Source organism: Pteronotus mesoamericanus, unplaced genomic scaffold (assembly GCF_021234165.1).
Source record: "Pteronotus mesoamericanus isolate MK-2021 breed Mesoamerican mustached bat unplaced genomic scaffold, CSHL_Meso_final scaffold_85, whole genome shotgun sequence".
Classification (NCBI taxonomy): domain Eukaryota; kingdom Metazoa; phylum Chordata; class Mammalia; order Chiroptera; family Mormoopidae; genus Pteronotus; species Pteronotus mesoamericanus.
The window spans coordinates 20,248,422-20,370,317 of record NW_026555329.1 but is presented as its reverse complement, the minus strand read 5'-3'; the positions used below and the strand labels follow the sequence as shown (position 1 = coordinate 20,370,317).

At 37.9% G+C, this 121,896-nt stretch overlaps 1 protein-coding gene and 1 pseudogene across 1 annotated transcript; one reads left to right on the top strand and one right to left on the bottom strand.

Moving 5' to 3' along the window:
* Positions 1-4,415: 4,415 nt before the first annotated feature.
* LOC129063138 (DNA excision repair protein ERCC-1-like) lies at positions 4,416-5,091 on the top strand (annotated as a pseudogene).
* Positions 5,092-9,495: 4,404 nt separating this feature from the next.
* On the bottom strand, positions 9,496-105,016 carry CALCR (calcitonin receptor). The gene is made up of 13 exons (XM_054564627.1): positions 104,915-105,016; positions 55,473-55,552; positions 48,758-48,911; positions 46,459-46,569; positions 39,485-39,597; positions 37,815-37,906; positions 31,341-31,467; positions 23,901-24,054; positions 20,263-20,323; positions 20,109-20,175; positions 17,538-17,756; positions 15,591-15,632; positions 9,496-9,805 (listed from the first exon to the last, which is right to left on the bottom strand). Exons 1-13 carry the CDS (start codon positions 104,919-104,921, stop codon positions 9,503-9,505), a joined length of 1,530 nt encoding a protein of 509 aa, XP_054420602.1. The 5' UTR covers positions 104,922-105,016; the 3' UTR covers positions 9,496-9,502.
* Between the last annotated feature and the right edge of the window lie 16,880 nt (positions 105,017-121,896).

Genomic DNA, 121,896 nt, shown 5'->3' with positions numbered 1-121,896 from the left:
CCCGCGCTTCTTAGGGGGATCCAACTGGCCGTTTCAATATCCTTCTGGTGCTGCTGCCTGTGGGCCCCCTGCCCGCCTTCTCGAGTCTCTACTGCTCTCGTTACTAGTCTGGTTGTGCTAAAGCTGATTCTTCTGTCTGTCTGAGGTAATAAGGCTCCTCTTTCGCTATTGTTCTGTTGTTTGTTCCAGGTGATTTCAACACAATTTAGTTGTAATTCCAGGTTGGTCCTGGGAGGAGGTCAGCATGACTTCCACTCATTCCTCTACCATCCTGATTCCCCTCTTTTTATTTCTTTATTTCATTGATTTCTGCTCTGAAACTCATGGTTCCCTGCCATACGTGTTTGATGAGTTACTTAAAACATACAATTCTCTTATAAAGACAAGGGATATAAATGAAAAGTATGAACAATAAGTAGGTTAGTAACCTGTGAGATATACTGGACATAGAATAAATTGAATAGAGCATATTCAATTTATGATACCTTAAAAATACCAAGGCATAGGATCCCCTAATATTCTTGATATTCCATATCTACATGGGGCTTCTAAGACACTCAGTAGTGATAAGGCCTGAGTGGAAACTCAGGTTACCACCCATGGAAACATCTACCCTAGCTCCTGTGTCCTCAACCCAAGAAATTCAGAAAACCTCATAGTTCTTAAATATGACAATTGGCAAAACTACCGCTGTGGCCGCAAATACGTAGCCTTGCGTCTCTCTGTTAAGAGTGGGTGCCATATGTTGGCTATAGGCATCTCCCATCTTCTGTGTCCATTGCTCAAATCTCCACATTGGTCCTTACAACCATACCTTTAGCAGGGAATACGCCTGTGACACTGAGAGGACATGTAACACTGTACCCAGAGACAGGTAGTGTGGTTAGTCTACCCTGCTGGTAGTCTATCTTAGTTGTACTAACCCACCCCAATCTTCTCACTGAGTATTTTTAGTTGATTAAATAAACTGCATGATTTGAGCACCCTTATGTAGTCTATGAGCCATTCTGGACCATGATGTCTGAGATAACTTGCCTGATAGTGTGTACCTGGAGGATACCATTGCATCAAGGTAATTTCTCATGTAACACTTTTCTTCATGTGGTTCTTTTTTGCTTTTACTTTGTTGCTCACCTTCTTGTGTCTTCTTAGATAAATAGAGCTATAGTGTCCTTCAAGGAACTGCTATAGGTGTGGTACTTTCTTTATCTAATAAATTAATAGTTAAAGACTGATATGATACTAATATAAAACACCACCATAGTATAATTTTTAATCTTTTAAAAGATAAGGGTAATATTGAAATATTTATTGTTTCCAACAACAGGTTGTCTAAGCTCCAATTTTGTTATTAATTTCTAATTTTATTGTATTTTGGTCAGAGATCTTCTGAATGATATTAATCCTTTGGAATTAATGAAAGTTTTCTTTACAGTCTTAAGTAAGGCTCTCTTTGTAAATATTCTGTGTATGCTCAAAAAGAAGGCACATTTCTTCTTAGTTGAACATAGAGTTTGATATGTTTTTAATAGCTTGAGTTTGATTTTCCAGATATTTATAACATCTCTAATATTTTACTTCTGTGATCTACCAGATTCTGAAACAGTATGTTAAAATCCTCAACTAAAATTGATAAATCACCTCTTTCTTCATAAAGTTTTCTCAGTGTTGCTTGATATATTTTAATTTTTCAACTACAATTGACATACAATATTATATTAGTTTTGGGTATACAACACAGTGATTAGACATTTATCTTGAAGCTCGATACATTTTGAAGCTGTATTTTAAGGCGCATGTGAGTTTATGGTGGTTCTAATATTGTTCAATCATTCCCTTTACTAGAACACATTTTATTCTCTGTCCTTTATGACTTTTTTGTCTTAAATTTTATTTGGTCAGATATTAAGAAATAACTCACCTCTTTTGGGTTCATGTTTTCTTAGCATAACTCTTCCCATTTATTTTCAATCTTTTCTCTATTTTGCTTTCCTTTTTTTTTTTTTTTGACTCAGGTTTGTCTCTTGTTGCCTATATGTTATGGAACTTTGATATTTTAATCCAACATGAAATTATGTTTTTAATTGGTGACCATGACCAATGTATTATAATTAATCTTATATTAAGACATTGCATATGTCTTAAGATCAGGATTCATGTTTATTGCTTTCTTAATTATCCACATTTCTATTCCCTAAAAGAAAAAAGTTTTAGTCTGCTCTTTTGTTATGTTTTCTTGCCCCAATCTTGTCAATGTTAACAAAAATTTTAGTTTAGGGTATTTATTTGACCATATTTGAGTTTTTCTTATTTGAGGTCTTTTTTAAAAAGATTTTTTAAAATTTATTTTTAGAGAGGGGAAGTGAGGAAGAGAGGAAGAGAAACATTAATGTATGGTTGCCTCTCACATGCCCCCTACTGGCAACCTGGCCTGCAACCCAGGTTTGTGCCCTGACTGGGAATCAAACTGGCGACACTTTGGTCCGCAGGCCAGCACACAATCCACTGAGCCACTCTAGCCAGGGCTTAGTTAAGGCCTTTTATCTTTCTTTAATCCTGGATGATTTTAAATATATCTTCAAATATTTTTCCTTCTCAATTTTTATTTTTTGGCCTCTCTCTGGCACTCCTGTTGTCCAGGCAAGTGGCATTTCTGCCTTTGTATCTCTGTTGTTGTTGTTGTTGTTGTTTTTCCTTTTTCTCTCTATTTCTTCCCTGCTTCCTCTGGGCAGATCAGATTTCCAACCTTTTCCAACCTGTTCTTCTAACTCACTAATTGATTTTTAAGCTGCATCTATCTTACTAATTAGCTGTTATTTATTTCAAGTATTGCATATAGAGTTATTCATTTCAGCTATTGCATTTTTTCATAACCAATAGTCCCTTTGAGTTTTTTTGCATTCTTTCTTGTTGTTTTTTATATTGCTAAGAATTAGATTTATGTCCTTCAAAGTACATATTCAATGTCATTTGGAATTCTTCATCAACATTTCCCAATCACTCTGGCAGAGTGTAGATTTTGCTTAGTTTGTTAGCTCTCCTTTGGAATAGTTATATTCCTGAGATGCCTAATTACTTTGGCCTATGAGTTCCTATTTCGGTAGTAATTGGTCTCTACAGTCTATTGGGGACTGGCCAAAGATGAGGCCACGGTTTTGTGGATCCTGGTGAATTTGAGGAGAATGGAGGGAGTGAGTCCCAGGGTAAAGATCTAGTCTCAGGGAAGGCCTCCACCCTCTCTCTCTGCTGCCACTCTACCAGGAAAGCTTAAACCTGGCCCCTTATAAATTCTGCAGAGTAAAACTGGGAGAAGACAAACTCCCCAGGTTGTGATCCATCAGTCGTGTGGGACTGGAGAAGGACAGGGAGGGATGACTGTCTAAGGTCACTGCTAAGGGCATACATGTTTATTTTCATGAATTTCTTACTCCTTTAGAGCCTGAGAGTACCCTACAGACAGTGGGTCCAGCAATAAGGCTGTTGTGCTGCCGGTGAGGTCCCAAAGCAATGGAGAAGGTAAAGCGCAGAACACAATAAAACTGTTTCCTCCATTCTATTCTTTTGTTGCCTGTGGCCACGAGCTGTTCTATAGACTCCCATCGCCTTCTCAAAATACACACTGGTTCAGGGAGCTTAGACTTTTTCATTTCTGTTTATTTCTTTTTTTTTTTTTTTTCCTTTCCTGGTTTCATTAATTACTGAGTCCTGAAATGCGTGTGCTCCCTCGGCCTTTATAGCTTCTCCAGGGTTGGTAATCTGGAGAGGGAGCCAACAGCCCGAGCTAGTTTGCCCTCGTGGCTGGGCCTGCAGTTTTCAGCGCTTCCTTCTCCATCCTCCCCCGTCTCTTCACCGCTCGGTGCCTAGTTGAATGGTAAAGAAATGATTATGGTCCTCGCCATCCTAACTCTTCAGGACTCAATTCTAGAAGACCAGTGAGTGAAAGTCTCACTAGAACCTGGTGAGAGCAGCCCTGCTTCCCCTTCCTCCGCTCCGCAGCAAGCCTCCAGTGAGGCCGGGCGTGTCCCAGGAGAGACCCTGAAATGTGTCCAAAAACATGTTTTGTCTTTCGGGCATCTACGCAAGGACCGCCTTCACAATAGAGAAACTGCACACCAACATGGTGTGTGAAAAACTCTCTGGCTATAGAAAGAAATCCTTTCAAACTATAGAAAGATAGATTTCATCTGAAGATCCCTCGTATTTGAAGGAACTAAGGGCCATGAATTAACTTAATTTTGGACGAAAAAGATACATATCACAAACAATCCCTGTCTTCTCATCCATGAGGAGACAACTACCTTTTAGAGTTGAGGGGAACAGTTTCGCTTTGAGAGGCACGATGGCGCAGTAGGGCCAATCAAGATGGCAATTTCAAAAGCAGAGGCATTAGGGCCAGGCGGGCAGGGGACGCCTGGATGCCTTTCCGGTTTTTTCCCCGAGGCTCTGGGGTGAGGAGGCCCCAGGATAACCACGGGATGGACGAAGAGGGAGTGTGGCAGTCCGCTGGGCCAAGCTCTTATTCAGAGCCTCACAGAGCCCATCCTGGCGTGGAGACCTCGGCCCAAGCAGCCGCTCAGGCCTCCGCTGAGTTGCCATCTCGGGACCTGCAGGGGGAGCTGGAGCCCCACGCCCCACTGGGCCAGAACCCCAGGCTGGAGAGACCTCCCTGCGCCAGGCCCCCAAACCGGAAGTAAAATCCAACAGTATCGTCGTGAGCCCCCGGCAGAGGCTCAAGTTCGTGTGCAATGTCCCCAGGGAGTTTGGCAATGCGGTTCCTGACAACATGCTGGGCCAGAGCACTGGTGCCCCTTTCCTTAGCCACCGACATGGCCACCACAGATTACTTCCACCCAGACTACATCCCCGAGCATCTGCAGGGCCCGGGAAGAGCTCCACCCTGCGTGTCCTGCTCACCCACGTGGACGTGAAAGATGCTCAGCAGGCCCTCTAGGAGCTGGCCAAGGGTGTATCCTGGCCGACTGCACTCTGGTCCCTGCCTGGAGCCCCCAGGAGGCTGGGTGGTACCTGGATAGTTGCCAGGCCTACAAGCAGAAGCCGGCAGACCCCCTGACGGGTTGTTATAAAGAGTAAGTAAGCTGATGTCTCTAGATCTATATTGACTGCAGTGTTTTTCTTTTTGTTGTTGTTTTTGTTTTGTTCTCGAATGATCTCTGTTTAAAGGATGTCCTCTATAATGTTATGCCCCATGATCTCCCTCTTTGTTGACAGAGTACAGAAGCTACTGTGCATAGGTGCACGGGAGAGTTGCCGTTTTTTGGAGAAAGGGTTGCAGCCCCTTGGCAACCACCTCCCCTGCTGTGCAGAGATTTGGAGAGAGCAGCTGGGTGTGTGCTTAGGGGTAGGGCCTCTGAGTGAGAGACAGGTGTGCTAGATTTGATCAGCCAGTCTGGCAGGTTGAGAGGGAGACCGAGTTCCTGATCTATTCTGAACGGGATTGCTTTTATTTTTTTTAATTCATTAAAGACTCTCAACTGGTTTTATTGAATTTCTCTTCAGTATTTCACTAGTAACACTCTGAGATTTTATTTGGGGACAGTTTCTCCAAATTGAAATAATAAGTCTCTTACGTAAAGGAGACAGCAGTGAGATGCAGTGGCATTGCTAGTAAGTCAGGGAAAGAGCGAGGGCACAGTTTGATTCCCAGTGGGAGGGTTTCTGGGAAAGTTAGATAGAAGACATTGACTTTCTGTAAATGGAAAATGAGCACTAATCAGTGACCTCAGGGACTGGCTGGTCAATGCTTAAGATGATGGAAAAATCTTTGAAATCTGTCAGAGATGCTTGCTAATCCAAGTGGAGGAAGATAGGGTATTAGAAAATATTCTTGACCTAAGTTAGTTTTCAGTTTCAATGGCTGTGTTTCCGCTTCTTCAGTGTTTTACATTATTCAGATATTAAACACAGGTTAATTCTACCAATATGTCCAGAGGAATAAAAACTATCAGAAATATAGTTCTTAATTTTCACATGTGGCTTTTCTACCTTCTTTTGTCCTCACATATACATATTATCCTTTTTCTTTATGCTCTCACTTATTGTTTCCCCAACCTATGGATTGGTTAAGAAAAATCAGTTTTACTGAGCTTAAGGTAGGAGTGAGACAGCTTGTCTCCTAAATCAAAATAACAAATGAAGTTTGCTCCTGAGTTTACGTGATCTCTACGACATCCAACCACACATGCAGCTTTCTTCTTCCACCCCCAAAACATCAGTGGTTGTGGTTTTAGGGTAATGGTTCATTGAGCAGGTTTCGATTTTTGTCGTTGACACAGAAAAGAAGCAATTGCCACTGCAAAGAAGCGTTGCCATGATAACTACTCTTAATAAGCATTTGTTGTATAGCTGGATGAAAGTTACAGGAAACATCAATGATAATGAATGAAGGAATGCATGAGATAGGTTGGAACGCCATGATGATAGCATTTTTTTCATGTCTTTTTTTAAATACCTTTCCTTCCTCAGGACCCCCTAATATCTATGTGAACCCAAAGATCTATTTTGGATCACTTTGTAGTATGGATCAATGCAAGTAGGCAGCTGACTATTAGAGTTCACTTTCCCCTCTTGAAGAATCAGATTTTATGGTGCAATGAGAAATCATTTTTGTTCTTCAAGATCACAAGTCTGTATTGCTTACTGGAACATAGAGGAAGGGATGTTTCCCTTATGCATCCTTTTTGAAAAAGTTCTCTAGATCTCATGAGACCAACAATTTTGGACGCTATTGCATAGTTTGAAGAATCTACAAATTGCTTTTGTTCCTCTTTATTAGTCCATCACAGTTCTCATTTAACCCTCATTTTTTCTTTTCCTACTTTCTAGATCTGAACATCTTTCCAATAGTGGCCTTTATGCATTCTAATGATTTAATTAGCTGCCTTTTATTCTGCCTTAGTCTCTCTCTCAAACTATATTAAAAATCAATTATTATAACAATTCTAATGATCTAATGTGATGTTGGACAGTTCAGGTCTGGTCCCAGAATAAAAAAACATCAAACAAGGGGTATAAGAAGGGGGAAGGATGAAGTCAGGACCATGTATAAAGGACCCATGGACAAAGCCAAAGTGGGGAAGGACTGAGGGTGGGAGGTGGGGGTGGGTGGGGCAGGGGAAAGTGGTGGTGGGAAAATGGAGACAACTGTATTTGAAAAATAAAAAATAAATTAAAAAGAAAAAAGGATAAATTCAAAATAGATCAAAGATATAAATATTAGACCCCAAAACATAAAAATCCTAGATTAAAACATAGGCAGTAAAATCTCAGAAAAAAAAATTCCAAGAACAATAAAAGGACATGATACTTTCTTGCTCTGGATTTCTTTGCTTTGCCGTGCTTCCCAAACTTATACAACATAAATCGACAGTTTTATCTTATTTGTATTTGTATTATCAAAGATATGAAAAATATGCCATGGAGTTTATAGTCAGATTGAAGACAAGATGGAAGATGGGTTAAACTGACAAAGATAATCATTTTACTGTTTTGTGCATGGTTTCCTACCCTATACTTTGGTTATCTCCCTCTCTCCGGCAGTGCTAGCCAGAGGAGATGTTAGCAATGCATGACCGAAATGGAAAAGACATGGAATGAGCATGAGACGAGATGAATGAATGAAAAGATGAAGAATATATTTCTTTAGAAAAATACACAAATATACACCTTTTTGCTTATCACATACACTGTATTAATTTATACACATACATAGCATAAGCATTTCACATAAATTTGGCACCATGTACAATTCTATAATAAGCAATTTTCTTCAGCCCCTACGATATTAGCTCATAACATCTAGAATATTTTAGCAACATATTATCACATTTGTACTAGAGCTGCCTGAAATACACTGTTTTCCATGTTTGTAAACAAAAATAGAAACACCATTACATAAACACTGTGATTGGAAAAATACCCTCTCTTTAACTCCTCCCTTACATTCAGTAAAGGAGACTTAAACTACTTTAGTATCCAAAATATTTTCTGAAAGAATATAATTTTGGGGGGGTAAACTATCTATGTAACCAGAACAAATTTTTTGTCTTTCCACAACTAAATCACTTCTACAGGCGGTGGCATAAGATGTCATAGATGAGACTTGAGATTTAAAGGGTTTCAATGTATCTCCTCATTTAGCATAGTAATTAAATAATGATAACTCTGAATACTATTGCAAATTCACAAATTAATTTCAGGTGCCAGTAATAACACTGTTCAGGGACTTTTGAAGATTTTATACTGGGGAAATAAAGAGAGACATGGGAATATAACTTTGGGTTTCAATGAGAAACTGTTAATTTTAAATGAATTGATATGGTTCAACTTGTGGTGGTTACATTTTCCCCCCTCTTGTGCGCAGCAAACAAGAGGTCAGCTACAACCTGACTTAGAGTTAGCCCTGCTGAATCTTCCTGAAAAAGACTGAGATCTTATTAAGCTTTGAAGCTGGGTGGAAAGCAGTGAATGAACTTATATGGAGTCCTTTAATTACCGGTCTTAAATGTATCTTTTACTGCTAGGTAGCACCCGAGGGCAAGAGGTAATCAGCTTTATAAACTTTGGAGTAATTTGCTTTCTAAATCCTGGAGCTTAGGAAAGTAGAAAACTTTCTTTAAAGAGAATATTCTCTTCCACTAGGAATTATTTTTTTTTTGGCAGTTTTGTGAAAAATTTAGCAAAGGATTTTCTGTGACCTCCCAATTTATAAATGTCAGCGACCAAAGCACATTTCAACCTGAAGGCCCATTCCTTACAAAAGTTAGGGCTGCCTAGTGGACAGGATTATCTAAAACCAGACTGAGCATACATTATTAATAAACCAATTAACAAATTGGCCCATCTAATGTTTCAAGCAAAGTGACTCAGTTTCTTTTTCATTCAAAGCATTACGTTTTCCTGCCAAGCGTGAGTCTTTTACCCACATTCTTAGTCATCTCTATATGAGAAAGTCACTTTGTCTTGTAGAGGTCACGTTGTAATTTGTGTAGTTTGCATTGTGTGGATGGTAAAACATCTGAGTCGTATCAGAATTGATTGAAATAAAAAAATTAAAAATCAGATCCATAGCCAAATACAGAAATATTCTAATTCAAATTTTAGAGTTAAAAATAAAAGACTTTGACAGTGATTTTAATTTTTCAAGGTATAAATGGCTCAAGATTAACAAGGAGCACCCTGTATCTGAACTAGATCAATTTAACTGTGTTTTTCTTGGATACTTTGCTTGCATTACACCTGCATTTCAGCACTGGATGAAAGATGGAATTCACAAGTGTTGCAGTGGGAGACTCCATTCCTGACTGTCTCCCATAGCAATAGTACCAAGGATATTCTTCAGATTCACTATGGACAAAGTTACTTAATAATTCTTCACAGATGACATGTTTGGCTCCTGGGAGGATGGGGATCACTCTAAACGCATGGTTGTTTTTTCTCCCAGGACATGAGGCTCAGAGATCACGATGCTCTACTGGCTTCACATTTAAGCGCTTGACTCCTGCTCCAGCACTTCCAGCACTTCCACCACTTCCATAGGGATGATCTCAGAAATCTCGCCGGGGTTGACGGCAACTTCGTTGTTCCTCGGCTCCTGATGGCAGATGTATATCGGGAGACCGCTACCAGCCTCAGCCTCGACGGCGGCGGCAGCGGCGGCGGCGGCAGCAGCGGCAGCGGCGGCATTGATATTGGGGCGCCTGCCGTTGGGGCGCCTGTCGCGGCGCCCATAGCGCTGGCTGCATTGGATCTTAAATTGCATCCACTGGCGCTTCAGGGTGGCTTGGACCTGGAAGAGAAAAGGGAGTTCTTGTTTTCATATAATTGTCAGAAATGACACAAGCCAAGTGTCTGAGCACAATTTTTGGAACTTATCAGAAGTTAAAGGTGGTTGGTTGAACTGTAATTCTGATTTAAAAGGCTGTGTGGGATGTGTTCTGGCTGTGCAGGGAAGAATTTGCAAGTTGGAGCAAGAGTTACCTGCTTAAGCTATTGTGGGCCAGGTTACTTGCTACTGCGCAAAGGTTTCTCCTTTAGCTCTTAAGTCCAATGAATGAAATTCGATTTGCTTTCACACTGAATATGTGGCATACACATCCAATGAGGGAGAAAGAACTGGAAAACATTTTATCTGCTACAACCTCTGATAAGGCAGAAGCTTTTTCTCTCTGTCTCCACATTATTGGTCATGAGCATCTCTATGTAAACCATAGCACACAGTTCTGGATTTTATGATAATGGTCTCATTCTGTTTATCTTTCTCTATCTAACATGGCTGGAGGTGGGGGTGTGCCATATAAAACTCCGGTTAAAGGAGTGACAACCTTTTCAGAAGAAAACTTTAATCTCTTTCTATTGAAAGACTTCTAATACATAAACAAGCTTACCACACGTGCTTTATAAACATGATAAGCTGTGCATAACCACAAGAAGAGGAGAAGATGCTGAAGTCAGGAAGCTCTCAATATGAAAACTACAATAATCATAATGGAAAACACCACCACAGGCACTACATTTGCTTGTCCAGCTTGATTTTTACAGAACCGGATTCAATGTAGCGGTTAATTTCATCTTTCTTGTCTCCTGAATTTCTTGCTTTTCTCTATAGTGGAATAAAACTAAAAAATAAGAGATTGTTGCTACAATGTCTACTCCATCTTTTAGAGAGATTCTATTGGTCAGTATATGAGACAAAATATTTGCATCAATTAATTAACACATCCTTTGCTTTGCTGCCAAATTTGAATATAACAATTAAACCTTACGGAGCACATGAGGGGGAAGTGGAAATAATGACATGGGATGAAGCGTGCGGTGAGTTGACTGTGGGGAGCCCTGTTACCTACTTTACCTTTGTATGAATCTGAAAGGGTGTATGAACAAGAGCCCAATCTACTAATGTTATAAAATGATATGCATGATTAAGAAGGCTAAACATTTCTGTGTCATGTACATTTTTTCTATCTATAGGAGAGTAACAATCCCTCCATATAATTATTAGTGTTTCTCATATAATTTTAAATATTTTACACAGGAAAAAGAACAGTAGTCTAATGGTTCATGGAGAAGTAAGTCAAAAGGGTATGACACTTGCAGCTGGAGAGACCAACCTCATGCAGCAGAGCACGTGTCAGGTTCAAGACGACACATGGTGACCAGAATAGATTGGTAAGTGGATCGTTTGGAATCCTAGTCTTTCCAAATTACTGAAGCAAAGCAAACTCTGCATTTTGTCTTGTTTTATTTTGGAGGTGATGAGTGCTCTGTTGCAAAGCACTCTCTATGTAATTTTATTTAAAAGAGACAAAGACATAAATTTTAAGGGCTAGGTGCCTTAACTCTGCATTGGCAAAAGACGTATGGGGAACCAAGGATGGCATAAAAGGCTTTGGCTGGTATATATTGAGGGCTTACCGTGTGCTGTAATCCAAGCATTTGATTAGTATTAACTTATTTTAATGCTAACAACCTGCTACTAATCTCTTCCCTTGCCAGACGACAGCTGAGGTTATGTAATGTGTCTGTGGTCAGACAGCTGCAATGCAGCAGAACCACAACTCCACATGAAGCCCATGGCTTCCGATCGTGCCGCGCAGCCACAGGGTCCACCGCAGAGAACTGACTACTAAGTTTAGAACTGAAGTGAAAATAGGATTTGTTTCATGTGGTCATGGCACAGGCAGGGTGACAGCACCAAGTGTTTGAGCGTATGTTCCAAAGACTGCTTGGGTTTGAGTCCCAGTTTGTTTTGCTCCACGTTTTTTTCTTTAACTTAATGTAGAATGTTCTCCTTTACAACAGGGGATCGTTCACTAATTTAAAGAGCTACTGGTAAAATTTATTGAGGTTATTTAAATCATCTCGGGTGGTGCTGGTGTAGAACATCAGTAATCCTCTTCTTTTTCTCCTGTTCTCTCTGCTCTCTACCCCGTGACTATTTTCCAGTCAATGCGGTTAAATTTGGGAGAATTATGTATCTTCTCTAATTATCATCTAGCACTTTCAGGCTCTTATCTGGCTGAGTTCTTTATTAGCGCTATATACTAGTAGAAAATTAATTCATTCCAGTGTTTTTCCTGCTATAGTTATCTGAGCATGTAACTACGAGAGGTACAAATATAAGCTGTAAATGTGGCTATAGAGAAAAGGATGGATTGGAGGAATGGACCAGACAGAAGTGAGGAAGAATAGAGCAGTGAAGGAGAAAATCAGTTAGGACAGTGTATCTACATCTAGTATTGAATACCTGAGCGTTGACCAGTTTGTTAACCCTTTGAGACATTTTTTTGTCTAGAGGTCAAGACATGCAAAGAAGCCTAAATCTGAAGGATTAAGTCCCTTTACTCTTTCTAGTCCAAACAACACATTCCTTCACATACTTGGTCTTGTAACCACAAGCTGAGTATCTGGGAAAGCACATCCCTGCTGAGTTACGCTTTCAGATAAAATGTGAGGAAGTTGTACTTCTGGCCATACAGTGAAATTCCTCTTTCAGCACCTCTTCAAGAATCTAGTAACTATTTTAAATTGCTTTCTAATTCTTTTTTGGATTTTGAATTTAGATTCTTTTACAATGTGTTTACCTGTTAAGACTAGACAAGAGGTGGTGTGGCTTTATTTGGGTTGTTCTTTTGATTAAATGTGGGTCCTCAAATGCCAGGTTTATAATCTAGGGACCACCGAACGCTCTGCTGAGGAATTGGGAAATGTACTGGTAGGGCATCTTTTTGGAGAAGCAATGTCCTCAGACAAAGGTAATTGATAGTTTCCATGAATTCAGCATTTCTCAAATACTAACACTGTCTTTATAACTAACACTTTAAGATATTTGTAAGTATTCAAGGTAGACAGTTATAAGTTTAGATGCACTTGTAAAAGCATCCAGCAGAAACAAAAACGTCTTTGCTTCTCTACACTTGTTCTTTTAAAATAATCCTCATTGGAGCACCATGCATATTAATTAAGTTCCCAGCCCAGCATGAGGCGAAGGATGTGAAGTCTATTTTAATTTTTTAAAATTATTACTACAGAAATGTTCATAGCCCTCTATAATCATATTTCAAAATTATAACCTATCCTTTTGTGTGGAGATGGTAATCTGCTTTAATTTGGAAACCACACATATTAAAATAGGCCCTTAGCAGCATGCTTTCAATAATTACACTTTAATAGGGCAATTATTTTCTACAATGCCACAGGTTGAGCCTAATGCTGCTTCGATCCAAGAATAAAGTTATTAAATTTGTTTGACAAAAAAACAAGGAGATTTCCCCCCCGCCAAAGGATTAGAAATGTTAGGAGTTGCCAAGGGATAGATAGTATAAAATACAGAGTTTTGAATTATATAAATTCACCACTTATTGTAAAAGCAGTTAATACAGGTCACTTTAGAGTTTCCCCTGATTATTTCAATTTATTTATTGCCAACTTTAAAAAATAAAGCCCTGGTCTGATGTCTGATGTTTGGAGACATAATTATTACACCCAATTTTATTATTAACCTGGTGTGTAAGGTTGGTGTATTTGGGTCTCAGTTTACATATATTTGTAAAAAAGAAGATCAAGTTGTAATAGAATATTTTTGCTTTGGCCTTATTTTTCTGTTAAGTTCTCCATAAGCACCTGCAGTTATGTTATGCACTTGAAGGGAAGGCAAGATTTATACCAGGAATTTTGATCCAATGAATGAGAAGATTTTAAGGCCTGCCCCTTCACTCCTTCACTTTCTGCCAACACAGTTCAACAGACTACAAAATAAATTCAAGATTAAAAATAATGATTTTCAAAAACACTTTAAATTCACTTGGAAATTAAAAAGTAGTTGCATGCTTTAAATGTTTTTATAAGACTTTTGGAAGCTGGAACCCTATTATATCCCATGAATTAAACATTGAGGGATACTTCTGAATATTATTCACAAAATTGTTACTGATATTTTTTTCCCACACTTTTGGAGGACATACCAACAATAGCTCTACTGGTCTTTATCTTACAGAATTTACAGGGTCTTTTGTTTGAGGTATTTGGGTACTTGATAATTATAAGATTGAGGCTTTCTAATTCCTTTTCCTATGTTTATGAAGGAAATTTTGTTTAAAAGAAAATAATAAATCTGTAATAAGGTTTATATTTTTGAAAATATTTTAATTATTGTGTTTCTTAAATAACATTCTTTTTGCACATCACTCATTCATTAAGTTGAGGTCATTCATTCCTTGAAGGACAAATTGTATTCTATCTAGAGTACTGGCCCCATAGTAATATTATTTTGTATAAAAATATTTATTTTGTATGTCATCTGAAACAAAAGGTGAGAATATACATTCATAGAAATTGATACAAAGATGGGGTGACCTAAGGCCTTCTTATTTATTAGTGTTTACTATTTAAAAAATGGAGGAGACACTTTAACAGCTGGCCTTCAGTCTAGCCCCTAGCAATAGTAAATGCACAATGAATTTTTGTTGAATAAATGAATGAGTTGGTGGATGAATGGATGAAGTAAGGAACAAAATGTACCAACTAAAAGGAAAGCAACAATACTCTTGAGATATTGGGGTTGGAGATGAATAATAAATAGGTCACAGAGCAGCAAAATATCAGTGCCCACTAAATACCGTTTATTGATTACTGGACAATCTCTCGAAATACTAACCGGAAATACTAGGTTGATCTCTTTATGAAATGTGCTTTGCCTTGGTGTACAATTATTCTTTATAGGAATTGATTGAATGTTATGAAAAATACTTGTACATTAAAAGTTATATGGCATATAACTACAGAAAGTTTATTAACAAAACTTCAGGGAGGAATCATACACATAATACAGTACTGTGGAAGATTTAGTTCATTCCATTAAGAATCAGGAAATTTGGGTTCTAGTCCTCGTTATTCAACTATGCTTACAACACTGGGCAAGTCATGGGATCTTTCTGGAACTTGGATTTCTTGTTCCCTGGAGCTCTGGAAGTTCTTTGGTTCAAACTGAAGCAGCTCCACCTTTATGTTTTACAAACTGGGCTCCCAAGTTAGATTTCATCGGAAGAAAGGGAACTCAGGCTAAAAGCCCCTGAAAACACTGGCCGTAATACCCTAGATTTTACTGATTTTAATATTCAGATAATATATTAATTATTTGAGTTTTAACTTCAGGGTGATTTTCAAAAACGTTGACTAAGTGACATAACACTGCAACAAGCCGCTGAAAAAGAGGCAGTGAACCAGCACAAACATGCTGGATATTGGCTCTGCCCCAGGGAGGAGCTGGGTCTTTTAAAGGGAATGAGGCATGACTTCTCTTTCTCTGGGAATCCAGAACGGCTTTCACTATTGCTGCTCAGGGTGCAATCCCAGGAAATCATAATTTAGCTGCCTGTTCAAATAATATCTGCAATTGTACCACACAGCACAGAAAAGATTGAGCTTGCAGTGGTGGGAAAACACAACCCTATTAGTTATGGAACCATGTAAAGAAAACTGTGGAAGTGAGCCCAAATGAAAAGAGGCCCTTTGGAAAATGTAAAGTGCTGGCTTTGTATAAATGAGTGGTGGTACCATATGAAAGGCATGCTTACGTTGCTGTTGTAGAAGCAGTAAATCACCGCAACGAAGAATCCCTAGAAAGAGGAGGAAAGGGAGAATTGAAGTTACTTTTGTGTGCATTACATTGTTCAGCCATGAATAGAAATAGACAATCTGGAGAGGAACATTTTACTATTGGGATAGCAAGTCAAGGCTCGATGGAAAACAATCAGCGCCACTCATATCCAGTGCTTCACCGTAAGAATAGTCTATTAGAACTGTATTTGTCTCAAAATAATTCTATCATTTGGTTAAAAGAGCAGCTCTAGTCAGTCTGGTTAATGTAAGTGCTGCCTTTAACGTGGAGAAATAGAGCAGGATATGCTGACTGGAGTGAATTTGAGAAGAATTTTGTGTACTTAGAATTTTTAAAAACTGAGATCTCATAGAGTTTAGGACAGAAAACTTTTGCAAGCACGAGAGTCACAGTGCATGGTGGTGGGCCTGACCGTGTCCTGTGTCCTCATGGTGAACTAGCACAGTGCCGCACCCGCAGCCAAGTTCACCTCTTCAATAAGGACATGGACTAAATGGCTTCTGAGCTCCTGGTCACTACTCAGACGTTCTCTTGTGTTTATGCTTTAATCATCTATAGAAATGACCAAAGCAATTATTAAATTACTAAAAGTGCCCCTAAGATGTACTCTAGCCCTACTAATTTTGACCTCCAGAAGTAGAAAATAAAATTACTTTGAAATGTAGAATTGAGACAGCAAAGCTCTGGCCTAAGAGCCTGTGGCAGACTCACCTCTGCCTCAGGACCTCCCATGCCCCAGCTTGCTTTCAGAAAACCTCGGACTATGGCTTCAACAGGCCTTTGGAGCTGGGGTAGAGTGAGTGGAAACAGGGCAGCCATGCTTCACTCTTGTATGGCAGACATGGGAAAGCCCCTGAAAGGGCCCACTCCATTCTTTCCCCCAGGGGAGAGACCTGGATACCTTCCCCCGGATGGATTCCCGACATCCCTCTGACAAACAGAGGGTGACGGAGCAAAAGACGTGAATGGCTCTGTGTAAATCCATTGCACTTCACGGCAGAGCTGATTCAATGTGTATTTATGAAAGGAGATTCTGAAAATTACTGACCAGGGAGGATATGCCCCAGTGGGACCAGCTGAGGGCTGGGATTCACGGGAAAGCAGAAGCAACAAAGTGCCTCACAAAACCCATTCTCTTCCCAGTTTTGCCTGGGCCTGTTGGCTAGGAGGCTGTAAATTATGAGATTTTAGAGCATGAGAGTTTAGAACACTAAGCACTTAACAAATGATAACTATAATTACCTGTGAATTTTGGTTAGACTGAGGGAATGTCAGCCACACCCATGCTCAGGGCTCTGCCTGACACTGTGGGGATGGCTAACCTGACAGGTCTCCCGGGGCCCTGACCTCTCTAATTATGGTCTAGGCAGTCAAATGAAGTACATGAAAACCTGATGCCAGTTTAAGAGGGACAGAGCTTCCAGCGTGGGGTCCAGCGGAGGCATTTCTTACTGATACAAACTCCTGCTTCTCTGCTCTGTGTTTTCATGGCCTGAGTGACTATGTTGATAGTAGTCGAGGTTGGGCAACTGCTTGGCATGGGTTATGCCGTTCTTTAGACTCCCCTCAACAAAACAAAACACAGCCCTCAAAATACTGGGGAGGGGAAGGGAAGGTCGAAAAGACTGTGGAGACAGGAGCTCTGTCCTCAGCACTGTGCTATGGTTCTGTCCCTGGACAACTATCTGTCTGCATAGAGGTGTCTCTCCAAACCCATACTCCCCAGTTCCATTCTTCAGTGTTAAGATTCAGGAAATAGGAAAGCTGGCAGTGAGAACGCCTTCTAGATTACATATGGTCAAAAAGGTCCTTCTCATCACAGATGAGCCCCAGGGGACGGGTCATTCTGCATCAGTTAGCTGAGAAAGTCATGGAATAAACAAACACCCCCTGGCTTCCTTACCTGGAAATGAATCAGAGAGTGCATCAGGTAGTCGTAGATCTGGGCAAGCACCTTGTTGTTAGGTCTCCAGGGAAACACGACGAACTGGACTCCCAGCAGGGGCACCAGGAAGAGAGTGGCCTTCACCGCCTTCAGGTACATGTACGAGTCGGGCTGCTGGGCTTCCTTCATCTTCTTCACCAGCACACGGATGATGTTGAGCAGAAAGAAGAAGTTAACCTGCAAAGATATGACGTTATGAATGAGCAGACCATCCAGGTCAGTACCGCTGAAGGACACCTGCTTTCCTCAGTCCTTCACCCAGTGTCGGGGGCCCACCCACACAGGACGCGAGACTGCCTGAAGGGTCGTTCAGTTCGCTCAGCATTGCTGGGACCATGAGCATCAGTATAACCTACACCCTTTCAGACTTGAACGAACATTTCCTTTTCTTTCCCTAAAAATATTTTCCTGTATATATAAATACTTAGGTTTCCTGTATATATAAATACATTAGATTCAACTATAATGAGGGTGTTCCGTTTTTATTTTGATTTTTACTTTTACAAAGGGAAAACATTTTAGACCTTGCTGTCTTTTAGATCTTGCTTTCTTGTCTTTCATTATAAAGATTTTCCCTACAGCAAGGACTACTCAATCTGCAGTAAGAGGAGGACTGAACATCGTATCTGTAAAGTTTATGCAGTGGAGACAGCTAACCCAGCCTTCTTTTTTTTTAAAAAAAAATATCATTTTTAAAGAAAACAACTTTGAAAAGGTATACTGTATGTTCAATTAAAAAAAGATTCTAAGTTTATGTTCAAGAATTTTAGACAACTATATACCCCCAGGCAACAATGACTCCGTACAAGAAAAGAGCATTGTCTTCACCTCAAGAAGTTCTCTGCTGCCTCTCTACAGTCCAGAAGGCCCGCGTGCCGCCCTAAGCAACCATTCATTTCCGTTACCATAGAAATGGGAGTATTACGTTGTATGTACTCTTTTGTGCCTGGCTTTTTCGGTTTAACACACTGTCTGTGAGATTCATCCATGTTGTGTATATTTGCATTCATTTGTTTTTATTGTTGAGTAGTACTCCATTATATGAATATACACATTATTTGTTTTTCATTTTCCTTCTGGTGGAAATAGAATAGTTTTGACAACTTCACTATTGTGAATAAACATGCTGTGAATATTTGTATACAAGTCTTTGTATAGACATGTGTTTTCATTTCTTTTGAAACAGTACCCAGGAGTGGAATTGCCTGTTCATATGGTAAATGTATGTTTAACTTCATAAGAAACTCCCAAACTGTTTTCCAAAGAGATGGCTTTGTTTTATGTTCCCTCCAGCACTACATGAGAATTCCAGTTGCTCTTTGCCGTGCCAGCACTTGGTATGGTTGCTCTTTTTCATATTAGCCATTCTGGTGCAGCACAACTATTTTGGCTGTGAAGATACTTTTCAACCAAAGTGTTTTTAGAATTCAACTGATAATTTAAAAAAAAAGAATGATTCCCTACCTGAAATAAGTGTTACTGCCCAAATAATTTTAAGAAAAGAGACTGTTAGTAATAATCGGATTCTTTTGGGACATTGTAAATATTGAAGACACATGTCAGTGGGTCCTTGTGAGGACAGTTGGGCTAGTAGGTATGTCACTACACAGAAAACAAGCAAAAAAAAAAAAAAAAAAAGAATTTGCATTGGAAAGGCCGGGAAAGTTAGATGAGAGTCCTGATGATAATCCAATTTGTTCAGTTACAAATAGATGCTTCTTTAATGCAGAAGACTATGGTCTGTGACTCAGACTGCTTTTATTTTTTTCACTCTTATTTCAAAAAAACAGTGTGGTTAATGAGAAAATAAATAATACCTAAATATTAAATTTGATGGTTTTGGTGCTGGCTAACACAAAGCAAGTCATGGGTATAAATGAAGAGCTTGGTCATAGATTCAGGCAGTCACCTTCTCCCCCAACCCAACTTCTACTAGTTATGTGATTCTGGGTGAGTTTACTTGAGTTTTGGGGCCTAGTTTTCCTAATGAGTATAATGTCCTGATGATGCATCTACCTTGAAGGGCTGCTGTTAGGAACAGCAGAGCAATGTATGCGACGTGCATGAAATACTTTAAGGAAGTGCATGATCATTGGTGGTTAGGATGATGGCTTATGTATCAAAGATAAAGTGGAAGAGAATTTTGTTTGGCAGAACCCAGGGAAAAAAGTGCAGGGGGACCTTGTGGACTCTCACTTTCTTATCAGCAACACTTTTATCATTCCTCAGTCCCTTACTCCTTAACCTTGGACCAGGAGAATTTAGACATAGCATTGTTAAAAAAAACCAAACCAAACCAACACCATTATATATTTTTGTGGTAGCGTATATAGAAATGAGTTTATATGCTTCCTCAATTTTATTAAATAAAAATAATTTTTTTTACTTGAAGAATCTCAAACTGTTCTTCTTATAATCATTAAAATTAGCTTCATTTAAAAGTTATCATATATGCGCTATACAGAACCATCCCCAAAGAAGTGCCCAGAGATGACACTGTTAATGATGGATTTTAAGAGCAGTTCTCACCACCAGTGCTGCCATGACAGGGCCGTGGATGATGTACAGCAAGTGGGTCTCCGCGCTCAGCCAGCAGCTGAAAAAGGGTGGGGGGTGGGGAACACACATCAATACAAATGCATCTTATTTACGAACATCAGCTAAAAACCATTGCAGCGCTTACTTGTCATTGAAGTACAGTGTCCTGGTAACAGCATGGATAATAGTTGGCACCAGCGGGAACCCTAAAAATGTGAAAAAGCACAAATTACACCTGGCTTCTTGGTCATAAGCTATAACTACATTTGCATGGAAAACGATGGTTTACTTTAAAAAAAAAATAGTGGCGGGGGTAGGCAGAGACAAATGTATTTGAAAAAATAAATTAAAAAAAATAGTGGCAAATTTAACATCTCTGTCAAGATATTTCCCTGATGTTGTTGCACAAATTGTCTTTGGTCAAACCAGGTAAAAATGTTCCTGGTTAGAACATCATGTGCTTTCAGAGAGTCTGGTTAAGAGCAGCCAAATAACTAAAAGCCTCTCGCAAATTACCCGGTGTGGTAGGAACACTGGTACTCTCACTAGGACTACGCCATGTTGTGTCTTGATGATGTGATGAGGATGACCATAGACCAGAAAGCTTTTCACTGTGTGTGACCTGGACTCTCTTAGGGAGGGAAGTTGGGGTCACCTGGAGGGAAGTGACCCGGGACAGCACAGGGAAGTGACTGTTTGCTCCGAAAGCCTTGCTGATGTTTGCAGTATATCTTTTTGGCTTTTTACTTTTCTGTTTATATCATGTGCATTGATCCTGTTCTCTTTCAGTAAGAACACTTCAGAGTAGCTAGTGTAAGTTCTGGTTGCAAAGCCCCTATTATGGCAGCTTAGTATTGACGTCCCTGACTAAACTTGAAGTGCTAGTGAAAACAACTTTGAATTTATAAACAGAATGATGGAGATAGTTACTAGCAATGCATCCTGTCAGAATACATCTTTTTTTCTTTTTTTTAAATAAATTTCATTCTGTGCAGCTAGTCTAGAGAAAAGCTGTGATTTTTATAAGGAAAAAAAAAAGTCCTTTTATCTCAGATGTACCCATGTACCATAGCACCTTGTTTAATTTGGTTGAGAAACTTGTAGAATGAGTTTTTAAATTTTATCAGATTAAGAAATGTGTCTCAGAAGTGAATTAGACCTACACACTTTGATTTTCTGTGAATTACAGGCAAAAAAAGAGAATGGCTGAAAATATTGAGTTTTCCCCAGAGAACAACTTCACCTTCTAGACCCATGAAGCATATAATTCAATAGGACCATCGATTAAATGTTTGACCTGAAAGAATTTTGAGTTTGACCATTTAAACCAAATGTAATTGTAGGGCATTGACAGCAGTTCTTGCATACTATTTCACCACTAGGGTTTAGAGAAATTCTCACTCTACCTCATCATTTTGTAGGAAAGAAAAATGTTTTTGTCAAAAATAACTTTACATCCTTTTTCTTCCATGAAAATGTTCTGAGTATGGCAGATAGATGTTCTTAAATAGTCAAAACAGGTACAAGAAATATACCATAGATTTTATTTCAAAGGAAGCAAGTAAAATAGATCAGGCAGAAACGTGTGTGTGTGTGTGTGTGTGTGTGTGTGTGCTGGCAGGCCTCGGATGGGATGCTATTTGCAGGTCTGCAGCTGGAAGGCATCTGATCAGCACCAATCATCACAATTGTGATGATTGGAATTGCTCTTGGGAGGATTAAATTTTATCCAGTTGAATCTTGGCATGACCAGCTTTGGAAGGTTAGGAATTATTGAGAGGGTATGTGTAAGGTTAAGAAGGGCACGGGAAGGAAAGATCAACCTCTTGGGGAAGGCTGGAGCTAACAGAAAAAAACAATACAAGGACATTTTGGTCTTTGTATTTTGACTTGTTTTGACAGTAGAGAGGAGTAGGAGAACCCAGCACCTGTAGTGGGACCAGTAGATTAGTCAGAAGCTTGATTTCTTAAGGAAACAGGATTCTGGGGTTGCTGCTGCTCTGCAGAGGGGAGTGGCTCATAAGATGAGGTGCTTTGGGGTGTATTCGAGATGGCCATCCAGTTCACAGAGACCCCTCTCCCATTTTACTCCAGTAATATTTGTACTGTGTGACAATGTCCTCTTCAATGTCCTTAGCCACCACTCATTGAACCATGATTGGCCCCTTAACTTCAGTTGGACCAATCAGATTCTCTTGCCCTGCTATTCAGAAATGGTACTTAAAGAGAAGCCTTTAGTTTTTCTGTGTAGTTGGAATAGAAAAATGTGAACTCAGGAAAGTTTGGGGTAGGTTGTATTTACCATTAGGATTAGGGGAGCAGAGACCTGTGATGTATGGTCTTAGAGAATGACAAGGGTTAAAACATGTTCAGAGCAAAGCAGTGGCAAAGACAGGGGGAGAGAGCTCCTGGTTGCCTAGTCCCTTGGTATAAACTTTTGAGCAGCCCAGCTGCATTTTAGCCCTTGACTTCCATGAGATACTTTGATTCTGATGATTTCTCTCTTTTTGCTTAAATTAGAACATCTTGTTCTCTGTCATTTGCAACTAAAGAGTTATAACATCATTTTTAGTTTAATGTTGAAATACCCCAAATATCTGTTCCATTGACCCACCGTTATAGGATTATCTTATCAGGTTTGGGCTGTGTGCTTGGTTAAAATCCATGTATTTCTATTAGGGAGGGGTATTACGAAAACAAATATTGCCTAGGGCCAGCCCTGGGAAAGATTGGGGAAAAGACTTTGAGCTGCTTATATTACTTCCCAGACACATTTCTATACTTCATAACAATGTCTGTTGGGCAGGGGTTTAAATACAAAAGTTGATGTTCTTAGAAAGCTGTTGGATTATTTTCCATTCTCAATACATCCTTTCTCTCATCCATATTTTTAGGAGCTCCCTAAAATGCTACATTTAAAGGTCAGGCTTAGTTGAAGGTACTTTACAGCCTCTGCTCCAAGTGTCACAGTCATCTTGTCACTGGACAGCAAGAATTCTCCTCTGGTATGGGAGTTTCATGGGGTTTTTTGAAAAAATAAAGCAGGATGTGTTTTTGTCCCAGAGCCTTTTCCCTTTCACTGCCTCACTATGTATCTGCCCCCTTTCCCCCAGAGTGAGCTCAGCTGACAGCAGCCCTGGAGGAGAGGAAGCTGTTCTAGAGAGTCATCATGGCCCTTGGAACCCTACCTTAGTCAATCTACAGAAGCAGCCACAGCGTGGGCAATCCAGCCATAAGGCTTTCAAAGCCATTGCCATGTGCTATGGTGTTCGATAGGCTGGCTCCGTTTGGAGGCCCATGTGGTTTTATCTATTGCTCATCTACACTCTACTTCTTGACATTTCATTGGAGGAACACTACTGATGGATGGACAGGAAGGAATGTTCTTGAGGAAGGGATGCGGGGCCAGGGTGGAGGACATACAGAATTCAAAATGTGAAATTCTCCTTTGCTCTACGAACAGATGATGAATAAAACTGAAGGGGGGGTTAATCAGATTTTCTCTGAATGGGGCATGTTTTTTGTCCATCCAATAGCTGAGCTACCGGAAGACTCTCATAGTCATATCCCTCCATCTTCACGCTGCCCCCCGCCCTATGTTCATCGCAGTCTGTATAAACTTGTTAAACGACTTCTACCAAGACTAAACTCCTTCCAGCATGTGTCTCATCATTCCTCAAGGACCTGGGCCCCTGATTGTTCTCTGACACCAAGGCTAGAAGAAGATCACAAATATAAAGACAGAGGTGAAAGAGGCTCAGAACTGTTAGAGGTAATACATACCCCAGCCCAAGAGATAATACCACTTCATGCGTTGTTTCTCAGTGAACACGGCCACCACAATGAGTGAGTGAAGATAGATCCCTTCACAGAGCATCCAGAAATAATTGCACGACATCAAGTAGTGGTTGATAAAATGCAAAACCTTGCAGCTCAGCTGTCAGAAAGAAATGGAGACACTCAGTGCAAGACACGGCCAAGGATGTGACAGTGAACAGAGGATAAATGTGAAAATGAGCTAAAGTATCTGCACTCAGCCTGCGTTCAGCTTCCCCAAGCATCTGTTCACACATGCCACCCTCTGTATCCACAAATCAGAGCGGTAGTGCATAGGTCATTGTACTACATATGAACATCTAGGGGAAAGGAAGCCTAGTCCCTTAAATGTTTTTTTCCTGTTACATTCTGGTGACTTACATAGAATATACAAGTTTACTTTTCTGCAATGAATCTGAGACCCATAATTTTTTACAACAACCAAGGATTTGTCACATGACTTTTATAGCCCCTTTTCTATGGCCAATGAGGAGAATAACCCAGACATTTGTTAATCCTGCTCCTGAAGGTCATTGATTTTTGATGATATCTCCTTAGTGTCAAAGAGGAGATAACCAGGTGGTAAATTTGTTACACATGATCCAGGAGCTTTGCTGAACTGAACTGGCGACCCCTGTTTTGGTTACTTGCTGGCCTTCTAGCGCTGACAACCCTAACCATCAAAAAGCACAAGCTTCCCACTTGAATAGAGCCACAGTGCAATGGGGAACATCCTGACTGATTCACATGTATACTGAAATCTCATGAGGAGGCCTTGTAGAGCTTTATGTCAAGATGTTAGTGCAGTTGATAAGCTAAGGGGCAAAAAGGCTCTCCTGTCAACTTGAAAACTGTCCACTTGTACATTCTTTAAAGCTGCTGAATGAAGGAGGAAAATCCCTGAGCCAGAAAGTCAGCAGTAACTAATTTTGTAGGGAACTACTCAAGTGTCTCCAGAGGAATCTACAGGTATAACATTTTCAATTAAATTGAATCTGTCATGCAATCCCGAGCTGATTTCTGATAAAGCCTTAGAGAAAATGAGCTTGAATCTGTGGAACTCTGTCATGATTTGGTGTGTTCGGGGTGAGGTAGGGGGAAGCACTGGAGAAAAGAGTCCCAGATGAGATAAGTACGTTGGAAGATGATCCAGAAACTGGCAAAGGAAGCATTCTGGAAATATTCAGCAAACAAAACTAACATAAGCCAAGAAGGATGGAAACAAGTCTGTTAGTAATGCAGTGGGGAAATAAAAATTAACAGCTTGCTACAGTCAAGGGTCTTTCTCTATATGGTGTAATAAGCATATTATATCACTCTTCTCTGGGAATTTGTAAGCTATGACTGATTTAGTTTTATATTATCAGACCACAACCTTTTTGATTACTTGTGATTTACAAACCTCTGAATATTATCTGCTTTTACACTTAGTCCCCTTTGGATTGAAGCAATACTTTACAAATACTCTGAGTTTCCAAATCTATGTTGTATAACACAGAAATGAAACCAGGTGTCACAGTTAGGAAATGACAAGGACTTAAGGCCTAATGACAATGGTAACAACTATGATATAAATAATAATGGTTAACAGTTGAGAGCTGTTCCGCACCAAACCCTGTTTTGTGGATTCGAGGTGTATCAGTTTATTTAATCCTCACAAAGGAATCTGTGAGGAAGGTGCTATTATTATATCTACTTCACACATTAGGAAAATGAGGCACAATGAGGTTAAGTAACTTGCTCATCTTTACAGAATAAACTGTAAGGAAGTAGAAGAGCTGGGACTTGAGATCCTATAGCTCAGCAAGAACAACACTACAGTAGTTGGAGCAATCCAGCAAAGCACAGCAAATATCAACTTGACTGTTGCTCCGTAGCTCGTTCTGGCAATGAACCAACACACCCCAAAGGAGTTACAAAACTCCTTGTATATCAACTGGAAGCTTTTTGAGAATGAAAACAAATTTATGAGAATTTCTGCACTGAATTCACGACAGCCTTTCAAAGCAGGGAAACTAGCAGCAAATGTTGAGATGAACACTTGCCACGTAAACCGCACCGCAAGATAGCACTTGTAAGCCACTGCGCTCCTGCGGAGAAGCACCGCCCAGAGTGACCAGATAAGGCCAACTGGAAATCGGGTCAATGTCTGCAGCCCTTTTAGAAATAGAGTCTTCAAATCCATGTAGGAAAGTGGTCAATTTTAAGTAATAACATTTTTTAAAAATACAGAAATCCTCTGCTTTTTTTTTTACACCATAGAATCTTGGTTGAAATACCATTTATTGGTTTTGACATGTAAATAATGTGAAGTAGCATCAACAACCAGAGTGGGATGATACTTCATCCCATGCCCACATTCCGTCATTGTGCTCTCTGCATTGTTCCTCAAATCCATCTTTTTCATTCCCAATCTAATTCCTTCCACAGGCTACCAAATGGAAAATTGCAGTCTAGTTCTACCACCATCGACCTCCCGCCTCAACAACACTGCTGTCCCTGTCCTCTCCCTATGCTCCCCCTGCGCCTGCCTCTTCTGGGTTGGGCAGGAGGAATCCACTCTCCACGCTGGGTTTCATGGCTCTCTCGTGCCTCAGTCCTGAGCGTCCATTCTGAGCTGAACTTCCTGCAACTGAGATGACATTCTGACATAGTTTGGTGGCTCAAGTGTCCTGAATGAATGAGAATTAGGGGAAATGCACTTTGTTTTTCAGATCCTGGGACTCATTTGACTTTACTTATGCAGGAGAGTATAGAAAATGTGACGTGATTGTTTTGTCTTTTGAGGTGCAAAGTGCTCAGATTCTCAGTGAAAACTAATAATCTCCCTGTACTGTCCCTTTCAGACCCAGATAAAAAGTTCAGAGAGACATTTCTTTCCAGAAAAATGACAAGTGTGTCGCCAGCTTCCTTTAGATGCAGCAAGAACAATACTTTTAATTCTGCCTCCTGACTCTCTACATGAAGAAATAAGCAGATAGATAAAAAAATAAAATAAAATTTTAGATAGTATGGAAATGAAAGGCTCTGATGACATAAATGACAATGGGCAATTTTCACATCACTCAATAAACTTAGGGTCTATTCAGCCCATATTTATGCCGTGAGTTATTCTGAGTTTACCTTTATAAGAAAGAATGTAAAGGAATAAGATTCTCACACTTGATTTTACAGAAGAGAATCTGCTTAACCAAAAAAGTTTCCAAGGGAAGAAACTGACAACCTTGGTGGGAAAGGAACCACAAACCCATAGGGATTCTTCATTGAGGAGTGGGAACACTGTTTTATTTTGCCTCCAACAAAATAAACTCTAATTGAAGTATGAGACAACGTTTGGGATGATGTTCTCCTCTTTTGTAAGGAATAACATTCTTTTTAAAATATATTCCCAGGGGCACTGGAAAGGAATAACTTTTTGCCTCTTGACTGCTGATTTAGTGACCTGAGAATTGGGTCAAAATGAAAAAAAATAACCCACAACTCTATCTTTAATTTGCTTAGGAGAGAAAGTGTCTTTAAAAATTATATATTCTGGTTTTTTTTTAAGTAGACAAATGCCTGAATCACAGATAGATGAATTGCTAATAGGCATGCTTTTCTTTAATTGATGACTGTGGTTACTTTTTTTTTGTTAGTTTCAATTCCAATTAATATCTGTAGACTGACAATGTCCAGTAACTTCCCTTTCTAAAAAGTGTTTGCGCTTTTCTTTTTGGTCTCTTTTTCTGTTTTCCATTGTTTTTCTTGGCTATGGAGAACCTTAACCTAATGTTATCTGAAATAACAGTTTTTCAAGAAAAATGCAATATTTCAAACAATTCACTTAAAGTACAAATTTTAAATATGTAATTTTGCATGCCACTTAGTAACACATGGATGCCATGATTATTATTGTTTGGATGCCATTTTGTCTTTTTAGAGGTAGAAAACTTCTAGGAAAGGTGGAGTTTTCCTAGCTAAGGCTTCGCTAGTTCTTGTTTATCTCCTGTATATTCAAATATATTAGAACAAGAAAGGCTTCTTCTTTCTTGATGCTTGAATTTATAATTTCAACTGCAATTCACTTTAACAATCTTTTGAATGGGAAAATATACTCAACAAATTGGGCTTCTATGAACACAGTTATAGCAGAATATTCGTTTTAAGGTGAGACATAACATAAATTTTAAGACTTGTGTCCCCTTTGGAAATAATAAATAAGGAGTTTCAAGAATATAAGCATACAAGACATGTCTAATTGACAGTTATTTTGTTTGCCCAGAGAGACTAGTCCTGTAAATGAAATACAGGACTAGTCTCTGTATATGGAGGGTTAGATAGCAGTTTAATGAAATTCATTGGAAAACGACGACTGTGTTCAAAGAGAGAAAGTACTAAAAACAAGTGACCATTTTTTCCCCCATTGGGTCAAGTATGTGCTTCACAATTCACAAATGTGAATTAATGTCTGTCATTGTAGTAATTTGGTTTTTTTTTTAGCTTAGACTACTTATATGTATTTGTTGAGAGGCGCATGTTTCCCCGTTCTGTCCTATGGAGGAAACAGATGTTTGGAAAGGTAAAAGGGGCCACCATGCATTTGCATGTATGACATTCCCATTTACCAGTGTAACTGGCTTGTCATTGGGAGCTTGCTCTCATTTCATCTGTTCTCAGAGGAAAGGAGACTGATCTTTCAGGCATACAGACTTTTTGCTCTTTTGTTTTCCGTTAAACATACACACATACTTTGAAATCGGTAAACAAATGACTGAACCCCATGTTCATGGTTGCCTGGTACATTCCTAGTCATAAATAGATATTTTGACAAAATGATATGAACTTAATTCATCCTGAAGACAAAAATTTAAGTGCCGGGTGCTGAAAAACCTCTCGATTGATTGGATTAAGTTTTACCTTTCAAGTATTTTACAGTTCTTTCCTTTTCTCTAGGAAGTTTGCTTTTGCATAGCTAAAAGGAACAAGTCTTTTGGCTTCATAATATCTTGATTTGAGAGAATCAAGAGCTAGTCATGTCATAAAGATAAACTGTCCTGATTTTCAAACTTAAGTCGCTTTGAGGATGCCTACTGTGTGCGGAAGAGCCACCCACTCCTCCACACCCGGAAGAAAACCTCCTGTGCATTTCTTTGGCTCCCCTATCCTCACACTTCACATTTCCCTAGGAAATCAGCTGCACAGTGGCTGAGCCACGTCCCTAGGCACCTGCTTACTGGGTGTAAAGGTTTCTAGGCAATAGGAAGGCTGCAAGGAAGAGCCTGCTGGCTTGCCGGTGGCTTGGAGGCAGCCTGAATGCAGTGACTGGTGGAGTACATAGGCATGTCTGCCCCTGAAGTGTCCTAGGAAAGTGGAAATAGCCAGCAAGGATAACTCAGGAGACCATTAAGAGCAATGACTACAGCGATAGATTGGTTGGGAAAGCCTGTGCAGAGGCCTGTGCAGAGACCCAAGGCGTTAGCGACAGGGCAAGGGGTCGCAGCAACTTTGTGAGCGATTGCTTACAATATTACACCCTGAGGAATTTTTAAAAGCTCTCCCCTTTTTTTTTTTTTTGGAACTACAAGACAATCTCTTGGGAAAAAGCAGGGCAGAATTTATTATTTGCATTTGATGGATAAGGTTAAATGACTCCTGTAATTCGATGGCAGACTCAGAAAAATCCTGAACTTAGGCTATTTGAGGAAGATAACAGGTTTAGCATGATTTCATGATAGATGAGAAGCCCCCTTCACCCAAACAGCCAGGACTGGGCTGGTGGTATGACATGTGGGTGTGAGACCCCACAAGAGAGATAAGTGTCTCTTCAAGAATTTATGAAAGTTCATAATTGGATGGAGCACTGCTCCCAGGGGTGATTATTTAATGATTGAGTTGCCGTTTCCTGGCCTGCTTTGTGCAGACAATAAATAACTTTCTCAGGGTTTTGCTTCTTAATGAGAAATGGGAAGCCAAAAATTTGAGATTATCCTGTTGAGAGATGCTTAGTTAATTGCTTCTACACCTATTTTAAACTTAATGGGGTCAACTTCCCTAATTAAATGTGGTGTCCATGTCCAGTTATGGACAGCCATTACTTTGGAACGGCTGAGCCCATTACTTTAAGAATACCTCTTCCTAAGGCAATAAACAAGACAACCAAAAGCACCATGCAGGATAGAGGAGAGAGGATGTGCTTCTGTGTGAGACAGGTCTGGGTCGAATCCCATCTCTAACAACCCACAATGCAGAAGGCACGAGCCTTCACTGTGCCTCAGTTTACTCAGCTAATAATGGAGATAATACCAACCCCTCACAGGGGTCTTATGGGAATTAAATGAAATGAGATTACTTTTATTTAAATTAGTTGACATTAAAAAAAGAAAACTCATCAAGATAAACCCACTGGATCTCATTCTACAGGTAACATAGGACTTCGTCTCAGATAACAGATGGCATGGTTTTAGGTGACAGATCACAATGCCTTTTTGGATATATTCACACGGCAGAAAATTATGAACACCATGGGTCCATCAGAAGCCAAACTGAGCTGCTTTCCCACGCCATGCCACTGTCACACAGGATGCACGCTCTGGGCAGATTTCACGCATTTTTGTCATTGGGTTGGCAGGGCTGTCAAATGCCAGTTTTGAAAGATGAGGCTATCTACAGATGCTCCCATAGCACAGCGAAGCAAAGAAACAAAAACGCAAACATCCCTCGGCCATTCGCTCTGCGCTAGATAGCTTCTGTCTGTGCTTTGAAATGTCCTTGCCATCCTGCTCCCACCCCCGGGCACAGAGAAACCCATCTGAACGGCCTGCCAGGGCTTCCTTGCCCTCTGGTTTCGGGTTGAGTTTAGTTAATGGGGACCATCGGCAGAGATGAGAGAAGAGAGTGAGTGAACTCGGGGTAATTCAACCTTTTTCAAACTATGCAGACATAGGTTCTGATTAATACGTGGATGGCTTACTAGAGTCAAGGCATAGTTATTCATAGCTGAAGTGACTGGCCCAAGCCCAACCGGAATGCTGAGGGGATTAATGTTTGGGCACATTTGTGACCCATTAAGTGACACACTGGGAACTCATTGCCCTCGTACACCCAAAATTGTCTATGTTCACAAAGTGTGCTCAGTGAACTTCCCATAGATGTTAATACATTGTCAATTAGCAGTAAAAACTCATAATTTGTTGTGTAATTCTTATGTGGTTATGACTGAATTATTCCCAGCCCTTTACTATAGCATATAACAATTAGTTCTAATAACTACATAGAAATAAAAGATATGCCTCGCTTCATGCAAAACTGAACTGTAAAACTGAATGATTGCATATGTAAAAAAAACTGCTTAAATCAAACACCATATTCACTATTTATGAATACTACATCTTTAAAGATAAAATTAAAAATAAATAAGGCAGTGCTCACCGGATCCATGTTCACAAATTCTTCATTGGGCACCACTTGAATCAGGTGGATGAGAACAGTAATGGAGTTCAGAATGTAAGTCAGAAACATGTGCTTATGTATAGTTACCCGCTGGCAGCTGAGGCTCCTGGAAGTAAAAGTAACAGCATTAACCAGTGCCGCAATGTTGAAGTACCTGGGGAAAAAACATTTTGGCAATATTTTTAATATTACCTTCCACAATAGTTGAGAGAACATATTGAAAAGTGAGGCTTGTCCCATCTGTAAGACTTATTGTATTTTTCTGTCTGATTTTTAAAAACAGTTATCTAGTCATGGTACCTCATAGTTTTCAGTCCTCAGGTGACTTTGTGCGACACGTGAAGGAGTGCATGATAAAAATCACTTTTAATTATAACAAATGTGAAATTGAGAAGAGAACTCTTACAAGAGAAATCATTACAGTCTGGCGTGTGCTTCCAATAAAAGGTTGGCTCTTTATTGTTGTAACTAGGTAGACATTGTGTGGCAAACTGGCTAACACAGCATGAAGTCCGAACCAAGGTGGCCTGTGACAAAGTCCCGAATCCATGTCCTTGACCCAGTGTACCGCCAGGCTTTATTAAGTCTCCTGTCACCCCTCTTCTCTGACATTTCTTCTAACAGCTTTTCATTTATCACATCCCAACTGGAATCAACTTTGTGGTTCTTACTTTCCTCATCCTCCTGATGGTGGAGCTCAGACACAGGCAAAGGATTTTAAATGCTCTCAAAGTTGATCTCATTAGGAGGCATGTTGTGGTTTGGATCTGACAGTAACTATCCTGGTTGGTGTAGCCATTCCCCACGTTTTGGGGGTTAAGCAATTTGTCGGAATTTTTTTTTATTCCTCTGTCCTCTACTTCATAAGCTTGTAATATGTATTTGTGTGAATGCTCATTAGCATAAGTAGCCTATTTCACAATTTGATGCAAATGAAGAAAGCCTGTAGAATGGCTTTAACGAAATTGGAACAATTCTCTTAGATAAATAAAAATCTTGTATTTACCATATTTGATCCAGTTAACAAATGCTTAGCATCATGTAAAAACTTAAGGCACCTAGTTAACGATGCTAAAGATTAATCATAGTAACTATCCCTAAAAAATTTTCATGGAATAAAGTTAGAATCTTAGGAATTTTGAAAAGAAAATTCTGAGGAGAGATGAACTATGAGAATGCTTTAGGTTTACTTACAATGCTTTTCCTGTTTCCAAATCAAAGTAAAATGAGTTGTTAATTATCTGTAGTAAAGAATAGTTTAAGTAATGAGGGCATGTGTTAGAATCTATTTTTAATTACTGTAGCTCCATTTTTCAACTTTTCAGGAACTACACACAAGTATCAGTAAATAGCTAATACAAAATATTTTAAAATTTGCAATTTGTTGATCAGGGGTAAAATGCAGAATGGGGTTTAGAGAACTTTCTCTCTCTCTCTCTCTCTTACATACACACACACACACACACAACCATGTACTACTTTATTTAGCAGCAGAAAAGCCTGTTAAATAAACTGAATCTAATTAATTTTATACTAGTGCTATGAAAGTAGGTTGCAAATTTAAGGATCTAAAAAGAAAAAAATTGTTTATGTAAAAGATCATACCCATTTATACTGCATAAACCCTTCCCTATTGCACTGTTAAACCTGTGACCTGCCATTTTCCAGGCGGTCATAACAGCATTTATAATTCTTCTCAATGGGAGGCAAATACCTGAGGTCTCATTATTGGATTCAGCCTGGCTTAAACCTATTACAACTGACATTATCCAGCACTAAGGAGTGTGGATGAATGCATCACACAGTGCTGCTATTCTCATGCCTGCTTTTCTTTGACCAGGCAGAATTCAATAATCTGTTGATCTCCAGCACTAACTTAGAGGACTGGTTACTGTTTAACCTCCTGTGTAAGCCAGAGTCACCCTGAATAAAACCCTCTTCCTCCACCTCTAGCTTACTCTCAGGCCCTTGTATCCCTGCTTTACTTTTCTTCTCCCCTCCTGACACATATGTTTGTTTATTGCCTGTTATCTTCCCCTTCTCTCTCATTAGAATGAGTGCTTTGTGCATCTAAAATAGTGTCTGATATATTTTAGGGTTTAATGGTCATTTTTTGAATTAAAAAATACGAGAGTAATTTTCTTCTTTGAATTGTGACCACACTAAACAGTTTTCCAGTACATCAGAGAATTATATTCAAAGTAGATGATCCCATGTCTTACACTTTGTATCATACTGAACATTTGCCAAATTCTTAACATAGGTATTAACTGATAGTGGACATTATCCTATTAGCTCAAACCTACGTACAGTACTGTGTTACGTACATAGTGAGAAAGTGATGATTTAAAACTGGATAAACTATTAGGCTTCCAAGGAACAATATGACTAATATATAATATGAGTTTCTGTTTCTCAAAGGTTCCAATATAATTTCTGCTAATTAAGCTTTAAAAATTTTATTATACTTGATGACATTTACACTGAGCTTTTTGAAATGAGTTAAAGGGATTTTAAATTTATTAAAATTCATTCAATAATCCAACACATATTACTGTGTACTTACTATAATTTAGACCTTCTGGAAGGGGCGAGGGATATGTAGGTTAACAAAACAGACAGCTTCTGCTTTTAGGGACCTTATATACTATGTAATTGTTTATTTCCTCTTAGTATGATGATAACTGTTCTGAAGGAAAGGTATGGACGCTGAAGAGGATTAGCTGAATGTAATGAGAGTAATTCCATGTGTAATTGTTCTTAAAGTAAATTCTTGTTGCTTGAATGAACATGAGAAAAGCTGACAGTTTTTGTGTCAGATAGGAAATGTCTTTAAATAGAAATAGCACAAACCTGATGTTAGCTATGATTCATTTGCTAAAAAAATAGGTGTTTAGATGGACGGAACACTACTTACTCTTTGAGTGACGAGGAACCATAAGCACTAAAGAGTCTTGAACAGTGGGAGGATAAGGCAACATAATCTACTTCTGTCTTGGCCCAATCAAGGTGTCAGTCACAGGTGAAGAAGAGATAATGATCCGCTTGCATGGGAATCTCAAGATGTCATATTTTACGACTAAAATGTAATGTCACTGTCATGGTTTTAGTTTACCTGGTACAGATCTTTCACACTAAAAATTTTGTTTAAAGTTATCATTACACTGTGTATTATGTGTATGCTTTCTGAGAGCTTTTAATCTCAGAGAGAACATTTAACTGTTGCCTTAAGTTTTGCAGATTGCATAAATCAGTTTGATATCATAAATTTAGGAGGACTCGGACAGGGTTATTCCTTTTTATAGGCTCTATTAGGCACGTGTTGTGACTTTCGAGTGAGATTTCAATGGGATGGCCATGAACAGGGCGTTGGGTATCAGAAGAGCTGGGTGTAACTTCTCATTTTGCTTACGTGAAAGTTTTATAAAATTGATTGTTTGGGTTTCACAAAATAACCCAGCCTTGGGAATGTGGAATTATACAAGGGAGTGATGATTGGTTTTTTTTTGCTCAGGTTTCACACAGATGATGCCATTTAAGTGCCTGAGTCATAAAACTTTCCAGTGTAATGTGCAGTAAAGACCATTAGGGTGATGTTGAGTGTTTGAAAATTTTGGGAAAATACTGCTAATTGAAAGAGAAAATACAGTGATAGTTCACAATTACCTTTCATTTTTCACAATCACTTATAATACTTCTGAAATGCAAATGTAAGGAAAAATGTGAAGAATTAGAAACACACTTTAATCTTAAGAAAATGGTGCCCTTGATATTTTTGGTTTGGGTAGGTTTAAGATAAGGTTAAGAACACGTATAAAAATCTGATATAACTTCTTTTGGATCTGAACATTTAGCATCATAGCATGTGTGTTTTTCATAATCTATTCGTTTCTTTTGTGTGCTCTGGAGAACCAGCTATTTCATGTCTTGTCATTATTATATTCAGATTACAAATCAAGAAGACTTGTTTGTCCTACCAAGATTTAAGTTGTTTGGTAGGTTCTTGGAATTCAGACAATGGAATAAAATCAGGTGGTTCCTAGACAATCTGCCCCCCAATTTGATCTTAAGGGTTTGACCAGATTGATTCTGTTTTGGGACTAACTGAAGTTGAGAAATGTTTTACTTTGTCCATGTGCCGCACTTTTAAACACCCATTTTCACTGGCTAAATATAGAAATGATTGTTAGACCATTATTTATTGCTGGTTTGGCTCTCACACCACATCACTTATTTAAGTGGCAACAGAAATAAGGACCTAAGAAATGCCTCCTTGACATTTTTAATCTTTGGAGTCCTGAATATATTTATTGTTTGCACCATTATAAATTTGGGTGCTTTTTCTTTAAGTTTTCTTTTGGTCAGGTAAAAAAATTTTTAACCAATAGACTTTCAGTGACAGATTTTTAAATCAAAGTTGTATGAGAGCCATGATAAATTTATTTACTGTGGTTAAGTGCAGTGGAAAAATGAACAGCTATTCCAAGATTAATCATGCTGTGTGTTTACTTTGCTGAATTCTGATCATTGTAATTGAAGACTCTTTTATTGTAATTTTAGTAATTAATCCCTCATGTCTTGTTGCTTTGTTTATGTCTTTCTCCTGTTACACTATGTATGGAAGGAGCTCATTCTCTGTTATTATTTGCTATTCAGTTAACAAAAAGTTGCTATTCAGTAATATTGCTAGATTAATAGAAGCATCCTGACTGTATAAGATATAGACATAATATAATACACAATTATGATATGAAATATAGACAAAGATTTAAAAAGAATAAAAAATAATAGCAGTGTTAAGAGTGGGTTTACAGGTGCTTCTCCTCTTGGTTTAATTTTCTTCAGTATCATCATATTTTAACAAAAATCAAATTAAGATTCTGCTTATGAATCACTGTATATTTAGTTACATATCACACCTCTAAAGTATGGAGGATTATTTGTAGTTTGGACTACAAGGAGCTTTCTTCATCAGTCTTCATCTTCTGGAAATATAGCCTCCTGTAATACAGGTTTACCCTCTTAGGTGAGTGTTCTAGGAACCCATCTGCATCAGTGCACCAGCTGGTGTTGTTGTGAGAGGCTGTGTTCAGCTTCAGTGAATTTTTTTTTGAAGACTCAATGCGTTTGCCCATTTCATTATGGGTGATTTACAAGTGCACCTGACCATACTGTGCTGAGTGTTCAGCAGTTTTTGACCAAAGACCTCATGACCCCCATGCCCCACCCTCCCTATTCACCTGATCTTGCCCCAAGTGACTTTGTTTGTTTGTTTGTTTCCCTGGTTTAAAAAACCCTCATGTTTGTTAACATGGAATAGGTGAAATAAAAAATGTCAGAAGTATGAAAAGGCATTAAAATCAATGAGTTCAAACTCTTTTGAGCAGTGGAAAAAAGTCTTGATAGATGTATTGCATCAAATGGAGAGTACTTTGAAGGTGACTAAAGTTTAAACATGTAGGAATAAATACACAATTTTTTATAAATGAATTCTGGCCTTTTGGCATCTCCCCCCTGTAATTGCACCACAACTAAATCAGTGGAAGGAGGCCCCATGGTAATGGAGAAGTCAGAAGTATCATGAAAAGGTAATGGAGTACCTCCTGCCTTTGATTTAAAGAAATCACACTAAGTTTAAGACATTATTTTAGGACCAAATTTAACACATATTATTATCTCACGTACATTATAAAGTCATTCCTGAAAATACAGAATCAATGTTTTAATTTCTCCATTATTGTAAAAGCAGTATCTATATCAACTCAATCATTTTGCCACAGATAGCACAATTAAGGGTATAGGCACAGAGTTAGAATAGAAGCCCTCATTGAAATTTTATTCCTCATGCTGTCTTAAAAGATGTTTGCAGTAAACAATGCTAGGTTTGTAAGGACAAAAAATGACTCCTGACAACAGCCATCTTCTTCCAGAGATTCTCCTTGACCCTGGCTGGGTGAATCAAGGCCAGAAGGGAGGAGACTTACCCTCCTTCTCTGGGTACAAATGCTATCATAGCCCCCCAAGGCCCACTCCTCTTCTGGCCAAATCCGTTTGTGATGCAACACAAAATCAGGCAGGGTGCAATTAAACTTGTGGCCATGGCCTCCTTATTTTTGAGTGGGGGTAGAAGAAGGAGGGGATCCTCTCCTCAGTACTTCATGGAAACTTAGCCATGGTAATGGGACCTTTACCTTGTTAACACAGTGTACATAAGGGACTGTTTGATTTTGTGAAGGAGGCATATTGTCTTGAAAGAGTGTATGAATCTATCTTATTGTCCTCAAAGGTAGGGTTCAAAGCATATTTTAATAATATTACTTTTTTTGCTACTTCATGACTCCTATATCTATTATGATTTGCAGGAAACCCTCCCCTCCCTTGCCTTTTACAAAGTTTCCCTTTTATTTCAGTAACATAAAGAACACAAAAAGCAGAGGCTATGAGGGTACTTACTTGAAACACATGAAAATTCCCAGCGAAACTGTCAAGGTGGTAAGAGAAGCAGAGTGTCCCACAATAGCCAGGTAGTACAGAATGTATGCATTCTGGAATAATGACAGCAACAACAGAAACAGTCACAAAAACAAATGGGTGAATAAATGATTATAGAAGAGGGAAGCAGTTTCCCTCCTTTAAAAAGGCTACTAAAATTACAACATGTATTTCAGAGAATTACATTATATGAAATTATAATAAACTGATGAACAGATTGAATATTATAAGATTAAGAATGTGCATGACATTGTGGGAAGAACACAGGACTGGATTTATCAGAGCTGTTCTCTACTCAGAATAGTATCATTAAGTCTTTGTGTGGCTTTCATAAAGTCAGTCGCTTCACCTCTCCAGACCTCAGTAGTCCTCACCTGTAAAGTCATTTGGTTGGGCTAGATGATTTTTAAAGCAGTTATGTGCTACTTATCAGAAATGCCACTAAATACTGGGATACAGAAATACTGAATGTAGAAGAATGGGAAAAGATGACCCAGGTTAACGCTAACCATAAGAAAACTGGTGTAGTATCATATAGGTGCAGATGTTAAGTCAGGAAGATACAACAATTTTAAATTTCTATGCATTAATAATATAAACTCAAACCAAATGAAGCATAAAGGAAAAATTGACACCTCCTAGTAACTGATAGAGTATACAGACAGCAATTAAGCTATAGAAGATGTGAACAATGCGATTAACAAATTTTTCTAATTCACATACAATAAACATATACCCAACATCTGCTGAATACCCATTCTTTTCAAGTGCTGACTCAATAGTCAAAGAATATTTATCCAAGATGACATACACTAGTCAGTCTAACAAAACTCAACACATTTCAAATAACTGAACTCTTAAAGATCATTTTTACTGACCACAATAGTTTAGAAATCACAAATGAAAAGATAACCTAAAAAACACTCTCATATTGTTGAGAATTAAATAATAAGTTTCTAAATGACTATTGGATCAAAGAAGAACTCACAATGGCATACCAAAACTTTTTAGATACAGGTGAAGCAGTACAGAGAGGGAAGTTTAAAGACTAAAAAACATATGTTAAAAATGAAGAAGGTTCAAAATCAATTATCTAAATTTCCAGCTATAGGAGTTATACAAAAATTAAATTAAACTCAAAGAATGTAAAAGAAAGGAAATTGTAATAAAGAGAACTTGAACATACAATAAAACTGAATGAAACAACAGAGATAAAACTTAGTTCTTAAAAAAATTAATTTAAATTCTCCCTGGAAAGACTGATCAAAGAAAAAAAACCCAATAAAAATAAAAATGTACGTCAACACAAAGGCAGTCTTATTTATAATAGTCAAACTGTGGAAACACTTCCAGTATCCAGCAACTGGAAAAGGTGGTTTATCCACAGAATGGAATACAGAGACATGCTAAATATTGATATGGAGAAAAGGACAATTGATACTTAAGTCTCCACTTCTCAACAAGCTAAAATGCATGTTCTAAATGGAAAATAATTAAATATACAGGTCATTATCTGTTTCCTTCTCTAATATAGGTAGTTTCTTGGCAGCAGGTACTTCGCAGTTTTCATGTCTTTCAATGTATGAGTAATGGCATTCTCAGCAAATACTGAAATTTGAAATAAAGCCTACCTTTAGTTTCTCAGGACTGAAAGCATTGCACATACTATAGTTAGTTGAGGTTAGATTCCTTTCAGGGTCTTCAAACCAAACTCCATTTTCATCACAGTATTTTGAAGCCTTTTCTGTTAATGAAACATAACAGTTGTTATTAGATTACCATTTCAAAATAACAAGAAGAAAAAAATAATAAATTAGAGCTTAAAATTGATTCCAAAATGTTAATCACTTTATAGAACTTGAATGTGAATATCAGTAAATAGAGACTACCATCAATCTACTAGATCATAGAGATGTTTTAATTATACAAAATGTTGTTCCATTTTGTCTTCAGTAGAGCCCTGTAAAGCAGACATTGCTATCTCCATTTTCCAAACAGCATGAAGACAGTGAGAGAAGTTATGGAATTTAAAAGGTCAGTAGATAGTGGGTGAGCTAGGTATAAAATACCTGGTCTATCAGATGCCAAAGTGCTAACTACACTGTACCTCCTTTTTTTAACAGACATTAAATTTATAATTTTCTGTAGAACTATGTGAGAAGAGCAAGACATACTTTTCTTCATTTATACACAATATTTATTTACTAGATTGACTTATGAGACTGCAGTTTTTGTGGGTCAAATGGTCAAATAGGGGCAATTTCATATGGTTAAATTCAATGGAACACAGAAGTCCACAACTAAGGGCTATATCAAGAAGTCAATTTTATGCCTCTCAAAAACAATAAAAATTTCATTATCTATCTATCTATCTATCTATCTATCTATCTATCTATCTTTTTCTTATTGTTTTTACAGAGAGAGGAAAAGACAGAGAAAAAGACCAGTGAGAGAGAGTAGCATTGATTGGTTGCCCCCCATGCACACCTGGATCGACTGCCTCCTGTACATGCCCAGATCAGGGATTGAACCCATGACCCTTCAGTCACAAGATGATACTCCAACCAACTGAGCAGCAATGGCCAGTGAAAAAAATTTCATTTGTATCATCTCTCTTCATCCCACACAGAATGTATTAGATTTAGCTTTAATTAATTAAGTATAATTAATTATTTTTATTTTAACTTGTCTTATTTTTTTAGTGAGAGGAAAGAGGGGAGAGAGACACAGAGAGAAAGAGAGAGGGACATGGATTTGTTGTCCCACTTATTTATTGCATTCATTAGTTGATTCTTGTATGTGCGCTGACCAGGGTTCTAGTCAACAACCTTGGCATATTGGACGACGCTCTAACCAACTGAGATACCCAACCAGGGCTATTATTTACTTTTTAAGTCATCTCTTACATGATAGTGAGATTTGCTGATCCAGCTGGACTGGTATATTAAAAATTTTTTACCTTGACAGTGGACAGGCACTGTGCTAACAAGCACTTTGCAGAATTATCTTCTAAATGTTAATAATAACGATCATTTAAAGTGGGTATTGCTCTTCCCATTGTACATGTGAGGGAACTGAGGCTCAGAAAAGTTAATCTGCATTCTCTTACAAGTAGTAAGGCCAGGATCAAACCCAGGTCTACTTGATTCCAAAGCCATGGCAGGGCTATTAAGCTCTGCATTCAACCATATAGTCCTGTGGCAAGGTTATTTATACTCCATTCCAGAGACCCAAAGAATCACAAATAATTTTATTCAGTGTACGATAATATCTAAATTCTAATCAAATTTGCTATATAATTGGAAGAAAAATTCTTTTGAATTAAATAAAATCAAAATAATGAAAAACTTAACATTAAAATGTTTAAATTTGATCTGAGTCATTCAGACTTGCTTTAGCTCTCCAAACTACCTCTGCAATATATTTATTGCCTGAGAGATTATATAACAATCATCAATTGGTATAATACACAAAGAGATTTTATCAATATATTTGGAATAATCGACAAGTTTTGATTTTTGATAATTTCTTAGGAAAATATTTTTGAAGCATTTTTCTTCATTGACAAAAGCAAAGACCTAGAGATAAAAGCATCTACAGATAACTTTTTTATATGGCTTTGGTATTTTTTTTTTTAGCAGAGGGATGTGGAAATCAGAATCACATACTAATATTTGGAGGACATGGCCATTGTTTTAAAGGCTAAGGAAACAATTCATATTTAAAAAATTATTTGGCTGAAATATCACTGAGATCTGATAATATTTAAAATTGGTTTTCTATCAGTAGTTTTGGTAAGTCAATCAATATGCTGAGAGCTAGTAAAAAATCTTTTCATCTTTGACAGTTTTTACATGAAATTTATCATTTTTCTTTGTATTACTGAAACAGATATTACCAGACTAAACACAAGATTTAATCTGCATGTTGGAGATTCATTTCTATGTCTACTCTAACAATTATTTAAAATGGATGCAAAAAACACATATTCAAGCAAAAAAGGTTTTCAAACAACCCATTAGAATCATCATTGCTTAATGTAAATCTGTTATGAAGCTAAGTAGAGAATTTTTGAATTATGAACTTGCTGAGACAACCATTGGACAAAAACTATGTAAATAACTGGACACCAACAATGTTTCAAAAACAGCTAGCACCAAACAGCACAGAAAAATTGATATTAGAAACTGGTCAATGGTTCTGTTCATGCTATTTGACCATAAGGACCATTCCAAGCTTACTTGCAATGTAAAAAAGTGGTTTATAATGCAGCATTTTATTGTCAGAAGTAGTCTTTTGTTTTATTAAAGTAAACACAATTTGGTTTTAACAATATTATGGAACTGTGTATGGCAAAATATATTATACAGAAGAGATGCATTCGTCCTGGAGACATTCCAATCATGGACAGGACTGTAGGATATTAGTGCTTTGTTTAGATTTAACTGAAGTCTGGATGTGGGCATTTCCTGTTCTAACTGTTGCAGCCATCAAGACTTTGCCTTTTTCCACCCGGCAAGCTTTTCAATATTTGAAGAGAGAGTATGTGTGTTCTGATTTCCCTTTCCAAACTGAGCCCATTCACGCACACCACAGAGCGTGCTGTCCCTTCCCTGCCTGTGCTCGGAGAGCAGCGCTTCCCTGCCCCGTGAAGAGGACAGCCTGCTTCCTTCGCTGTAGATTCACAAGGAGGAATTTTCACAGATATTTAGGCCCAGTCCTCAGGGACTCAAGTGTGACTAGTGTGGAGAGGCACCAGGCATCTGCATTTTTATATAGCTCATTAATTGCAAAGGGTGTCAGGGGTGAGAATCCTTGTCGTAAACCATCTTAGCTCTACGCCTTAATGTGGATTAAGTGTTTGAGGGCGGGCCTTAAATACCTCCTTGCTAAATTTGCTTTTTACCCTCAAGCATATATTCCTTCAGGCTATTAGCCTCTTTTGATTTTCAGCACTGTTATTTGCGCTTTCATGACCTGCCTATCTTTCCGCCAAGCACGTTGTCTACAATGAAATCTCTGTCATTTCATTAAACTGTTTTGTGTATCATCAAGGTATGTAGTTTTAAGTTAATGGTAAAATCCTAAAGAATTAGTTTGTTGACTGTAGGCATTTTTAAATGTGCTTTCTTTTGAAGTGGATTGGTCCTCGAGATGAGGAAGTTCTAGCTACAAACCAGGCTGAAAAGATGGATCGATGCCTGGAAATCCCTGTTTTGCTGACCAAAAACTTGCCTCTTAGTTAATAATTACAGCCACTTTGGCAAGAGCCCCTTGCCGCTTTGGAACTGGCCTTGTGTCCTCAAGTGCAAAACAGCTCTTTGTGCCGGTCAAGTCACCTCTAATGTAGCTGTCAAATCAAAGTTAATGAAGCATCATTTATTGGGAAGAGTCAGTAAAGACCTGCAGGATTACCGTCAAAGAGCTTTTAGTTAGAGTTTACAGGAACGCTTGCTGAATGGGGCATAGGATTAAGCCCTTTCTCTCTTTGCATCCCAGACGTGGCTGGCCTGAACCGGTTTTGAGAATGGCTCCCTGTCATCCCGCTTCCATTGTCTCTGCCTTACTGAGGGAGAACATAGGCTCTCTTCCTTGAGGAAAGCACAAAAAGCATCTCCCAAACATTGTCTTGGGGATAGACGCATTTCCCTGCTCTAACCTGGATTCCAGAAACTTTCTTACCTGTCTTGTAGCATCTGACTGCTGTGTTCTGGCTTAGCTGATGTCCTCACCTTCATTCTATGGGCAACAACCTCTCGTCATTCGTGGTCAGTGAGCAAAGCTAACTAGGTGGGCTGGTTGACCCTGAAATGTGGTAGAAACTCTGACCAAACAACTCTAAAGTCAAAGCTGATTTTCCTTAGTCTCTTAAGTGTGAAACAAACACTGATTCACAAAAACACAAAAAAATGTGTTTTGCAAACACATTTTTGCAAAATGCTATTTCCAATCCAGGCCAGATCACTCAAAGAAGATCCTCCTTTGTCAGGACCCTGGCATTCTCTTCTGCTGATTGGATGTTCTCTCTTCCATGGAACCATTTTCTAAGGGACAGTGAGGAAGAAGGAGGTAGATGGGCACAGGTGTGGAGGGACTACTGTGCTCCATCTTAGCACCTCTCCTCAGAAGAGATGCGGAGCTTGGGGCGGAGTAACCCGCTTGCCCGTGCCCTGTTCCCACAGCCCTCCGGTTTCAACATCAAGAGCCCCTTAAACACCCCCTGCAGGCTCAGGCTCTGGCTCGCTCTACTCTTGGGAACAAATCTCACCCTTGAATAGGGACTGACACAACGTGTCCCTAGCTGGGCCCGCTTACTTGCATCATCTGCGTCTGTTATAACTAAGGTTTACATCCCCTTTTCAGTATCTTAATCCCAGAATTATTTCAATGGGATAGATCTTCTACTTAGTCCTTTGGCACAGACTTTTCTGGCATGATACCCACAGCCCTGACACCAGCTACCACCTCCGCCTGCCTGGACCCCCTTCTTCCATGGTCTCTATCAGCCTCATCTGACACTACGCTCTGCCTCCCGTGGGGGCAACTTCTTCGTACACTGGCTGAGCTTCTCTAATGTTAGCACTTTCTTATTTGAATTTCCTTTATTGTTTAACACATTTTCATCTGGGCTGCACTTTTAGCCACAAGTACAACTTTCAGAAATCCTGATGCCTGGCATGTACTCCAAACTAATGAAATCAGCATGTTTAGTGTGGTAATGGGCATCAGGATTTCTTTTAAAGATTCCTAGTTTCTTAGCCTCGTTGAGAATCACTCACTCACTACTGGCACTTACCAACCCATTCTCCATTCCCATGTGTCTAATTTCTCAATTGAGGCTGCTTGAAAATCTCATATATCTCATACATTCCTCTGCATTGTTCATGACCACTCAACACTGAGCATACTAGATTTCAGATCTTTAATCTATTTGAATATCTGACAACTCTAAGATATTTGACTTCAATCCTTTACATTCTCACTCAACTTTGTACATTGTATTCTGAAACCTTTATCCTGCCTAAGCATCTAGCCCAACTTCCAACTACACCCGAGTGACTACATTGAGGCTGATAGGAAAAATATATCCTTCCTTGAAAGTTCTAAAATTACTTAAATTTGCACAAGTTTGTAGGGAGATTTAGAAATACTGTTTCTCAAAAGCTTTTCCAAGACTGTTGCATTTCCTTATGCAGAGAGAGTTAGGTAAGAGCTCAGAGACTGGGGTTCACCTGTGGTCTTATGTCAAACATTGAGTATAAAATGAGATTAAAGTGGTCCCCCCTTATCTCTTGGGAATACTTTCTAAGACGCCCTGTGGGTGCCTGAAACCATGGATAGTACTGAGCCCTATGTATACTATGTTTTTTCCTGTACAATTTATAAATTAGGCACAGTAACAGATTAATGACAATAACTGATAATAAGGAGAGCATTAAAATAACATACTGTAATAAAAGTTCTGTAAATGTGGTCTCTCTCTCTGCCCCAAAATGTGTTATGGTGCTGTAGTCCCTTTTTCGCTTAAAGGAAGCACTTCATGGCTTCTCTTTGGCATGTCTGAATTGCCAGCATCACTTCTCTTGTGTTTTGGGACCATCATTAAGTAAAATGAGGACTGTTTGAACACAAGCACTGCGATACACGACAGTTGATTGGATAACAGAGATGGCTATTACGTGAGTTCAAGTGTGGGTAGGGCATACAGAGTAGATGCTCTGGACAAAGAGAAAATTCACATCTTGGGAAGGACAGATCATGCTGCACAACTGAAAACTTGTAAATTGTTTACTTTTGGAATTTTTCATTTAATATCTTTTGGACTATGGTTGACCAGGTGTAACTGAAACCACAGAAAGCAAAATTGCAGATGAGGGGGCACTACTGTAATATATATAAAAATGTTTTGAGAAGTAAAAAAATAATATTCAATGAAAAGTGTTCCTACATTACTTTTATAACTAAAGTTAATTTTGTATTGCTATTTTACTGAACACACACTTGTTGTCTGCCTATGTGCAGGACACAGAGCTGGGTGTTAGTATAACCCATCTTAACAGTACTGGTTTTATTTTCTGAGAATATGTTAATAATCTGCTGGAACAGAAATCTGGTACCTATGGTTAATACTTTCAGATTTATTTTCCCTTACACACCACAGTTTTACATAATTTTCAACATTATATAAAATTTCTATTGTGCCTTTTATACCAGCCTGGTATTTGCAGAGTTTAGATCAAGCATTTGCATTAAGTCACCAAAATGTGAGACAATTAAACATGTAAAGGAGCCATACATTTAAAAAAAAACTGTGCAGTTTCAGAAAAATTAATTTAAATTTTTATTAAAATTTAATATTTAAAATATATAAATAATTTTTATTCAAAATGTAATAGAACCTATGCCCAGTGTGCACAACTGACAAGTAATGTGATTTAAAAAATAAAGACAGCTTACAATATTTGTGCAGCCACGTAATTTCATTCATGGGAATGCTTCGGCACACGCTAACATGTGCAGAGTATGATGAGGCAGGTGTATTTTACACCTAATGAAAACTCTAAAAGCCTCCTAGCAACATAGAGAGTAAAACTGGATATTCTACCTGTGGGATCGAAGTCTGGAAAATAATCCGGGCAGTGCTGATGGGATGTCACTCCAGCCGGCGTGTCGTCCCAGCACAGCCATCCGTCCCAGGTGCGGTTGCAGAACAGACCTGGCCGTTCAGAAAGAAGTTAACATTGCCGTTGTCAGAAACTGCAGAAGCCTTAGCAGGATTTCATAGTGCACAGATAGTTATTCTGGGGCTCTTCGCTTGGAAAAAACATTTAAAAGTAACTGCAGCAGCAGCAACAACAAAATAGAGGTGTTAACTTCACCAACTGCTAATGAAATTTACATTTTTCTAGGATTTTTCCCCATTTGTTCCTCAAAAGACACGAATATCTTCTGTATGGAATCTTTCATCCAAAACTCTTTCCTTTAATTAATTAATTAATTTAAACTTTATTTTTATTGTCGACATTATTACAGACGACCCCATTACCTGCCCCCCTTGCCCACCTCCACCCAGCCCTTGCCGCCCCCCTCCCCTCAGGCCATCAGCACACTGTTGTCTGAGTCCAGGGGTTATGCATATATGCTCTTTGGCTGATCCTTTCACTATGTTTCATCCAGCCCTGCCCCCTCCCTGACAGCTGTCAGTCTGTTCCATGAATCCATGACTCTGCTTCTATTTTGTTCATCAGTTCATTAGATTCTACGTGTAAGTGAAATCATATGATCTTTGTCTCACTGACTGGCTTATTTCACTTAGTATAATAATCTCCAGATACATCAATGTTGCAACAAAAGGTAAGAATTCCTTCTTTTTTATGGCTGTGAAGTATTTTCTTGTGTAAATGTAACACAGCTTTTTTATCCACTCATCTACTGATGGGCACTTGGGCTGTTTCCAAATCTTTCCTTTAAAATGTCTCTGGAAATACTATGAGAGAAATCTTGTGAAAGTATATACAAAATCACCCTTGGATAAAGCTTACCTTGAAAAAGCTGTATGGCTTTGGAACATAAGCATCTAACTGACCACTGACCTTCAGAGGGGTTGCCTTGGGTGGTTCTAGTCTTAATTCAAAAGTGATTTGGTTGTTCAAAATTCATACTGAAGATGCATTTGCAGCCAGTTGAATAACAATACAGTCTATTATTTTAGAATAACACTTTATTACTGCCTAAAATAATGCTCAGTTTGATTGCATACTCATCAACATTGGCTCCAAGTGGTTTCTCACAATCTTCAAAAATTAAATCTACCACAGAACACAAATATTTATCTTTATAAAAGAATGAACCTCAGGCTTTGAAGGTAGTTCTCAAAAAAAGTTTTAAATAGTGATCAATAGCACAAAAGTTCACCGTCCCAAGGTAACTAAGACCGAAGCGAGGGTGGCTGCACTTGGCCTCGGCAAACCCCAGTTTTGTGTTCCTATGGCTCCATTTACTTCAGAGAAATGGTTTCTTTTTGGTGGCAAGTTCCATCTACTGCCTTTTCAGGTTCTTAAGAAACACTGAAACTACTGCAGACAGAAAAATAACATGTACCTATTTTTCAGTTGACTTGATTTTTTTTTTGTTTAAACAAAAGTGGGAACTGCAAATTAAAATTTTAACTATTTGAAGGCAAACCATATAGTAATAGACTATATTTAACCAATTCTCCCACACCCAAAAAAGATCTTGTTGGGTCTTTTCAAATGATTTAGGGGGCAGAGGAGAGAATTTAAACAGACACAGCAATGCTCCCTCCCTTTTGTTTTCCTGTGGGCCCTCTACAGCTAATCAAATATGCTTGGCCCTGAGAATATTTGGGTAATCATGTAGAGCATTCTAGAAAAGTGATAGATAAACAATTCTGTCTAGGAGATAACTTTTTAAAATTCATCAGGGAACTGGGGGTAGAAAAAGAAAAGAAATAACATGAGTTACCAACCAATTGACAGATAATGGAAGATGCTGCCTAATTAGCCCAAATAAGACTTGAGTCTTGACAGGTTCCACACTCTGGAGAATTCTCTGCCCACGGTTTTCCAATCCCCTTCCTGTTATTGTCCAATTCCTTTCCCGCACTTAGTCTTGTATTGTTCCTGCTTGCCAGGTGCAAATATTGAGTTATTGTAGTAATTGTCTCCTAAGTGCAGATGTTAGCCATAAAGTTCTTGGATGAACTTGAGTAAAGAAACTAGGCATGTCTGCTGCATGAAATACACAATCATTCCATGGGATGAAAAGCACTGTGAAAACTACTGGCATATTAGGTTGAAATTAGTCATTACATATTTACCCATGGAAGAAAATAAACCTCCAATGATATTTGAAACACATGCTAACACAATTTTTCTTTTTACCTTCTCCTTGGTATGGGGGCAACTGTTGCATGCGTCTATAGCACTTGGCCTCTGCATCCTTCATTTTCCTTCGTCCTAAAATGTACAGAAATGGCTCAGGCTCCCCTGTTGGACTGGCATCATTTGAAGTGTTGGGGAGGACCATGGTTGGTTGCTGTATAAAAAACAAAAATCAGTTACTTATAGAGAATACATATGGCTGTGTACATAAATAAATGAAACAATAAAAAATTTGAGAACATTTATTTTTCCTCCTATAAGCAACAGGTATACATGGTCTCCTGTAGAATATTTTGCTTTATAACAAAAAAGTGTTTATATTGCATCCACGAATTCTACCTACAAATTCCATATTTGCATTCACTCCCTTCAGTATTGAAAATGTACAGCAGCCATACAAACTCATGCACCTCTTTGTTATATAAGATTGTTTTAATGTTATTATTGCTATAGAGTTTAGATGTCAACAAATAAAATAACCTGATTTCCAAACAATGTGAATGTTAAACCAACTTTGTTTTTTTGGAACTCCTAAGAATCATTAATCATGTTATTAAAAATAGATGTATTAGTGCACTAAATAAGCTTTTTTAAATAGTGTTTCTTCAGCTGATTTTTATTTGTACGTGAATTGTACACACTGCCAAAAATTTATCCCGTTTACTCCATAGTACAAACAAATCTATTCTGAGATATTCTGCCTTGAATAATTGACCTTAAGCTCTTTAATTTGTTTAGTCAGCATTTGACCTATACAGGGTTATTCATTTTCATCAGTGAAAATCAGTGTGAATCTTGAATATTTCTTTTAGATATTTTGCATTTTTGGTACAGGCCGTCCCACATTAGTTTTGTCAGTCTCAGTTAATCCTCATCGCCATTACAAGTCCTGTTTATCGATGTTAGGGGGTGGGTGGGTGGGGGTGTGTGTGTGTGTGTGTGTGTGTGTGTGTGTGTGTAAGACATCACTGTCTGATATATCATCTTAAATCGTGTTCATAGAGATGTCAATTTATTTTGTGGCTATGATGTTTCAGTGGTTTTTGAGTGTGTGATTTAAAAAAAAAATCTAGGTTCTACATAGTCTTTTTTGGAGAAGGCTTGCAAGCTTCAGCCTGCCCTGACTTTTCTTCATTGGCAGTTAGGAATACTCCTTACTCTCTTTTTCTCATATCTGTTGAAACACACTGTTTTATAACTTTGTCTAAATTATTCTAACATTGAAGTTTTCCCAAATGTATTGATGACAGAAGTAGCTTTATGTACTTTTCTCTATTCCATACAGTTTCTAAAGCAAACTCATCCCATTATATACTCCAGGCCATTCATGGTAGAGCCTCCCTTTTTTCCAGCATACGTCATTGTGTAGATGGGGCTTCCTGTTCTATGAGGTAGCATGTCACTAAGTGCTAAATTGTACAGTGCAGAATACTACAATAAAAATTCAGAGTGGAGGGAGGGCATGGAGCAAGAATACTAGTCAGGAACTACTACAGAAACAAGGTAGGACTTGAATTGGACCTTGAGTATATGCAATGTCTGCAGAGGCAAAGGGGAGAGGGCAGCCTTTCTGAAATGCTTATAAGTCTTGAGGTAGGAAATGGCATGTGTGAGACACTGCAGGGAAACCATGTGACTGGAGGGAGGTATATTTGTGGGTTAGTAAGATATGGAGTCAAGGAAAATCAGGTAATACAAGGCCTGGCAAAAACAAATAGAAATATGAAGTGCTGGGACCTGAAAGACTCGATGCATTTTAGCTGATGTTATTAAGCATGATAATGGAATGATATTTTGTAGCTTTTGATCATTGAAAGCTGTGAGTGGAGAGTGTTAGTAAAATTCTGTGGTAGGCCTCAGGTGTCCAGTGATTGTTTGGAGAGACCTGCCAGGAAGCTGAAGGTAAGGACTAGATCATCTCACGATGGAACAAAAAAGAGCCACTCTCAGCACTTTCCCAAATAATAAAAACATGAAGGCATATTTGAATGAAGGGAATGGAGAATAGTATTAATCAAATAGCCCAGATGTGTTGGTCTATATTACTGGAAAAACATATTAGCCGAGAAACACAAGAAGTTTGGAAAGGAAAATCGTATTACGGTTAAGAAGGTAAGTTCCCTCTTAGACTTGTTTTGGAGATGCCATTAAGTTACTTGAGTAGAAATTGCTTGCAAACACAAGAGAGGAGATAATTATTACTGTTATAACATTAGTGTTATAACTGTAGATGGGCATTGGTATTAATGTAAGTTAAAGAATGGTCAGTCATTAAATGTTCAGATATTCCATCAACAACTGGAATGTGGTTTGGGAGTAAAATCAAGTATTTTAAAGAGAGTTAATGTAATGCTTCTTTTTGGACTTTATTAGCCTAACACTTCTATGAATGTGTGTGTTAATAATTTGATTAAAGATCATGTAACTGATCTTTAATAAACCATGGTGTCCTCACAATATATTAATGATTGGTTGAGCTTATACATCTATTTTAGATTCTTCATGGCTCTATTATTAGAATCTTTAGTTGATATGAGAATTATCACTTGACATATTATTTATCTCTCACCATCTTCCAATCAAATTAGAAGATGGACTATGTCATCTGTAAATCTTTTCTGTCACTTCTATTAGATATTTTAGACACTAGGGACTACTTTTGCTTATGCTTGGCATTCTTTCCAGAAGCAGCATTCTGAATTCTATCTTTAAATGTACTGGACAACCAATTAAAAAATGTTCCTGCACTAGTTGGAAATTCATGGAAGCCATGGGGAGGCAGTATGTGCAAAGATATCAAAGAGAAAACACTGTACTTGTATTTTCAATTACAGCATTATTTGATTTAATGCGGCTTTGACATCAGTAATAGTGGACACAGGAGCATCTGAAGTAGGTAAATTTCATGCAGATGACAGTAGCATCAATCTTATCATTCTTGCAATGTCGAAACAATCTCCAGTGAACTTGGTTTGGAGCCGGTTCAGTAGAGATTGTATCAACACTGAAGGAATGAGGAATTAGAACCTTGTTGTTGGATGAGTCATAATAATCTTAGTCCACTCTTGGTCTGGTTCATATTTGAGCATGGAATTTTTGATGATGGAATTTTCCAGTGGTAGATGAATATTTCAGTGACTGTCTTCTGAAAATAACATACACATCCAGGCCTTCTGTTATATACATATATATATAACAGATATGTTGATACAGATATATATAAAATTATTTATCTATAAATATATGTGAACTTATTTCTATATAAATATATAATTATTTCTATAAATATATATTTATATACAAATATGTATAAAATATATACTTGTATTTAAGATTATGTATATATAAAATTATTATATATATAATTCCAATCATGGAATTACTACTGCTTAAAAAGAACACATACATAAATTTCATAAAATTCATTAAACACATTCAACTTTTTGCTGATGATTTCATACAAATTAAAATTGCTAGTGAGGTGGTATAATTCTCAGCAACAAAGAACGTTAGAAGCAGTAGTGATAGATAAAACTACCAAGCAATGTAAAAGCCTTAACATGTGTTAAGGCTTATCATGTGTTATATTCATACTATATATTTGGGAGATGTAAATAAATATATGATATTATGCTCACATGAAGGTAGAAACAAGACATTAAAGACATATTGTTTATTTGAATGTAGATTGCTGTTCAGTGTTTTGCTCACAAGCTATCTGACGTAAATCTTCCAAAACACAACAAAAGGCAACCTCTTAATTGTTGTCCTGTGTAGCAGTTTAGCAGCCATATACATGATGTCACTCCTAAAGGTTCAAGGAAATGGCGCCACACATACGACCACCAAGCTGCCACCGACAGTTCTAGTCCGTAGCTGACACATCGCTGGTTCTTTCAGTTAATAAATACTTTGAGTGTCCCTCACGTGCCAGGCACTGTTCTGGATTGTGAGGATTCAGCAGTGAACAAAACTGGCAAGGTCCCTGCCCTCGTGGAGCGTACAGTCTAGCAGGTTTCACCCAAACTAATCATGGAGCCCAGAGGGAAGCCGTCTGATTTGAATGGTCATGTGCTCAAGCAATTCTTACTTTGATGTAAGACAATCAGCTTACTTCTTGGTTATAGGTGGTTTCTAGAAGGACAGACTGAACGACCACAGAGCTGCTCTGTGTAGAACTTGGAGAAATGGTCTATCTCTGCCGTGGTTCTAACCTACTGAATGTGGGACCCATGCAACTGCACTGAAGGGAGGGATTCCTAGTGACTGCCAGACTGAACTGCTCTAAAAGGAATATGAATCCACATCCACAAAGTGATATAATAAAGAGGATCTCCACTTCACCATCCTTAATAATGATAATGTATCGATAACGTATATGTAAGAATTATTTGCAGTTTTCAGTTACTTATTCCTCTCAAAGTAACAAAGAATACAATAGAACTTTGTAAAGCATTAGTCCTGGTTCTTCCAGGTGGGATCAGATGCCTGGTTGATGTCTAATGTACTTGCTACTTAAGCAGGAGATAAACACCAAAACTGCTGCATATGTGATAAATTCAAAGCAAATAGGGGAATGCAGCCAAAAAAAGACAACAACAAAATGCTTCTCAGAAGAACCTATTTTTTCTTTCTTCTTTGTGGTTGTCACTGTCATCATCTTATCATTATCGCTAGCATTTTTGGAGTGCTCACTATGTGCTAAGCAGCGTTCTAAGCTTATTGCATTACTACAGATATGGGAGAGGAAATGAGGCAGTGGTTTTAATTAATGTAGATGAGGCTAATGGAATGTCACGACTCAAGCCGGTACTTTAAGGTCCATTTGGAAATCAGGTTGGTAGAATTCGATAAATATACTGGTAGTGCCTTTTCACAATATTGCATCTAAGAAGTGGCATTTTGGAGTAATTAAAGTCAATGTCATTTTGTTTAAAAATTTACTTTTCTCTGAGGAGCATCAACATGGAACATAATGAGTGCTGTAAAAGGAAATTGATGGATCAAAAATGTTTCAAGGACAAATCCTTCAAATCAAATATATAATCCAAATTCAGACAGAGAAGCAAATTTGTGTATTCAGAAAGAGCACAAAACCATTGAAGTGCCCTGAGCAGTTATGTTTGCTAATAAAGAGATGCCCACCAACCATAAAACATTTTTGTCCATGGCTCATGCAAACATATGAAATTCTTTCAATCTTTGAATTTTATAATTTATCAGGTAAAAGTTTTGAATAAAATTGACCTACATTAGTTTCTTTAACACACCAAAAATTATTAGTAGCCTTTATAATAACAAAGGTGATGAGATAATAACAAACTGTCTTGTTATTTCTAGTAGTTACTTTAGCTTTCTATCAATGTCTAATATAATGATATGCTTTAGGAAATAAAATTATTTAAAATTATTAATCACACATAATTATTAAATTCACACATAATTGATTAGACAGAATTTTATTTGAGCTATAACAATATCAATATATTAATAGAATATACCAATATTTCTACATTTATAGCATAGCACATAAGATATGGGAATTTACGGACAAAATATTTTAATAGTTTCCACAATATTCTTGTTTAAATGTTTTTATTATATTTCCAATAGCATAAAAGTGCCTGCATTTCTACATACTAGATTACTTTTAGCAAATTATATTACAATTTATCTAAAGATTAAAATAATATGATAGTCTTATACAATAAAATAAATTCTACTCATTATCTAAATATTCCTATAAATCACTTATAGGTACAAAAGGGGCTACATTAAAATTTATTCCTATAAATTACTTATTTGATATATAACATTACAAAATAAAAACTACCTTTAAAATTAATTTAACACTTGTAGAATATTAGTACAATAATATTCTTCCTTGAATAATGTAAGGTTTATGCAAACTCATGGAACCCTATGCTATCTTTGTTTGGGTAAGTACAATAGTATCAGATACTAAGTGATCTTTACTGGCAGCTGTAATTCATTGGATCATGTTGTTTTGATGTGGTAGAGAGTACAGGGGTCAAGATAACTCCCAATCTGTTTATTGAAATTTTACTTATCTCCCTTTCATGTGCTATTAAAATGTTATGATATTGGGTTAACAAAGTTGACAAAAGATAGGCATTGATAGGGTTTTTTAAGACAATTATAGTTCTAGCTACTTGCTAAATCATTTATGAATAAAACTACAAAATTATATAAAATGGACATGGTTTAAAAGGCTGGAGAGTTATGAAATGAGAGCGGTATGTTAAGATTTAAAACTGTCAGTTTTTGATAAGAAATGCATTTGAGAATCAATAAATAGACTGAAAGAGTTCTTATGTTTTAAAAAGACAGCAGCCCAGAAACTATAACTCAAATTCACATGTCTAACATGAAAAACATTTTATCCAAAACATTATTAACCTTCAATATTAATTTCCAAGGTAGTAAAGAAACACCTTGAATTAATGCTAAATTTTTGTAAACCAACAAAGCACATTTCTGGGTAAACCTAACACTAAGTTAAATCAATGTAAGTTCCAAGGGGAGATTTCTTAACAAAATATTAAGAAAATGATAGTTTTGAGGAACTTAGTTTTGGCTTCTGGAGAACAATGTCTACTCCTACTATAATGTCTATTCACTCATCCTACAAAACATTCCTCCATATTTCAGCATTCTTGATTGACATAGCTTAGAATAATTTCATTTTACTTACGTTTAAAATGATGAACAGTATGAAGCACCAGCGAGTAAGCGAGAACGACATCTTTGCATTTGAATTCGATTTTTTAATTCCTAGAAAAAAAATGACATATAAATGGACATAGCTTTAATATTGATTATAGTCTTTCTTTTTCTTGTTTTTCTATTTAACTTGAAGAGGATCAATGTCTCAGGACACCCTGAATAAAACCCATGTAATTAAGAACAGTATGCGTGTGACTTCATGTTCCATCGCCCTTCCTGTCACCCAGAAAAGGGTGTTGTCTGGGTGTTGTCTGAAGGCCTCCCTGAGGTGTTCTGGAGCCACCTTTCCATATCAAGACCAAAATAAAGAATTCTGAGAAATCAAGAGCAATCAATGTGCACTTCAATTAATAAGTGACATCAGTAGGACCACTGGAAATTTCAATGGAAACATCTGTAGAGTCGCCTCACTGAGCATGAACAAATAAATTCTGTGGCTTGTAAAGGATTAGCGGTCACACCTCTGGGTAATGAAAATGCCAACTTCTCTGTAAGGAGCCTTATTTAGAGCCTTGAATATTTTTCTTTCCTACAAAATTTTCTTCAAGCTTCAAGTTGCTATTAAGAATAAATTTCTTCCACAGCAAGGGCTCATTCTGTCACCGAACAGGTCACCATTCTTACTCAAGGCCACAATAGTCTGAGGCAGACTGCTTTGTCACAAACGTCAACAGTTTTTCAGGACTGCAGATACTTTTACATAAAGAAAGATAATAAAGGAGTAAAAATTTAAAAAAACCCATATATTTCTTTTCATCAATGGGATTTGTGTGAAAACTGTATTTTAACTAGGGGTGAGTAGTTGTAGTGGCATCTAAAACTACAATATATTTATTGTACCACATACAGATTTTACATATTCTGTTAGGTATGAATTAGTATCTACACACTGTGCCCAATAGACTTGTCCCCAAAAGAGTAAGTTGTATTTAATTTACAAAGTTTCTCTTTATTAACTACATAAATTGGTAAACTATAAACAATTTTTCATTGTGTGTCAAAATCCTTAATACATCCAGACCCTCGGGCCAGTATTTTCCTCCCTCATTAGGACAGAATCAGAAACTAGTCCAGGTTTAATCATGGATATATTGTCTATTGTGGTGGGATTTGAAAGTAATCTAAACCCTCAAAATAATAAATTTGTTAAACAAACGCTGGTACATCTATACTATGGAATACTATGCCACCATTAAAAATTGTGTATTAGAATATTTAATTACCTAGATAAATTCTTTATGGTACATTATATTAATTTAAAAATTATTTTGAATTAAACACACATAAACTCTCTCTGTGTAAATATATATTTATATGTGCACAGAAGAAAGGCTTAAAAATAATAATATTTTGATTTCTTATTACACAGCAGGCACTATAAGTGTATTACCTTATTTTGTCATGTATACTGTGCACTTTTTTGCCCAAATTTTTGAGGGAAAAATAAGGCACATTATACATGGATGGTACTAATTCTGTATCTATATAAATGTTTTTAATTCTCTTATTTATGCTTATGTGTTAAAAATATAACTCTAGAAAGCAATAATGATATCCTATGTAAAATAATACCCTGGACTATGGTAATCAGTTTTGTCTCTAAATATAAACAAATAAAAATATGAATTAAAAAGTTAGAATGAAAGATTTTTTTCCTGAAAATTTGGGCCAGAAATATGGGTGCACATTGTACATAGGAGTGTATTACACAGCAAAATACGCTATCTCTCTTAATCCTTTCAACAGACTTCTTGTGCAGGTACTATTCCTAGGTAAATTATTAGTCAGATTTGCTATGTAACAAACAACTCACAAATCTCAGTGGTTTAAAAGAATAGATACCTATTTTTCACTCAGGTTGCAGGGAGCTCTGGGGCAGCTGAAGCTGCCTGAGTGGATCTGCCCCCCCCCCCGACTTTCTTTCTGTGATCCAGGCGGAAGGAGCAGCAGTGACCAGCACGTTGTTCTGCTGGCCAGAGGTGGCCATGATGGAGGAGCCAAATCGCCAAGTGGCATTTCAAGCTTTGCTCAGACGGGTTAAGACACAACTACACACAACCCATTGACCTAAGCAAGTTGTAGGGTTGAGCCCAATGTCAATGTATCTGAATGAATAATCTTTTTCTGAAGAAGGAGAAAATGAATCAATGAAAAATTGGAAGTACACATACGCATACGTGCACACACGTGTCCTCAGGAAAATCTCCCAAGTTTCCATAAGAGAGTAAATGGCAGAGACGGTACTAAATGAACAACTATTGTTCATTTTCCAAGTCTCTTACTAACATCATTTATGTAACATTAATAAGCCAGAGCATGAAGGCAGAACATACCCTCAGAACATTAAATGTGGAGGGAATATATTTTGTGTGGATTTTTTTTTTGAGGGGAGATACATTACTTTTTTTTTGAAGACTTTATTTATTTACTTACTTATTTTTAGAGAGAGGGGAAGGAAGGGAGAAAGAGAGGGAGAGAAGCTTCAAAGTGTGGTTGCCTCTCACATGCCCCCAACTGGAGACCTGACCTGCAACCCAGGCATGTGCCCTGACTGGGAACTGAACCAGCGACCCTTTGGTTCACAGACCTGCACTCAATCCACTCAGCTACACCAGCCAGGGCTTTTTGCTTGTGGTTTTGATAATGAAAAAAGAAACATAGAGTAGGTGTCACCACTCAGTACCTCTACTTTACAGACACAAAAATAGCACAGACAATATTAAAAGTCACACAGATAATATGTAGTAGCAAGTATAAGTTACGGGCTGTTTCATGATTGGAAACTCGAGGACTTCTCAAGCCTGGATGCTTATAAGAAGCACCTGGGAATTTTAAAAGCACACTGGTTTTTTGGCCTCTCACTCAAGATTCTGATTCACTCGGTGTGGCGCAGCTGTTGGTAAGGAAACATCCACTTCAGTTCCCGGGTAGAAGACTGGCTAGATCTAAAATGAACTTTTGGTATGCTTTTTAATTTTTAGAAACAAAATGATTCTTAACCAAATTGATGGAAATAGTTATTTTAAGGGAAGGGAATTACATGAAAATTATATATTCCTCTTTCTTATCATAGAAAACTCCAACTTTTATATGAAGAATCCTATGTGACAGAAATGAACTGTGGACGTAGAGGAAAACATCCTGCTCTGAGGCTGTGACTCAGTTGAACCATAATAAAGATTACACCAGGTAAGTGGCTATCGATTTATCATTTTCAGAACCACCAGTTTATGTGCCCAGGAAACATGATGATGACCATTGGCACATTAAATTGAATGTTACCACTTGAAAGATAACTTGGTTTTAGTCAGAGGGAACAAAGTTTTGTTTCTAGGAATTGGAGCTGGATTCAGCCTTTGATAATTCTGTGACTGGGCTGAGGGTGGAGGAAGGCCTAGCAGCGCCATCTTGGTTCAGAGAAAAGCATGGCAGGGAGGGATCCCCTAAGAGTCCCAGGCAACATTTTTTCCGTCAAATTTCTTAGATTGTCCTCAACAATATTGGATTTTAGACAGGAAATGATGAAATCTTATGTTGCACATTATTGAAAATCTAATTTGTGGAGCGATTCTCTCAAGAATTGCTGGCAACTCTGAGACTCAAGTTATTAGAAATATGATATTGTTACTTTGGAAAGAGAAGATCCTTCTAGGCTATTTAAGAATGAACAGGCTTCCTAATCTCATACCATATAAATAAACAGATACCCAAGTCCTTTTGGACCTTTTAGTACATATGACAAAAACAAAACAAAATGAAAAAACTTTCAAGACAACTCAGCAAAAAATTCCAATTTTAAATCAATCTAAAACTTTGGAGTTTAACTGCAGAAACCAGCTTTATTTTCTTTCTAAAGATTTTGGCCAAAAAAACCTTTGAAATACTCACATTTGGAGATGAAGCTGATAGCCAGGGGGAAGAGGGGTAGGAGTAGATAAGGTGGTTGGGGGAGGTGGAGGTGGTGAAAGGGGGGATAGATGGGAACAGGAAGAGACTTTGCTTTGGGTGGTGAGTGCACAATGCTGTGTGCAGATGATTTTTTATTGAGTTGTACACTTGAAACATGTATGCTTTACCTAACCAATGTCACCCTAATAAATTCCATAAAAATACAGAAGTTTCTTATTTATTTTCTAAACAGAAAATCATTCTATCAAGTGATTTTTTTTTTTATTCCTGGAACAATGTTACATTTGAAGACTATATCTTTGATTAGGGACTCAGCATCAAGTAAATTATATGAATGACATCAGTATATCTTCAAAGTTTAAATACAGAACTGAAATACCTCTATAGTAAAATTAATAATAGTTAATTCTAATTCCAAATGAGGATACATATATGCTGAATACATAAAAATGTAGTTCCCTACATCATTTTAAAGTTTTTTTATAATCATATTATTTAGACATTATGTTTATAGTATTTTGCTAATTTTTTAGTATAGAATGGACTTTCAGAGATGATTTGGAGTGAGCTGTATCTTCAAAGAAAATCTTCTCTATGGGCTTGGGGATTTTTTTCTCGCTGTAAGTTTCCCCATTGTGAGCAAAGGCATTTATTTATATTTTAGTAATCGGAGAGAAAGAATAGTGAGTACTTGTTAATCATTTATATTGATGATCTAAAGATGTGTCTTCCCCTAAAAACTATATATTGAAGTCAGAGTAGGTTAGCATTTCTCTACTCCACATTTTCCTGGTTCAGAGTAACCTGAAGAACTGAGACCTGTCGAATGGCCATAGGGAGTGGTTCCCCAGGGACCATTAAGGTGTGGCTCGCCTTCCACTGCCAGAAGCCTCCCTGCCTGTCAGGGGCGGCTCTGGGAAGACTCCACCCTGCCCTGCTGGGCTTTCCTAAAGGAGCTTTACTCAGCTTTTTGAGAAAGGTTGGCAATAACACTGCGGTTTGCCTGTGTTGCATCAAATCCCTCATCTCTAAGGCTGGACCAAGAGCTGGGGAGCCTCTCTACTGTTAATTGGGAGAGTGACAGGATTCTTTTTGGAGAGAGAGTTGGGGAAGAATGATCCCAGAGGCAGGGGCAGCCAGGGAGCTGGGGCCTGGGGGGTTGGAGAAGACCTCACGGGGGGAGGTGACCTGAAGCAGAGGACAGAAAGATAAATGTAAGAATATGCCAGGTGGAAAAAAAAATACATAAATTGCTTAGAAACATAGACATGTAAGTTAAAAATCATGGAGATAATAATGAGAAATTTTAAAGTAACAAATAATAGTTGCCTCTGAGTGGGAAGGGAATGGAGCAAGATTGGGAAAGGGTTCATAGGGCAGTATTAACAATCTTCCTATTTACCTTCACAACAGCCCTGTGTGGTTCACGGCATCTTCCTTTTATCAAGGAAGAAACTGAATCCCAGACAGATTAAGAAACTTTATTTCAAGTTTTCCATTTAGTGGGGGAGCTATATTCAGACCTGTTTTTCTGAGTCTGCGACCAATGTTTTCATTTTCCCAGTACCTCTATGATTCTTTTCTCATTTTAGATAAGCATTTCTTTTGTTTTATGATTCTAGAATTTATTTTTAAAAAGTTATTCAGAACCTTAAAAATACATGTAACATGAGACTTTTGTAAAATTTACATGGAATCAATCAATGGCCATTTGGTGAGTATAAACATGGGGGAAGCCTTCTGCTTCACTAAATCCAGCTGGAGATCCTGAAATATTTGAGATAGTTATATTTTTTGATAACATGAATTACTATGACTTACACAGCCCATCCGAATAGCCAAATTTAAACCATCTCTCATTCAGAGTGGAAGAGGCTCTTCGGTCATTCTTAAAGAGCTGTGTGCGGTGTGGCGGCATCTGCCCCTCACACCAGCCAGAGCGCCAGATGACTCCTGGGAAAATTATCTGGTTCTAAATAGCAGTCATCAAATCTTTTTCCTCAATAAATAGAAACACTGACATAATTTATGATAACTACTTTCCTTCTCATGTATGATTACTGTCCTTAGGAACTGGCATGAAATTAATAAGCAGTAGAGCCTGCTATGTAAGAAACAAAATATTTAAGGCAAACTAGAGGCCCCATGAAGGCCAGAAGTGACGATTAACACTCCCTAAATATGTGTCCATGTCCAAGTCCAACCCAGACACAGAGCTGCAGCTGATTTCTACATAATCTCAACTGTATCTCACAACAACCCTAAATGGAGACAGCAAATACAAACATGTTCATTCTATAGATAAGGAAATGATGCTTAGATAACCAGAGCCTGCCCATGTTTTACTACATGCATAAGGCTAGATGGAAGATGAGGAGGCCAAGGACTTTGCCCTTATCACCCATATATAAGTGCAAAAAAAGAACCAGAATCCAAATCTTTCCACTCAAAGACCATTTTCTTTTTGCTCTATCATGCATATTTTATATGCATGGTATATACATTATATATATTTGTATATTATATGTGTATACATACATATAAAGTACATAGTTATATATGTATCATACATATTACATATGTGTATGTATATTTGCAAATATATATACCAAGATTAAGATTGTTTATCTCTTATTGTAGGATAATGTGTAAAATTTCCCATAAAGCTATTTATTTTCCAAAAAGGACTATATATTTCCTTTATAATAAAAAATTAGTACTTAATAGAAGTCCCTCATAAAGTATAAGTGACCTGGAAGACAGGGTTTTGTTGCATTATTCTTAAATTATTATGGTTTTTTAGGAAACCACTTTAGGATGCAAAGCTGAAAGTTCCTAACATTGAAAGTAAAAGAGAGTTGTGGTTCAGAGCTAAAGAGTAAGTCCATGAAGGACAGGCTTAGGTAGGACATTGGGGTGTTTTTGCACATTAGAACCATGAGAACATGTAATGGCTGGTGTTTGAGAAGACAATAATATAAAGTGGCCCACAGAGTAAGGTAGGCCGCTGCTTCACAGCTTTGCCTGTGCCTAGCCATTTCACCTCAGTGTAGGGAGTCAGAACTGAAGATTTTTTTTCTACCAGCCAATGTCTATTGTAGTATCAGGCATAAAGCCCAAGCTCATAAATGCTTCTAACTTTAGGAAATTTGGTGTAGTGGCAAGACTTTTGGACTACAGCTAAAGCGTATGAGTCTGATTTGAGATCTCTTTGTGTTATTTGGTAGCCCTATGATCCTACACTAATGACTTGTGCCTCTGAGACAGATACCCACTATGTAAAGTTCAGGTGGTATTAATAATTATAATGCCTCGTCATGTAGTTGGAAACTTTAAATAATTATATTATAAACTATGAATGATGAGTGTACATAAATGATTACTATTTCTATTTTTGAAAAAGACCATTTAAATATAGCATTGTAATAGTTTATAACAATGCTGCCATTTCTTTAGAATTTTTAAAGAGTACTCGACTAAGAACTCAGAGCAGATGAAACTATCTAGGAAGAAAAGAAAACTTTAAATTATTCTTACATCCAAGCTATTCAAACTTTAAAAATCTGAGATATTAAACACCTTTCCTCCCCTTGGACTTTTTTGTGTACAGTCGCTATGAAGGCAGCCTGACCCATCCACCTCTCAGGGCTACTTTGTCCCACAGTTACAATGAGGACATATTTTCTAACCAAGATAAGAAAACCTTGTTGAGTAATATATTGACCCAAAGAGAACTTTAAAAGGGATTAATTCAATATGAAGAAAATCCAGAAATAAGTCCAACTTCCTATGGGAATTTACTATAGGGTAAAGGTGCATTTTACATTGGTACTGGATTTTATGTTGGTAAATTACTTAATAAATGGTGCTGGAACAACTGTGCAGCCATTTGGAAAAAATTGAGTTTCTTTTTTATTTTCTATATCTAAATAAATTTTAGATGGGCAAAATAAGTAAATGTAAAAAACATTAACATTAACAATGTAGATAAAAATATAAATATTTTTTATAATCATGGGATTGAAAGAGGCCCTCCAAGCATATATGTCTCATGTTTTCAACTAGACTGAGTGCTCTTTGAGGATAGAACTCATATTCTACTGGTCTTGGTGAGCCTCAGTTAATACTTTGCAGAGTGCCTTGAATAAAATAGCACTTCAAAATTACTAGCAAATGAGCAAAACATTCTATTTAATTGCTTTTTTATACCTTGGAATTGTTCCTGTATTTTTAAGTCTAAGCCACAATAGTGAAACAAAATTGAGGTCAGCATAAGGAATTTCCCAGTAAGTAGATATTAAAAATCCAATATCTACTTCTAATATATAAAATCTGATAATTAGGTAGGTTTCCTTTTGAGGTAGTAAGTTTCTAAGATCTCAGTTCTAACAAATGTGCTAATATATATTTCTGCCTAAAACTTCCTATAATTGGATGCCCATATTTTATAGAAATTTATTCTGGGTAATATATGTATAACTCTAAGACTCTCTGATTATAGCACTCTTTAATTACATTTTCTGTTTCCATACTTAAATATTTTTTATTATAGAGGTGACAACCACTCATTAAATAGAATGAAAAGTATATGTAAAAGGAAGAAAATTGGCTAGAGTCCCACCAACTCAACACAACCACCTCCAATATTTTGGTCTTTTTTCCTCAATTTTTTGTACATATATGTATAATTTTCTCTCCCAGGTTATAATCAAATTATAAACTTGTATCATATATATTTCATTTTTTAATTTTATTTCTGCTCAATGAGAAAAATGCTTTCTTATACTAAGTAAGCAAATTTAATTTCAAGTTGTTCCATAAACTTGCTGGATTCCAGTTCCAGTTAGGCTGATTGTGTTACTTGTGCTCTTCTTTCACAAGGAGCTCACATATGCAATTGATCTCACAGAATTACCAAAATATTAGACTTAGAAACAAAATAAATAAAATAAACATAATGAGTGTGCATAATTGTCTCTAAGTAGATAATGAGACCTATAACTTTTTTCAGAAAATTAATGAAACACACTCATAATAAAGTATTCTTTAAAGTGTAGTTTTCCTCCCTGTTGGCTTCTACTATAAAACTGAAATTTTGAGGGTAGGTCATGTCACCTATGCAAGCATCAGTCTCTTCATCTTTAAATTTAAAAGGCTAGCTCTGGCTGGTGTGGACTGACCGCTGGCCTGAGAATCAAAGGGTTGCTGGTTCGATTCCCAGTCAGGGCACATGCCTGGGTTGTGGGCCAGGGCCCCAGTAGGGAGTGCACAATAGGCAACCACACATTGCTGTTTCTCTCCCTCTCTTTCACCCTTCTTTCCCCTCTCTCTAAAAATAAATAAATAAATCTTAAAAAAATTTAAAAGACTAATATAAGTATTTCCCTTAAAGGGTTGTTTGAAGAATTAAAGAAATTAATGCATGCAATATACTTGGAGAAGTACCTGAACACACACAAAGTGTTTCATGAATGTCAATTATAGTTATTATTACTGAGATAGTGTTTGTGGTGAAATTTTTTTCTTTTCTTGGCCTCAGTTAAATAGAAAATGATCTTTTTTTTGTAATAATAATCTTTTAGAAATTACGTGAACATTTCTATCTTTCCTCTGTTCTACATATTCTTATCTTCCCATTTCACCAATTCAAAGTATTTTTAAAAAGACAACCTTTTAACACTGACTCCCTGCCATACTTTTCTCTAGTTATTGAGTTTTTTACAAATCTTGACTTAGCATAACAGAAATTGCTAGGCTACTAGGGACTCACAGTCTATCTTAAAAGCTACCCGTTTGGATTTCTCAGAACTATGTTCGAACTAGTAACTGAAATAATTACCATCAAAGGTGGAGAGGCTTTTAAATTAAGGTTGAGAGCAAAAGATGGTGTAGAGGAGGCCACAGTGTATATGCTAAACGCCAAGCAAAAGGAGCCAGTGGCCAAGAACTCAATCTGGGTCTGCTTGGCCAGATTGCAATCTATCATGCCTGGATATCAGTACTGCAGCACACTGTACTCATCGAGATCAAGGCTGGAGATTTAAGTCAAGGGATTTTAGTAAGTAAGGTTGTCATGTGAAAGTTTAACAGCCAGTTAGGAATTAGAATGACAAAATTCCTTCCTTTGCTTTCTAATGCCCTTAGAAACATCTTTATTACAAGTGTTCTTAAACATGTCTCTGCATGCATTGCAGAATGTGTGTAACTTCTATTCACTTAGTATTTCTTTGGCTATAGAATATTTCAGTAATGGCTTCAAATATTTCCTTTTGGTTAATATTCCTTTTGTGGTTTAGAATCTTGTTTTATATTGAGTTTAAATGTGACTAGGTACTCTTTAAAAATATTGCGTGTGGGGAAAAATCGGTGTGTAATCCTAATGAAACATGTGAGCAAATTTGTAATTCACCTTTTTTGGTTCCATTGTCACTTCTAGACACAGGAAATAAGGACAAATGAAATGATTAGAATCAACAGATATATATCAATGGGCTATTCTGGTGAGGAGTCAATATAAAGATGAAAAACCACTATTCCAAAAAGATTCATTGACAGTAAAATACAGAAAGGGACTCTAGCATCCATCCATGTAAACTGGATTGTTTTTTTGTTAGCCGAGGTGAGGAAACTCAGACCCTGAGTCATGAAGCAGTGTTCGCCAAAGCGGCCCTGCTAGAAAGCAGCAGAACATGGTTGAAACACCACTGCCTTTGGCACCGATTCTTTTGTTTGTATCAATTCATCACACTGCTATTTTCTGTTAGAGATAAATGGTCAATACCCTTTCCACAGCAGTGTAAAGAAGGGGAAAAAAGGTAAAATGTTCCCAATATTAATTCAGAGATAAGGTAAAGAAAATAATTAAATTGCAAGGTATAATGAACATTTTGAATCACTTAGATTTGTATATAGGTTATTTAACTATGACAATTAAGAATATTAATAAGGCTTTCAAAATATTTCAGAGAATATGAAATAATGTGAAATGATAATTTATGAAACTTTATTTCATTCAAGCAGGTCAGTTTAAAAACAGCAAATTATGGCAAAAAGAAACCAAATGATTCCACATGTTTGCCAATAGCGAGATAATAAGGTGTTCTTATATGTTTTAGAAGTTTATTCATCAATATAGTTCCTTATAACTTGAACAAAGTTTTATTTTTTTAAAAAGGAAAGTTTCTATGTTTGATAGCATAAGATTATAGACAAGTTTTAGATACCAGAATTCTACTTTTGTGTCATCCTGTTCCCCGAATACATGGCATTAGGTTGATTACCTTTTGATACAAGGTAAACTAAGTTGTTCCAGGCATAAAATTATGGATCACATTGAAATAGTTTTGAGAAAGAAAAATCTATTTTTTCATGACTACTCTCTTTCTCCCAAATTTAGACTTGTATTATGAAATGTATTTTTTCTTTATAAGAACTGATTATATGCAAAGTGCTTTCTAGCTTTAATAGAACTTCAGATTCATTCAATAACAAATCTTCTTCTCTGTCAAATAGGAGGCCTGGCAAGTGAGTGAATTACAGGGGATGAACACACAACACACACACACACACACACATAATATGTTATGTCATTTTACATATATACTAAAATAAATATTCATATATACACTTATACAAATTTACATATATGATGTATAATTCTACAAGTTAATATGTATTATATACAGATCAGTTAAAGTATATATTTCTATTTAAATTTTCTATTTAAATATTGTGTACCTATTTATAGGGTGTCCTCAAAATCTTCATATGGTTTTAAACTTTAATCACTCCCCAACTATCAATGCTGTAAACTATAAAATATTATTTGAAAATTTAATTACTTAAATTTATTTTATACTTGTTTACTTTTGTTATTTTTTACTAAAGAAGTTTTTATTTAATTTTTTTAATATCCTCTGATTAAAGATGGCAAATAACTGAGGTAGGTAAACATGCTAAAAAATGATTGAATGATTCTCAAAAGAAAGTATCCAAAATAAAATTTGCCCACTTCCAAATATTGTCTAGGAATAGCTTTGTAGATAAGCTCCTGAGACCAAACAATGGCCTATGGCTATTATAGAAGAGAAATATAAACAAACGGAAGTGCCTCACTAAGTAGAAGCCCATTCTTGAGCACAGAATTCTGTGCTAATTCATGCAGGCTTGATGTAGTGGGAGAAGACATGCTATATTCAAGGTTAAACAATTAAAGTAGAGGCATTTTGGGGAAAACAGACCTGCTCAGTTTTCATTACAGAGGTGAAGTTTTTGTTATTTATTGCTTCAAAGTGTGAACATTTAAAATTTAGTTTAGTAAGCTTATTAAAGAAGCATATTAATCAAATGGCTTATTTGAAATTCCAGAATATAAGACAGCATTGTCTACTGCTCTGAAATATTAGTCTTTTTTCATCAGAGTCTAAAACTGCTCACTAAATGCTCTGATACCACTGATTAGTCCAATGGTTAAGTCTATGTTTAAGTAAATCCTGTACACTAATAACAAAGATTAACACTAACCTCAACACTGGTCCACCTCTAGGCTATTCATTTGTCCATCATCAAAGACTTGCACAGTGTTTTGGTCCAAAGTATACCCTCAATAATGTTTGGAAATGAAATTTGAAATTTTATAATGCAATATAAATATGTTCTAAAACATTATTCTCCATTTAAGTATAGCAAAATTGATTATTCAATTAAATTGAAAATGTAATATAATTTTAAAAGGCTTTAAAATAATTAGAAATATATCGTACTTGTATTTAGTTTTTAAAGAACAAATTAAACACAAAAGAAAAGTCATAGTAAAATTTCTTAAAGTGAGAATTCCATAATACTAATGTTCTATTTTGTCTCAAAATACTCAAATAAGGCTTCTGATTTACCATCACTCAAGTTGCTAATTTAGCATGAAACGGATATATGTTGGGTATTTGACCAATTTTATTGGAGATTTTGTGAAAGAGGAGTGTTTGGCTTTATTTCTATAGAAAACCTGGTCTTCAATTTCTCTTGGAGTAATGCTGTGTTCTATAGCTGTAAGCACTTTTCTGAAATATGATTAAAATTAATTATTTTAATGTCGCATGCATGGATGAATTGATTAATGAATAAAATTTGACAGTGATCATATGATAAAGATATAAGTGTGTATTTCATATCGTTTCAAAGTAAAGCAACAATTTGAAGAACAACAAAGCTTGCATATTTGATACTATGATTTTTCATTTATTTTTAAATCACTTATCCCATAAATGCCAAGTATCTTTTCATTTGTTGTCTTTATTTCTTTTAATTTTCTGTTTCAGTGTCTTGTACCTTGGACTTCCATAACTTTTATTAAATTATAGGGCCACAGTTCAAATAGAACACTAGGTATTAGTGTTTATTGAATGAATGAATGAATGAACAGAAAAATGATTGAAGGTTGAGCAAGTGAGTCAGTGATTACTAAGCTAAAATACAGTAGTTTTTGGAAAGATAGTACAATAAAATTAATGTTAATCTATGTGAGGGCAAATTGTCCTCTGCATTTAGATTAACACTTTATACTCCCCTTATACTAGCAAAATCCTCAAAAACATCATTATATCTGCATTTCTATATGTAAAACAGAGGTTTTTTTTCCATTGCTCTCTATCATGCCCTCTTTTAGGGCATGAACTCTCAGGTAAATTGGTTAACCAAATTGAGCAAAGATATACTAATAAATAGTTTGATCATTATTCATATTTTAGAAAGTTAAGTTCTTAAAAGAGCTCTTTTCCATTAATAGTGTTCTCACATAATTATGGGGCAGGTCAACATAATTGTCCTTTATTATGGAAATTAGAAAATACTGTGGGAGATTAAGTGATCCTCATAGGAAGTCAGTAGCAGACAGAGGTTATAAATTTATAAGTGAAACTATTCAGATTTTTGCTTAGTCTAAGCTATGACCAATTCTATTATTTTTAAGAATGATAGATATATATGTGTGTTGCTGATAGTGGAGAATACTCCTTAGTCCTTTCCTGCCAGCCAGCTATTTGGGGACACCAGGTTTATTTGTTTGTTTGTTTTCATTTTAGAAGGTATATAGATTATGTAGCTACAGACTTTATTTTCCCCCTTTAATTTGACTTTAATGCCATATCATGCCGAAGAGTTGACTCAGTTACATTTATTTGGATTAATGTAATATATTAGACAGGAGGTCCATAATATCCTTTCCATAAAAAGTGCTTAAGATCATCCATAAGTGGGATGTTGTAAAATTCATTAAAAATGTTTGACATGCTCTCCTATCAGCAAGGTTCTAGAGTACAGATGACAATTAGTCACATGGGCATTGATATGATTAACTTCGTTGACTGAGGAAAGCAGCACCATCTATGAAAAGAGGCTGAATTTCCAGGAACAATCAGTAATATTAGGTGGTATCCAAAGCATCTCCCTATCAATACTCTTAGATCCTTATGTAAATTTCTTAGACACTTATGTAAATTCTTTGTTCATTGATCAACCTGTTGTACGCCTTAAACTCTCAAATGTTATAGGTCAACTCTATCTCAATACAGCTGGGAAAAAATAAATCCTTTGCTCATTGTTGAGCTTTCAAAACATTCTGGTGGTGATCCCAGGAATCAATGTTATTATGAATAATCCATAGGGTTCCCACAAAAGCTAAATTTTGAGACCCTCTGCTCTAAAATGCTTGGAGATGCCTATGAAAAAGGCTCTCTAGAGAAAACATAGTGGAATGTAAAAGTTAAAATATTATAATTTATATTATATTTAAATTACAAATTATATCATGGATAAAATGTACAATTCTTATCTTTAATTTCTTCATTTTAATTAATTAATTAGAATAAGTACTTGAATTAATAACTCATTGACATAGCACTACATGGATGCCAAATGTGACTTCACTCTGGGAAGAAAAATTTGCGTTAGGCAATGGTGAAATGGAAAGTGTGGAGGTTGGGAGCCCAGGCTGAGCTGCTGTCAAAGTCTGTGCACACTGACAGGGACCTGAGATGCTACGTAAACACCTTTTGTGTGCCATATGTCCATCTTGCATGCCGTACGACTTTAGGAATATTTCCTTTAATCATACATTGCCTTTACATACCACAAAATAGAACTGAAAATCACAAACCATTTTGCAAGATGGAGAAATTAGCAAATTCCCAATCCAGGGTGAGATATAAAAAAAATCCATTTTTCTGGAATTGATTTTTATACACTCTTGAAAGCAATTTCAGAATTTCATGGAAATATGACTATATGTGGTCATAGAATTATACATATATTTTTAATCTTTCTTTCATTTTGGTCATTATTTTTATTGGTATCCTGTCACCAGTGACTTTAGCAGTTAAAGCCACTGTTAATGGAAGTTTTAAGATAACAGAAAGAACCCAAAGGTTTGGTGGCCAAAGTCTCATTCAGAATTAATGGGTAGCCTGCCTGGTGTGGCTCAGTGGGTTGAGCACTGGCCTGCAGACCAAAAGGTCACCAGTTTGATCCCCAGTCAGGGCACATGCTGAGTTTCAGACCAGGTCCCCAGCTGGGGATGTGCATGTGCAATAGGCCACCAATGATCCTTCTCTCACACCTCAGTGTTTCTCTCCCTCTCTTTCTCCTTCCCCTCTCTAAAAAACAAGTAAAATCTTTAAAGAATTCAATGTGTAGCTAAAATTTTAATACAATTAACTCACCATTAAGGAATTATCACAGAAGTTGTTTTTAAATGATAGTTAAAGAATATTTAGTATGCTGAATGATAAAATCAATTAAGTTCTCAATGTGGTTGACATTCATACCATTGCATTTGCAGTGCAATGCAGGTCGGAGGAGCCAAAGCCCTCTCCTTCCTTGGTCAGCTCTTGGCATTAGTGTAATGAAACGTTCCATGGCGTCTCCTGCTCTGCCTTACCAAGGTCAACCAGAGAAGAAATCCTGTAATACCAAGAAGGAAAGCCAAGTAGCAGTGGGTGGCCGGGGACCTGGCTCCCAATAGGCACTCAGTAAATAGCCCATCGAAAAGGATCAATTACTTCTAGCCTCAGCTCTACTGATACTTATCCAACCATAGTTATTTTTTTGAGTTTTCACAAAGCAAGGATAAGTATGGTTTTTACCTTCCAAGACTCTGACAAGTATTAAGAGGGACAATATCTAGACACACTTGGGACTAAAATACTTCTCTGAAACCTGAGAGATTAAAGATATTTCTCTAATTACCCAGGGACTAACATTTTAGTGGATAAAAAAAAAAAAGTGGTGTCAATTTTCTCATTTTTACATTTGTTTTATTAAAATTGTTAACCTAAATTGAAGCTAACTCCTTTTCCCATGAGACTCAGTTACGTGATTTTCATTTTGAAGAAGCCGAAAGTGTGTCGATGGACACTTTCATTTTCCCTGTGTCAATGAAAATGCCCAAGAGACAGGCACCAGTGGTCCAGTATGACAACACCTGCAGGGCGTTCTAATCATCCTCCTAACCTGGTACGCCTCCCTCCAGAAGCCTGGCATTTTTTAAACGAATTATGCTTCATGTTTTCTATGGAAATACTGGCCTTTGACCTCTGTTGAAATGTAAAAACTAATGGGAAAAATAAAGAACGAAGTTGTATTAGTTTTTATGTTAAAGAAACAGCAGAGATGAGGTTTCAACAGGGGAGGGTATTAAGGAAAGATCCAAAAGACTTGGCATTGTTGGGTCTTTAGACTTGAATTGGCAAGTTAGGGCTGAGAAACACACTGAACTAAAGTCTGTTCGTTTCATCATTTTACTCTGGGTACACCCTGAAGGAGGGTGGAAAGACAGGGATCTGTGTGCATGCAGTTTAGGAGCTAAGTAGATCCAAAATTTAGAGACATAAGCTATTAGCATTTTAGGGTCTGTTCCCCATTTGCCCAGTAAATTCAGAAAGTACTCAAATTTTTTTTTTTTTTTTTTGCGATGAATGTTACTTCTTTGGGAAATAAATCTGGGGGTCATTGCTAATGACTTTGGTCACAGTCTGCTTTTACCTTCCTGATGTTTATTTAGCAGCTTGTATGGCTGCTGTTATTGCTCTAGAGAACAGCTCTCTATCCCACATTTTCAAAGTGGAAAACAAACCAAGTGCCATTGCTAACAAAAGATCCCCTTATTTAGCAGAAGGATGGTATTCTGAGGATGCCACTTTAAAAAGAATGATCTAAAGGAGAAAGCTGACTAGAGCATTTCGTCAGTGTCATAAAGTTCTGTGTCAATGTAGCTAAATACATAACTAAGAAACATGATTTACTAAACACCTATCACACGTGTGGCACGTACTGCATATTATCTCTAATATGCACAACAGCCATAAAAGTAAGTATTGGTAATTCCTGTTGAAATAATACAAAGTAGGGCTGAGCCACATTAAGAAGCACGTCCCAAATTACACAGGAAGTAAATGGATGAGCTGGGATTTGTAACCAAGGGGAATCTGCCTTCGAAGCCCATTTGCTCCCCATTTACCATGCTGCCTCTTAAAATATGCTCTCTGCTCCCAAGTGCACAGATTTGCTCAGAGATTGCAAACCTAACTCATTCAAAAAGACTTGCCATTCTTCTGAATAAGATGTAAAAGTAAGTAAACATTATTTCTGTTTCTGCCCATGTTAGCACCCCTTCCAACAAAGTTCCAAAGTCGTGCTAATTATGCTATCAAAATAAAAATCATCCTTGTGAAGACTTTGAATTTCTTATAGTAATAATGATTATTAAACTAACATGTAACACTCACTGGTTGCAGAACCGAGGACAATATTTTTGTAAAACATTTCATTCCATTTCCTATTTCTCCATTTTTCAGAAAAAATAATTGTATCACAAAGCTTTACTAAAGAGAGACACGGGTGCTGTAAGACATTATTTACCCTGACACAAGTCTAGAGCACCTACCATGCTTAGAATGATATAAAAGTCCCACAGAGAACTATTCAAATAATCAGACAAGAGATAACATTTACTGAGTTATACTAGGTATTTTCTGTGTAATGTCTCAATCTATATAAAAACAAAGAGACTGATTACTATCTTCACCTTATATATGAGAAAACTAAGCTTCAGAGAATGAAAAACTTGCCCTATATCACTAAAGCAGTCAGTGATACATGCTAATGCAAATGCTAATTAGCTGTAATGCTAATCTTCCTACTCAGTAAACTGTATTGCCTCTCAACATTATTTACAGATTATTTTACAAATATTCATAACAATTCTCCTATAATTCTTCAAGGTACCTTCCTTAAACTTTGTTGTACTGACTAATTTTACCTATTTATTTAATATCACGTGCTTTTGTGCATGTACCAAGATACAAAATCCATTCAGGTTAATGTTTTGCTATTCTGTCTCAGGAGGAGGCGTTTTAAGGGTTGAGGCTTTCCAGAAATCCTCTCTCACTTCTAGTCATTGCTTTGAAGCTGAGAGTGTGTGAAGGAAGTAAAGAGCATTTTTAAAGTACAGAATAAATCCTGGCAGCTATTTTCTATGCTAAATGCTTTTTGCCCCCAGACCAACACATGCTATTCCATGGAAGTAAATGGTACACTTTATCACAAATCTCAGGCACTAATTTTGTTCCTGCTTCACTGATCAGCTTAAAGAGATCTGCTTTACCATGCCAGGCCCTTGTGTTTAAGAAGTGTTAATGTTTCCTGTTAACTGATTTTGGAAAGAAAAACTAGAGTCTTTGCAGAAAACTCTGAGCTCTTCTGACAGTATGGAAAAAAATGAAATCTCTAAAAATTACAGAGAATAGCAGAGAGCATTGTCTCTTAATTATTTTCTTCCCCCAAGAGGAAAGCTTTTTTTTTTCTTTTTTTGTTTCTTTTACACATTTGGTGACTTATTAATTTTCTTGTATTTTTTCATGAAGTTTCTTTTTGGGTCATTCTTGATATACAGAATTGGTGATGGAATTTAACTATAGACTGTGGATTAAATAATAATACTGTATCAAGGTTAAATGTCTTGATTTTGAGAACTCAGTCATGGTTATGTAAGAGGTTATACTTATTCTTAGAAAATATACACTGGAATATTTCAGGGTAAAGAGTGACACTTTATTCGATTCCTTGGTGGTATTATATTGCACGGCAGGTAAAATTCTAAAATGACCTCCATGATTCCTGTGCCGTGGCACACTGCCCAGATATAATCCATTGACCTTGAGTGTGGGCAGGACTGAATATATTTTAATTTGCTTCCATGATTAAGCTATGTTATATGACAAAAGCCAAAGATTTTTGCAAATATAATTTAGGTCCTAAATCTACTGACTTTGAGAAAAATCAGATGGGATTATTTTTTTCCTTGGTGGGCTTGAGTTAATCAGGTGAGTCTTTAAAGGAATGGGGCCCTTCCATAAATTGGAAATTGAAAGAACCAAAGGACCTATGGTTGGGGCCACATGGCAAGAAACTATCAGTGCCCTCTACAAGCTAGGAACTGTCCCTGGCTAGTAGCTAGCAAGAACGTGGGAACCTCGGTCCTATAGCCTGCAAAGAAATAGGAATCTCTACCAACAACTGCAAAAAAACCCTAAATTCTGCCAACAACCTTGAAACATCCTTGAAAGAAGATCCCTAACTCTGATGGGATAAGAGCAGGACTGATACCGCAATTTCAACTTTGGGGGAACCTCAGCAGAGTACCCACAGCAGCAATAGGAAACAAATACATTGTTTGCGAATGCTGATTGAAGTTGGATAAACCGTTATTGTATCTTCAGTTTTTAAATCTGAAAAAGAATGTTACTTGTAAAAAGAAAAAGAAGTCTGTAAATATACCCCTTTCTGTTTCTGTATGCTTCCTTTAAGAAATCTATTGTGATTCAGGATTACAAACTGGTCTTCTTAATACCTTAGCCAGGTACATGTTAATCATTCACTGTACACAACATAGTATTCCATTAGGGAATCATTTATGGTCATCTTTTTCTGTGGCATAGAATTATACAATTTGAAGCATTTTTGTTTATTTAACATGTTTTCACAATTTTTAGAATGGAACATATTTCTGAAAGCACTTCCGTAATGGAACCATGACACTTTTTTAGTGTGTATACAAACATAGTCTCTACTTAAAAGTTCCATTCTTTTTTTTAGCATGATACAGTTAATAAAATTTCTATCAATTCTGAGAACATATGAGATTGAAAGATATAAAACTTTTAATAGCATTTCCTTTAAGTTACCTCCTTAAAAATACTGTGGGGGCAATTTCTATGCAGAGAAATGAAACAGCTCCACTGCACTGAGGCATGATTTCAGTTCTCATTACCATCTTGAGCAAGATTCTACTGTGGCTTCAGAATTCCACTCAGCTCATTCCACTATATTAGCGGCCTCAAAGATGATAGACACTTCGCTAGATGTTCCTACATAGCCACAGAAACAGAACATGCAACAGCCAATAGAAGTTGTTTAAGCACCTTCCAAATGGAATTCTGGGGACTGGCAAGTGTCATAAATGTCTGGATCTGGCCTGATGTAAGTGTGGAGTACGGAGTGTCATTGCCCTGCCTGATATATTAACATTTTAAGAATAAAAAATTAATTAAAATACTCTATCAGTTAAACAAAATTTGCCTGCGGCCAAATCTGGGGTGCAGATCACTAATTACTCACTTATGCTCCACTGCCCTTTCAGGGTGTGACCGTATTTTCTGCTATAGCCATGCGCTAGTTCATCTTTTCAGTCAGTCCTTCAAATGTGCCATGGAACTGGTGCACATTCGGAGTCCTTTGTTTGGGTCAGAACCCTGACTCCTTTGCCTTCAGAGGTATAAGCTGAAATACCCTCTCCTCAGGTAGGCTTTCTCTCCTACCACCCTGAGTTCCCCCTATTATTCTTTATCCCATTGGTTCCTTCTATCATATTTATCATAATATAAACATATATTTATCATAGATTATAAGCTCCATTAAGGTAGGGACCAGTATTCATCCAATACCCAGCTTTGCATGTGACTGACACATAGGAGGTGCCCAGTAATTATTTGCTGAGTGAATGAATGAATGAATGATTTAAGAATTAAGGGAAGGCCTCCTGGAGGCGGCAACTATTAAGGTGAATACCTAGGATGCCTAGTTAGGCAAAGATGTGCTGGGTGCGTAAAGGGAAGAGGCTATGACGGGAAAACAGTGTATTGTGCTCTGGGAACTGAAAGAAAGCCGACAAAATTCTAGAGGGTGAGAAGAAAGAGGCAGCCGATGGTTTTGTATGGCCTGAACTCGAGGATCCATGTCAGAGGAGGGGCACTTGTCCTCTGACATGGATGGCACAGGCCTGCAACAGAATGAAGCCAGGACTCAGAGAGCAGTGGAGATGAGAGGTAGGAAGCAAGTGACGCCAGGCTTCTTGCAGGCTTTCAGTGTCTAGTTCCATCCCCTAAAGGGTGTAGAGAGTAGCTGCTTTCAGTTTCTGTAAGCTGCCCTAGGAGCCTTCCAACAAAATACCAGTTGCTAAGGCAACTACAAATTAGTTTCTGTTGTGTGCAATCAAAAACACTGATTAATTCAGCAGGATTTGAGGGGCAGGTAGTTCAGTTTTGAACTTGATGAGTTTTTGGTACCTGGGAAAGAGTTGCGTGAGTACGTTAAGTGGGAAGGCAAGAGTCAATGGTCAGGATACAGTTCTCTTGTGTGGAGGGCAGGTAAATACACTGTCCACTTACATACAATCACCCTTTCTTTGGTAAAACTGTAGTAGAAATTATTTTATGCTGATGTTCAACATTTTTTATAAATGGAACCATGTGATAAAATTTCATTTGAATTGAGATCCAATAAAAAGTTTATCTTTGCTGATACATTTTCTAGCTATTTTAATTTTTTTGTAAGTCAATGTTTTTTATTTGCCTTTACTGACAGAAAATTGGAGGCAAATTTGGTGTCCCTTAGTAAAAAACTTATTTTAAATGTAGTAAACTCTGCTTTTTCTTGTTCATTTTAAACAACTTGCATTGTTTTACTTCCAATTGTCCTATAAAATATGCTCAAACTTCAAGACACCTATAAAGAAAAGATATATGTCTTCATTATATTTAAGCGTTATAATAGAGTGGGAATATATAAACATTAGCATTGCTCTATAAATCAACTTAATTCAACCTCTCTTCTTCTCCATTTATAATCAATTGGGAAGGATTCAATGGAAAATAGTTGGTAGCAAAAAAATTCAATTTCATTAAGAAAAATGACAATTTGGCTATAAAACTCACGGTAACCTTATAAAGATGGCAAAATTTCAGCTGTGCTTTGAGTTTATCGTTTGTAGCCTATGATTGCCATGCAAATTCACTCCACTGGGCTAAACAATAGATACAAATTGGATTATAAACTCCAAAATAACAAAATCATAGGCTTTGTAAATGAAACAAGAAACGGAGCATTGGATTCTTAAGATAAAGAGCAACAGAGTTAAAATTAAGTGATAGAAGCTGGGGAAAAAATACATTTGCTGCTTCATTTGCATTTAATCTTGACTTCAGAGCAATGCTCAAATACTTTTATAATTTTAAAAAATCAGCTGAGTGTTCTTTTGGTATATGTTAGAAATCTTTGGGTTAGAGGGCATCTCAAGGTTGTGACTTGTATGCTAACATATGAAAACACTTTGGCAGAGTGCAAGTCAAGTTCCATTCCACTCATTTGTTCATGGACAGATATGGGCTCTGTGTGGCTGGAATTAGCCACCCTTTTTAAAAGGCTTGGTCTGTGACCATACACTGCCAGCTCAGTTTTTGGACTTTTAAATAATCCCTATAATCTGCTGGAAAGCATTGGAAGACTTTCTGATGTTTCTGCTTTCTGAGAAGTTCATTGATAAGAACTAAGTTAAAGATCACTTTAGTGGTTGTTTTTGGACTATAAAAAAGTACAGCTCAGGTGTGGGGGAGGGTTGGGAGGTGGAGGGACTGAACAAAAAGGAAAAAGGACTCATGGACGTGGACAATAGTGTGGTGATTGCTGGGGGAGGGGCGTGTAAGAGAGCTAAATGGTAATGGAAAAAATACAATAAAAAATTTTTAAGAAGTATAAATTCATTACATAAAATTTGGAAAATTAACAAAAATACAGTAGAGAAAAAGTTACACATAACTGATAAGTAGCTGACAGTTATTGTTGTCATTTTGATGTATTTACCTCAGTTTTTTTCTATGAATATTATATATACTCATATGTATATATGTATATGTATATTTAGGATCATACCGTACTAGTTGTTTGTCAAGTTTTAATTATATTGTGAGATTTTTTTCCATGTCAAAATTTTCTATAAACATTTTAATAACTAAAATATTTTATCAGTTGGTAAACCTAATATATTTAATATTTCTTATTATTAATTACTTGTATATTTTTCTGTAATAGTCTGTTTATAATTATTATGATTAGTAATTATGTTATATTTATATGTGATAATAATTGTTACAGGACTCCCACATTTTAGATTTTAGTAGAAATTAAAAGTAAACAGAGCATTGACTAGATAACGAAAAAAAAATGCAAAATGAAAGGAAACTAGAGTTTTACAGAAAAACTTAAGAGCAATCATGCCAATATGACAATGAAGATAGTTGGAATGCATTTTTCTATTAAAAGACTATAACTTTTGGTTAAAAATCCAACTGTATCTTGCTTACATTGATGAGAAACTAACAAAATGATTCAGAAATGAATAAATAAAATACATAAAGAAAATTTGGTCTGATACTAAAGAAGAATTTAAAGTTGAAACCTGATGGTGTAGTCTCCCCTTTCTACATCTGAGCTAAGGCTGAATGTTACAATGAGAAAAAAAGTCTTCAGGTTTCATAGGCTAACACAGTACACTTTTTACATTAATTTACATATATCTCATTATTAGTGAGTTTGAATACTTTCATATATTTTATGACGTTACCCCTCTTTTGGTGACTTGTTTTTTATTTTCTTTGCGCATTTTCACATCAGTTAAACTCATTTTTAAAAGGAATTTTAAAACATTTTATATAGCTGTATTGTTAATAATTTGTCATATAGATTACAATTTTGCCTTTGTCTTTGTAAATTTTGTTTATGGAGTTTTTTTTTTTTTAAACACACATTAGATTTTAAGTATTTGTGGCCACACATACCTAGCAATTTTGTACTTCATGATTTTTCCTTTTACTCTTTTCCTTAAAATGTCCTCAGATATGTATCCACCCACATCTTTCTCTAATTCCTCTTCATGAGTCTTTTAACTCGAAGTCGAGATGAGACGGATCGAGCTCCCTGGCAAGAGTTTGGCCTAAACGACCATTTCTTTATAGAGGCAGATTTGGCCAGGAGGAGCTTGAGGCAAATCTTCCCACAGCCGTCCTCCAACTGCTAATCAGCAAAGATATTTATGTCACTGCGAATCTCTACACCTGTGGTCAGTGATTTCATGCTGCTCATGGCTCATTTCATGCCGAGCAGCAGGAAAGGCCGCTGTGCCGCTTTCCCAGGCTGAACATGAACTCATCCTCTCAGGAGCTGCCCTACGCTTTCCCGACCGCCGGATTGGGCCGCGAACACACCACCCGGGGCTGCCGCTGCGCTCTCTCCCTCCTTAGGCTGCGGCATGCACGACATTGGATCTGCTGGGTGTTAAATTGATGGGACTGAAAGAATAAAATGCCCATGAGATAATGCATCTTGGCTTACTTTGCAAAGTGGGAGGCCCTGTACAAATGCTATTCCTGTTAGCATTGTTTTTAGGAAAAAAGGAACCTATTAGACTCTTCAATAAATTGTGACCTTCAGGTATGCCGTTGTTTTTCGTGTCACATACATGAAAAATCCTGTCCTCTTGCCAAGTGTAGGTTTTGCTAAATTTAGACTTAGAAGGGCAAGATAATTTTGATGGTAAATATGAAAAGAATTTGAACTAAGCAGTGTAAATTTTGCTTCCAGACACACAGGCTCAAATGAAGCAAATGCTGGTTGAGAAGCTGCATTTAACATAAAGTTGATTGGTATCTCCTAGTACTGGGATTATACTGAACGGAGGAATGCAGGTCAGAAGACCTTGCCTGCTGGACTTCAATGATGTTTTGCCAAAGAAATGATGGAAGCCCCATCTTTGGGGCAGCTGATGCTGGGCTGGCCAGGACCCTGAGAACATGTTTTTAAAAGACCCTATGCTGGCAAGAGGTACAGAGATGACTTCATGGGACTTCTGGGTCTGGAATTTCTTTGCTTCTATTACCAATTATTTTTGCTGGATTTTTGACACAGTGTGTTTATTTTTTCTTAGATCTAAATAAAAATAACTGTCAACTTCCTGAAATTAAACTTTAGTCCTGCTGCTGCTGTGGGACTGACCCCATATCACCTGCCGTCATCATCAGATGGGGCAGGGGACTGGAATGAACACAAGGAGCTTCCTTGCTGCGCTCCGTGCATGTGTTTCTATTGCACAAAGTGAGGATAGGGGCTGACTAAGTGCAACATTTGGGCGCGCGTTCTTTCCTTTTATTAAAAAGAAAAAAAAAACCCTGCTGCAAATTTACAAACTCTGAAAATATTAATAGGGAAAAGAATGCTATATTTTCAGAAAAACTTTGAGCATAATCCCTCAGGAAATATTAATATGATATTAATAGCTTATTCGCACAAGGTGCCAGGCGCCACGCTAGGCGTGCTGCTCTGTCTCCAGCGCACAATGAGACAAGACCCCACACTGCGAAGGCTCTGTAGCACGCCCGGAGATTTATGTCAGTGTTTCATACTGGATGATAATAAAGTACTCGTAGGCATCCTGTTTTGTTTTGTTTTTATATTTAAGGGCAATAGCATTTTTCAGGTGATTCTCATAATTCTCAATTTAATTTTCAACTACGGAAGGTGGTGGAGAAGAAGGGAAATTCTGGTAGGAAAGATAGAATGAGGACTTCTCAGCTACTGAATCTCCCAGTTCCTTCCTTGAGAATTCTCAGTTTGCAGACTGCTTAAAGTACCCAGCTTAGGAAGCTGACAGTACATAGTATGAAAATAATTACTCTGGAGACTGAAGTTATTTGTAATTTTTCATAGGAAGTTTCCCAGGGAAATAATTTTAAGTTAAAACTGTGAATATAGTCTCAAGATGAAAAGATTAAAATAAAAAAAATTAAGAGGTTAGCTTTAGAATTCATCTGGACCATCTGACTGGATAAACGCTCTGCAGCTTGCAGGTTTGTCAAAGACCTTGTTAGGTAGAGTTGATGGGAACACAAAGACAATTCAGGTCTGCATCTTTGTAACTCAGCTGAGATACACAGACCAGGAGCAGAGTTTAAATATTATTACAATGACAGGTACATTCAAGAGGGGCTATGCAGGAGCTTATCTGTCCCAAACTACCACAGGCTGCGGACAGAGTGCTTCAAACAGTGCAAATAGGCAATTCAGTTACAGCACAAGAAATTTTCTCTTCTGGAGAGATCAGACTGGCAACATAATTAAATGCAATAATTTGCTTCAGAACACTATGATAGAGTCCATCATTTATTGCACTTTAGTTAAATACAACAAAATGTCAAAATGTGAGATGGAATATTTTTTATTTTTCCCAACACAGGACATTTAAGCAGCTTTGCTTCTCAAAATAATGACTTGGTTAGACAGTGTTACTACATAGTGTACTAGGTGGTTTTATTTCCCCCTGAAAACAAATCAGGGGAGAAATTTGTCAATTTGATCAAGGTGGGCACATTTTTGTATCTTTAGAACTTAATTAATTGTAACCAAGAATTTCTATTTAGGCTAAACACACACACACAAGAAAATGAGATGTGGGGACTGGGAAGAATGGAAAAAGGTGTTAGGCAAGTACAATGTCGGAACAGATTAAAGATGACAAAACACCTACTTGATATATTCGAATAAATGGAATGCACTGATGCTTTTGTCTGAATTTGTAGATGTGACCTTCCCATTATTTGGTCAGCCACCACTACAGTTCAGTTGGCACAATGCATGATAGCAATATCAGCTTTCAGTAATTCCTAATTACTGTAATTACTTGATTCTGCAAATTTTCACTTCCAAGAAATTTACCAATAAATATTTGTAATTCTGAAAAAAATCTACTTCTAATCTATATCTGCTTCTACTTATTTCTAAGAGAAAAATAATTAGAAGTATATAATAGGAATATTTGAAGGAAGAAGGCATAATGGTTGAGTGTAAAGTTAGCGAAACCCAAATGACATAGAAAAAAGCTCAAATATTGTTTAATCTTAAAATCTGTTTCTAAAAATGAAATAAGTATGCTGCATGTGTGTTTCAACACTGTACATGTAAAGCAAGTTCTCCCTAAGATAGTTTTCCAACCAAGTTTAAGAAAATCCTTTATAAAGGAAAAGCCATTATTAACAAAGTGTTAACACTCTGCCACCTACTGGACAACTTGTCAACTACCAAGAAATGCACTCGAACTATTTCTTAGAGTGAGGCTTCTGAGAGTATTTATAACTTGAATAAAGCTCTGGGATATATGCAGGCAAACTTTTCTAATTGGTTTGACAGCCAACTACTTCCCATTTACTAGAAGGCTTTTTGATACAATGATTCATATGCTCAGAATCAATCCTGTAATGTTCAAACAATTACAACAACACAACACCAACAATGTCCTTTTGTAGTGGCAGGTACTCTAGATTCCATTTGCACATACGCAGTAACAACTTTATTTGTAGTCACCAGACCAAAAGTGACAGCAAAAAGGAAAGGGCTGTAGGGACTTCTGCTCCAAGGACCATCCTGTGAGCGGCATCTGCTGAATGGAAGGGACAGCAGGTGCCAGCACCTCTACTTTTAGCAAAGGGTCTTGTAGCTTTGGGCTGCAAGAGCCAAATTCTGTAATATTTAACTTTATTTTCATATATGCCAAAAGTAAAATTAAATCACACTGATACAGTATGTTAAGCCAATCCAAGTAGAAATGTCATTATTCAGTAAATCTGACTGACATAAATGTTCGAAGCATATAACACAAATTAAGAAAAAGGTCTGCCAGGAGTCAGTGAAAAGGTTAATGGATAATAATAATAATAATACAGGACATTAAATATTTACAGCAAAATCAGATAATTTCAAAGTGACAAAGGATATAGGGAGTATATAGACCTCCCTTCTACAAAAAAGTAAAGTAAGTCTCAGGTGGTTAAATGATGAAAACAGTTGAATGTGCAGAAAAGCTTGTATCAAACCCCAGCTTTGTCACTGGCCAAGTGAGTGATCTTGGCCATTGTTAATTAGCATCTCAGAATTTTAATTTCCTCAACTGTGCAAGGTAAAGGTATTATATAATTTAAAAAGTGGTTAAGACGTTTAAATAAGATAAAATGCTCAGCTCAGTTTCTCAAAGTCTAGCAGGTGCTCAGTAAATATTACAATCTTACACAAAGTCACAAAACCTGCTGCAGAGCTGGACCTGGAAGCCTGGTCTCCTGATGGTTGATGTGTCTTCTCTAAGGCAGCACTGTTTCAGGGCTTACGGTTAAGTAATTTTAAACTAAGATTCAGCTCCATTGGTATGCACAGGAATGGTCATGTTGATTGGCCATATTTTATTCAGCCCCATCTTTAGAAAGTCATTTTCATGGCCTGAAGTACAGGTGAATCAGGTTTGATGTTAAACTTTTATATTAGACCATATCTCTAATGATCTATCTTTGGCCCATTTCCATCCTCTCTGGAAGACACAGATTAATTTCAAAGTTAATCCATGATAATCAGCATTGTCTCTGTACATGAAGGACAGGACATTAATAGATTGTTATTTGTGAATCTCTAATGACAAGCAGTTGAGGGACATCTTAAGAAGAAATGCTCAAGTAAATCTCCCTTCCTCTCCATGTAGCCCCCTGTCCCCTTAAAAAGGGATTGCTTTGTTCAGTAGCACATGGTGAACTACATTCAGCAGAATATATCTGATACCCTTGCAAAGTTCTTACTCACTGGGCAGGATAAACAGAGAACCTGTTACTATAGAATGGCAGAAGTATTCACCATTTGTAGCTGCTGAATAGAAATGGGAGTCCTAACAACCTTCTTCTTCTTTTGAAATGTGTAGTGTTGGTTTTAGGGGGGGATTTTTTCAAATAAATAGCCTTTCACTCAAGTGTGGGCTGTTTTCACAACGTGCTGCCTACTTGCTGAGCAGGTCTCACTCACGGTGGAGAGGCCCCACCGACGTGACGTTGACGGCCAGCCTGTGGAAGAGGGTGCAGATTAGCTGTTTGCTCCAGAAAGGACACCAGTTGGATCAAAGTGGGGCTCCTGGGGAAGTAGATTTTGGCGGCACCTGCCAGTTCAGTAAGGGAAGACCCCGGAGATACTGAGATGGGACTGGGCGCTACAGATGGGGTGCTTTAACAGGTGGAAGACTGGTCCAGATGACCAGCAAGATCCTTTCCCGCACAAAGATGTTACGGTGCTAGGTTTACAAAATGTATGCTGTAGAGAGGTATTTATGAAAATTTACTCTCTATTGTTTTTGAGGGTTTTCTTTTTTTTTTCCTAAGAACTTTGGAAGCAGAGATAAGGATACTATGTGTAACCTGACTTCTTGACAGCTCTGTCAGTGAACCTTGCTCATTATTAGCTGCATCTCCTTGGGCAAGTTGCTGATTTGCAAGTTGCAAATTTTTCTGTGCCTCAATGCCCCCATCTGTGAAACGGAGTAAATAATAGTGTATACTTTTTAGGGTTATGTATTTTGTTATTCAATGAATGAGTACATGGGAAGGGCTTTGAGTAGTGCTTGTTCAGAATAATTCTTGCCCCCACTCCCCAAATGCAGTGCATTCTCCCTTTCTACAAAATACACACCACACTTTGCCTACAAAGAGGAAATGTATATGTGATCCCAAAACAAGCAGGAGCGGTAACTATGTGAACCTGAAATCGTATCTTTGAAAACAGGTATTGATAAACGAGAACTTGACAGCAAAGAGATAAGACAAGAGGCTGATTGGTGGACAGGTGAGGTTTATCCCATTTGTGAGTGAACAAGTATTTCTGCTCAATTTTTAATCTTATTAAAACATCCCATATTCACTGAGGTCCTTTTCACCAACTATGAAAAGATTAAAATTAATCCATAACACAAAGGTGAGTAGCTCAGATGGCCAAATGAGTGGGGCAGATATTTCATCCGGCATGGCTTAACTCAACCAAGTACCATATCCTGCAGACAGTTCAAAAATGAACACGGGTATATAGTCCCGTCAGAATCCAAGATACTTGGGGATACTTGAGGGTAAGTTCTTGCTTTAAAATAGCAGAGTAGGAATGGAGGATGGCAATGGAAATGGAATTTGGGTGGTTCTTATTATCAGTGGCCTGGAAAAGTACGAAAGCAAACCTTGGAACCCAAGGCTCTTGGTATTCTGAGTCATATACAAATAGGAAGCATTTTTCTTGCATCTAGAAATCTTATTCAAGAAGAAACAATCTATGTTGTTTTATTTGGGGTGTTTTTGATAGGTTTTTACTTTTTAATTAAAATTTGTTTTAAAAATATTTTCCATTACATTTTTATTGCCTTTAGCAAAATACACATTTTTTATTATAAAATCTAAACTAATAAGAACTTTGATCTTATTTTATAATTTATTTTATATTTTATATAAGTGAAAATTCCCCCTCAAACCACCCATCTTTCTTCAATGTGACTGCTTAGAAGCAGAAACCATTACCAATTTGAGGTTTACCATTCTAGATATTTTTCTTGGCACATAGATGTGCAAAGGACATTCAATTTTACAAAACAGGATCTATTTATCTAGATATATTCATCTGAAGCTTTCTTTCTCTTAATATGTGGTGAACATTTTTCCATGTCAGTATATGGACTTCATTCTTTTCTACTAGGTGTATATTACTGCACAATAATGGGCATGCCATAACGCATTTAGAGATTCTCTCTGTATATTGGTGTTTAGGGAATATCTATCTTTCAAGCATTACAAATAATATTGCAAGTACAAAAAGACCCTCATTTTTATAGAGCAGAAAATAAATAGAAATGCTGGGACGAAGCACATGAGCATTTGTAATTTTGACAACTAATAATAAATTTATTTGTATGTTTTAAAACAACATTATTTACTCTGCTATTTGTTTTAGGAAGAAACAACAGCTACACGCTGGAATTTTCTCTTTAGTGAGCTGGGGAATGCCATTTGAAATAGAGTGTCATGCCCTGGCTGGTGCGGCTCGGTTGGTTGGAGCATCGGCCTGTACACCAGAAAGCTGGGGGTTCAATTTCCAGTGAGGGCACACGCCTAGGTTGTAGGTTTGATCCCAGGCCAGAGTTTGTATAAAAGGCTATCAATCATTGTTTCTCTCTCACATTTATGTTTCTCTCTCTCTCAAATCAATGAACTTTTTTTTTCTTTTTTAAAAGAAAGAGCATCAGCTTTTGGGTGAATTTTTTTTTTCTTTTTGGATCCCTCAGTAGGGATGTTCAGTGGGAAGGGCAGATTTGATGTTTTGCTCTTCTTGATAATCTTTTAAATAAAGGTGATTCTCTTTATTATGTTAATCAACATTGAACTATAATAAAGAAAAATAAGGGAGAAAAATAACCTGTTCTTTTTATTTATTCAGACTTTTTTGATGTGAAACTTGAAAATATTAGAATGGAAGTACTGGAGATATTGAAAGGAAAGAACACATTTGAAACGTGGACAGAGAAGAAGTCAATCATCTGAAATGCTTCACTCAAAATACAATTGAACTATTGTCAGTGCTTTACTGACATTCTGACCAGGCAGCGAAATGCTAGGGCCTTTGACCTCTAGAATGGATTGGGGAGACAGGGTATTCAAAGGGATACCTTGGAGGTATTTTTAAGCTTGATAGTTTGACCAAAAGCATTAGTATCACCTGGGAACTTAGTAAATGTGCAAATTTTGGGGGCCCACTACAGACTGAAGTTTTCCAAGTGATCGAGTAGCTGGCTAAGGTTTGAGGACTGCTTCAATGCAGTAAGAAGAGGAGATGGGAGGTTAAAAAATATGACAACTGATAATATCCTTGTCTCTATCAACTTCCATGTAATGAGGATAGAAGAGAAGTTGACAAAATATGGAAAGACTGACAACTTTAAAAACTGGTAGGCAAGTTTCTTCAGTACCTCTTTCTTAGAAAGATTCACAAAAACCTCATCCATGGGGCAGACCTGCTTAACTGGATGGTAGTAAACGACAACTTTCCTTCTTTCTAACCCCAGTTCCCAGGATTGCTGTCCAGCAAAACTGGGCTGATCCGGTTTTTATAGCTTGCCCATTAAGAAGTGCCTTCCAATGTATAGCAGGTGACTATAGTTAATACTGTATTGTATACTTGAAATTTGATAAGAAAATGGAACTTCAACATTCTCACTACAAAAGAAAAGGTAGAATAAAGTAATGAGCATAGAATCAAACAAAAAAAGTAGCTTCCGCACTCTCATGAATGACATGTCAAGGCTTTTACTCTTTTGTGGTTTAGCGAAATGTTTTATTGGTGTTATAAGTCCAGCTGATTATTTCACTTAATATTTCTGTTACCTGAAATAAACCCAAAGCAAAATGTTGTGACTCTCTCCTCTCCTCATTTTTAGGAGTGGTGGTGAGTTGCTGTCAAGACACTTAGGTATTTGACAAAAATTATTTTGAAGATTTTTACTCACTACTTTTAATGGAGCAAAGTTAAACTTTGAAGAAATATGTTGGCCTTTGGATATAAATATTTTCAAGCCATTTTCATAAAGCGGTGCAGCAAGTGAGATTCTCAAACATTACCTCTCATACTCTCACTGGTGTCCCTGCCTAACTCCTAACTTGCATAACTTCATAATTCTTAACTTCCCCTGGGCGGTCCGGCTTTGTTATCTTCCATGTCTGGTGGCTGACACACCATGTGACAAGCTCTGGCACCCTAAATCACAGGAAGGTGTGAAACTTAACTCTTACAGTCTTCAAGTTCAAGATAATCACTCTCACAGCACAGTGTATATTGAGTATGCACTTGTCTTTGAATATATTAGAAGCAGCTATTTAAACCCCAGATCTCTGATGAACTCGAGAGATGGACTTCTAACTTAGAGTGTGCTGTATTAAGAGAAAACCCCTCTGAAAGAAAAAAAATCTGGCTTTCCTTCCTCATCTTCTCACTGTAAGAACTACTTCTTCTTTCTCCTTAAAAAGACAGAAGCTTCTTATTCTTTAGGATTATGACGAAAATAAAGCTTTGACTAAGGAATCAGTGAGCTATCCACTTTTTCTAAGCTTTACTTTTTCTAATCTCCATCCTAGGGAGATGAAGTCACTCTTCAGAAAATTTATATAAAAAACAAAGAACACACTATCAGTGTCTTTACTTTGGTAAAATATAACTGCCTGCATGCACTAGTCACTCAATGAGGCCACTTTTATGGATATAAAAATTATGGGTCCACTTTCAAATGTTATCTTCCTATTTAACTGGTGACTTTTAGCTACTGCCTCCTTCAGGCACAGGAGAATCTTACTTTTCACATCATCTGGTAACCTTACAAATTTCCATTCCTACTTGCATTTGTTTTCATGTTTTTTTATTGGATTGATAGATACACTAAATCATTTAAAATCTCAGTACTGTGCCCATATGGACAGCGTCATCTAACACACAACATCTGCAGAATGATGGAGGCACATTTAAATCAATGGGATTTCTCACATTTTTACCATTCCTGGAGTTGGGGTATATCATAGTGTAAAGGAACTTTGTGATTCACATAGAATTGTGGGTGACATCTTGGGATGTAGACAGAATTAGGTTCAAACCCCAACTCCATCACTTGACTAGATGAGCTACTTTAGCTCGTGTTTTAATCTGAGTTTTAGTTTTATCATCTGTAAAATGAGGATTATAATACTTATGACAATAATAGCACTTATTGACCGCATAAGCCTGTACCATGCTCAGCACTCCTCTTGCTTTATGTAAAACAGACTCATAGACGCAGAGGACAGACTGATGCCTGCCGGATGGGAGGCAGCGGGGGGCTGCTGGGAGAACACAAAGGGTTTGAGAAGTGCAGGGTAGTTACAGAACAGTCATGGGGTTGTAAACTACAGCGTAAGAAATATAGTCACTGATAATGTAATAGCTATGCACGGTGCCAGGTGGGCGCTGGCAATACTGGGGGAGCACTTCGTAAAGTGGATGATCGACTGCTGTGCTGTCCATGGGAAACTAATAGTGAATGTATTAGAATATAATATTAAATGTATACTGTAAGTGAAACAAAATTGAAAAAAACTTTCCAGATAGAATAATTCCTTCCATAAAGGAAACTGAGGCCAAGACGGGCCAAGCTGCGTTAACGAGCAGTACATCCCGTTGTGCCCTTGCAAGACAACACCCTTCCCGGGACAGCCCTGCTGCTGGCGCAGGCCAAGGGAGACCGCGGGGGCGCGGGGAGAACTTCCTGGACTGTTCACATACTCCCCAAAGCCTAGGGGTTTTGTATATGGAGAGTGCTACTTGTAAAAGTTTAGTTACACATTGATATAATTTTCTTTCCAGTGTAATCTGCTTTCTGGCAAATTCTTTATGGAGTGGTACTTGCTGGCACAAGGATTAATCTTGGGCAACTTTGTAAGCGTTTGCTTTATGTACCACTCCTCATTCCTTAAAGGCATCTTTTTTTTCTTTTTCAAAAGAGCCCAGATTCTTTACAGTTTATGAATAAATACTATTCTTCTTTCATTGTCCCCAGTGTGAGGTAGGGGGCATAAGGTAGACAAATTTTTAATTTTTAAATATTTAAGAATACAAAGTGCCATCTTCTAAATTGAACACACTTAATACCAGGAGAAACTCTTGACATTGTCTTTGAACTTGGCTGCCAGACAGTCCAACTCCATTCAAACGTGCCTCCCTCATTCTGTATATGAGTGTTTTAGTTGATGATGTCTGTGGTGGATCAGCATGGGTCATCAGGCCAAATCTGAGAAGTACTATGTTACGGTTCATGCGGGACTCTGAAAAATCATAGGCTGAGCAGCACACAGACCTGGTGAGAACGTAGGCTCTGCTCTTGGTAGCACAGGAGAGCTGTTGTTAGGCTGCTTACGTTTAAATCCTGCCTCTGCTACTAGCTGTATCATCTTTCTTTAAGCCTCTAAGCCTCACCATTCCTTGGAGCTAAAATGGGTTTACTAATGATGCCTGTGCTTATTACGAGAATTAAATGGAATAATAATTCCTCCAAGAACCACATAAGCTCTCAAAAATGTCAGTTTTTAAATTAACAAAACATATTATGAACTATAATAATTTTATTTCTATTTTTTATTACTAATTTATTTAGGTTCTTTGATTTTCCGTTTTCCCATCTGTAAAATGAAGATAGATATACCTAACTTGCAGGGTGGTTGTGAAGCCTGAATTAAACAATGCATGTGTGTACATACTTTGGCAAAGGTAAGAAACCCGATTAATAATAGTTGTTATTAGTTTTTGTGACACTTCCTATCCCCACTCCCCTATAGCATTCATAGCTGTCAGAGTGACTTTGGCTCCCCCACACCAGAAAAGGAAGACTATGGTCTCAGTTGGCACCCTACTTGGAGCTCCATTTCAGACTCCCCCAATCCCTCTTCCATGTGCCTGAAAACTCGCCTGTCTCATGTATTTGCCCCTTAAGCTTCTGAATGCATCTGAAAGCAATTCCATCAACAAATTGCCTTTGGGGAAGTTTTGAATACTATTTAATCAAGCACACTGAGAAATCGTAAAAGCAAAACACATACATGCTTATCACTTCAAAACTGAGCAGCAGCTATTTTGGAGCTTTGCTTAAAAGTATTGTGAAGAGGAAAGGAAAAAAGATGAAGACTTCACAACAAAACAATTTTAACTTGGATACAATGAAGAAGGGTAAGACCAGATAACCGTGCTTTCTCCCCAGCCTAAGGCTGTATTTGCACCAGGTGTCTGTCGGCCTGGACAACTCAGGCAGCCACTCAAGGTGCTAGTTATCTCCATACCTACTGCCCACTAGTCATCATGCTGGTTATGTCTGGATCCCAACTCCTTTTTTAAAAAAATTTAATGTGGAGTGAAATCTGGGCAGCTGGAAAATTCTGGATGGTGATGGAGTCTGAAGGAGAAATAACCTCAGCCTATTTTGTCATACTCTTGGCTCCTTGATGGAGGATGTCCTATTTTTTCCTAATATTCTCCTCTAAATCCAAATGTAAAATCGTCTGATGCATTATGGGATGAAACCGGACTAGCTTTTCCCAGCTCGTCCTCCCAGCACGTGCAGAGGGGGAAGGGAACCTGTTGGTGACATGCAGAAGGCCTCTCTCCTTCCCTTCTTCACCGACGCGGCGAAGGAGTGGGGTCAGGACCCCTGAGATCTGCTCTAATCATCTCATCTATAAGAACATGTGTAGATTAAGCGGTGGAAAATAGTAAATGGTTGTTTTAGAAGATTTACAAGTGACTGAGAGGAAACATGATAGGGAGATGTTACATTCTTCTAAAAATTCCTCAAATATGTAAGTAGATCATGGACTAACATAAACTAACATTAGAACTTAAGAATCTGAATGAAAGCTGGCAGTGGATATGCATATGTAAAATTGATAGTGAGAAATAACTTTTATTGACAAAACTCGGTGTATTAAAACTAGGGGTTTTATCCTGAATCATCTAGGTGGGGTTCTACGGATATAATAAATAGGAAGAAGAGCTCAAATGTGTTTTTCTTGTTACTCTAAGAGGTGGTACCTATCAAATAACAAAAAGGGGCTTAGAAAAATCCCCGACTGTTAAATCAATAGAGAAGTGTCAAAGAAAGCAGGCTCTGTATCATCTTTCAAGGTTCAACACACTATTGCCAGAGCCAGTCTGCTCTCAGTCACAACCTTCCTAAGTTTGTAAACCAATTGTTCTTTGGTTTTCTGGTGTGGAAACATTTTGGCAGCGTCTAATAAATTCTATGGTGCAATGATTATCAAACTTTTGGGTTCTGCTACATTGATTTGACTAATTCACCTATTTAATGGCTACTTAAACTGAATAGAACGATGCTTGCTCCTCTCCTATTAATGACCTTGATCAAGCTTCAAAAGCATTCAAGAGGAGCTTCCATGTTAAAGATGAAGTGCTTTTTTCCCCCGTCCTAAGAGGACATATTTTGTACTACTAACAGTAATACAGTTATTATTCTGTCATATTTTGAGATCAACAAAGGGCAAAGAAGACCCTGAACTATTTTTTCTTGAGTATTTATAACATAGCATTGTATCAAATTGATAGAAGAAAGGTTAAGAGTAGATTTTCTTTTCCAACTTGATTGAAATAAAATAGTTTTTCCTTGTGCAGTATACACATCCTTCCCCTCCATTCTTTTTCTCCATGAATTTGATTACAGTTTCATATGACTTTGGAGGATAATATTCTCTCACTTTCTGGTCCATCCATTTCCTAGTCTCTAAAATAATAACCTATGGCTGGGAAACAACCTGATTCACCAGGAAATTGGATAATCTAATGTAAAATAGTCAGGTTCTAGATCAATAGTCTTTGAAATGTCCCTGAAATACATTTTCCATTTTTTTTTTAAATTATTATCCTTAAAGTGAGCTGTACCATTGGAAGGGAAAACAAAAGCTTTAGATTAAAGCTTTTTATTAAAAATTAAAACATATTACACATATTTATTAAAACATTACATAATAGAACGCATGAAAATTTTAAAACAGTGAAAAAGGATCTAAAATTAATGTCAGAAAAGAAAATAACCACAGAAATGGTAAATAAGTTAAAAACAAATTAGAGATGGTAAATAAAAAGCTCTTGCAAGAAGCCGAGGAGGTTGAACATGGAAGTACACACAGACTTTCCTTTGGCCGTCTGTACGGACCCTCCCAGTTGTTCAAGTACACAGAGTGCCGAGGAGGCACCGCATAGGGAAATGAGGCCGCTTGGAGCACATGGAAAAGAGTTGCCATGCTCCAAAACAGACCTTGGAAAGTTTATCATCTCCAAGTGAGTAAATAGGAAACTTGACCATTTTTAGCCTAATTAACATCCAATGTATTTGTACTTGCCATTCTTAAACCGCTTTTTTTTCTTCCACGTCATTAAAACCATATATATCATGGGTTTCTGACAAATTTTCATGTAAGTAATCAAAATGTAGTTTTAAAGTTCCATTTAAAACCATGTTTTGTAAAGAGCCGTGTTTTGTGTTCTTTAGGTAAAAAGTGTACCTTTGAAATAATAAAACATTAAGTTTTTGTATTTGACTCTGCTTTTTATGAATGAGGTGTCAACGTGGTGGAGCATAACTTCCCCTTCTTGTAAACCACGCGGCAGCGTGGAGCACTCCTCGCACGGGCACATCCCACGACAGCTGTCGGGACTGACATTTACAACAAAAAAGGAAAACCGCTAGTTCATTTTTTTAGTTTTTTAAGAAAAAGAAATGTGTGGATCTGCTGTGGAAAGACCTGCAAATATGCAAAACCGAAAAACATTTCACATTATAATAAAACTTTTGCTGTTAAGGTTTTCACATAAATTTATAATAAGCACACTTTCTTATGAGAATGTACTTACACTCAGGAGCCAGACTCCCTTGGTTTCACTTCCGAATCGGCTGTGGATTAGACGTGTGTGCTTCCGTGGCTCACTTACCTCTCTGTGCTGCGGTTTCCTCATTGTGTAAAGGAGGCTGTAACAGTACCTACCTGACTGAGTTGCTGTGAGGATTTAATATATTAAAACTATAAAAGTCTTAGAACATTACTGGTTTATAGTAAGTGCTATGTAAGTGTTAGCTACTATTACAATAATTACCATTATCATCATTATTGAAATATTTCAACATGTCTATTCATATTCAAGTTTCCTTATTTTTCTTAAAAACTGGAAGTTGCACTTTGCTGGGGAACAGATATTGATCAAAGTTTCACATTTGTCTCTGTTTAGATCATGGTCCTGTAACTCCCAATACCGTAACTTCATTTCTAAGAATCTCCCATGTACAAATTGGTTATAATGATGGGGCGCTTGTTTCAGCTACTTTTTGCATTGTCTGTAGAGAGTTCTTTAGCATTTCACTTAGAAATGCCTGCTTCAATGTATAGACAATAAGGCAGCTTGGTGACAACTGCAGTTAATAAACATTTCAGATTCAACAGAGGCCATGAACAGTAGATATCATTTGAACAGTAGATATAGTTGTAATGGCTTATGAAAGTAATTAGATTTTTTTAAAAAAAACAACCCTATATCCTTCAAGGATGATAGAGATTAAAATTAACCTTGTAAACTTGGGTGCAGTTTTGCCTTAGTAGGTACTGAATCTATTTTGATTCATGGACATGACACCAGATGGTCAATCCCACAGTGAAGATACATCTCAAGGAAGATTTAAATGATCAGAAAGGTACCCCTACCTCACGGCACACTTGCATCAATACTTAAAATTCCTGTTATTACTTAACTTTATTTTAGAAAAGGCAAATTTCCCAAAGATTTTCACCAGGATATTAAAAGTTAATATACCACAAAAGGGTCCTATGGTCACATAGAGAAATGCTGTCGACAGGACAAGATTAAATAATCATAGTTCTTCGTTCATTAGACTTGAAAGTGAGTGAAAAAAACATCATAGCCAGAGGGAAGAGCCTGTGTGGAGGGTGATAGGTGAAAAGAACAGGGTGCGTTCCAATGACTGGATCCTGATCAGCCTGGTGGAGTGAGCGGTCCGGGTAGATGAGGTTGGAGCAATAGGTTGTGACAACCAGGTCGCAGAGGAACTTGAAGCTGTGGTGAGGAGTTTGTGAGCATGGCTGGACATCTTTAAATAGTTGTGAACCGAAGGGAAATCTGATCTGATTTACATTTTGGGAGTTCACTTTGGATGCTAGCAGAGAACATGCCCGGGAGGGCGGCAAGGGCTATTGAGAAGGTCAGACAGGAGGCTGTCGGAGTGGTCCGAATGAGAAATGACTGTGTTTGGGCTACATTAAAGGTGGTGGATATGCAGCAAAGCAGACTTCTCACAGCTTTTAATATGCTTATGTGTTGTATAAAGCTTTGAGTTTGGGAATAAACAGCTAAACTGATTTGACCAAGAAACACATCAGGAAACGCAAGTTCAAGAATTACTTCCTGAATCATTGATAATGAAAATATTTATTTCCTGATGGAAATAAGGGCTCATTTCCCTATTATACAGGGTCCGGCAGAAGTAACACTTGCTTGAGTGTGGTTGGTAGGGTAATAATATGGGTGTAATAATTTACAGTTTAATTTGAACATTTCACCTAACATGTCATGTGGTGTGCTTGAGTGACATATTGTTATGTTACTAAATTACATGCTTATGATTTTGTAATAAAAGATTTTATAATAAAAAAGGGTGTTATTTGTGTCGGACCCTATATTATAATGCAGACAGCAGGGTTTGCAGTAATAGGATTAAAAAAAGCAATTGATTTTGGTGGGCAAAGGGAGTTGAAGTGAAGATTGTGGAAAGGCTCAAGCAATGGGCAAGGAGAGCAAGATTACAGAATAAACGGGAATACTATGAGTGGCAGGTATCTGGAAAACTAAGAGAAAAGAAGAGACACCAGAGACAGGCTCTGCCTCTTATGCAACGTAGTCCAGGGCCACTCTCGTTTATGTGTTTAACTCTCCTCGTGGTCATCTATAAGTCCATTCGTGCAAATATTTTTCTTTAGATGCTCATGATTCCTTGCGACTTTGCAAACTCTTAGGGGAGAGCACTAGATATTGAGTCAGAAGGCTGGAATTCTCAAGGCGGCACTGTTGCCTGCTGGAGGGGAAACGTTATCTCTGTCTCAGCCCCCTCTTTAATGAAAGCATTGAACTCCTGATAGGGGTAAAATACTAGCTACCAAGAAAACGTATGGCATCACCTCAAATATGAGGAATGCCTCTTTAACAAGTTAACGTGTAGCTCAGTGAGATTATGACTTTCAGTTTTGATATCTGCTGATTGCTACCTCATACATTTGCCCAGATTATTAAAATTTTAGTAGCTCAAAAGAAATCCAAGCTTCTCATTAACTTTCTATCTGCTAAAATAAGATATCTAGTTTGCTAGAATATGTATCTTTTCATGAGAGGCAATAACATTACTTTCGTTTTGAATGGGAAACAAAGCAGCTCGGTAACTTCTTGTTTTTCTGGAACTGGCCCTCCGGCCACAACTACTGCTCTCTGCTTTGCTGGGGTTTTGCCTTATGCCATCTTTGTGGTCTACATGATTTTAGAATGAAAAAGTGTTCTAATGACCTTTTAGCCCTGTGGTAGGTCCAAGGAACGAGGTGCTAAAATGATTTGCATTATCGCGTTCTCTGTGCCCTGAATGTCTTTGAATCTTGGGCTACAGAGATCACATCTCAATGTCTGCAGACACCGACATTTTCTACAATACACCTTCATGCTTGCAAGAATTCTGTCTGTTGGAGGGAAAGTTAGAAACAAATAATTATGCCCAAGTTTCGGTTAATTAATGTATGAGCCAAGCCAATTTGAAATTAAAATTTGGCTTTAGCGCAATTTGCCTTTCCTTTTCCCCCGTTGCCCAAGTTGACTTGTGAAACCCAGCAAGAAAGGCGATTTCTTCAAATGGCCGAGCTTTCCTTGGAAAATTGTTCTTACTGAAGACAGGTTTTTTTTTCTTGTGCAGTCCTAGGATCTGTGCTGCTACTTTTGGTCCCAAAAAACAATAAATATAGCTTTCATATTAAGCTGACGCCAAATTCATAACTGTTTACAATAAATTCATTTCACATCTTCTTAATAGAAACAGATTCGGATCAGACAAGAAAGACTAGAGAAACTGTATCACATTTTACCTTTTTATTGCTGTACAGAAGCTCCTGCTTAAGGACATAGCTACCTAGAATGTCCCCTTGATATACAGCATAAGCCTGGACTATTTCAGGCTATTCCAAAATGCTGGGCTTTGACTATCAATATAGCCAACAGCTTCAGCCACTGAGTTGGAGAGCTGAGCTTAAAACCTCCAGAAATACTGTCTTAAAAGTCCACAGAAAGGAACTCCTAATTACATCTGTTAGTAAAGGCTCTAATTATTCAAAAGAATATATATATCAATTATAAAAAAAGACCTCTAAGTCACCTTTGAAATGCCTTTGGACTCAGTAGTGGAATGAGTGTCGTCCTTCGGCATCAGGCAAATTTAGATTTGAGTTTTATTGAGCTCATTGCTTCAGAGATACTGTGAACCTCGGAGAGTAGCTGAGTCTCTGTTTCCTCCTCTATGGAAGGCACTTGATAACATCCCGGAGTGTCATGAGAAGTGACTGAGCATTGCTATATCCAGGACACAGTAGGGGCTCAATGAATTGTAGCTGTTTTTTTTTTTTGTTATCATTTTAGTTACATTCCTAAAATCTACGGAGTATTAACTTGCTGATGATCAGTAATTCAAACAATTTAGGATTAATTGCTTTTAGGGCTCTAGTCCATATTGAGAATATGAGAAGAAGTCCTATTTGTTTTTTTTTCCTGCCTATAGTACTGATAAATACCACCTACGTAACTTCAGCCTTAGTGCAGGAGGCAGGGGAGAAGCAGAGGGCTATACTTTGTGATTAGGAGAGTGTCACGGGCCTGACGGAAAATCGTTCTGCGTGCTTAAACTGAATGCTACGTTCTGAATATGTAAGCTATGTTTTAAATGCTTGCTAAGGAAAACAGAGTCGGCTCTTCCAGCCAACACTGACTCCAGCTGGAAATACAAATGTGGGTATAAGAAATGTGAATGAATTATTGATTTGGAGGAAGTAGCAAAGAGAAGGGGCTGAAATCTCTAGGGCCACAGCTAGTCAATGTCTTAAAAGAGGAAAACTGTAAGACTCAATGTGACAAAAAAGGTTTCAGGAAAGAAAAAGAAGCATGAATACGTATGGCCACATTCAGGGAAGTTGAACTCATTTCATAGGAGAAGGTCTCCCGTGTGTGCCGAGGAATACAAAACTAACGAATGAATTTGTCCTTTTTAATCTAGAAGGGAACTAAAAAATTAACAGACATCTCCAACAAAAAGACGAGAATAAAGTGCCATAAGACAAATACACTGATATAATTTGTGATCCAAAATTGGCATGTTTCCCTGAAAAATTCAGCTGTGCAACTTTTGAGTGCACATTTTGAGAAATATTTGGATGCTATAATTTTGGGATTTCTAGATTGCAATCCTTAAACATAAGGGTTTATAAAACCCATTTTTTTCCTCCAACACATTCTTATAATAAAGCTATAAAGATTTATTTCAATGAATAAGTGACAAAAGAGAAGTGTTCTTTGTACATACACAGGTATGGATGCACCGTTCTCTGGAAGCTCTAAGGAAAGAGACACGAGTATGTGATATTACATCTTGCTTGGGGAGGGGGTGGTCAATGGCTAAGCGGGTAAGGCTAAAAGAAGGAAGAAGCCTATTAAGTTAAACTCAGGAGGACTGTAAGATTTCAAGAAGAGGAGATAACATGAGGGAAGCACGTCCAACTCATTGAAATTATTGTGCACACTCAGTGCCTCTGTTTCTTCACTTATTTATTCCTTACCCTACACCCAACCCACTACTACAACAGTTCTTGGTTAAACCCAACTATGATCTCTCATTCTTTATCCTACTGAATTTATTTGTAATACCCAGTTTAGGTGTCTTTCTTCTCCCTGGCTTCCATAAAACTGCTTTTTCTGTGTTTCTTCCTTTCATCTAGCTTTTTCATTACTGCCTTTTTTGCAGGCTTGTTTTCTAATTGTTATTTTTAAAAAATGGTATTCCCAGGGTTCTGTCTTAGATGTTTTTCTTCTCTTTTTAATTTTCTGCCTTTGTTTCTTTTTTCTTTCTTATTTCTTCAAAGGTGAATTTCTTCAGAGGTATTTCTTCTCCCTTCCTACACGCATACGTCTTCCAGATCTGTATCCCTAGTACAAAATTCTTTCTTGAGCCACAAATTTCTGTATCAACTTCTAAAGGACATCCTTACATGAATAAGCCAAATGTATCATGTTCCAAATTAAATTCTTTATCTTCCTTCCCTAAAATATTCCTTGTCCTGACTATGTGAATGATATCAACCTCTCCTATCATCTGTGCAAGAAACCTGGAATTAATCATACCATCAGCCTTTTTCCAACAATAATCTGTTTTCTCTCCTTTTCTAACTCCAACAAGGCAATGATCCTAATTATTTTCTCCCCCGTTACTGCAAGAGGCTCCCACCTTCCAGTTCATTTGTATGCATCCTTCCTGAAGGCTAACATTTCTCCCACCCCTCCACTAGAGTGATCTACCAGAATGGCAGAGCTGATTATTTCAGTCCCCTACTTTAACTCCTTCAAGGACCCCTATTGTCTTCATAATAAAAATGCAAACCTTTCAGCCCAGCAGGCACGAAAACCCCTTGTAACTGATGCCTTCTAGACCTGGGGGCCAGTGAAAATACCTGTTAGTTCCCCAAATCAGCAAGTTGTTTCAAGCCTCCTCGGCTTTTTATAGACTGGTGTCCTGCCTGTGACACACTTCATCTCTTCCCCTCTACATTCTCTCTTGTCAATTCAGTGCTGTATTGTGTCCCTTTTAGGGGTCACCTTCATCAAAACGCTTTTCCGATGCTCAGCTCAGTGTGGTCCCTGCTTCTAGAGCACTTAAGGCATTTCTTTCCTGAGGTACTTACCACACGGGCTTGTCCGTCTCCTCCAGTCCTCATAAAGGAGCTCTAATTTGTCACAATATCGCCTGACCGGGACATAATATGCATTTAGTAAATATTTACTGAATTTTAAAATATGAGCAAAGTTATAAGAATGAAAATGTGCTGGGTGTGTTACGGGTGAATGATGAATACATTTTGAAGGACAGGGGAAGGTAAGTTTGGAAATGCTGAATTCTGAACTACCAGACAAATAAAAGGCATGAGCTGGGACTAGGGTTTCTGGTAGCCCCACCTCTGTCACACACCCCAATTTTGAAGCAATAGAACACAGACTGAGGTTGTTGGACAAGCGCATAAAGGCTGCAAGTGAAGGATATGGCATCACTAAGGCTTCAGAACTGGAATTAGGTAGCTGTTGAGGTTTTCTACTTAGCCTGGGTAAGAAAGATAAAATGGGTATAATCTCATACCATGAGACATCTTAAATGCCAGGTTGAAGAGTGGTTCTGAGCCGGGGGTCCCTGGGCAATCGCTGAACCATGGTGAACAGAGGGAGCCTGGCAAACAAGCCGGGCTGCGCTGCGCAACACCGCACGCAGCACAGGGAGACCGAGGTGACCGGACAGCATGAGGACATTTAAGTGACCCAAAATCATGAGACTGTTTAAGTGAATATTTTACAAAATATGTAAGTGACTACTTTACAAAATGTTTATTTTGTGAAAGGTAATAAAAGCTTAAACTAGAGGGGTGGCAGTGAAACTCTGAGGAAGAAAATGCAGCTTCCATGGGAAAAATTGGGGGTAGCCTTGAGACTTGATAAAAGAAAGCCATACATTTGCAAACAGAAGTTTTTGAAATAAAATGGTTAAATATTGATAACAAAAACAGAACATATATCATAGAGCCAGGTACTTTATTTTTTTGGGGATTAGCTCCATTGATTTGGAGTATATGTGTTATTTTTTTTTACAAAGAATAGCTATTCAAATGCTATTTTTAATAATGAGAGGCTTTTCATTTGAACGAAGACAGAATCTTATACCTCAGGTATCACAGGCACCCTGGAGGTATCATGGAAAGCCGGGCGTCGGCTCCGTGGAAGCAGCAGAGCCAGCTCCTGTGAGATCAAGATTTGCCAAGCCGACCCCATATCAGAGACCTTTAATTGTATTCCTTGACGGACACTCCTGACCCTAAAATTATTTTGCATTTTATTTAAAAAAAACATGTTCCAGACAACACTCATTTCGGAAAACAAGAAAATTACATTTAGGAGTAGATTCCAATGACGTTCTCTATCAATTATTTCCCCCTGTCCCAAATTCTTCATCTCAAAAATAAGATTTTAAAGACTCAAAACTCTTCCACATTACCAGTTTTCTAAACTCATAAAGACAGAAACATATGTGAATATTATTTTGTGTTTTGATAGTAGATTTGAAAACAAGTTAATACCATGTGACAACAGAAGTTATTATCAATTGTTTTTTATAATCCTCATTATACAGACCTCTGGGAGATCATATTAATATTGAAAAGCACACAGTGCCACACAAAATAATGCTTTTAATTATAATTAAAAGAGAAGAAAACCTCATTCCTGTGTGGAATGACTATTTATGTATTGGTCATTCTTTACTAGACACAAAATCCTTGAAGATTGGGACATGTCCTATTTTTCTATGTAACATCAAGCACAATGCAATTCTTGACACATAATAAACAATAAAAAACAAACAAAAATATGGTTGAATAAATGATATATTTTAAAAAATATAACACTTACATAGAACCTACTATGTACCAGGCACCTACCCAAAAGTGATTTACAAATATTAACTCATTTAATTCTCATTAGAAAAACCTCAACTTAGAAAAGAAATTGAGGCATGGAGAGGTTAGACTATTTGCCCCAAATCCCACAGCTTCTTAGAAAATGATGGAGCCAGGCCTAAAACCCAAGCAGAGCCATGCAGAATCTGTAGTTTTAACCAATACTGTTTTTTAATAAGAATTCTGTCTTTAAATTTAAATATATAAAATATGTATATAAATATATATTTTATTACAGTAGTAAACTTAGAACAAGAAGGTCTACGTTCGAACACATGTTAAATTTATTCGGTTTATGGTTTTGAGCAAGTTCATTAACCTAATGGGTCCTTAATTTCCTCATACATAAATCAGAATAATAGCTGGTACCTCACAAAGCTATTGTAAGCTTTACATAAATAATTTATGTGAAAATTCTAGAACATAGTCAGCACCCGGAATCTGTTGGTGTGCCAAGGAGAATGGTACTGTTTTTCTCCTTCTCCCCTTTCAAAATGGTACATATTTACACATTATACACCATGCAGGTCTTAGCAAAATAAGGTCAAGTTCTGTGTTTCATAAAGCTTTATTTCCAACATCTCCTAAAGGTAGACTTAATTTACTAAAACATTTTCTAGACAGTCAAATAAGCTTCAAACTCAGTAGACTGTTTTTTGGAGAAAAAAGAACTTCCCCAGAAGCTGTTATGATTTAAACATCGACAGAAAACAACAACAATAAACCCCCCCCCAAAAAAAAAACCCAACAAAACTCTTTCTTCTAATTGGGAAATCAAATTATACACTTTATTAAAGAAAAAAGATTAGACCAAAATAAAACATATAGCATTTTTGTTTTTTTTTTTTTAGTAAGACCCTCTGACATTAAGAGGCTTTATCAAAACCGATGGGAACCATCTCGGCCATTGATTTCTAATTATTGCTCTGCATTACCATCATATATACATATATTTTAAATCAAAATTCAGACCCCTTCCTCAGGTATTCTGATTTCATTGGTTTTGGGTAGGGTCTGGACATCTTTTTTTTTTTTTTTTTTTTTTTTTTTTTTTGTGAAAGTTCTTCCACTGAGTCTCGTTTGTAGCCCAAGTGGAGAACACTGGATTAGGCTATCAGTGAAAATATCACCTGTCTCCTAATTCCATTTTGTTTTTACTCTAATAAAAACCAACAACAGATAATATCTTTATTCAGCTCAACATTGAAAGAGTCTGAGGAGGTCACCAAGAACAGAATTGCCACAGCACTCCTAGGCTGAGATTTAGCTCTCTTTTGTTACCTGATTGAAGCAAATTCATTCTCTATTCATCATCATTCATTATCCGGAATTCCAAAAACACAAAAAAGTGGGAAACAGAATTTGAATTTGTATCAGCTAATTTTCTTTAGTTCCAAGCATCATAAAACAATACAACTTTAAGGTTCTTTATGTGTTCCTGGGCATAAGTTACAATAAGGATTTCGTATTTACTGTGCTTAGTATGCTTGTGTGGTCAATAAATAATCTTAGAGCACTTCACAATATGACTGAATATTATTTTTGTAGCTAGAGTTCCTAAAATTAACTGTGGATTAGAGGCATAAAACCCGAACAAACCCCGGCTGAGGGATACATTTTGAGCTAGTTAAAATATTGAGTAGAAATGAGTGCCCCCCCACCGCCCCGAAGAACACCACCTTAAACTGCGAAGATGCCTTGCAAATCTAATCACCTTGGTTCCTCTCATAATGCTAGTGAAGAAAACTGGAAATTTTGAATTATTTAAGCTGAGTTCTTTAACCGAACTCATAGTAGGCTAGCAACATGCTATTACAAATTACACTTTAGAAATTCCACAACACCGAATGCATTAATTCCTACTCTGTCTTTAATGGTAAGCCAAAGTGGTCCAATGGTATAAAGCATTTGCCTTTTCTTATCATTTAAGACACACTCAAACTTGGACACTCTGGTATTTAAAGATTAGTGTCAGGAACTCCATGGTCACACTTTGGTGTATTTTAAACATTTCACTTTCAATCACCCAATATTTCAAACAATAGCCATGAATAGGTGACTTGGTTCAGGTTAACTACAACCACGATATCGTGAGGGTCTCCAGAAGGTCTGGCAGTGGGGCCCTAGCCTTCCAGTCCTGTATGGGTCATACAATATTAGGTTCCAGCTTTCAGACAGAAGTTGATTTGCAAAATAAAGCCTGAATAATGGGTTAAAAAATATGAATGGATTGTTGATTTTTGACTTTGGTCGGATTTTCTTGGATGTCAAGAAAAATGTATATTTAGGGAAAAAGAATTAATTTATTAGAACTGTTCTCGATGCCTTTCATCCAGGCTTGGAAAGAGCATCATGCAAAAAGAGTACCCATTTGGAAACTACGCACACAACATATTTTTCCTAATAGGTGTGAAGAATGGCTGCTATGCATAAATGATTGTTGGAAAATAATTCTCTGTAAAACATGACTTAACAAGCAACCCCATTCACCACTGTACTCATTCCCAATATCCAGAACAACCATGACACGTCACATAGATGCCGGCATTATCTGTTCGTTAGTTAATAAACACCGTTTGGAAAAAAAACCCCACCACTGACAGTCCCATAATTTCCATACGCAATGCGGTGGAGAATAAAATTTTGACTGAAAAAATGATATTAACAACATAATAAAACTCACAAAAAATCAGAGGACTTTTCAATAGGAAACGATAAGTTGTAGCATCTTCCCAGGACTATGTGTTTTTTCATCAAGGGTAAAGTGAAGCGCCTGAGACTAAGCTAACCCTGCATCAGAACTTCAAACACCACAATCAAACAGCAGTAGGAAAAAACAAGGCACCTCAGGCACCATCACTGTTAACCATCCCAGGGAACGTCCCAAAGCTCATTCCCAGACCCTCCTTACCTCGCATACTTTCACTGGGCGGCTGGGCACAGCTCAGGAGAAGCGAAGGGAACTCTCAGGTGGTGACTCCAGCCTCAGGAACTCAAGCCACAGCGTTCATCTGCAGGGCAGGAGACGTTAGGTGCAGGGTGAGGTGCAGACAGTGCGCACCTCTCCAACCCGGGCAGGTCGGTCAGCCGCGCGATGCAGCCCACCCAGGGTCTGGGGGGCTGCCTGTCTTAGTTTGACAAGAGAGCAAACTGCGTTAAGTCCTGAGCCATCTCTCTCCTTTCCCCCCTTCCCGATTTCCTGACACTTTAATTCTGCCTTAAGTGATGCTTTCAACCTAGTCCCAGCTTGTATTACAGGCTAAAAGGCAACTGCTTTCCCCCCAAGCTTTATTTCCACCTCCCCAAAGTCTAGGTGGCTCACCTTCCAGGCACCTTCCTTCCCTCGCTCAGCTGTGAGCAGTGCGCAAACTTCTCCTGACTTCAGACTCTTATACTCGTCCTCACTCCCGCCCCACTCCTCCCGCCTCCCGCCTCCCTCACGTCCCCCTCCTAGCTGCAGAGGAGGTGGCTGCGGAATTGATGAGCGCCAACCCCCCCCTCCCCGCCCCTCCGCCCCCGCCAGCCCCTTCCTGTCCCCGGAGAGGGAGTGGCGAGCAGGAGAGCTCCGAGCGCCTCCGCGCCAGCCCCTCTCTCCCCGGCCCGCGCTGCCTTGTTCTAGTCCCGGCTGGGACTCACTCTATGAGTCCCAGAAACCAAAACGCGGCGTAAACATGGAAAGCAGTAGAGGGACCCGAGTTAAACCTGGGGAAGGGAGGGATGGGTGGGGGGCGGGGGCGGGGCATGGTCCGGTCTAGGAGATTTGTACCGTCCCCGGAGACAGCTTACTGGGAGCCCCGACCCCTCCCTGGAGGATGCAAATTCCGGAGGGAGGTGAGTTCCCAAAACAACCCACGCAGGAAACCTTGCCACCCTGGCTCCTTCAGCCACTGCTAGGAGGACAGCACCACCTGGGAGCCCCTGGAGAGGGTCTGCAGTGGGCGAGGCAATGAAAGTGGGATGGGGATGAGTGGGAAAGCTGTTGGCTAGGAGCTGGGTGCTGAGAGGAGGCAAGAAGAGGAGCCGGAAGGCAGGAGGTAGGAAGAGGGACCGTTCTGGGAGAGTACGGAGTTGGGCAAGCTGCCCAGAGCTGGGGGCGCTGGCTGGATTTGGGGGAACAGCACCCTCCTCATAGGAGTCTGAGGGCGGGCACCGTAGCCTAGGGTGAGTGAGCGCAGTGGGGCTGGCGTGGGAAGACGAGGGTCTGGAGTGCCAAGACTTGGTGTTGGAGGCTGCCGACACCTCCCGTGTCCCTCCTAAAGCCTTTGATGCCAGGTGGATCCCGGGACAGACCGAGTCCAGACGAGGTGCAACCTGGGCGGTAGCATCTTGGGAGGCGGGCAAGTTGGTTCCAAGGACGCACAGCCCTTAACATTCTTTAGCCTACCGCTAGGGCAAGGCGGTAGTGGACACTTTTTTAAAAAAAACTCTGCACAAGGGGCTTGGGGTCAAGAATGAAGCATCCCGCGCATCCGGGGACTGCAATGTGGCCGTGCACCCTCCAGGTTACCAAAATTGTGTGCTCAACGAAAGAAATAATAGCAATCTAATAGGGCGAGCAAAAAGGCAGACAGCAGCACAGCACACTTCCTAGGCTGTCCGAGTTTTTCCTAGACAGCAGTGCCCTGTGAGTGGGACCGCAACCTGCACCCATTCTGCCCCTGATTCCTCCCTGGAGAGAAAAGTACTACAGGCAGAAGGTGCATGTGTGTCTGCTCAAAGGGGAGCTCCCACTCCCCACCCCAGGGAGACCTCAGGGACCCCTAATTATCTGACTGGGGGCTTTTAGGGAACCCAAGAGAGGACACAGTCCAGGGGCAGAGAGGCTCCCCCACAGCCCTTCCAGGGGGTTTGTGTCTCCAGGCCCCATCTCCCCTCCATAGTCCCCTCCCTTCCTTGCCACCTGCAGTCTGGTGACTTAGAGGGCCGCTGTGTGACTCACCATGCATTCAAACCCTACAGCACCATCCCACTGCAGGGGAATGTTCTCCCTTCCCTTTATTCCTGGGATCTAGGTGGGAATGTTTTTAGCAGTAAAAAAAAAAAAAAAAAATTACGGCTAGGAAAGTAATCTGGGCAATGAGGAGAGGAACCTTGCAAAGGAACGAACACACACACACACACACACACACACACACACTCCTGTAAAGGAAACTTCTCGATTCAGGATTTAGACACGGCTATTCACTCTGTGCTTTGACAGCCGTCCTGGGTTCCACAGCTCCCTGCTTCTCAGCTCCTGCTGACCCTCTAGCACCAGACCATGCCTTCCTGTAAGGATTCTCCTTCAGAACATTAATTACCCTTTTTTTGAGACAAATGAGCAGAGAATTATTAAAGTTCTTTGAATATCTTGTATCTTGTTTGGTCCAGAGGCCAAACGTAGAGAATTTCCCTGTTGCAGCCCAGATCATGGAATTAACACTGAATCGGGAGATTTTTGCCGAGTGGAGGGTGCTGCTGTCCTCTGCACCGCATGACAGAGCATGCGGGCACAGGCAGATTTTTCTGTTGGAGGTTAGTTTTAGGGCATCCTGCATCCCTGATTGACAACCGGTAATCCGAGAACAGGATGGGTTTGGCTCCTAGAGCTACTAAAGATGTGTAGGACACAGCCTTTAACCTTCACTTAGAGAGACAAAACAAAGTCTCAGAATTAGTGAGCAAAATGGTATGGATGTATTACAGACTTTACACTCTGTGTGGTATAAGAGACCCAGACTGATTGAAGTGCTAATTGTGTTAGAGACGTTATTGGAGGAAAACCTCTGTAGGCAGAAGACCTGAGGGAAGGTGACATAGTAGAAGTGGGATCAAGGATGAGGTTCTCTGGTCTCTCAAGAGGATAAAATTAACTTTGTCAGCACAGGCATCTATTGAACACGAACGGAGGTTGCACCTGTTAGGAGCACTTGGCATTTATAGACATTTAACTCTTGCTGCCTTAACACTATCAAAATATTTTCTATGTAGAAACAGTGCTGTAGATCCCTGGAGGGTGGATATTAACCTGGGGGAGGTCTGGTAAGAAGAATTGGCAGTGCTTTTGGAAAGGCAGAGAACCCAGTCGTGGGTTCTGAAATCCACTCGGTAGATACAAGCTGCATTTAAAAAATGAAGTGGCGTAGAATAGGAAATACTAAAGTTCATTTTTTCCTTGTGACAAGTGTGAGCATGGTTTCTTGAAACCCGTCTTTTGTGTGTATGTGTGTATGTGTGTACTGAGATGCAAAGTACAGTATATTTTTTCTGTGACTCAATCAGAAGTGTTTTAAGATATTTGGTTATAATAAGCCAACCTTCGAATAGAATACCTTGTATTTGCAAATAACTCTTTAAATGAAATTAGTTCATCAATGGGGCCCTAAGAAAATAAGCCTCTTAACATGTGGCAATCACACATTTCTGATGTTTTTTGATTACTTATGACTAAAACTCTATGAGACTTTTGCCTCTTTTTATCTTTAAAAAAATTGCCTTTGCGAAGGTATTAATTTAATTTTGTTGTAGACCTTATCTTCCACGTTTGGCTACTAAAAAACAGTCTTTTGATGCAAACTCCACTCTGATCCTCAAATCCTTCATTCTCATTGCTGAGGGAGGGAAGTTGAAGTTCTGCTACTAAAAATGGGAAGGCTGGGGGGTCTCAGCCCTGCCTCTCTAGTACAAGTTTCGCTTGTCTGCAAAATCAGGGTTTGAACCGTACCACTTTAATAATGCCACTTATGATCCGAGAAACCAGTGACTTTTTGAATTGCAGTGAGCGGAAGGAAAATTACCTGTTATTTAAAATTAACTCTACCGAAACTTCTTCTTATATATGATAATGTAAGGGAAGGTTACATTATGGAGGGACTAAAAAATCATTTAGTTCTATGTGGAAAAAAATCATTGATCAGGTTAAATGAATTAGTTTGTTTTCTTTTGAAAGGAATTTTGGAGAAAAAAAATCTTTTGGCTCTCTCATGAACACAATACCTATCTTTAGTAAACTCTGCAATCGGCAAAGTTTTCCTTATGTTGAAATTCAGCTGAATCCCTCATACGTATCTGTCAGCAATTTAATGCATATTTAACATTGCCTTATATAACCATACACTGTCCTAGCCACCCAAGGGGGACCCGAATATATAATATGCAGCCCCTACCCTCAAGAAGCCCACAATCTGAGGACATTTGTTTTTTTCCTCTTGTAGCCTCCTTCCAAATAGACAACAGCTGGTGATTATCCTGTATATAATTACCCTTCACAGATTTACAGACCTCATCATGACAGAGAGAATAATAATCCACCGTGGTGAAGAATGAATATTTTCATTTGGAAACAATTTGAACTTCCACATGATAAACCAAGCTCTCTTGAGGGTAGTCTCCTGCTTCGATTTTCCACCTCTTTTTGCAGCAACAGGAGCTGATGCACTTGTAAGTCTCTCTTCTCTCATCGTCTTTCCAAGGGTGTAACACTGTTGTGTTTCTCTACAGAATGTCTCCTCGCAGGGAAAAAACAAATTCCATTTAAACTAGCAAGTGTCTTTCCAGATTGTATGACCATAAACTGCACTTGGGTTAACTGTTAACTTTATAAATAAATAACTCAAGGTAGGAGGTGGTGGCAGGGGCATATACACTGGTAAGTGGCAGTGGAAACTAATTGCTTCCTCTCTGATAAAGGTGAGAAATATCTGGATATTTCTCATGCTTCTAGAGAGAATTTTCTAGGGAAATCCAGGAGCCAGGAGAAAAACTGCAGAAGCAAATAGATGCATGCATTCATTTATTAATTCATTTAATAAACACTGACTGAGTTTTAAAAGTTTACATTCTAGTGGGAGGCTAGAAATAGATAAGAAAACAAGGAATGGGGTGTCAATTTCAGATCCTGACAATGATAGGATACCATGGACAGAGAAGGGAGAGGCAAGCACCGGCAGTGCTGCCCTCGGGGGCTGGAAGGCCCTCCAGGAGCTGAGATGCGGAAGACGAGGAGCCAGCCTTTCTGAGCTCCCCAGTAAAAACCTCCTGCCGCGCCACTTCCATCCCACCCACCCCACCTCCATTAAATGAAAGGAAGTGGTACTTGGTTCAGGAGCTACTCTTTTTGTGATTCTGTGTATATATGTGTGCACTTGTGAAAGACTCTCTGTAATTGATGCATATTTAGTTTGTGCTCAGGAATCTGGGAGACGGGAAGTATTCGACTTGCAGTAAGTGAGACAGGTCGTGGTCATTTTCAGTATCTTGGAGGAGAGACCTCTCACATGGCACTAGCGTTTAGGCTTGGGTTGTCTCAGGATGTATTGGCAGAGTGCCGAAACGAAGACAATTTACAGCATTACTCAGAATTTGTCGTTAATACCTATGACTCTTAGTTTTCCCTTTTCTGATTAAAAATCAATAGCTTTATTGAGCTCCTGCCACCTACTATATGCTATGCATTATACTAAGCACTTTAATGCATTATCTCATTTTAAGTCTGTGAAGTAGGTACAATTATTTTCCCATTGTAAAGATGCAGAGACTGATGCTTAATGAGCCCAGTGATTTGACAAAGAAGCCCAGATTCTAAGAGGCTGACCTTGATGCAGTAATTAGTACAAATCTTATGCCTAGTGAGGCATAAGATTATTCTCATTGGCAATTCTATACAGATTCACGTATATTTAAATGACAGGCAAAAAAAAATCTTTCAAAAACTAATTTCTGTTTCAGCCAGCCCACAACCGAACACCTTGTCATCTGAATTACAGTGAATTTTTACCTTCCAGGCATAGTGTAGTCTAATGTGGAAGTCAAACCATTTAAACAATTAATAATAATTCAAAGAACTGCAGCAGAAGTGTGTTCCAGTGCCCTGGGAGCTCAGAAGAGAGGGGATTAATTCTGCCTGGGAAGAGATTTGTTTTTACTAGTTATCGTCTCTCTGAAATCTAATACTTTGGCACCAACAGACTCTGGTGCGGGTGGGCAACTGTTAGAAACACAGAGTTTTACGTGCCCCAGAAATAGAACTATCCTTTTTTAGCGTAAAATAAGAGGTGACATTTTCAATTACATGGTAAGTATACCATGAATGAAATCACATAACAGAATATATTGACCATACAACTGTTCTTTATTGTGTTTAAATATTTAAAACACAGTTTCCAGTTTAAGCAAAAATGTTATTTGGATGATAATGTTTCATGACCAGGACATTTAAAGGGTAGAAAAGAAAATGGCATAAGCAGAAAACACAAAGAAAAAATATTTTAAAGGCAAAATAAAAGTAGAAAGAGAAACAATTGACCCAATTGCTGAAACTGAGGACTTACATGTATGAAAATGTTTTTGTAGAATTTGGAATCAACCAGCACCAGTCTTGGCTGGCAGGAGGAGACAGGAGGGAGGAACAGACATGAGTTTATACGCGATGCCAAATCAGATGGAGCACTTTGCTTCAGGTAGGCTTCCTAATTTCTTAAAATCCTCTGATGCTAGGTGTCAGAGGAGGCCCATGGTGGGCAACTATAAATACTTAAGAAATTGATTTTAATTGCATACATTCCTCAGAGAGGAAGATGGGGATGAGGATGTACACATGTGTTTCAAAGGTGGAAAACCGAAAAGAGAAAGGAGACTTTCTGTCTAAAGAGAAAGAGCATGAGTAGGTCGAGGATTAAAAGAGAGGAAGGGACTCTGAGAGATCAGCATTTCATCCCTGAGGTGATTGTTACACTCCTTGTGTCTCCGTGGTTCTTAAAAATTGACTACAGAGTACTAAATTGATTACAGATTATCATATAAAGGGGAGGGGCTGAAAAACAGGTCTCCAGAACCTCGTTAGCAGCCGCTGCCACTTAGCGTCAGCTTTTACCAGCTTTCCCTTCTCTACTTCAAAGGGGGGCAGCATTTTTCCATGGCCTCTTTATTCCTGCTCTATTTAAAGAATGTTTTCACTCTGTTATTGTTTCTTTCAAATGCCTGTTTATGTTTCACCTCATTGTTAACCCTTTTATGAAATCCTCCCGCATGTCCAAAATTCCTCCTCCTGCCGCAGCCTGCTTTCCCCTTTCTCTGAGAGAACACCTGTTTTCGTTTTCATTGCTCAGTGATGAACCAGCTAGATTCTCAGCTTTTGGAAAACAGCTCTGTACTATTACTTAAAAGGAAATGTTCTGTTTCTTTTGCATCGATGATGAGCTCTTCAGAAAAATGGACAAAAACATCACCCACTGTTATATGCAGAATGATAGATTTGATTTAAGGATTTAGGGCCGTGCTTCACACATTTTAAAGTGCTGCAGAGCACCTGGATATCTAATTAAAATGCAGATTTTGATTAATCAGATCAGGGCAGGGCCTGGGGCTCTGCATTTCTAACAAGCACTACAGCCACGACGCTGGTTTATGGATCACTCCTTACAGAGCCAGGCTTTAGAATCGCTCCCCTCAAAGTTGTACTTCATCTTACAAACATCGTTCTTTTAACATTTAGAAGTAGTCTTTATTTTAAAAATGCATTGCTGTATGACCATGGCAAAATAGAACTAATTCAGGTCTTTTTGATGTCAGGAATATCTTAGCAATTTTCTGTAGCAGAGATATTTGAGGATGGTTTCCTGGGAAGGGAATGTTGTTTTTGAGGACATGCTCGTTCTGTAAGAGGAAGCTGGGAAAGAAATTTATTCTTGGATTTGATGGACATCATCCTCTTTCCCGGAGGAGAGTTGGTTAAAAGGAAACTAGTCTTCCTTAGAGGGGAAAGGAAGTGTCGACGGTGGAGGTGCTTGGCATCAATGGTGATATTGGTGGTGACGACGGCTGTGGTACGAATGGCGGTCCCAGCGGCGCGATGGTGGCAGTGGAGACGGCTGTGGTGTGATGGCTGTGCTGATGTGGCTGCTGGTGGCGCCGGCCGCAGGGACGCCGATGCTGATGATAGCGGTGCTGGCATCGGCGGTGATTTGGTGGTGGTGATGGTTAGGGTAGTAAGGAGAGTGTTGGAGAAACTGATTGTGATAGTCAAGGTGGTTGTACTAGTTGTTATGGTGATGGTGGTTGGCAGCACGTGGGGAGAGATGGTAGTGACTGCAGTTTTCGCAATTTGCACTAGATAACAGAGTAGCCAAAGTTGGTTTTCAGTCCTGGTTCAGGCCATTTAACTTACCTGTGTACTTGGGCAAATTACTGACTGTCTTTGAGTCTCATCAGTTTTCTCACTTGAAAAATGGTGATAATAAAATATTTCGCTATGAGTATGCTCATACTCATAGCGAAATGAAGTATTAATCGAAATGAAGTATGTTAAGCCCTTAGCAAAGTGTAAGGCACATAACTGCTATTCAATAGATGTATTGACTATTTATTGGTAAAATTGACTGCTCATTCATTCCTAACTTGTGTCAATTAGGGTGAATTCAGATTTTTAAAATTTAGTTTATATTTTCTGTCTTTTTTTTTCCTGGGCCCATCCTGATTTGCTCAGAGTGAGAAGTCATAGATTTGACATTGGACTTTGGATGATAAATGAATAATAAAGGCAGTTCAATCATTTGACTTAAAAATTCCTCTCTATAATTTTAGCCTTTTAGAAATCAACATTTCCAGAATATAACAATACATCTTTGTATCTAGAAACTTGGACGATCTCATAAATGGGGAGGTCAGAGCCAATGTTCTGATAAATGGATGTGCATTATTTTCCAGACATTTTTTTATTTTAGCCTAGGATCTTCCCTCAGTACCACTTCCTCTTGTCCACCAAGTGAATGCTCAGAAAACTCGAGTTTAATATTGGCAATAGACATACAAAATTTCCTCCTTGAAAACAGTAAGTGATTTGTAAAAAAAAAAATCCACACTTCCTGGCCAGGTATTTAAGATCTTCCCAACTTGTATCCTTACTATCTTTGTAGCTCATTATTGCCCAGTTATCACCCTAACCTGACATGTTTTGGCCAAATGAAGCTATTCATCCATTGGCCGTAATTGCTTCAATTTATTAGGTACCCACCATGTGTCAGATGCTATGTTTAGCCTTTTATGGGCACTACCTTATTTAATCTTTACTGCAACCCTACAAGGAACATGTTATTATTCTTAATTTACAGACAATTAAAGATTAATTTTATCACTGTCACAAAATGAATAAATATTCTAACTCTTGTATTTATTTTCAAAGTAAGGGGAGTAAATGGTAATGGAAAAATATAATAAAGATTAAAAAAGAAAACAAAAACAAACAAAAAAGAACCCCTAAGACCTGCCCCTAATCACATGTAGCTTTCCTAAGGCTCTCTTGTTTACCTGCTTCTCTGCTGTTCCTCTTGTTACATTTCCACTCTGGAAATATTCTATTTTAAAAAGTATTATTTCTTATAAAATCCTATAAACCTTTCAAGGCTTCATTCAAAGAGTGCTGACTGGGAAGTACCTGAATTTGAATCCCCGTCGTATGACTTAAGGCAATTTATTTCTTTCACCATCGTTCAGTTCCTCAGCTGAAAAATGGGAGTGATAATACGTGTATTTGTACCCTCAGGTTTATGTGAGGATTAAACATATGTGTGCGTTAACACTGTTTCATATACATGTGCACATACACACCGTATCTTTATATCTGTAACTATGAAGAAGTTCAATCAGTCCTTGCACAAAACACTGTATCAGTGTTTGTTGTAAAAGCAGAAGTTATCTTAGAGATCATCTGGGAAAATTCTCCTAACTGGAAAAATGATGAATCTGAAACTCACAGCGGGTTTGTAACCCTGTCTTGTATCACATAGTTGGTAGGACAGCCAACTCTGGAATTCAGGATTCTCTCTCTCTCTCTCTCTCTCTCCCCCCTGAATGTTTCTTCACATTTTGATATCGGCATACTCTCTCCTGTAAAATCTTTCTTATCTTGCTCTGACCTTCATTGCACTTTGTTCGTTTCCCGTGGGGAACACTGTGTGTAACGACTTGGGTGTGTGTCCCCCCCCGGCCCCCCCCCCAACACCCCCCCCCCCGCACACCTTTGTTTCCCACACAGCAGGGAGGCTGGCTGTGTGCACTCACACAGGATTTCTGAATTGATTGACATCTCCTGCTAGAAATTGAAATCCAGGTGCTTCCCTATCAATTTCCGGTCCAGTCCTCGGCTTTGAGGGCAAGGTACAATTATACTGCAGATGAAACTGAGGTTCAAGACTCAGAGGAGAGGCTAGAAGGTTAATTGCACAGGTGTTCCAAAACCAACCAAAGCAAAATTGAACACTGGGTCATTTGCATTTTGGGCAGCAATATCTTTGTTGCCTTCCTCTAATTCAGATAAATGAGAACTGTTGCTCTATTATTTGCTCTTAATTTCTGTGCCATGTTGATTTTCCTCATATTTTTCATTCTATGTGTTTTCTTCATTTAATTGAATTTTGTAGGAAGTTGAATTATATATTTTTTCCTCTGTTTTCAAAAGTAGTGTTTGTTGCAGAATATTTAGAAAATGAAAAGGGAGAAATAAATCACCTGTGACTTCACCAGAGATAAGCAACATTAACATTCTGCTTCTTTTCTCCCCAGTTTTTCCACATTAGAAATATTAATGTGGAAATCTTTCTCTTCTTTCTCTTCTTTTAAATTAAGATTGTAATTTTCTTTGCAACTTGCCTCTTTCAGTCATCACCTAGGATCTGGAAGAGGTAAGTAGCACACACGCTTAGGGGGGCATATGATAAGCAGTTCAAAACAAAAAGTGCATGGTGTCTATGCATCAGGAAAACTCTTTGCAGGTCTCACCCCAGCTGGGATTTGTTTTCTCCCAGCCACAGCTGTGGCAGCACCAATAACATCAACCACTGTTACAGTGGTGCCTCTGCAGAAACGTCGTTTTTCAGTGCAGCTACTGAGGGTCCATTGCCCAGAGGAAGAGGCATAAACATTTAGAACGAAGCACAGTGAAATTTTTAGCTTTTGCATGAATCTGCTATAGGTATTAGTATAAATCGAAATCAGGTAAATAAAAGGGATAAAGTCTGTGTACAGCATTTTAAGTCTACGCTTTGAACAGTTGTAGAGAGGAGATTGATACTTCTTATACATGTTGTATAACTTCCCAATGTAAATGCATAAACATGATCAACTCCCCAGCAGGTTTCATGATGAAAAGAAGTGAGCAATTAATGATGAATGAGGTGGGAGGAGACTGTTAGACAAGAATACTGATGCTAGGTGGGCCTGAGGGTTTTGCCTATGGCCTAGTGAGTAGGCCTGCAAGTTATATTCACAGGAAATAGGTATGGCTGGAAGAATCCCAAATAAACATGGACTCATAATATTAATATTTATTTCTCTCATCAAAAACTATATTGAAATGGGCATTTGATGAATAATATGGCTAATACGATCTGTTCCTACCAAGTCCCCAAAGACCTGGGCTCCTCCCAACTTGTTGCTTTTCTGTCCCTAGAGTGAGGCTCATGTCCTTGTGAGCTTAGACAGAGTTCCAGTGAGAGCAACCACATTTCATCAAGCAGCAAGATGCAGGAAGCAAAGGGTGTATGTCAGCTTTCTTTTAAGGAAAGTTTACAGAAGCTGCCAAGGGACTCTTGTGCTTACAGCTCATTGGTACAATGAGTATGGGAAAATAATACAGGAAAATAAATTTTTACTCCAGACCACCATGTGCTAAAAATGATATCAATATAAAAGGAGGCGAGGATAGATAAAGTGGACAGTTTTGATCTTTTCTAGAAAAGTTATTAAAAGAATCACAGCGACTATTATCTATAGCATATTCTATATATAATTGTGTTTCAGGCAACTCTTTAATAAAATAAATAGTTCAATTTAGACTCTCCAGCACAGGAGTCAGCAAACAACAACTTGTGGCCCATCTAGCATGCCAAGTTTTTGTAAATAAAGTTATGTGGGAATATGGCCACATTCATTCACCTGTGTGTTGTGCCTGGCCCTTTCTGTACAAAAGCTGGGTCAAACATTTGCAACAGAGACCTGAAATGTTTACTACTTTGCTTTTTCTAAAAATGTGCCAATTCTTGCTCTGGACTCTAGAGTATGGTTTCAAATTGTGAGTGAGTACTTTTTTTGTAATTAAGTCCCTAGTTAAAAGAAACCCTTTATGTTTTTAGTTCATCTAGGTGCATCCATAAATCAAATATATACTGCTCTTATTTATATTATTATTTATATGATAGAGAAGAAGAGATGGGGGTGGGAGTTAGGAAATAGAGATGCAGTTTCATTTCTTTAAAAAACATCAGAAATAAACGGACAAAATAGTCACACCTGCCAAATCTAGGTGATGGGTATATGGAAGGCTGTTAAATTATTCTCTGTGTTTCTTTGTCATGTTTAAAATATTCTATAATTAAATAACTAAAAATGTTTAAAAACAAAATAAGGGGCTTGCAATGGAGTGCAGGCGCCACTCCAGCGTGTGTGTTCTGAGGAAGCCCCTCACAGAGTGGCGCCAGCAACAGATGCCTCTGCTGGAGGGTGACACTTTTGCTACTGAAACTCCAGAATCATATCCGTGGTTCTAGAGTTTCTGCACATCCGTTGAATGGGTCTGACTCTGCTTGTGTGCTCCAAAAAATAGCATGTGCATCCAAAACCACAGAAGAAGGCCAAAGTCTCCCAGAAAGGGAACACCTGTGTTGGAACTGGTGCATCTTGATGATGAGAATATCTGAAGTAATCAGGACTCTGCATTTTTTTTTGGTTGGAATAAAATGCAGATCATTTACTCATAGTAGGATAAATTATTTAGGAGACCAAAACCCATGTCGTAGACCCTTTTAATATTTATGTTCTTGTTGTTGTTTTTAAATGTACTTTCAATCTATTAAAGCATGTAGATATGTAAAGGGAAAAATAAGTCTCTAAATAACTTAAGATTTACCCCTTTAGAGGCAATAGATTAGGTCTCATTGTTTCTTTGGGAGAGGCTTCCATGTGATGTTGCCATGGGAAATTTGAGATCTGCTGCTGCTGTAAGAATTGTACCTAGTCAGTCTTTAACACACATGCATATGCATATAAGAAGCTGCCTATCTGCCAAAATTGGATAGCTTTACCAAATATGAATTTAGTTAACTAGAAAAGAGAGTTAAATTTTAATAAATAATTGGGGTTATTATGAAGCATTATGGTATACTTAAAGTGTGCTGGTAAATGCCATCATAGTAGGAGTATCGTCCTGGTTTGATTCCCTGACCATTTCAAGTCATTATCTTTTAAGAATAAAATTAAAGAAATGGATAATTCTTTTTCAGCAGGAAAGAATATATAAAACAAACAAAAAAAACCTTTATTTGGGGAGCATGATAATGTAAACAGCTATTACGTACAAGATTGTGTGTTACATATTAAGGATATAAAAATGAATAAATCATCGTCTCTCTTCTCAAAGGACTCAAAGCTGTGTGGTGGAAAGGGAAGTAAAAAATTAAGCATCACACAGAATACATGTGTTTCAGTAGAAGTGTGTATCAATGCTCTAAGAGCACAAGGAAGAGAGAACAATGTGTTTTGACAGGCCAGCACAGAGAAGGTGCGCGGACGTACACATCAGGCAACCGGAGCAGGCAGAGAAGGGAGGGAAAGAGGGCATCTCCCGCAGAGGAAGGAGCATCAGGCAAGTCATGAAGGCCCCATGTGTATACCTTGTTTGAAGACATGTGAATTGCTTCATGCTGCTGGAATCTAAGGTCATGGGAAATAAATGACAGGAGGCGTAACTGTAAAGGTGGTTCAGCTTTTAAGGAGAGCTTACATATGGGCAGAAATGGATTTTAGAAAACAAATCACCTTTAATTAAAGGGGAAAGGGAAGGGAAGGTGGAGGCCAAATACGAGGATGGCCAGTGTCCTTGTTGATGATGGGGGTAGTGGTAGCTAATTCAGACCATCAGCAGAGACAACAAGGGGGAGATAAATAAAAGGAAACTTGCAGAGGTAGGTCCATTTGGGGATGGGAGGGCGTAGGTAAAAATGGGTAGTAAAGGGGGTGACATTAACCAAAGCAGAGAGCATGTGAGTTGGAAGCAGGGCGGGGGAAAATAGTTATTTCATTTTTAATGTCTTCGGGTTACTGGTTCCTGTGGAGACTGAGAGTGTACAGATCTAGACTCCAGGGCAGAAGTGAAACGTGGGGATGGTCACTGGGGGCCCATCTGGAAATGAGTGATGATGAAGGTTAGAGAAATTACCGTGTGCTAAGATGTAAAACAAGACCAGGTAAGGATGCAAGTGACTTTCTGATCAGTGTGACACTCTAAATGGCTGTGTTCCTTTTGACGATAAGGAGGCTGCTTTGCAGTTCCCTGACAAACTGGGCTTGATTATCTACATCCTCTTTCTCATTAATTGTTATTTTTGATCCTCCCAATTAACAAGAAAAAGTTTAAAGTATGTATGGAGTCCCATGTAGAATTATTCTGGGCCCTTTTTCCCCCTCCTCTCCTTCCTTCTGGAAGTACCGATTCCTGTGAGCAATGTCTCCTGATGTCTTCTCTCAATCTGAAATTACCCACTCAGGTGAAGAACCCCACAAAGATGATGAAACAGAAAAATCATAGCCAAGTTTTAGTAAAAATTTTGGAAGAGATTTTAGCAAGCTTATTTTTGACTTTTCTACAATCTGCTCTTTCTTTTGTTACTAACTTAATGTACATAGGATTATCATGATTTATATTTAAGAATCATATTGCCTTTCATAATAGCACACTTTCTTGAACAATATAGTTTAATAGAAAAGTGTAGATATTTCAGTGAATATTGGAGGTTAAAATGAATTCCTGCATTTCTGGTGATTTGATCATTTTGCTGTTATCATAAGAACATTAATTGTTTATAGAAATAGTCCAAACACTTTATTGTCTTTATTCCTTACATGCGGTGTTGAAATACTGGAAATGTGGACGAAATTCAAGATAATTTTTTTTTATCTATTATTACCTAACTTTGACTCATTCCTCTTAAATCAGCTTTCTTATAATTATGTTTGATGCTCATGGACCAAACTCAGCTACAAACTCCATTTATAAATTTTAAGTTACTTGAATCATTCACTTATCATTTACTTTAAGCTGATCCAGCATTTAACAACAACCTAAGTCAATTTTGTCTTACGAAGTGATACTCAGATTGTCTAGCCAGCTCCCTCAGGCTCCATGCCAGAGTTCCAAAGTAAGGAGCTGATACAGACAATCAAACAGCAGATGTCGCTGATATTCCTGTACAAAACTGAGAGCTTGGAACAATATTATCTTGCAAATTCAGGAGCAGAACAGTTGAAGTGGAGAGGAAAACCATGTATTCAGTGATGCAGGTAGAGCATGTTTATGATGGCTTCACTGGGCAACAGTGATGGATAGGTGCAGCATACAGATTTTCTCTAGGCTGCTGGGAACTGTTGGTCGGAGACGTGACCACAGTGACCTGAGACTGTGTTTTGAATGTGGAAGAAGGTGGCAATTTTGAACTACATGAATAATTTCCCCTGGATACCCAGCTTTGAGTCAGAGAGAAAGGATTGAAATTTCCATAACAGAATGAGAGACAGGTAGACAGATAGACAGATAGACATAGACAGATAGACAGACTATAGACCCGACAGACTATAATATTACCAGGCTGAAAGCCAGGAAAAGACATAGTAAATAAATGTTTTTCATTTCTCTCCCTTGAAATGATCAGGTCTAAAGAATTTCCTAATGGTACTTGATAATACTTCAGTATTCTCAGGGTTCTTTCCTGTTAGGGATACTGTAGTGAGGTGGTTAGGACTGAGCATTTTGGGCTTAGCCTACCTCCATTTGCCTTCTGACTCTGTGTGATCATTTAACACATTTAAATTCTTTAAGCCTCGGTTTTCTTCTCTGTAAAATGGCAATGATAATGACATTTTTACTTATCTGTAAAATAGGAGTGATAACAGTGTTTCACAGGCATTTTTAATGAAAATTAAATGAGATAATCATATAATGAATTTGGCATATACCAGACACTCCATGCATACTTTTAATATGTAATAGTTACTACATTAGACTGACTAGAGTTTTTGCTTTTTAAAGTTCTTTTCACACCAAACAGAAGATTTTGTTAAGCTGTCACAACAATGATAACTCTTAGGTCTTTTTTTGTATTCTTTCTTCTCAAAGTGGTTAAATTATTTCACAGCTTATCAGCTGTGATCCAGTCCCACCGTTCATATTCAGGCAAAACTGCTTCCTCAAATAATGGGAGTTGGGTATAGAAACTACAAAATCAGGACAAAGAATGTTAAATTGCTAGTTCCAATGTGCCTTACTTTGAACTTGACACTATGGAATTTTGCCTGCTATGACGGTGCCCAATTCCTGCTTAGAATAATTCTGCATTTCCTCCCATTCCATAGAACTTGAGCCTGACTGACAGTTGGACAATCAATCTAGGCTGATGTCATTGTATTCAGTTCTGAGTTTGATCCCCCAATCAATGCATGCAAACAATTCCCATATTTTACTTAATGAATGTATATTTAAAAAAAGTTGGTGGTCAGTTAGAATGACTAACATCTGAACCCTATCTCCTCCCCCTTCCCTGAGAGCCCCCAAGACATGTACATGCCCAAAGAAACACAAAGAAGGCAAAGTGTTATTTCATTCTTGGCTGGGGTTTTTGCTCTGGAAAACAGTGTAAAGCTGTAGTAGGTGGGTTGGGCTTCCTGAAAAAGCTCTTTTTCTCTTTACCTGGTAGGATCCTTCTCCTCAAGACCCCCATCAGAATCTAGGCTTACCTCTGATGGCAGCACCTGTGCTAGTTGCCAGGCAAGAGAAGAGAGAAAGAGAAAGCTAGCATTTTCATTTTTTGTTTTGAGGGAAAACAAGTTCTGGAGCTTCTCTATGTCTTGTGGATAGAAGAGAAAAAAAGTAGA

Coding starts and splice junctions, on each gene's coding strand:
- CALCR (XM_054564627.1), bottom strand. Junction 31,468..37,814: donor GGAATTTTCATGTGTTTCAA/GTAAGTACCCTC, acceptor TTTTACTTCCAG/GAGCCTCAGCTGCCAGCGGG. Junction 15,633..17,537: donor ACTCTCTGATTCATTTCCAG/GTAAGGAAGCCA, acceptor TCCTCTTTCTAG/GGATTCTTCGTTGCGGTGAT.